A 143,556-nucleotide genomic window follows, 5' to 3' on the forward strand; every position below is an offset into this window, starting at 1 on the left:
ACAGAAGATAGGCGTAGGGAGCTGCTTTGGCAGGGGGGTTGGACTTGATGATCTCTTGAGGTCCCTTCCAACCCCTATGATTCTATGATTTTATAGAAAATTAGCTTAAAGGAGACATGCAGTGATTTCTAAAGCTATACGACTTACTACTTGTACAAAGTACAATATAGTATTTAAGCACTGACCACTGTGTAAGAGACAAATATTCACCTGATGTCTAAATCATCTTATATGGTAAAATAATAAGACATTGCAGAATTCTGTAGGTATGTTTGGGTATGATATGGAAAAAATCCAATAAGCATTATCTTATCTGAAGAAAGCACATTATTAATGTACACATGTATTTGGAACCCCAGTGTGATGTGGAAATGGGCATATTCTGGGCACTGTTTTTATAAATGTCAGGTGTCAAAACCTATTTTTAGATTTTTTTCTGTTATATTATTTACCTCAAAAGTTTACCATTTTCTTTAACATGAGTCAGGTACTTTTCACAGTAAGTTATGACTGAACTTGTTTATTTAATATTACTCTTTAAAGACAAAAGACCAAGTCAATAATATTTTTGTTTCATGCACATAATGTCATAAAAACACACATTGTGTATTAGATGCAAGATTTTTTGAAGAAGCATCTTTATAATTTCATTCTTGAGATATACCATTCTGGTTGAAGAAGTCTCAGAGAGATGTCATGTGGAGTTGCTACTGTTAATGATCCATGTAATCCCATCCAAATTTCTTGTTTACAGGTGTGTTACCGGTGTTATTATCCATGTGTACAAAACTGGTTCTCTTGTCTCCAAAATGCAAGGAATGAGAGGCATAATGTTTTTTCTTCATTTTGTTTTATTTCAGTGTGACCACTATTTTAAGAAGTTCGCAGTTTTCACCCTGCTGGTATGATAATGCCTCAGGTGGCAACAAAAGCTTTTCTCTTCCACTCTCTTAACTGAAATTTAGTAGAGGCATTTCACTTTGCTGGAGACCTTGCTTGATTTTTGGTGATATTAATGCAAAACCATGGTCAGACACTTCTAATCTCTGGAAGATTCTTCCGAATCATCTATAATTTTGGTTCTTTTGGCATGTAACTTTAGCCTAGCACTGTAGAGATCAAGTTAATGGGATTTCCTAAATGACAAGAAAGATTAGAAAGAGTTTTTTTTCAAAGATAAGGGTGAAGACATTGAGAAATACAAAATTTTGCTTTCTCCCAAAATGTAGAACTATGAACTTGGCAAGAACTTAGTGCCCAGTCATTTAGTATCTGGTGATGATTGAGTTTCTCTGGAATAGATTACTGGGCTGTGGCATTTCATTCCCCCAGGGCAGATACCCAGCAGCTGTTGTTCATAGTTTCTGGGGTGGGTGCTTTTTGGCTGAGCTTGATAATACCAATGATACATGCTAGTGGAGCATCTGGGTATCATCTGGCACAGAGTCCTTCATAAATACATCTGTTAAACTAGCAAGCATTAGTACACATTTAGGAGTGATTGGCTTTGTTGGGGGCCAGCGCGTGACTGGGATGTTCATGAGCTTTACGTCTATTGACATTTATGATACAAAAGAGAAGCATTACAACAAAATAAGGGGAATCAGCACAGTGGATGATCCCAATGAACATAAAGAAGAGACGCTGTAGAAAAGCGTCCACCAGATGGTGCTCTGTGATACCTAATGGAGCCGTGCCCAGTAGGAAGGAAAAGCAAAACTGATTTGACTTCGTGAGGTCCTTTCAAATGGATTACTGTTAAAACCAAACCAAACCAAACCAAAACAAAACAAACAAACAAAAATCATTGAAACTGTACATGAAATAATAGCTAAAACGAACTATTTTCCTTAGAGTATGATTTTTTTATAAATAAATAACTTACTTCAATTTTCTCGTTTTTGCCTATAGTCATCTGCTTAGCTCTGCTGAAATGTGTAAGTAAAAAATGGCAGTTATATCCAATAATGCATTTTAAACATTGTACTAGCACACAATAATGTATATTCAGTATTATATCTCACATGCAGCAACTGCAGTAATGTGCTGATATTTTAGTAGGTGACTGTTTCCTTCCAAAATATAAGTAGCTCACACATGTGATTAAAATGTATCACGTGATTTATCAATTATCCATTTCAGTATGATAAGTTGAACTTGTTAAATCTCAATGAATATGTGTTTAAATACAGATATTAATAGCAGAGACCACTGCTGTTGCTGAAGGAAGTATGGTATAATGCATGATCATGGCATGAGGTTGCTGACTAGTATGACATATGCTATGATGAACTTACAAGAACATGAATCAAAAAAGAAAAGCCTGTGGTTCTTTAGCTTGTTGAAAATGAGAGAATGGTATTCTGATTACTAATAGGAAGTCTCTATTTAGTGATAAATCAACAGCTGTCTCCAGAGCACAACAGATTACAACCTGTCTCCAGAGCTTTAAATAGAAGTAACCCTAAATACACATTAGGTCACACATCTGATCTGATAGGTTAGTGTTTTCTAGATGACCAAAATTCCTTATTTTGGACAGAGTTTGCTCTGGATTTGGAAGTTCTTCAGTTAAAGCACTCTTACTGACCTATGAGAACTCTTCTGATTACTCTGGTGTTGTGTTACCTGCCCAAGAGCACCCATCAGATCATGGTTGCCACTCAGGCTTCACCTGCTATGATGCTGAAGGGTAAGAAAGTCCCATGTGGGGGACAACCATCTCTGGGGTACATCCTTTTCAGTTTTACAATGAAATTTGAACAGTTTCTGATTAAAAGCATGGGTATTTTTCCCAAGAAAGGTGCCAAGAAAGTCAGTTGAAGTGATCTTCTATTCATTGACCCCTTTCAAATTTTCACACTCACACATTTCAGTCCTTGTTCTTCAAGTACATGGTGATTCAATGTTTTAAGACAGCCTCAGTTTGAAAAGTCTGGCTTAGGTAACCTTATTTGTCTCACTAAGAACTAAGCTGTTGAGTTGTGCCCAACTTCATTCTTTGTGTTTAAAGATCCCATAGAGGAATAGAAGAACTTTGAAAGTTTTGTGATCTTTCAGCAACTGAACTAGGCTCATGGGTCTTTTTGTTGTCACTGTTGTTGTTCCAAAGAAGTGGAAGACGTCTTTACCAAGACATCATCTTGTTGCTATTTTTTCTCCTGAGAAAAGACATTTTCATTTCATTAAAATACTTTTTGACCTTTTCTCAATTCTCATTTCCACATTCTCTGACTTTCTTTGTGTCCATGTCTATTTTCACCAACATATTTCTGCCAATTGAGAACTCCTAGTGGTTTTCAACAAGCACAAGAAGAGGAAGGATTTGATTAGAAGAGGATTATCAGTATCCCATAAAATATCAGCTATTGTTGTGACATTATATGCTTATAATATCAGATTTTTTGCCAAGCCTTTGTCCAGATGCATTTGGCAGTCATTTCCTTTACACCCTACCAAGCAAAAAGGCTGCGGCTTTCATTCTTCATCTAGTGTATCTATTTGAGTGTTGCTGCCTCCCGAGGCTTAATATTTGCTTGCCCAAAACTGGATCTTCATAATAAATGTGAAAAAAGACTGTCATAAATGAAGCATTATTTTCGTTTATATCCCAAGACAAATCACTCTAACTCCATTTTTTTTTTTTTTTGTGAGGTAACTTACTTCTAAAAAAAAAAAAAAGAAATGAGATCTCACAAAACTGAATTTATTTTGAAAGCAAATCTGTTGATATTTATTTACTAAGTTGAAATAAAAGATTCATTTTAGTTGAAGTTTGTTTCTCTCAGATGTTGTTCTACTTGGCCAGTCACCACAGAAACATTCACACTTGCAGCAGTATATATCTTTTTGCTTTCGACACTCTCACACTCTCTTCACTTTCTTTCTTTACAATGTATCAGTGACTTCATCATCCTGTGACTATTTCATTCTCTACCACTAGGCATTGGCATTGCTCTTGATATTTCTAGCTAACAAATTCTGCTGTTTTACTTCAGCCTCAGCAAGGCAATGATTCACTGGAGGAGTCTAAAGCTTTAGTCTGCTTCTCTTTAACAAATATTCTTGAATCCTCTGAGACCAAAGTTTTCAAGGAAATTCAAGGTGAATAAATGCATGGTGTCTGCTTGATATATGTATGGCCTGTATAAAGAGTTAGTTCAGGGGAATGAGTGCCCTGTGTTGTGCAACAGAATGCCATATTCTGGCTTTGCAGATTATCTGTCTTTCATCATAGGCATGTGTTCTCATATTACAGTTTATTTCATTTTGAAGAACAATAAAATAAATGTAGGCAAATATCAGAACATTTTAAATATTTGAGCAGGAAGTAATTTCTAAAAAGGCTATGTTTTTAAGAATGAGTACCATTATTCTTTCACTAGGCATAACTAATGGGTACAAAAAGTAGACAGCTATCAAGCATGATAACTCCTTATCATTAAATTTATTCTGCTGTTCCTTTCTTTATTGCTTTTTTTTTTAAGAAATGTATTTATGGTAATATTTTTATAACTGTCTCACTGTCATTTAGTGTATGCTACAGTGCAAGGTTTCACATGGCAGCATATTTAACAATTTCAAAACTATTTCACTAATAAAGCAATCTGTCATATGATTGTTATACTCTGTCATGTCAATGCACTTTTAGTAATTTGTACAAAATGATTTATCCTTTAAAATGATGGAATAACTTTAAATGTAGAAATGCTTAAAATCCTCGACTTTATACATAGGCAGAACATTACCTACATATAAAAGCTGACCAAGGACAACCATCATTCCCTGATAAGCATATAGCCTATTGAATACATCTCATTTGGAAAGAAGCTCAATGCTTGATTGTTATGTGAATCACTTTGGTCTGTTCATTAGATTCATATATATGAAAATGTTATGAACAGCGGAACATCAAGCAAAATGAAATAATGAGCTTGTTTGTAGGAATCAACATATGAACTTGCTCTTCCAACCCAGCACAGCCTCCACATCGCTTTGACACATTTTGCCTCTGCAGGACAATAGCAGCCAGTGCCAGCACAGCCCTCGGCTTGAGGGCATGGTCAGTGCTAATGCAGTTATGTGGCTTCTGGACTGGTGTCTGCACACGGGTGACTTGGCGCACAGGCAGAGCAAGCACCATTGCACCCGTCTGGATAGAGTTGCCCTGTGGTACTGAGAACGGAGGTACTGGAACAGCATTTTGATAGCAGCCAAGCTCCACCTAACCTTCTGACTTTGCTTTGATTCATATGGAGCCTGTTAAGCTGATGACTGAAATTATATATGTGGCTTCCTGATATAGAAGGAGACTGATCTGGATGATGGAAGATTTCCCCATCTTTTGTCCAACAGAATTTGCTGTGACTTAGCTGAAGTCAGTGGGCTCAAATACAATGAGAAGAAAGCCTTCGTGTTTGTGATGGCACTGATGTGTTAAAGGCTCTATGCTGTGATCAAGCACAACTGTGTGCATTCTGCTGTCTTGCTGGAAGATGGAAAGCTCTTTCAGGGTAAGCTCTCATCAGCTTATCAGGGATGTGCAAACCCCCATAAGATGCAGTTACTTGCCTAACTGAGTAAGATGGGTGCAATTTCATTTCTGTGTTACAGAAAAAACTGTGGGTAAATGTGCATGTGCATATGTGTGTGATAAAAAGAAAATGAATTTTGTTGCAAATGCATACCTTGAGCTACTCTTTCACATCAAGAATTTTATATCACCTGGTCTACTTGCTACTGAATTGGTCATGAAAGTAAAAAACAAAATTATTCCAGTTTGGAAGTCTGACCGACACAATGGCCTCCCCCAAGGGCTGGCACTGTATCCCACAGTGTATAGGATGTTTAGAATCATCCTCTCTCTGCATGTTTGAAAATCCTTTGCTGTTCTTCATTCCAAAGCACAAAGCTGCCAGCTTGTTCTTTCCTACTCTCTCCTCAATTTTAACTTGTTTTTTGGGAGAAAATGATTGACTGGAAGGGAGAAAAGCTTTTCTCATCTGATATTTCTTAGAAAAATCTTAAAGAAAAACCAAACGGGTTCACTCATTTCCTTGGAGGCTCCCTTTCTATAGCGGAGAGATTGCCATATCACATCAGGTATTGATGATTCTTTTCTGTTCCAAAGGCCTATATGTAGAGAAAGTTGTTTGTGAGGAGTGACACCAGGAAAAGTAACAGATTGAGTTGTCATCTTTTTGCAAAGCAATCCAGTTTTGTTTCATTAACTGACAGATGTATCATGAAATTAGGATTCATAAAGCATTTATTGGGTCATTCTTAATGTTATTCCTTATCTGTCTAATCTTTATAGGGAGATTTTCTTCCTCTCCCTGGTCGAATTTAATTTAAAACAAAAATAGTCTGGATTTTGCAGGACAGAAACCCTAAAAAAATTTAATTTTTTAGGGCTTCTGGACATTAAAAAAAATTGAATCAGGCACCTCATGAGCACACTGGTCCTTCCTCTGCAGATCTCCTTAAATTTGTCAGACGATACTGTAATTTCCAGTTACTGCTGCTTGGTTGGAAAAGGGTAGGTCACATGGAAAACTGATATAATTATTAAGATACAGAATGTTACTGTGACGCAATTAGGGGATTTAATTATAGTAAAATAGATAGTTTTATCAAATGCACACCAGTGGAATGCAGTATATTATGCACACAAACTTTTGTCTCCCCTTTCTCTGATGTTCTTCCTAACTTCCCACCATTTGTCCTCACGTGTTTCATTAACTAACAAGAGTGGCTGCATGGAGACACCAGAATCCTGAGTGCTGTGTGGACAGGAACAGAGTGATGACGCTTTCTTCTCTTCTACTTCAGGAACTGCTTGGCTTCATTTCTGTGTATTTGTTAGCACACTACATGCCTTGCTCTTGTCTCACTGAGTCACAAGTTCCAATTGGTGTCTGAATTTGCTATACATGGAGTGTTTTATGTGCTGGGTGCTTGTTTTCTGCTCACATTGTTACCCCTGAAACTGGTTTTGCTGACCTCCCAAAGCAACCTTCCTTGTTACCTGCTTCATGTGTTGCTGAGAGCCCTAAAGATCCCAATTAAAAGAACTCTTTAATTCACTTCTATTTCAGTAGAAATGTAGTTTCACCTAAATGCTTCAGATCAGAGTAGGAGGTTTATTAACAAGCATCATGCCACTTTTTGGTTTTCAACATGAGACTCACTGTGTCCTTTTCAGAGTCATCAGAAAAAAAGAGAGTCCTTCACTGCTCCCTGTCGACATATCACAGGTAGTTGCTAGTAAAATTCAACATAACTAAATATTAAAAAAGAACACTTTTCCTTCAGAAAACTAGACAGAATTTGTTAATAACTACATGCAAATGTAGCTAATTCTGATAGCTCAGGAAATATTTTATTCAGGAAATGATAAATGTTTTGCAGACTGTCTCAGATGTAAGCTAGCTCTCTGAACAGAATTTATGTTCTGAATACACACAAGGGTGTATTTTCAAAGGAGCCTATTTTCTTGGTGCCAAAGTACACATTTACTTCAATTACTTCATTTTTTGGTTCCTTCAGCCCCAGAGTAGGGTCCTAAATCCCTCCACAAGAATACTGTGAATCAGATACCTAAAAATGGCCACAAAGCTCCAGAATGAGAACAAGGCAATAGGGAATGCTGAGAATAGTAGTGAATTTGCTACTCATTTCAGGCATCAGAATGACTTCTTGTGATGAACTAGAGCTGGCAAAGCCCATGCATCTCTGCTCAGTTTCCAAGCATACATGGACTCAATGTGGAGTTTTAAAGTTGTGACTTTTGTTTTACAGTAGATCTAAAATCCTACAGCTACTTGAACACTCAGCTGGTCCAGGTGAATATATGCAAGGTGATTGGGAAGCACTTCCCCATTGTCTCTCCCTCCTCAACTGCACAACTATCTGTTGCATCACTGCTTGAAAACCAGGTGAGCCACCGGCCATGTAGTGTAAACTACTCTACAAAGTGGGATTTGGATGGTCTCTCAGACAGCAAGAGATACAGGTAAAAGGTTTCCTAGGCTGAAAAGGTCTTCCCTTTTTGCATATTACTGCTTGGATGCAACATGGCCTCTGCATAGCTCTGTGCAGTCAGGATGCAGATTTTTGCTCAGCTATCCAAACATAAAACCACAGGTGCACAAGATAAGCATCAGTAGATGGCTGCTCCTCACTACCTAGGCTTGAAGCACTTGCTGAAAATTGAAAGTAGTCTTAACATCTCAATAATCAGTCATTGGAGGGTTGTTAACTAAGAAGACTTTCAAGGCTGTAAAGATGACTGATGGTGCTTCAAGAGCCATCTGGGAAGCACTGCATATTTCTGGAGTCAAGGGCTAAGATTTTACATTTTGATTAAAGGCTGATTAAAGAGCCCAGAGGATGGGAAAGACTGTTTTCTACAAATTTGAAAATTCAGAGTAATCAGAGCAACCTCAAAATATGTTGCTGGTGTTTATGTGCTAATACTGTAGCTCTTGTTATCTTTATTTTCTTCTCAATTTAATTCATCTAGAAAAAATCCATATTCTTTAAAGCAGAACCATGTAAATGCCTCCAGGTATCAGGAGAATTCCCACAGCTCATCCAGCAGAGAGGTTCCTTGTCTAGTTTGGGATTTAGTTTGATAAAATGAAAGAAGACTATCCTCCCAAATTTCATTATGTGGTGTTCTTTTAATCTCATTCTGAGGTTCATTTAAGAGAATGGATCGTATCAGTACTACAATCATGACTGCTTTCTGGCCTGCTAAACTTTCAAAGGCTTTTTATTCAGCTGCTCACAGAATGACACTTCTCAAGGGACTATAGCCTAAGAGAGGGTGCCCAGTATTGATTTAGGGTTGACTTTCTCTTGTAAAGTTCTCATGAAGTAAGGTATGGTTGATGAAAAGCCATAGAGAGACACAATTTCAATTGGTTTTCTCCCCCTCTATCTTGTCTCAGGATGGCTGGAGGTGCTCCTGAGCCTCTGCTGGTCACCTTGAAATGAGGTGTATCAAAAAACAGATTTACACATCCTTGAAGGATATATGGAATATAAATATGATGAAGACTGGGCTCTTAACCATAAATCATAAAGCTTTCTGTTCAAAAAATTACTCAAAGAGCGACAGCATAACCTTCTTGTACATCAATATGTAAGTACTGACAAAGCACCTAATTATAATAAACATGTTTTACTCAGCTCTAACCTGGTGCTAATGTGAGCAATTTGATTGATTTGGTCAGGAAGATGGTCTAGTCTGGTATTACTGAAAAAATGACTCTTCATTGTGATGATTGGTTTTTATTTGCTTGTTTATTTATCCATTTAGAGCTGATGTCATGCATGTGGCCGGATGTCTAAGAAATAACATCAGTCAGTTGGTATTTGCATATTCTAGGCTGGTATGGAAGAACTGAAATTACTAATACATCGTTGGCCAAAACTGAACAAATGCAAATTTTTGAGAAAGAAAACCTTGACTTCAGGACTCACACGATCATTTGGAATTAATTGCCCTAATTTTTTGCTTGAATGTACTCATCCTATCCTGGTGTTCAAGATGCAGTATTGCACAGCGTGAAACAAGGACATTATCCATAATTGGAAATCTCATGCCAGAATTTATCATATTAGAAGCAAATTTAAAAAGTCAGAGAACATGAATCATTTCCTAAATTAATTAATGCATCACTTGCTAACTGTCATTAAAATCTTGTTTACTCAATCCAATGGCAGAGCTAATGAAGAAGATGCATGTCTTTCTAAAACTAATGAATATTTTAAGCACTTTGTTCCTTGAACATCTTCCTCAATTGATTTAACAAACAATGGCAGCATCGTGTCGCTTTCCCATGCAGAGCAGCCAACAGTCACTTCTTTTTTGTGATAACAAGGTTCCTCTCCTGTGCCTGTCTGTAAGCTCTCTGATTGCATCATAAAATCTGCCTTTAACCAGTCAAATTGTACAGTCTTTTTTATGCACTTTATTGGTAGTTTAGGTGGAGATTCTACTCTGATCAGCTGTCTACATGGGATTATTTTTTCAGGAATTTAAATATTATAACACAAAAATACACATGTCAAACAAGACCTCCTACATCCAGTTCTGCAGCATAGCCATGTATTTATAATGGAACTGTTACAGTAAACTGAATTCCCCCTTGCTACATTTGTACTGTAATTTAAAATCGTGTTCTACCACTACTCTCTTCTCCTTTTTTTGCTTACTCTTCTCCCATAAACATTTTTAAAAAAGTTTTGCAACGTTTCTCTCCTTAGTCTTACAGGTATTACTTATTGCTTCTTGAATCAGTTTTTTAAAAGATTGGATATTATTTTGATTCTGATGATCAAACTGTAGGTGTTCATCACAATATTTAATGGACTTAGAATACCTGAAAGATAATTTCTGTACCACATGTCTTTCATCTTGCAGATATCTCTAGTCTTTAGTGCAAATGTCCTCATTAGCACTGCTTCTGATGCTTTTTATTTGGTTGAGATCTAACCAGAAATTTTGCACGTATTTGTGAGCATATAAAGCTGATTTTGAAAAAAACAATGTAATAAATAACAAGAACAGTATAGATCATTCACTATCAAGGTAAAAATAAATCGGTACCGGAGTTATACATTGAAAAACTGAAATTGTTGTCACTGTTTTTGTATAAGAGGGAAGGTATCCTCCTAAGATACATACAATGCAGTAATGAATGGGATCTGAAGAATCTGCATTGCCCATGCTGAAAGCCTGAGGCATGGAAATTTCTAACACGTTAAAATGACTTGACCCTTTTTGATGTGTCTCACCAGATAAACCTAGAAGTTATGTGCAAAGAAGTAGCTGCTCTCAGAATCAAGAAATCAAGAGAAGGTCCTTAGAGCCTAGAGTAGCACCCAATCAGACTTCATTCTGATGGCAATCAGGCTATCCTCTCTCCTGAGAGCCCCGCAGAGCTGTGCTTGAATGTGAGGACAGAGACAGACAATGAGCAATGTTGCAGTATTAGGCTAGAACTGTAGGAACATTCAAGGTTTGAATTACAAAGTGGATCAAAGGCTATTAACATTATCATGTTAGTCATGAGCTTCTGAAAACAGTGTTTTTTATCCAACACACCGTCTATATTCCATTGTGCAGCATTTTTACAAACCTCTAGAACGCTACCAAGATTGCTGTAAGACAACATTTGTAGGATTTCTAGGCTCAAAGCAATTCTCTTTGTTGAGAAGTAAAATAATGAAATGCTTTTCCCTGTAAAGCTTGTCAACAAGTATTTAGGCAGATTAGTTTGGAAAATTCTTTGCTCGTTAATGGAACAGAAAAAAATGTTCCTAAGCGTTCAGCTTTTCATTAAGCTGGGGAATGTACTGTTTTCTTCTGTTTACATGTCATCAATTTTGCTTTCAATAAAATAAACACAGCCCTGATGGGCATATTTTTAAAGATGCTGCCTATGTACAGTGCCAAGTGACTTTAAATGGAGATCTGATCTCTTGATAAAGCTGAGAGTGGCTGTTTAATCCTTCTTCAGAGACTGATAATTCTGTATGAAGGCAGAGAAAAAGATTCATGTTGTACCAGGAGAGATTCAGGCTGGACATCAGGAAATACTACTTTTCTGAAAGAGTGTTCAGGTGCTGGAATGGGCTGCCCAGGGAGGTGGTGGAGCCACCGACCCTGGAGGTGTTCAAAGAACATTTAGATGCTGTGTTGAGGGACATGGTATAGAGAGAACTATCGGTGATAGGTGGACAGTTGGACTGAATGATCTTGTAGGTCTTTTCCAGCCTTGGTGATTTTATGATTCTATGATTCTAAGTGGAATCCTTACATTTTTAACAAATCAGTGCTTTCCAAAAAAGTAAATATTCTAGACACCAGAAAAAGTGCTGTCCTTTCTGTTGGTAAGCATTTCAAATAAGGACAATGTTTATTTGATGTTTGTGCTGTGTCTTCGTACGAAGGATCCCTCATCAACAAAAATTATGAAAGATTGAATGTAACATACCAATGCATGCAACTTGGGAAACAAATAGGGGAAGCTCGAACCTATTGTGCTACTAGAAAACCACGATACAGTTGCTATCACCAAAACCTTGGGGCACAGACTCCTCAAATGAGGTGAAATGACACTGCCCGGACTCTGAGAATGTCCATTTTCTCTGGGAGCTACAACCTGTACAAAAATTGCAATAAATGTTTTGCATGCACCAATTTGTGCTACAGAAAGACAGCATTCTTCCAGCCTGGAAGGCTGCAGAATGTAGCTGGTTCTTTGAAAGAAAAAAAAAGGACTTTGCTACCCTTGGGAAGGTGTTGAAGGGGTCAGGAGTACAGGTGATGTTCTTCTCTGTTCTCACAGTGGATGACTGAGATCTGGGCAGAAGAACTGACCGGTCGAATGATTGGTTGCATGGGTGATGTCATGCCCAAGGCTATGGCTTCTATGGCCTAGGTAGTTCCTTTAACAAACCAGGATGGGATGCAAGTGACCAGGAGGGGCAAGAGTATAGTAGGGAGCAAGCTAGCTGGGCTCATCATGAGTGCTTTAAATTAGAGACAATGGGAAGGAGATGAAGGCTGACTGACAGAGAAGAGCCAGGAAACCCTATCAAACTAGGAAGCAGCAGGGAAAAACCTCAGATTTGTCCCGGAGGTTTGTGGGAGGGCTCCTCTAGAAAGGTAGTGCATCTGAAAGCCCAGCTGAAGTGCCTGTATACCAATGCATGGGAACATAAGTGTTGTGGAAACATGGTGAGATGATTCATGTAAATGGAACTCCACCATTGAGGGCTATAAACTTTCAGAAGGGGCAGGCAAGGTAGGAGGGGTGGGGAAGTATCCCTCTATTTTAAAGAGTGCATAGACTGCGAGTAACTCTCTCTGAAAAAGTCAGGAACAGGTGGAGAGCCTGTGGGTTAAAATTAGGGATAGGATTGCTGAAGGACAGCTAACAGTCGGGATATTGGAATTGTTGGACAGAATCTCCTTGGAAGGAGGCCTTTGAGACAAAGGAGTGTAACAAAGCTGGCTAATTTTTAAGGATGCCTTTCTGAGAGCACAAGAGCACTCAATTCCTCAGAATAAAAAAGCAGACAGGGAGGCAGGAAACTGGCATGGTTTGTCAGGGACATGCTGGTCAAACTGATGAAAAAGAAGGGCAAGTTCAGACAGTGGAAGCAAGGGTGTGTCACCTGGTAACAATGCAGGGATGCTGTCCAGACTTGCAGAGATGGGATAAGGAAAGCTAAGGCAAAGATGGAACTGAACTTGGAGAGGGATATCAAAAACAAGTAGGGATTCTAAGGGTACATAGGTCAGAAGAGACAGGCCCAAGAATGTGTATCTCCTCTGCTAAATAGGAAAGGGAACTGGCTACAAGAGAGATGAGGTATTCAATGAGTTCTTTGCCTTGGCCTTCACTGGTAGCCAGAATTCTTGCATCACTAAACCTCACATCCCTGAACCTCAGAGGTGGGAATCTGGGGAGCAAACTTCCACCCACTGTAAGGGCAGAGCAAGTCTGAGACTGACTCATGAGACTGAATATCCATGGAACTGGATGACATGCATCCCAAGGTCCTAAGTGTGCTGGCTGATGTGGCTGACAAGTTACTTTCCATCATATTTGAAAAGTTGTGGCTGTCAGGCAAAGTTCCTGGGCACTGGAAAAAGAGAAACATCACTCTCATCTACAAGAAGGGAAGGAAGGAGGAGCTTTTTACAGGGATAGATAGTGATAGGATAAAGGGAAATGGTTTAAAACTAAAGGAAGACATAGGTTAGGTATCAGGGGGAATAATTTTTTGTTTGTTTGTTTGTTTTTTACTGATTGAGTGGTGAGATGCTGGTACAGGTTGCCTAAAGTGGTTGTGGATGCCCTGTCCCTAGGAGTGTTTATGACCAGGTTAGACTGGGCCCTGAGCAATCTGATCTAGTGCTTGATCTAATGGTTGGCAACACTGCCTATGGCAGGGACATTAGAACTTCATGACACTTGAAGTCTCTTCCAATCCGGGCCATTCTATGATTCTTATAAATACCTACAGGGTGAGTGTGAAATGGATGGAGTCAGGCTTTATTTTGGTCGTGCCCAATGACAGGACAAGGGGTGATGGGTACAAATTGGAACATGGGATGTTCCATACAAACACAAGGAAAAATTTATTTGCTGTGAAGTTAACAGAGCCCTGGAACAGCCTGCCTAGGGAGGTTATGGAGTCTCCTTCTCTGGAGATGTTCAAAACCTGTATGGAGACTTTCCTGCGCTACCCGCTGTGGGGAACCTGCTTTAGCAGAGGGTTGGACTGGATGATCTCCAGTCCCTACAGTTGTGTGACACTGCATTTCTGTGTTTGAGCCCTTATGGTTATCCCCTGAGTGAGAGTTGTAATATGTATGTTGAGCAGTGCTTACATCTCCATGGTTAGTGTATGAAATGTAGATGCCTACTGTCATGTCAGATACCAGAGGGACAACACAGGTTAGAAGGGTTAGTTATACGGTGGTGGTGGTTCTCTGATAAGCTACATATCAGTGTATGTTGGAGGAATGAGATGTCCTTCCTAGATACTTGCATCTGGAACAAATGAAAGAATAAGCTGAGTTCTGAGGCTGATGATTCCCAGCAGTGCTGGTATTTTCACCCTCCCACTGCTGAAGCTGAAAGAGGCTGTAGGTGGTACTAAGGGAAGGTTCTGAGGGCTGCTCAATGGCTGGCCTGGTATCCTCCATTTGCACCTGCCAGAGATAGTCTCTCTGGTCAAGGCTTGAACCTCAAGCTGAAAACATGGCTTCTAGATTCCCACTGTACCAGTCTTTGTATCCATATGTACCTCTGAGTCTCCTTTTTCCTATCCTGAATTGTGGATAAATGACTGCTGATCTAATTAATTTGGGAAGGCAAATTAGAAAATTTGCACTCTGTAGAGATGTGACTCTTCTGCCCTCTCCTTTCACAGACTGATTCTACTGCTCAGGTCTGTAATAGTAGCATGGATCAGAGATGAAAAAGCGATTTCACAAATTCAAAAATATTTTCAAAATCTTTGAGACAAGCATAGGAATCTTCATTTCTCAAAGCTATAGCAATCCTGTACTTGGAGGTTGTATTGCCTTGTCTCCTGTGTCAGCAAAGGATTGAAGAAAGCACAGCCCGTGAATTTGGTCCGGGTCCTCACAGGCTTCTTTCCCTGCACTGTCAGAAACATGACACACAGCTCTGAGTGAGGTCAGAGGTGAGCTGAGACAAGACAAGGCACCAACAGTTCCCACATGTCATGTAAGAGTCATGTATCCTAGAGCTGGGTGGTATAATTGGCCTGAGGAATGACAGAATAAGACACCGAACAATGGGCTTCAGATGGCACTGCACCTCTGGCTTGCTGCCCAGGCAGCCAGCAGAGCCCAGAGCTCCGCCTGGCTAATTCTGGATACAGAATGCAGTGTAGTGTCATTGGATCATGTGTGAGCAAAGCCCAGTGGATTGTTCTTGTGTCAGGGTGTCTGTCATTTCATCGTTTAGGGGCTTCTTGTATTCCATAAGCTTATAGTTTTGCTACAATGTGAAAGTTAAGGTTGTACCTGGGATAATGCCTCTTCCAGTGTGAGATTGGAGAAGTTTCTACTCCATCATGGTGTGTGTGAGTTCATGCCTAAAACCAGACACCAAGCAGGGCTGAATTCTTCACTACCACAGCCCAAACTCTGCCCAGGGACTGATTAATAAAGGAGTAACCAGCAGGGAGAAGGAGGTGATTGTCTCCCTCTACTCAGCTATTGTGGGGCCCCATCTGGAGTACTGTATCCAGGCTTGGGGCCCCCAGCACAAGAAAGATGCAGAGCTCTTTCAGGGTCCAGAGCAGGGCCACTAAAATGACCAGAGGGCTGGAGCACCTCTCCTGTGAAGAAAGGTTGAGAGAACTGGGCTTGTTTAGCTTAGAGAGTAGAAGGCCTTCCAGTACTCAAAGAGAGCATATAAACAGGAGGGGGAATGCCTGTTTACATGAGTTGACAGTGATAGGACAAGGGGGAATGGTTTTATACTAAGACAGAGTAGATTCAGGTTAGATGTTAGGAGGAAATTTTTCACTCAGAGGGCTATGATGCACTGGAGCAGGTTGCCCAGGGAGGCTGTGGATGCCTCATCCCTGGAGGCATTCTAGGCAAGGCTGGATGTGTCTCTGGGCAGCCCGCTCTAGTGGTTGGCGACCTTGCTCATTGCAGGGGGGTTGAAACTAAGTGATCTTTGAGGTCCTTTTAAACCCAGACCATTCTATGATTTGTTATAGCAAGCACAGCTGTCACAATGATGTTTGTCTCCTAAAGGAGTCTGGTGGTTAACACGAAGTAACCATTGCAGTACTGAGATATCAGAAAAACAGTGTGACAGCCTCCTCTCTGCTTCACCACCAGTGCTGACGCACGTTGCTCTCCTGCTGGTAGCCAGCACAAACATTTCATCTGTAAGTAGAGAGAGAGTGCTTCACCTTGTAGACTCTTCTGCCTCCATTTTTTTTCTTTTTAATAACAGATCTACTCTAGCTGCGGAGATGCTGCATTTCTTCCTATCTCTTATTGCTGCTGCCAGCATAAAATCAAGATCATGTGTACCTGTGTTACTCAGTTATAGTTTGTTTTGTTTGATCATCTACAGTCCAGGGCAGCTGGTGCCTTTGGAAATTGTCTGGGTTGGAAGTGGAAGGTTGCAGGACAGTATGAGTTAAACAGCCTTTGCATTGACACTGCTCTGCATCTGGATCAGGTATAAAGATGTAGGAGCAAATACTGTGGTATCCATAATTATATCATTCATTAATTTAGACTATCAGCTCAATATTTTTCTTAACAATAACAGTGAACCTTCTTTGAAGATGGAGACTTTCATACTCTGCTGCTGAAAGTATTGCTACTCAAAAATCAGTCTGACTCAAAACAACAGTTTTCTGAATGTCTTAAAACGCATATCAGTTATTTCAAAATATGAAAGTCAGTAAAGGTAGACAAAGTACTGAGGTTTTCAACAGCCTCCTGATTTTGGAGAGAGCAGCAGAGAAATCTGTAGAATTATTTTAAGTTCACAAATTTACTTCTGTCTATACTGAAAATATGAAAGAAAACAGCTTCTTTTTATTAGGAAGGAGAAGAGAAGGGGCAATTTTCTGTACTGAAATGAGAAGATCACACTTCTCTGACAATATATAAATTCATACTGTCATAACTCTGAGTTCCAACTTTTTCTCCCCACAGGTATTACTTGCCCAGAGAAGTGGATGTGCTGTTCCTGGAGACTTTCAATGCCAGGCTGGACCAGGCTCTGGGCAACCTGATCTAGCTATGGATGTTCATTGCAGGGAAGTTAGACTAGATGGCCTTTAAAGGTCCCTTCCAGCTCTAAGGATCCTATGATTCTATTTACCTATCTGAGAATATAACTGGAGTTGAAAACCTCAACTTAGAGCCCTTTGCATATCACAGGCCCAAGGACTTTATGTTTTAAATGGTTTAAACACAACTTTTTGTTTCAATTGCTTATTTCTAAGACTTTTTTTTTAAGTCATGTATTATGATTAGGAATGAATCAGGACCAGTAAACCAAAAGAGATACAGAGGTTGTGCAAATCTCTTACCGCTACTACCTACAGGACAACTATACCTACATTATAGGAAAACACTTGCAGCTACAGAAGACATGCTAGTGAATTGGCTGCATGTCAGGATCATTTTTCAAGGCACCAGGACAATATGAATAGATCTGCTTACATAGAAAGATGCAAATCCAAGAGAGCTCAGGGGACTTCAGTGACTTTCTGTATTTTCAGTAAAAACATTTTAATAAAACGAACATTAATAGCGAATACTAAAAAGACTAAACTTAGATTTTCCATTAAAACAGACAGAGGTCTTTTCCTCAGCAACCTTTAGCAGTTTTTCATATAATGTAGCACAACAATTTGTGTAGTTGTGTCAGTTTGCAAAAAAAGGTCCTTGAGCTTCAATCCTGACTGCATTAATGTCAGTGGAAAAGTTGCCAGACAGACACAATTTGTTCTACATAGCTGTGGACATTCCAAAAGGAATCCCAAAGAGAAGACTTGGTATTACAGAAATGGATGTTGCTAAAACAGGGGGAAGGCTGGGAATGGAAAAAAAATCCAAGTAACAAATATTTTTTTCTCTAAGTACAAATATTTCAGAACACAGTATTCCTAGCCATACATACTTTGCTTTTTTGCGCAGGTTTAGCACAAATATTGCAGTTGCTTTATGACAGTCATCAATACACAGGTTTAAAAACAGAAAAAGAAAGAAAAAAATAATACAAGTTTGAGTCATCCACGGTATATGGAATTAAGCCCATTTGAGCATTAATAATTTGCAAGTGTTCTTCAGCTGGGGAATGTTGTAAGTCTGCATAAGGTACAGAAGCACTTACAGTTTTTCAGAACTCTAATCTGGAAATGTACAATGTGATATAAATCAGTTCAAAAGGACTGGATACGTCAGTTTTCGTGGAAGATAATATCCCAACTGTCTCTTCTGAATCAAGCTTCAAATATATATATAAAAAGCAGCACTTCAGTCCCTAAACAGACTAAAAAATTAAGACTGACAGTCATGAAATTATGTTATCTGAAAGGGGAAAATTGCAAATAACTGTGATCAGTCACTCTGCATAAGCAGCCGGGGTGCAATCATCTCTTGATATTACCAAAAGTGCCTCCCCTTCAAATCAGGTTGTAAGCCAGGAGTCCTGTGACTGTGCACAGAGCCTGGTACTGATAGAGGGAAAAGCTGTGCATCCTTTAACTCATTTATCTCTGTCCATCAGCTACAGCTGTGCCCCAGTAGCATGCATTTACTGACTTTCTGTCCTGTGGTAGGTACAAGGGGCTCAACAGTGGCCAGTGAATATATGTGTCTTCTTTCTGAAGCACCTATTTAGGTAAGAAGTTGTTAATAAGGTTTATAAAGTTGGAAAATGTGTAACTGTGGTGCCTCTATAAAGGGCTGCTCTTAGTCTTCCCTCAGGTGTGCATCATTGCCTGAAGCGTGTTTTTCATGCTTGGTTGATATATGTAGTTTGACCCTAATCGTGTTGCACAGAACATTGCATATACAATATTCAGTGTATGTGCATATATATACAATGTACTACATAGATATGTGCATATATATATATATATATTATATAATTTATACTGCACAGAAAATATTCTGTGCACAAATATTCAGCCCTGAGCAAGTAGTTATTAAGATTGTCCAAAGCAAAACTTCTGCTAGTGAACATTCAGGTAACTCCACTGATACCCCTCCTCAGTGTAACTGCTGACCAACACAGCATCTTAACAGTTTTTCTCATTTAAACATTTGTAAAATTCAGAAGCTCTTTCTAAACTGATTGCTGTCATCACAAGGAATCAATGCCAAGAGCTGCCAGGTCATGTGTGGCTAGTGAAGTGTTAACTCTCCAAGCCCAAAATACACTGAAGTGGTAGCTTCAAAATAAAAATATACAAACCAGATACTAAATACACTGACAACTGATTGGGCTTCATCAACTGTTATATCAGATCAAAGCTCTGTTGCTTCACCTGTGTCAAACCAGAGCATGAGAAAGGCACTCCTTTTATCACCAAGAACGGACCAAGTGAAACTAGTACATATATTTTCTATCTATTCCAGTAGTTTAACTATTTGGGTGACAATTGTATTTCCATTATAAAGTCCGCTATTATAAATTGAAATTAAATAATAAATAATAAATTGAATATCACTAATTGTGATTCTCAGTCTTTTACTTCAATTCCCTTTTCCTTGGTGTCATGTTTTCTTGTCATGGAAAGGTCGTGACATTTCATGGTGTTCACTTCCCGAAGCATGACTCCTCAAAATAATGAGATTCGGCTGATCTGTCAGTAAAAATCTGCCACAGCAAAAGCAAGAGCAAAGCTCAGAAGCTACTCATGGTCTTTCTGATGGTGTTGATGTTCTTGGTGTTATTATGAGATTGTCTGGACAGGACAAAAGAAACACGATTGTATGTCACTGAGTGCTGTTGTCTTAACCTCTGTTTTCATGCAGCCTGTTAATTTACATAGTGATTCAAACTCAGACAAACTTAGTGTTGTTTTAACCTTAAACAAGGTTGCATCAAAAATGGCTGTTAAGAGATTTTTCCATTCCTTTGTGAGTATATCATAGAATCATAGAATCACCAAGGTTGGAAAAGAGCTCTAAGATCATTCACTTACCACCAATATTGCCCCTCTAAACCACATCACTTAGTACAACATCAAAACATATCTTGAACACTGGGGATGGTAACTCCACCACCTCCCTGGGCAGCCAGTTCCAGCACTTGACCACCAAGTGATAGATTTCAGACCACATCTGTTAGATCCATCTTTCCTGACAGAAGTTTCAATTTATTTTATTTTATTTTATTTTATTTTATTTTTTTGTGTGGGGGGGTGGTTGTTGCTCAGAAAACCATAATTGAGGACTTTCATCTTAAAAGGCAAGTACTTTGTAGTGCTGGTAACTGCAGAATGTAGCTTTGGGCCTGATTCAGAAAGTTGGTTGTTTTCTGCCCCCATTTTCTCATAGCAGAAAAACTACAGAATTTCCATTTGGCTTAGTGGTGCTTTGCATTCTCTGAGTTGTCATTTTTACTACTCACACACTGTAAGTAGTTACAGATATATCTATGTGAACGGTTATGCAGGTAAGCACCGATACAGAGCAAATGCCACTTTTGCTTTCCAAGATGTAAGAACTTCCATAAGGAGTTAATCCTGCAGCTTTACTAGTTCAACACTTACAGTTTTCGAATACTATTGAATAGAGCCAGAAATATGGCTGCAGATTTGTTGTGCCAAGAAGCTTGCGCTGACAATCAATGTGCAGCATTTTGCAGGATTGAAGTTGATCTGAAGTGACAGCCTGAGGTGAGCAGTCTACAGAATACAACTCAGCTTTAAGATAATCAAAGATAAGATGCATGCAAGGGTTTTATTCTTTTCTAAATTGCAGGTTTTCATTATAAATTCAGTGAAAAGTTCATGTAGCAGATCGCACTGCCTATGATTAAATAGGTAAGATGCATTACAAAACTCTCCTTGTGGTAATAGATTTTCAAGACATTGTGATACAGGCTAATGACTGCAGTGCTGTTCATCTCAAGAGAAGTGAGAAGAAAAGTTGGCCTTCCAACACCCAACTTTGCACAGAGAAATGTGTTACCTCTTAAACTGCAGAGACAGAATGAGCAATCTCACAGGCTCACAAATCAAGAATAGAGGAATGTACCGAGTTTTGACATTTGTAGAGCAAGGCTCTGGATCGTTTTTGGCATTCTTCTGTATTTTGTGTTTGATTTAATTAAAAACATGTTATAGTGTCAGCTGCATTTAGAAACAATATCCTGGGTCACATTCTTTATATCCTGTCAGGTAAGCTGCATCACAGATGAACTCACAGCAAGTGCAACTTTTCAGTGCTGCGAGAAAAAAAGGAGGAAAGGATTGCTAGAACTGACTGTTGTTTACCATTATTTTGACTTAACATATTCTATTTATTATTAATCTTTTGCCTGGTGGACTAATAAACATGATTTCTAAGTAAAATTGGGAAAAAAATCTTGGGAAGAAAGTGAAGAAATTGACAGCCAAAACATTTTGCTGCTCAGCACTTCAGACTGAGAACTTCGGAATAACTCAGGCAGGATGACACTCAACGCTGAATTAAGTTTGCTCAGGGCTTTGTCCAGTTGGATGTTGAGGACAGAGATGTCACTTCTCCCATTAGCATGGTCCAGTGCTTGAACTTCCTCATGGTAACAGCTTATTTCCTTATGATCTTTCCCTTTAGACTACTAAGCCAATACTTAACATACAGTTTCTGTGGAAGACTTCTAAGGTGCTTTCCTCCTAGCTGGATTTCCATTGTCAGTGAAGTAAACTAAATTGCTAGGTCACAGCACTGGTTTGTCTCTCTTTAAGAGATAAAAGATCCCAGTGTAAAATCAACTCATCTCACAGCTGTGTTGAAGCAGGATGACATTTTCTTTGTGTCAGCAATGTCACCTTTACTGCTTATTTTCCATGCCTAAGGAAATCTTATTTATGAAACCTGCAAATTCTGAAAGTGATACTTTTTATTATTTAATTAATTGTGCCAATAACTGGCATCATGCTCAAAATCTTTTTTTCTTTTTGTCCAGGTAAAGCCAATCATCCTGTTTTTAAAGCAATCACAGGCACTGATGAGTCTTGGGTTTTATTTGAGTGTAGTGTGATGGAAGAAGTATTTTGGAGATAAGCCATTTTCATTAAATTTTTACTTATGAGGAAAGAACTGAGGCATTACCTTGGCCAAAATAAGAAAATCATATTCTGGGAAAATACAGGCTTAATTGTGCCTTACATGGTTTGTTTGTTGTTGTTTGTCTCCTATTTGTAGGGAAATACCTCTAAAGACTTCTATGAAGTAAAAGTCTTTTGAATTAAGGCTGTGATGAAAGCCTATTCAGACAGGCTGACTTTTGAACTGAGTCTTTTTATAGATCATTGTTCAGTATGAGTATATTGTACATTATGAGTCAGTAATACAAAGAGAGTGCCCTGAAGATGTGTGATACCTAAGCAGACATTCACTGATTACTGGTTCTTCCCTCCACAAGATTTAGTTCCCCAGAACAAAAACAAGAAGAAAATTCAGGTATGCAACTTCTTCACTTCACAGAAGAGGAATGATATGAACAGATCCACCTGAACTGTGAGAGGCATCGGTACACATTAGCACACACCGAGACGTTTCACATTCTCTCTGGACTTTCTTGGTGCTTAAGTTCACATGCAGGTGGAACGATTCCTGATAATTTTTATCAGATTCAAAGTCTTAGAACAACCATCATGCACTGACACTTTGGACAGTGTTTGCATGTGCACAGTGAAGGAGTGCATTCGGTGCTGTGCCTCTTGACCTTGGCTTCTATGAAGACAGAGAAGCTGATGGTTTCACATACTCAGCTGTTTGATTTCCTCTGCATTGGCTGTAATTAACATTTATTCAAGCAACATTAGGAAGAAAATAAATATTTCAAAGCAGCTAATTACAGCATCCAAAACATCCTCTAGGCTATTTTTTAGGATGTGCTTTGTTCCTGCAATAGTGTAACATTAATTTCATCAAGCAATTAAACAAAACAAAAACAGACATGATACAGAAAGACACATTTGTTCTCCTGTTTGCAGGAATGCTCACTTGTGTTTCACTGAATCATAGAATCAGCAAATTGTTTGAGTTGGAAGGGTCTTTTAAAGGCCATTTAGTCCCACTTCCCTGCAATGAATAGGGACACCTACAGTCCGAGCAGGTGCTCAGAGCTTCTCCCAGCCTGACCTTGAATGTCTCCAAGGATGGTGCATCCATTATCTCTCTGGCCAGGGAGTTCCAGTGCCTCACCACTTATATCGAAAAAGCTTTGTCCTTACATCCAATCTAAATCTCCCCTTTTTTCATTTGAAACCATTTCCCCTTGTTCTGTTACAACAGACAGTTTTAATGTTTCCATGCAAATGGATTCAGTGTGCAACATTAAAACAGATATCACATAAATGCAACCCCTATAAATGCAACCTCTGCGTTAATCTGAACTCTTCCATTTAAGTTTAATTCAAATAGTGCCATTTTTTTGCCATACATTAAACATTATTTGCACCACTCAATCGGGTAAGAATGTTTATTGCTATTTAGCTTTCAAATTTATAAAATACTGTAATTCATTTTTCTAAACAATCTTTTGAACATTTTATTTAGAAGGCATTAATTAGCAAAATGCACAACACTTGAAATAACTCCATAGGCCATGGCTCAGGATGTTGATTTCTGTATTTGGATCGAGATAGACTAGGGCAATATTTTTCAGCCCTAATGAATTCCAGTTTATGATGATGTCTTCTAAATAAATATCTTCTGTTTTTATTAATAGAAACCAGAACCAAATGCAGTTCCTTGTCTTGGATTAAAACAACTCTTTTAATCAGGTAGATGTACATACCATAATAAATACAAAACACAGGCTTTTTTGATGTCCCTTCTGATCCAATCAACTGTTTTCCCATCAACACAAGGATTAATTCTGTCCCCACTCATATCAAGGAAAACTTTGCTGTTGAACATGATATAGAATATCCTCCTATGGCAGAGGCACAGGGCAGCTGGCACCAGCCCAGTGCTCTGCTGCAGTGCCTGTGGGCTGGTGGCACTGCGTTGGGTTTTACTCCTCAGATAGGCTGCTTCACCATACCACTGAGTTCTGCTTCCTGGTGTGGCACTTCGTGTGTGTGTGTGTGTATGTGTGCGTGCTTTCTCTGCTGTCCCAGGGCTCACCCAGTGTCAAGACAGCGAGTTGGTTTCCATTACAATCACCAAGTTTGGACTGTGCAGAGCTTCTCCTGCCATCGTGCTGGGGATTGAATGCAACAGCTGTGTTTTTTCCAGCAAATTCTCTTTCCCTGTTTGGGAGAATTGCTATTCTGCCCCGGGACACGTGTAGATGGGAAAGCAGAGTCAGCCACAGACACACCTGGTGGCTTCAGACCACCTGGCTTCATCCACCTCTCGGTCAGAGCTGCCCACGCCACTCCAGCTGCCGGGTGGGGTACCAGTTTTAGTATCAGGCAACACACGAAGCTCACCTCCACCACCTCAACTCATCACCCCCATCCTCCAAGCGCGGCAGGGGGCAACCGGCCACTTTGTGCTCAGTGTGGGGCTGCTGCCATAGTTGGGATTGTTCGCACTCTTCTTTTAAAGCACAGATTTTTTCCCAAGCAGAGAGGTGATGAAGCAAGGGCTGCCGGCCGCCGTCCCGAGCCCGAGCGGGACGACGCACGGCTGCAGCGAGCCGGGAGCGGACCCGACCCCAAGAAGGAAGCGGGGCTGAGTCACCGGCGGAGCAGAGGGGGTCTGCCCAGAGCGCGGAGAGGCGGGCGGGGCGGCTGACGTGTGCTCCGTGAGTCAGGGTGATGCTCGTCCACGTGTCAGGGAGATTTAAAAAGTTTGGGCAGGGAGCAGGTCATGGCCAGCGGCGGGTAGGCAGAGCAGGGCACCGTGGGCATGGCGCGGCTCTGCCGGCAGCAGCAGCTCCCTGCGGCCATCCCTTCTCGCAGCCTGGGCGGCGGTGGGGGGCTGCCGGGGTCCCCGCTTCTCTTGCTCTTCTTTCTCCTCCTCACCTCCTCCATGTGCGTCTGCAAAGGTGAGGAGCATCTCCCCGCAGCCCCATTCCTGTGGATTTGGGGGAAGGAGGGGTGATCCTGGTATCCCCGCGAGACCCAAAGCCTCGCAGCGCTCCGCCGGGCTGCGGAGCTGGGTGGGATCCGCGCGGGGGATGCGGAGGTGTCTGGAGGCGGCGGGCGGGGCCAGGAGGGGACTCGTCCCAGGATAGGGGTTGGGGTGCGGGGTGAGGCTCCTCCGTCTGTCCTGGGGATCGCTCCATCCCGGCCAAACTGCGTTCTGGCAATGGGGGAAGCGGCTGTTGGTGAAACCGATGTCTTCAAAGAGTTAAGTGGGAAAAGATGGAGCTGATAAGCTGCTTAAACAGGGAGTTTGCTTATCTTTGATCTCATTGGGAGCGCTGTGTTACACCTGGAAACAGCTATTTTTATACGAGGGAGCACTCTATGAGGAGAGAGCAGCTGATGGGCATTGTAACAGAACACAGTGCCTTGCTTATCGCTTTGCCCATCCTGCTGTCCCACTCCGGATGCGCGAGATGCTCACACATTGTGAAGCACTTTAGATCATCTGTCACTGTGCACTGAGCAGTTCTGTTTGCCTGTATTGTGGATGAGCAAGTCGCTTTCACGAGGAGCCTTTGTTCTGGGTATTTTTAACGCACCGCATACTGTGTTAAAATTAATTCTGGAGATGGGGGGAGAAGAGGGAGGGAAAAGGAGGGTGAGGAAGGGCAGCAGCACATTGCATTATTCTGATAGAAATAACTGAAACTGTGCCCCTGCTGCCCTGCAATAAGTTGAATTTTTTAGCAGCTGGCAGAGTTGAACAAGTATGTCATGGTCAGCATCAACCTTGAAGGAGCTCTTCCTCTGTTTCTTCTGATTAGGATTGCTTTCCTGAACAGCAGTCTTCCCCTGCCATGAGTATGCTGTGCATCTCACCAGAAAATTTAGTTTCCCTGTCTGTGCCATTGTGTGAAATACAAGTCCCAGTGCAGCAGTTTTCTGGATGGAGCGATGGAGGGATGCTGTTTGGCATTGCTTTGATCCCACACAGAGGGACTCTATCTGCCATCAGAATTCTGTGATGAGTTGAGAAGAGTTAAGGAAACGTATGACCTGGCAAAATCATTGCAACTCCTCTGTTCAAAAGTTTTTCTTCACAAAAAAACAAACAAACAAAAAAACTCCACCATGTAATGTCTAGGCTTCTCTGCCTGCTGTGCCACAGGCTGTTGGATTCCTCCTTACTCCCCTGGAAAGCTTGGGAAACTAGAGGCTGTGGGCAGTGACAGACACACAAAGGTACAGTACTGAGGGGTCATCATGGTCCACTCATGGTTACCAAGGCAAGAGTAACAGGCAGCACTCCAGTGTGAACACTCTGCTGTTGTTTTTGCTTTCTGCTCTTAATTCAAAGAGAGTTATAGCATCTTCCATTTATTTGGAGTTGTTCCTTTAACTAAAGCATGCACCAAAAAAGAATTGTTTTCATTGAAAGGCAGTTTTACTGCCATGTAAACCTTGCAGAGATTTCAGAAATAACCAATTTCTACATAGGGTGAAGTTAAGACTCCCCCATCTATCTATCACTGTCCATGTTGATTATACATCTCAAGCCTGTGCCAATACCAAAAGGAGCTTTTGCAACTTATCATTTACTCCTGGAAGGTGGTAAAAACAGAGTGTAAACCTGCTGGGCATGGCTCACAGGCAGCCACCTTGGGCACAGGGGTGAACTGGGTGACTCCTGGCAAACCCTACAATGCCCAGAGCAGCAAGTTTCCTTGAGATGCACTGCTTTCAGACTTAGCAGTTGCTGGGTATCACAACGTGTTTTTATTTCCATCACTGCTCTAGGGTGCTCACAAGAATGACCACTACTGTGCAGTGTCACTAAGCAGTGTTTGTGCTTCCAGGTGCCCCGATGCCATCCCAAGCGCTGGAGGCAGAGCAGGAACTGCAGCTGTGGAAAGAGGTGAGCTCTGCAGGCAGGCTGGCTCCACCAACTGCAGAAAAGCCTGTAGTTATAGGGTGAAGGCTGGGAACATCCTTGCCAGCTTAGCCCTGCTAGGACAGGGACAGAAGATTAACGCCGCTTCTTATTGAAGTCTTTGCTGTGGTCACATCTTCCCTCTCCATGCTTTCTCTTTTATGGATTCTGGTGCTTCCTCTTCCAGTACATCTCTTATGTACTTGTTCTGACATTGGTAAAGATGTGAAACACCTAATTTTCCAGACTCCTGAACAGCATCCTGAGTTTGGGTATTGAGATTTCATTCATGGAACAGACTGCTTTGGCTCAGTGGAGAGCATGTAACAGTTATCCTTTAGCTGTCAGTGACCAGTGATCACTGTACCTCAAAGCAGTACAGTGTCCTGATTGATCCTTTATAGCCTGTGTATGATAGGCATCAGTCTCTGGCATCTTCCATTCTGCAGACAGGGCTTGGTTGCAGTATTGAATCACATACTAGCATCTTAATTCACTACATAAAGGATAACATCCCAATGCAGTTTGCCTTTCTAACATTTTTTTACCAATTGCAACTATAACTTTAATTCTCATCTTTGAAATTTACTCTAGAATGTTACTTATGTGTTGACATGGACTCTTTTGTGCCCTTTTGGAGCAGATGGAGAAGCAGAGCATAACACAGAGAGAAGGCTCAGCTTGCAAGTTATGTGCCCTGCTGTTGCTGTAATATTTCAAGTATTCTGTTGATATTTAATTTTGTAGCTTCTGATAACATTAGAAAGCAAGTGACTCATCCTGGGTACAGCTGCACAGTGTAAATTTCTTCCATACTGTCAGCACATTTAGGACGTATTGACTCAGCTACTGTCATGTTCCTAGACTGGCACTTGAACGAGCCCTGGTGGTACTTTGCTCCTGGGAGAAAAGTGATCACTCGGGAAGTAAAATCCTAAAGTTGCAAGGAATTTGTGAAAATGAGTTATTTAAAATCCAGACTGAAAATTTGCTGTTTTATGTTTCTGCATTTATTAATGGGGATTTGCTGTTTATAGCATTGGATTAAGGTCTGTGGTTACTGGAGGAAAAGGCAAGTTTGCTGTTGATTTCAGTGGACAAAATATATGCATGTGGACAATAAATTCTGTGTAAAATTTTGTAATGAGTGGTGTAAAATGCTGCGTTAGCAAGAATAATACAGGACTAAGGGAGCCTTAAGGACTAAATAAAGAGAGTTAGATGCACTGGTACATAGTAAAACAGCCTGGCAACTGGCATGCTGGAATTCCTTGGAGTGTTCTTCCCTGCTTGCTACTTGAGTAGCTGATCTTACAGCAGAAGCACTGCTTCAAGATTAAACTACTCTCTTCCAGGAACGATTGAGTTCATAAATAGTGGAACTGTCTAACATCCTTTATTTTCTTTGTTATTAACCAACCTCAGGCCACATTTCTGAGGAAGGAGAGAAAGTTACTGAAAAGATGCATTGAGGACAATAGTAATTATTAAATTTATATATTTGTATTTAAAAGAAATTAACACAAACTGTGTTTTCTCTTCAGCTCTTGCTTTTTCCATGCAGGTTTTAGCTGAGAGAGTCATTGCCTTGTATTTTGTTGAATACAAAGCAGTCTCTGGCATAAACCAGAGGATAACCTGCTGTTGAATTATGATGATCTTTAATAGCCCCCTCCAACTAAAAATCAAGTGCATAAAACAACAAATAAATAACAATAAAGAATCCCTCACCAAGAAGAAAAAGCACCTTTTTACTCAGGCTTCCAAAATGATTTCAGTTTGGTTTATGTCCTTCACCGCAGATTTCTCCCTCTGTTTTTTACTCTGAAAGTAATAAAGCTGAACTAATGTACCAGAGACAAACAGATACAAGATTACAGGGAAAAGAGACCAGGGAGGTTGTGTTACAAACAAAAACTATTGAGGGGGGAATCCTGTGAGCTATTAGCTTTCCATTCTATCTGCTAATGCTTTTTCATAGCTTGTCTCTAGAGAAATGCATCATCTCTCATCTTGAAGTACTGATATGCATTATTGTTTGTTGCTTTTTTCATTTAGTGTTTTTCTCATTAAAGACTGCTGTTTAGGGCTTTTACCTACAATAAAACCATAAGACCCATTGCATCGCCCACTTTATTTAGTAACAAAACATTTTGATGCAGTCTGTGAATAAGATGATGGCACCTAAACTAACAATAATGAATATTCAATGGAGAAAAACTGATACTTATCAAATAGGTCACAATAGATACTATTTAAAAGTTAGATAATGAAAAGTTAGGTGGGTTTTTTTTCTTCTTCTCATTATTTTTAAACTGTGCAGATTCAGTGTGAGCTCTGGACGTTTTCTCTTCCTTACAGCATACTTCTGAGATCTCAGCTGGGATAAAATTTCTTCTGTGATTTCAAGTGTCCTTTATTCCATTTATTCTCTTTCTCTGATTAAAAACTCCACTCAAAACGATGATGTGCAGCAGGGCTCTCTCATCTTGGAAATGAGAATATAGAAAGAATATATGAAAAGCTGGTGGAGGATGAGTGGGAATCACTTCTTTGTTACTTCCTTCCAGACAAGATCATGATAACACGGAATGAAGTGAACTTTGGAAGAACTGATGAGGACAAATGGAAATGGTGTTTTGTGGAGTGTTTAGGAAAACCTTACCATGGGATGTAGTAGATGCTAAAAGTTTATAGTGATTCTGAGAGAGGTTGGTCAAATTCACAGAATGAAAATCCTAAACTTTCTTAGGTTCTTCCTCAGGTGCTAGGGTTTGACATTCTGGGTGGGGATAAGACAAAGAGCTAAACAGCCAGGGTATGGTTTTAAACAAGATCTTGTTAGACTCCTCATGTGACAAAGAAATCACTGCAAACCTCGGATATAAACTGCTTCCTGACTCACACAAATTGAGTAGCATGCGTAAGAAATGCTGGCACATATCATAATCACTCAAGAGATGTGTGGGTCATACACCTGAAGGGATACTGTAATGCAATTTGCAGAGGAGTGTGAGGACTGAGTGTTGAATCACTTGCTGTAGCACTGTCATTTTCTTTGCCATTTTGTATAATTCCAGTGGTATCACAGAAGATATTTAAGTTCATAGTCCATGCCCCAGATGCTCACAATCTTTAAAATATATCTTAGCTGGAGACAGATTTAGCAGGGATGCAAGTGTAAGAGAATAGAAGACATGATAGCTGAGGTCAAGCATGTGTATATTTGTTTATTTGATTGTTTGCTTATTTTTTCCCCCTTGAATTCAAAATATTTCATGAACATATCTAAAAGAATTCCTTCTGGAATTTGCTGCTGAACAAGCTTGCCATGCCTTTGGCTGAACCAAAATATCTCTGGTTATTTAACTTGTTAACTAAGTTTACTGACTTAGTAAATAAGGACTGTGTGAACTTTTGCAGATTGATGATGCCTGTTCTGCCTACAGATCCACAGATTCTCAGCCTCAGGTGAGTCAAATAAAGGTTGCTTTACCAATTATGATATTTATTATACACAGTAAGAATGAAGTGTGATATTTGAGTTGATGTTTTCTTTTAATTAGGTGTCCAGTACACTGGAAGAAATTTGTTTTTGGGTCATGGAATTTCTCCAGAAGCCACAGGTAACACACATGAAAGACTACTTAGCATTTCTGAAGCAATATCTCTCACTGTGCTAGTTCCTACAGCAGATTCTGAGGACTCAGTAAATCACATGCTACTCAGCGCTGAAAGTAGTATGTCAGTTCTCACTCAGAAATGTTGTATGTCCTAATGCAATATCTGTAAAGGACAACTGGGAGACTCCAGCATTTGTAAAATATTCTCCGGCTTGGATACAAGGCTTCACCTAGTTTTAGTTCTCTAGATTAGGAAATTTATGAGCTTTGAATGTGGTAAGAAGTTTATTTATGAGAGTCTGCTGCTGTCACTGCTAGGAAGAGACCAAGGAGCACCAACTAAACCCATCAATTCTTCTAGTTGAGAGTAGTCAGTGCTCTCTTCAGGAATTCAAAATAGTAAATACATTGATAAGCAAAGTCATGCAGTAAATCTGTCAAGGAAGAATGTTGCTATTTCAACCCATTACTGAAACGTTTGAAACATCATTTCAGCTTAGAGCAGACTGCGGGAAGGGCTCATGGCACTCCACAGCTCCTCACAGGGGGAGCGGAGGGGCAGCGCTTATCTCTGCTCCCTGGTGACAGCAACAGGACCTGACAGAATTGAATGGGAACAGGATGGAGCTGTGTCAGGGGATGGGTGTTAGGAAAAGTTTCTTCACCGGAGGGTGGTGGAATTGGCACAGGCTCCCCAGGGCAGTGATCACTGTCCTTAGCTGCTAGAGTTCAGAGTGCATTTGGACAATGCTCTCAGACAGAGTTTACATTTTGTGTGGTCCTATATGGAGCCATCGTTTGGACTCAATAATGCTTGCAGGTCCCTTCCAACTTGGGGTATCCTATGACTCGCTGACATAAAATTATCAACAACTTCTTTTTTAATAAATAAAAATCTCTCTACTGTTTATTATTCCCACAGAATTTAAATGAAAAAGACAACACAAAAAGGGTAAGATTTCTCTGTATGTCTTATGATCACTCTAAAACCAATAAGAAAATCCTAACTCTTTTGCCCTATTCTGTAGTAAACCCCCACTTTTAATTTTTTATTTATTTTTTTAAACAGTTCTTATTTCATTATTCTAAGACTCATGACTCAGGAAACTCAGACATCAGGGTAAGTGGCATAGCAACTCCATGTGAGTACACGTGCCTTTACGTAGCACTCAGCTGAAGATCCTTTCCACAGTAGTCTCTGCAGCTGTACAGGCTGAGATATGAGAGTTTCATGTTTAAAATACTGACTGTTTTAATAATATGGGAGGCGATCACTGATGATGTACAGATGTGTGAACAGAACACGACAAAACATTTAGGAAATCTCAGCTTGAAGTCACATTGAAGAGTAAGTTAAAACACTTGCTTCTGGTAATAGAACATAATATACAATGAAACAATGCTGATTCATAGAAGTTGAGAACATGACGATAAATATTAAGAAGTCTTAAAGCATTTTTATTAATTATGAATTAAATGGTATGTATCTATTCGTGCATGTCACAAATATCTAACAGGCAAAAGAGTATACATGTCTCCTTTGCATTTTTGAGTGTACTATATGTGAGAAATATCATTATTAAAAAAGAGTCTCGTATTTTTGCCGTAAAAAATATTCTTGGCTGCCAACCAATAAATCATCTGATCCACTCTTGCTTTTAAATTTCAATCATCATCTGTTGTTTTGGCACATTTGTTCATTTTTTATGTATACTGTAGGATTTTGAGAAAGTTAAACATACATGTTTGCTCATTTCTTAACTATCATTTTTAATATGTTGATGTCCACTGTTGCCTTGTTCACTAAATTCCTTCAGAAATAGGCTATATATTCCTTGGAAAGTGATACAATTCTCTGGGCCTCCTGAGAGTACTGCTGATGTTGTGGTCAATATTTTCACAACAGAGCTTCTCTGGAGCTTTTAAAGGTAATCAGGGCACAGGGAAATTAGCTACTAATTAGTAATTTGTACTCCTGCTTAAATGTTTACTGCATTTCCCTTCCTCCCCACCCTGAAACTATCTCCCCACAAGCCCACATGATTCTGTGCTGCCAATCACTGTCTGAGGACTTAGTCTGAACACATTGCCACTGTGCTCACCAGGCTATATGTGAGCATACAAAACCTCAAGGACTAGGGATTTCAGGATTGGACCTTACGTATTAGGGAGAATTGCCATTGTCTCAGTTACAAATTTTACTATCTCCCCAGCAAATTGTTTTATAGTAAATATATATATATATATATTTATATATATATATCATTTTTCTTGCTATGATTTAAGTTCAAATGAAATGAATTTTCAGTACAACAGAAGTTGAAGATTTCTTTATCATAAGAAAGTAAGAGTAGTGTATGTGAATATTCTCTGTACCACATACAGAGGCTGATCAAAGCCTGAATAATTGCAGTTACATGGGTAGGAGGTCTGTAAACAGTTCTAATCTGTTAGGGAATTAAGGTGAGGATGCATGCCCTGTCCCTCCACCTCTGTGCAAGCCACATTCTGTGTAAATATCAATGTCAGTATTTGTTCATTGTCAACTCAAAATGTTCAAAGTTTCTCAACATCTTCAGTCCTTGGTACCCATTGGTCCATAAGCCACTACTGCAGGAATAACTATTGTTTTTTCATCATAAGATCAGAATTTCACTGTTGCTCATGTGTGTATGTTAATGTCCTCTCAGTCTTCTGTCCTGCATCCTTTGCTGCAACTCGTTCCCCAGCTTAATGAGAGAAGACTGAAGAGATACAAAGTGGACGTATGTAATCTTACTATGTGTGTTTGTATTCTCACATGTGGTGATTCATTAGCACACCTATAATGTCCTTGTAGGCCTTTCTACTCAAAGTGTTTTTATTTTCAGGGTTTAGTGTCTCACTGACATGTTTTCATTATAAATGTGCATTTTTTCTGCTCTTTAATTAGTGAAAAGCAATCCTGGTGGTACTTAACATTTTAAACACAAAAGTAATACATGCTTAGCATAGAATACTGATTTAACACTGAGCCTATATTCAAAATGCACCTGCTGGTTGCTTTAGAAAAAGAAAAATACACAGATTTATCTGTGCCATTATATTGCAGATACTCTCAAGAGAGGGCTCTTTTTTCCTCCACATTTGGAATTTACTCCTTAAACGTATTTTTTTTACTTACAGAGCTAAAAATTTCCAAGAAATTTATAGGTGATATTACTGTTCAGGTGCAGATAAGAAAGTCCTTTCTTTGTTAAGGTTTTTGTCGTAGTTTCCTGAACTATAAGCTATAGAAATGAGACCTTTGAGAAGAAAATAACTTTTCTTTCTATGGTGTATTTATTTTTCTTTCATTCTCATATCCTTTAGTGGATGTTAAGTTACTGTTGAATTACTTTATTACCAGATCTAGCATCAGCAGAAGCAAAACTTAAGAAAAGGAATACATTTTCTCACTTCAAGTAGCATATACTGAAATAAACTTTTGATAAAATACATGCTCTTCAGGGGGACACAAAATTTGGAACATTTCTTACTTTTGAGTTTTCAGTTTAAGAATAAAGAGTTAGCACTCACAGCCTGTTTTGCAGATGGAGAAGCAAAAGTTTGCTTTGAATTTAAGGTATTTTTCTAAAACCAGTGAGTACGTAATCAGAACCCTGTTTTAAAAAGTGCAAAATAACTTCAAGCTCCCATAAAGTCAACTAAGCAGCTCAGTATAGTTTAACTCTTTTATACTTTCATATTATTGAAATGTAGAGGCATTGTAGAACTAATTTTCCATAGAGTTTGGGAGCAAAGTTTTCACTAACAGTGTAATAGTTCAATTGTTTCCAATATATCATCAAATTTCTGTATTTTTGCTTCAAATGCACTTTCAAATGTCAAAAATGGAAAACAGATGGGTATTAATGCCCATCTCTATGATAGAGATACAAAAAGTAGGAATGTATCACAGTCACTTAACAGCAATGTACTTACCATTTTGTACTGCTAGGTTTTATTCTACCTGTGCAACTTGGTCTAGGGAGTTGCTTTGCCACGGGGGTTGGACACAGTGATCTCTATAGGTCCCTTCCAGTCCCTGCAATTCTGTGAAAAGAAGAGAAAAATGCAGAATAAGAATTTTTATAATTCCAAAAGTTCACATATAATAAAGTACAGCAAAATCTAAGATCCATATGCTTCCTGTTTTAGACCAAATTCAGGTTGTTTTTTCCTTAATTCATTGCAGAGTATTGGTTATTTTGACCACTATTCATGCTTACTGTCTTCTCCTGATATAATATGAAGGTAGAATACAGTGATGGTCCTATTGGGATTTGATTGTCCATAGTGGAGTCTGTATGGTGCATTGTGGAGGGTACATTCCTCTTTAGAGGTTATTTGTCTTTTCAGACAAATGTGCAGTACACAGGAAGAAAACATCTCTGATTAAAATACACTGGACTATTTTTGCTTGGTAAAATGCTGTCTCCCATCTTGATATTTGATAAAGCTTGAAAAGTGTGACAGTGAGGAGGTGTGATGAGCTACAATGAGATTAGATCTTTTTTTTTTTTTTTTTTTGAAGAACCATTCAGAAAATCACGAGGCAGTGAAAATAAGAAAATAAGCCTGTGTTGTTTTCTTTTTTTTTTCCCTAAAAGTTTGCTTGCATGATTTGTTAAAACATAAACTTGAGAGTGTTTCTCTTTCAGCTGTTCACTGTTTTATGTTGAATCACCTGGAGTATCATCTTTTTAAATCTCATGTAACAAATTATGGAGATAATTAAGGAACAATGCCAGCTGGATTCATTGAACTCCTCAGTTCATTACAAAGGGGAAAGCCTTGCACAGACACAGCAGTGCACCACAGTATATATTTTACTGGCATTGGGTAATAAGAGATACAGATATCTATGCTTACAGAGTCATCTTTTATTACGAAACAATTAGTTGCTTTGGAAATTATTTATTACACCTATTAAATGTTTCTGTTCCAGCTTGATCTTTAAAGGGAAAAATAGTCTTGTCTAATATTGCTCTCCTGGGTCTTTCAATTTCCTGGTTTGTGACTTGTGGAGACTGCTGATCTGATGTCTTAAGACGCAAACTTTATTAATCAAAAAATAAAGTTTTTTTTTTTTTTCCTTCTCCCATAATCCAACATGGAAACAAACAGAGCTAGAAGTAATTATTTTCCAAGAAAAAATAACACAGGTAGAAAAATAATTAAATATGCAAACTGTAAGGCACTCCAAGTATCTGAAAAGACAAAAAATAAAAATAAAATAATTATAATTAAAAAACCTACAAAAAATAAAACAACAAAAAAAACCCCAAACCTTGCAAAACTCCATTACAGATGCATTTTTACTAAAATAATAAAGCCTACAGTGTTTAAGGGTTTGTAGATCTGAGATAGGCATTTCAAAACTAGATAATGAGAGAAGGAGGTTGACAATATAAATAAAAGTCATACAGACAATGTATGTACAGCTAAGAAACTGTATAACGACATATCTGATGAACTGATGTCAAAATTAAAAGACTCTAAAATGATGTATAGTTTTAAACATACTTTCTTTAAAAGTTTCCTTGAATCTCTTCCTGTGTTTGTAAATGATGGGAGCCATCCTGCCTTCCTCAATTCTTAGAGCATTAGAATAGAGCAGCAATTCCCCTCTGTGATTACTCAGGTTATGATCATAACCCAGGAGATTACAAAACCTTGGTTTTTAATTGAGAAACACCATCACTGCTAAAGGAGCACATGGTAAATACATTTCATCTAAATTCTATGTGCTGCTAAGCTCAAGATCTGAAGTATTTCATTTCTGAGTTGGTCTGTCCCTCCCTTTACATGAGAGACATAGGCAATGAAAACAGCATTTCTAAGCTCACAATGTTTTCAAAGGAAGGTCTCATTAAAGCAGCCTGATACTTCATTCTCTGTAGTTGCTACATTTACATGGAATTTCTGTTCTCTTCTTTGATCTTCTTTGCTCCTTGCTGAGCATATTAGTAGACAGTTGCTTCTCAATGAGTATAACATGAATGGGATAGAGAATCACAAGTATTGGTCTTTTCTTTGGAAATTATTCTGAGAGGGGTTATCAGGATATACCTCTGGGATCTGAACCCTTGACTGGGTGCAAAAGCTTATGCTTTTTTTTTTTTTTTTAAGCTTTGAGTTTGGATTGATGATCTTGAAGTTCTTTTCCAACCTGAGCAATTCTGTGATTTTTTTCCACTGTTGTCCGTCTATGAGGTACAAAGACAAACTGTTTTGTGCATAAAGACTCCAATACTACAGGACCAGTTGTGTTTACATGATGAAACCTGTCAATAACAAAGGCTAGTCTAATTCTAAGCCAATCTAAACTGATCCAAAACTTGGAGTGGATTTTGGCCTTCATTCATGTGTTTTCTGCAGTTTCTACATGAGAATATGAAAGGCATAGAGAAGTATGTCTGTAATATAAATGGTAGTACTAAAGAAATACTTATTATAACTACATAAACAATCTTTTTGAGGGGATTCATTCTTAGGAGTAGGCATGATCTAAAATACTGCATTTTTTCAGGAGGATCTTCAAGGAGCTGGAGGAATTCAAAGTAGAGGCTACTTTTTCTTCAGGGTATGGTTTGTTCACTATTTTTTTTTTTCTTTTTTAGACTGTTACCAGACAAAAGGTAGAGAGACTAGTGAATTAGAATGAGAATTACTGTGTCAGAGAAAACTTTTTTTGTTTGAGTCTCCTGCGTAAGCAATTCCATTATGAGTGTTTGTCATCTTTGCAGTAGATGAGAAATGCAATTTCCAGTGACTTCAGTTAGGTTTTGTATAGCACAGATTATGTGCTTGTAAAGTAATCAGGAGAACAGAACCAGACTGAAACTTCCTGGTGATACTAAAGTATCAAAAAGGAATGAAAAAGAAAATAAAATCAAAAGAGACGGTACGTGATCAGAATCTCTCAAATTCAGGTAACTACTGATACATTTTTCACTATGGTAAATACTAAATATCTTGCAAAACAAACACTGCCTCTATTAGATCCATAAAAGGTTCTTCTTAATATATTGAACTAGCATTCTAGGGTATCTTATGTCAAAATAAGAATTTCTAAAGTGTTCAGAAATTTATTTTTTTAGAAGTGTATAATCACTGTGCTAAAGTGATGGAGAGTTACAATTGCCTCTGGCAACATAGGGCTTGAAGTGGTATCAAGTTGTGTGGGGCTTTGTTACTGAAACCAGACGGTTTTCTATAGTGCTTACTGAATATTTGTCTTTCAGCCACGTAATGGGAAGAGATCAGTGGATTTTCGCTAAGGAGGTATTTACTTAATGCTTTCATAATCACTTGTATTAACATTATTTTTATACAAATATGCTATGATATTTATGTTTAGAAATAGAATTCTGCAGAAGATCTTCTTTGAGATATGCTAAATCCACATATCTTTGTTTAAAGTGAGTAGAAGCTATAGATACTCAGTACCTAGAAGAGCGAACACAGGTGTTTCTGGAAGCAAGAAATGAAAAAGATCCCAAATCTGTAGACAGTTTGGAAAATTACCAAAGATGGATGAAAGGTGTGTCAAGAAGAGACAATTCAACTACCTGCCAAATACACACTGCGAAGTGCACTGATGGCCTGGGTGTAATCCTGCTGTTCTTACACATAATTAAGATCTACCTTTATATTGAAATTAAGCGTGGACTTAATTCAATTCTGTGGACAGAAAAAAAAAATTCCTGTGCTAATATTATGATGCTCTGTTTTCTAATGTATCTTAGACTTATAAAATATTTTAAGTGTTTTGTTCTACACCGTACCAATAGCTAAAACTTGTTCTTATTTTTCAGGATTTTAGATTCCTGAACTAGGACTTACGCTGCAGGAATGCTGAGCGTATGGACATAGGGTTCTCCTCACAGAGATAATTCCTTACTAATGTACAATTAAAAATCACTAGAATGTAAATGTTCTTACATAAGATTCACTTAAGAATCCAAATGTTTCTTCCTTGATTATATTAAAAGCATATTAAAATTATTTGTTTCCTACTGTTATGGTGTTTATAACTGTGTTTAATAGAACCATAAAAAAGCCTCAGTGTATGCATGCAAGAGACATCACCCCTAATAACACTATGTACATTTATTTGCCTTTACAAATAAAGGCACTGAGAGAGTTGTTTTAATGAAGATGTTTGCAATGGAGACTCGCTTTTTTTCCTGAATGATCTGCAAATGTCTTGTGTAGTCTTTAGAATGGCAGTTTAATTTACTTAATATTTGAGAGGTCATTTTTTTCATAATGATGCAAATTTATGTAGCCAAAGTGTTAAATTTGCAAATGATTATTCTGCTCTCATATTTATCGAAAGTGCACGTTCTTTCAATATCTTGGTATCAGTAAGCTCAGTCCCACAGAAAAGACTTACACTGAAGCCAAGCTTCCAAACACCTCTTTGGTAAAAGCAGTGCACTAAGTCTAGTTCTTGTGATACACTTTGCTCAGTGTGTCTTAATAGTATTTCACTGGAAGAAAAAAAATAAGAACCTCTGTTTTGTTAACGAAAGGAAACCGGATAAATGGTATGTTTTGGAGATATTTCTTCATTTGAATTCAGCTAACACATTATGAAACTATTTTTTTTAACCTATTAAGAGCAGTGATACAATATGGTTCTGATTCAGAACACTTATTAACTGCATTACTTAGTTTCTTCCAGAATTATGATCTATTTGAAAACAGCTGGTTTTGGTGTAGCTTTAAAGAAATTCTTCTCAAAAGAGTAAGTTAGCATCACAGTCTTCCAAGCTTCTCGCTCTGAGTCTGTTTTCACACTAGGGGTGGACAGAATATTTGAGGATGTAGTTATATTTAAAGCCACTTAAGGGGAGCTGTAAGAAAGAAGGGGACAGACTCCTTAATAGCAGCTGCTGTGACAGGGCAAAGGGAAATGGTTTCAAACTAAAAGAGGAAAGGTGTAGATCGGAAATAAGGAAGAAGCTTTTTTTACAATCGGGATGGTGAGGCAGTGGCACAGGTTGCCAAGAGATGTGGATGCCTCGCCCTTGGAAACATTCAAGGTCAGGTTGGACGGGGCTCTGAGCACCTGATCGAGCTGTAGGTGTCCCTGCTCATTGCAGGGGTGTGGGACTAAATAGTCTTTATGGGTCCCTTCCGACTCAAACGATTCTGTGATTCTAATTAGTAACAGGGCAGACAGGGATGATTGTAAACATTGGCTGGCCACAGGATGAGCAGACCTCAGCATTCCTCCTGCATCACCTGGGAAAGCAGCGAAGGGAAGAGCACCGGCTTTCACGCTGCACTTCGCTGTCTCTTCGGCTAAACCCGCACCGTTACGGGTGCACCGAGGATCTCGCTCTGCACCAACTGCCTCCCGTAGAGATACACGGAGGCGGGGCCGTTAGGACCGGGTCCTGCCCCATCCGCTGCCGTGAGGAGCGGTAGGGTCGTGGGGGACCATGCAGGTGGGTGTGAGACCGAGGGCCTGCGGGAACCCGGGGGAAATGGGGAGCGGCTGTGCACAGTTTGCTAGTGTACTTGAAAGACTGCAATAAAATAACCTTCTCAGCAGTAGAATGCTAGAGAAAATACTTTTCCAAGTGACCTAATTATTTGCAGTGGAGTTGGCATCCCTGGTTCAGAACATGGACGTCTGAGCTTTCCAAGAGGAATCAGTTAAAGTGTTCCAGTACAAAATCTGTTTCTCTCATCAATAAGCCCGAGATGTCTGTGAAGCCTGAGTGCTGGAGGAGCAGTGCTGAAAGCCTGCTGAGCCCGTGCAGGACTGGTGCAAGTAGTGCCATCAGCTGCTGCCTCCTCCTTCCTGCTCCAGCCCTGCAGGGCTTTGCTTCCTCACCCATGCCACAAGAAACCGGTGGAGGTAAAGGTCTTCTTGCAGACCAGCTGTACCTAGCTTCCCAGAGAGCGATAGCATGATTCTCTTTACTGTCTTTCTCTTTACTGAGTTTCTTACTTCTTTACACCCAAGATGCAAAATAACTTGTTTCATCATTACAGAATCCCTGGGAGCATTTATATCTTAGTATTTGGTTTGTGAGATCATTAGAATTGTGTTGTTATGTTCATGCTAAGCTCTGTACAGAGAGATTTGTTGGCTAAAACCTAGGCGGGCGCTGGCTGGAAAGGCCAAATGTATCGCTTGCAGGCATGGTAATGATATAATGCAAATCCTGGATGTTTCCTCAGGTAACCTTTTTGTAATGTTTGTTCATTTCGTGCTGCCTTATTATGAATACCATTAAATATTTCTGATATATAAAAATCTATACAGGCATTTGTTTATGGAGGCTTCCAGACTGTATTTCAAGGCAAAAAATACCGCACTGATTAATGACCTGTTTTAAAGTCTGCCTAGTGTTTCCACTCCTTATGAAAGATGTCCTAATGTGTTGCAGCCCAGTTGAAATAAAGGTTCTTTTAATGTGATAATTTGAGAAATATAATAGATATGGTTCCTTTATCTTAACTGCTTGATTAAATTACTACAAATGCAGGCTTAATGCCTACAAAAGTCCTATGCTATAAGCAAGCTTACATTGACACATTAACAGTAATCATTCATTTAAAATTAAGAAATCCTTTTTTTTTTTTTCCTGATTCTAGGCATGTTTTTGTATGTTTATGCAAGATACCTGTAGTTTATTCTTAGTAGTAACATAAAAATATTGATACAAAAAAATCTTTCTCTCTTATTTTCTTGCTGATTTCTGTTTAGAACTGAAAAATGACAAATGGAAATTCATGGTAGAGAATGGTCCATAAAAGTATTGCGATCTCTAAGTAATAATTTCCATTCTTTACATCCTTAATATGTGCCACAGTGGTCAACTGGTCAAAACCAATCAAAAGACTGATTTGTCGGTTCAGTTTTGTTCCATAATACCAAAACAGGACCCAAATGAAGATACTGAATGGAATGATGTATTAAGAAAATTTGGAATTCTTCCTCCAAAAGAAAAGCCCAAAGACAAAACTGAAGAAATGGTTTTATGCTTGCAGAAAGAAGCAGAAGGCAAGTTTAAATTACAAATACATGCTATTAGAATTACAAAATTTGAAACACCGATGTGTGTAGAGTAAGGTTCATCACTATGGTGGGAATCTTTCCCACTGCAAGGGCCATCCTTTGCTATCTCTTCCAGTCAAAATTAAGAGACCTTCATAGACCAGCAAAAGGATACAAGAACAGAAAGAATATAATCCAACTTGTTTTGCTTCAAAACAGGTTATAAATACCTAATTCTCATCAAATGTTCATTTACTCAGAATTTAAAAAACTGATTTTTCACAGAGGCTGTGAAAAAGGTGTATTTTCATTTTCTTTGCAGATACTTGAAAGTACTAAAAATTATTACTGCAGCTTTCATAGAATCATATAATGGTTTGAGTTGGAAGGAACCTTAAAGACTGTCCAGTTCAAAACCCCCTGCCATGAGTGGAGTTGCTGCCCATTAGATCAGGTTGACCAGGATCCCATCCAACACGGCCAAATTTTTCTGGCCTTGACTTTCTGTAATTTTCATTTGAAGGATAGGAAGCAATAGGATGTAGGAAAAGAAAGTGACACCACAAACTATGCCTCTGGGTTCCTACCATTTTTCTGCAGGCAAACATTTTTTCATATAGTGACAAAGGCCCTTGCTTAAATGTACTGTAGTAATCCTCACTTTCTTACAAGTTTTAGACTTGAGCTGAAAGGCAAACTGCAGCTCATTAAGGAGTTTTCAGATTCTAACGAGATCTGTTCACTATTACTGGACAGAGAAAGTATGTTGTGTCCTCAGTAGTAGCTTCTGCCAAATTCTGGCAGGCAGCAGTGATCAGGGTATTGTTTGTATAAAAAAGCAGTTAAAATACACTAAAATAATAATAATAAATAAATATATATATTATACATAATTTTATTATTTTTATGTATCTTATATATAAAAAAAAAAAAACCTCTTATATAGAGTACAGAAAGATTGGGTGGCTTGTTTAGAGACTTAATAATGATTTCACTTGTCTTGGACATTCACATGTCCTAGGATTGGAACAGGCTGCCCAGGGGAGTTGTGGAGACTCCTTCTCTGGAGATATTCAAGACCCACCTGGACGCCTACCTGTGCTACCTGGTGTAGGGAACCTGCTTTGGCAGGAGGGTTGGACTCGATGATCTCTTGAGGTCTCTTTCAACCCCTATGATTCTGCAATTCTATGTGTGTTTTGCAAAGAACTCTGTGATATTCTGCAGAGCTTAGTGCTGTAACTAGGAAAAATCAGACATAAGCAGTTCAGAATAGAATAAAAGTGGTAACGTGATCAAAACATTTTACCTAAGATTCTGCCTATACTTTCCGCTTTTGCACTGTTAAAATAACTAAAATCTGTGTGTTTAGTAGTGTGCTTGCATAGAAAATGGATCATTCATATAATTTAGTGGAAGTTGTGAACGTAAACTATCATGTACTGTTGCTGAAGTATAATAATGTGAGTACATTTAGTCTTGCTAGTTCTACAGTGGCTAGTGGCCAGTTCTACAGTGACTACAGTGGTCAGTAAAATGAATAGTTTCTTGTAGTTCAGCACATCTCAGGAAGGTGTTTTCATTTTCTACTTGCAATTATTTTTATAGATGAAAGCTGCCATCTACTGGCTTTACATTCCAATTTTCATGGAATATTTTAATGTTGTACCATATTAGCACTTTAAATACTGGTTGTTCTTGCTCAAATTACTGATGCTGAGAAAGATGAAAATAATTTGTACCTGTGCCATTTTTGTGCTTTTTCTCAAATGATTAAGACATTTGTGCAGTGTTTGTCTCTTAAGCTTCCCAATAGATGATGCCGATATAAAGAACTTCTTAGTTTTATGCTTATATACTATTTATTACATTTATTCAGTAAGATTAGCATAGAAGACTTTCTAGCTCTGAAATGACACTAGAAGACCTCAAGCTAGAGTATTACTTAAAATGTTTTTTAAAAGGAATTGACCAAAATGTACTAGATATTATGAAAAATGCATTTTAAATATTATAAAAACACTTATTTTTCCTACTGCCTTCTAATTAGGCAGCAACGCTTGCAAGAATGGAAGTGTCTCCAGAAGAGGCAAAAGTATGGGGAGCTGAGAGAAATCAGTGGAGAGCAATATGTTAAGGAAGTTACAAATGCTCCTGAGGATGTTTGGGTCATAATTCATCTTTATTGGTCAAGGTAATTACTTTCCAGTTTATATATCAAAACAGGGAATTCAGCTGGTGATTAGAAAGCAATATCAAGAAAAATGAAATAGAGCAGGCTATCAAAACAGCAATTGGTTGGAGGCAATGGAAACAATTCCACATTGAGTGTGGGACCTCCTTGATTTTTTAATTCACTTTTAAAGTCAGTTTGATTTGATCATTTGTCTGAAATACTTCTTTTGCTGTATATGCATATCAACAAGTACTGAATCTCCAAGATTTCCAGATTTCACTGAGAAAGTGTTGCCTACTGTCTGTTCTAAGAGAACTTCCTTTGAAGCCCCATTGCTCAGCAGAAGTCCTCTCACAGGACTTGTCTGTTTCTACTCTAGCAAATCGAAAGCGCAGCAAAGGGCTCAATTCTGAAAATTGAGGAATGCTGATGGAATTTCTTAGTTCATCAGTTGCTCAGTAAGTTCTGTAATAGCAGAAGTTGTGACAGAATGAAGCAGAAATTTCAGAAGGTTTCCATGATGAGTTCAGCGTACATTACCTACTCTATTGGGTGCTTTGCAAAAGCTCTGAGAATTAGAATGGAGTGTTCAACATTTGTTTAGATTCAGACCGGCTTTCTCTTCTCCTTCTTTTGAAGCACGCTGGAAGGATGTTTCTCTGACTCCTTTCAGTTGCCAAGAATTGAGAGTTATTTCCGGGAGCAATTAATAGATCCATCAAATGAAATTGTTCAAATTACAGTAATTAAAAACCTGAAGCAATAGAACAGTGTCTCTTCTTCCTTTTCATTGTTTTTTTTTAATTTTTATTTTTTCCACTGGAGAATCACTTATTTATTTCAGTATTATACGGACGAAACTGTAAGAAGCAGTTCCTATTTCCTTAGGGCTGAATATGAGGTCACTGAAGCTCAGCAATAAATCCTATTCCAAAAGTGTGACCGCTTTTGGCCATCAGAGGGCGCTGGAAGGCGCGTGTGTATCTTAAAGTGGAAGGTAAGCGAAAAACTTCTGAATAGCTCACTTGATAGAGAAAAATTACATCGTTTGTAATCATTAAAGATCGCTGCTTAAAAGTGAAAAGAAAAAAAATCAAAATATTTTTGCAGGCAAGACAAAAAGCAAAAATAATTTCTGTAATCTGACAGTGCTAACAATTTTTAGTAAGCATAGATGTTTTACACTAACACAATAACATCTAACAGTTTTTTCTTGCTGATACAGCTTAGCTCTTTTACAAAAGCCCTCAAGTCAAAATGTACTGCAGTTAACAGCATAAATTGTGTTTTGTTGTTACAGAGCTTGAATGGAAACTAGCAGAAGTTGGAGCAATTGAAAGTGACTTGGAAGAAAACCCCAAAAAGGACATCATAAATATGATGACATTATCAATGCAAAACATTTCTGTTCATCAAAAGATCAATACAAAAAGCAGCGATGTACTGAAACCACACATTACCTGAGGATACATTTTCAGGGTGGATAATGTGTTCAGACTCAGAACTAGCACAAATACAGTTTTTGATTGCTTCTGAAAGTCTGAAACAATAAAAAAGGGCTTTTGTTTCACTTGTATTTTTATTTTAATTTGATTTTTAGAAGAAAGCTAGCGTAGTAAACTAAAGCCCTACTTATTCTTTGGATACCAAGAGACAGCTCCTGTGACACTGGGAGCCTCCATTCCTCTTTTCAGATAAACTGCTCAAATGGAAAAGGAAGGGGAGGAGGCTGTTCACTCTTAAGCTGTAATCCATACTTTCTTCCTCTTTTTATCTATCAGGGATGCATGCTCGACTTCTTTAATTCATGACGAAATGACCGTAGTGGGATTTTACTCTGAATACTTTCTTAGTTCCCCCTATTGAAAAACAGATCTGAAGAAAATGATGTGATATAAAAACAGGATTTAGCCCTGAATGTAATGACTAATACTTCAGCTTGGTTGACAGATATGCAAGGATTTTCTCTAGCGTCAAGGATTCTCTTCGCATTCCTATAATGAAGAGTCAGATCAGTTGTTCCTTTTCAGTAAAAATAAGTACATAGTTTGTGAAATAGTTTATGGTTCATGTGTATATAAGCAAAATAAACCTATGTCAGTGAATAATTTGGCATTTTTATTAATTATGAGCAGTGAACCAAATAGGATATCGTAGTTATTTTTCCAATGACTCAATTAAAAAAAAACAAAACAAAACAAAACCAACAGCCTCAAAGCAGACTTGACATGGTTTATTGCATCAGTATGCAGAAACAAAACAAACGGTCCACTTAACACTTGGCATGAAGAAAAACAAGAAAATGAATGTTAGTGTTTTCTTTTTTGCCATGAGGATAAAGTAGATATAAGGAGGCTACTGCCAGGTATCACTACTGGAAGCTTAAAGTCTGCAGATTCAAATAGAATGGATAGATGCATTTCAGAATTAAGAGCTTATCTGCCACTTAAACTCATACTATTTTTTTTTCTAGTTTTTAAATGCAAACAGGTCATCAGTGATGTCTGATATGATTCTCTAGGCAATGCTGGCATTCACCTTAGGTGACTGCTATGAAAAGGTTTCTACCACCCACTTCCTCTTCACAGCAAAACCCTGGGGGCTGCAATGTCAGAGGAGCACAAACATAGTACCCATCCTCAAAATCTGACAACAGCTACACATTGCATTGCCCCTAATTGAAGCATCAAAGAAAACTTTGCAATAAGGTTTAGGAACATAGTGTTGCTAGGTAGAAATACCCTCGCAGAACTGCTACTGCATTTCTAAGGTTTTTATCCTTTTCCTTCAGAAGTCCTTGTCATATATTCAAAGGTAACACGTTAAAAAAGTGTTTAAAAAGTTGCCTCAGGTAGAAAGTGCAACTGTGTGTGATCTGCACAGCCTGACGAATCTGCAAACATAAGACATCAAGCTTCAAAGAGAGACTCGGTACTGCAGCACTGCAGTATGTTGATGTTGCTCTCTGCAAGGTGCATTTGGAGGGAACAGATACTGCCATGTATCTCTAGCATGTTTTTTTTCCTGAAGGATTACTATGGGCTACCAAAGATCTTGTGTCAAATTCAGCTGGACACTGATTATGTCACAGAAACATTATCTTTTAGTAATGATATGATCGCTTTATTTATGTTGATTTTCCACAGCTGAAAACTAGAAATGGAATATTATGAACCCGTAGATATTCCAAGTATTCTTACTCATGCTGTTTACAGTTTTACAAACAGGAAAAAAAAAAAACCACCCGAAAAAAAACCCACTACCACCAAACCAAACAAACTTGTGTCAGATCTTCGGCATTACTGCTAAGAAGTTTCGCGTCCCCACACAACCTCAGTGTACGGCCACAAGGCAGCCCCGGCAGGGGAACTGATCTACCTGGAAGGTGAGCCCACAAACGGGGATCTCTGAGATGCTGGCAGCCGAACGGAGTCCCTCCCTTCACTGCGGGCACCCGATTAGCGGTGGCAGCTGTCGGCTGAGCTGTACTGCACAGCAATGTCCGCCAAGTGCGTGGCATGAACGCATCCCCGCCCCGATCCGCTGCGGCGCCGCTCAGCGCGCTTCCCCCCCCCGCCGGGCTCCGTCCCCGCCGTCGGTCTCTCACCCCGAGCCGGAGAGGTGGCGCTGCGGGGCCGGAATCCCCGCTCCCCGCTGAGCCGCCGCCCGCCGCCATTTCCTCCCCGGGCGGAGCGGGGTGAGGCGAGGCGAGGTGAACTCAGGTCAGGAAGGCGCGGCGCCCACCGCGCACGCGCGGCCCCCCTCCCGCACACGAATCCTCGATCGTGCGCATGCGCGGAAGGGCTACCGGCGAGCTATAGGGTTCGCCCGCTCGCCCGCCGCCCCTCCGCGCACGCGCGGACGCCGCGCTCCGGAGCGAAGGGCCGCGGCGCTGCGGCTTGCAGTGCGCCGTGGCGCACGCGCGGTGGCGCGAGGCGCCGCGGCTGCCGGCGGTGGGCTCGGCGGCGCAGGCGCGGTGGCGGGGATTGGCGGGCCCGGCTGCCGGCGCTGCTGCCGCCGGAGAAAGCTGCGTGCCGGCGGCGGGCGCGGGGCTGCGCGCGGGGAGCGGCGCTCGCCGGGAGAGGTCGGGCAGGCGGCGGCCGCGCGGGAGCGGGATGCGGAGCGCGGCCAGCGGCGTGGGGCGGGTGGCTCCGGCTGGAGCGCGGCTCCGGAGGAGGAGGAGGAGGGCGGGCGGGGGAGCAGGCGCGGGGCGGCCGCCGAAGTTTGACAGCGGCCGCCGGGTCCCTCGGCGCCGGGACAGCGGCGAGACGCGGGGAGGGCGGCGGCCGCCCTTGAGCGGGGGGCGGGAGGCGGGAGGCGGCGGGGGGAGCTCGCGGGGCACCCGCTAGGCCCGGTGACCCACTTTGCTCCCGTCACAACTCCCGGGCACGTTTGGAGCGCTGCCCGCCTGGCACACCGCCCGGCCCCGGCCGCTCCCGGCGTTGCGGTGGGAGGCGGCAGGCCGCGTCCGGGCCCGGGGCGCTGCGGGGCGGCCGCACTCGTCGGGGGAAGGCGGCTGTCGCTGTTGTCGGACGTTCCCCGCAGGAACTTGTTCGCGGTGGCTGCCGCTGAGCCTGAGCGCCGTTCCGCGCCGCTTTGGCTGTGTTCGCACTCAGCGTGCCGGGGCCGGCGCCGTGCAGCCCCGCTCTGCGTGCGTGTCCGCTTACGGTGGCCGCGGGGCTCCGGTTGGTTTCGGTTTCAAGTGGCTTAATGCATTGGGCCCGGGCCGTAAACTCGGGACGTGTCTTCGTGAGAAGCGACGCTCGTAAACTCCCCGGGGGTATTTACAGTGACATCTCTGTAAGGGCAGGGCTCTCCTTTAAGTGCTGAACGTTGACCTACGGACAGATAGCAGGAAAGCGAGGTGCAGCTCCGCTGGGACGCACAGAGGCGTAGTGGCGGTGCACAGATCCTGATCCCCTAAATCGTGACGGCAAGTGTGCTTTGGTAGCACGCTTTCACAGGCAGCACCGTGGGCCGGAGCTGCTGGCCCTCCTCTCTCGCTGCCCTCAGCTCTGGCAGCACCGCACTGTATGGAGCCGCGTCCTGCAGCAGCCTGGGAGCGATCCCGGTTAAGATTAACTACTTTTTTTTTTTTTAATGTGGTTATATTTAACCTCGTTCATTGCTCTGGGTGACAGGTGTGCCAGAAGGCAAGAGGAGAGGATTGTTAGGACAAATGCGCTAGCGAGAGAAGTGCTTGAGAAATACACCGTGACCCGCGCAGTCCTGGCAGGGCTGTGTGAGCAACTGGGTCACACGCTTCCACTGTATCATACAGGAGTAAAACTGATTTTATCTATAGATATCTGTGGGTTTGGGGCCTGTTATTTGAAATCAGATGGCATCTGATTGTTTTAACAGGGAAATTCTTCTTAATAGGACTGGATAGTTTGCAAATCTCGCTACCGATTTTCATGTATACATCCATTTAAGGTCCTTTATTAAAAGCAGCGTTTTCAGATGGATAAAATGTTTGGATTGGTTTTTTTTGGTTGGATGCAAGTGCTAGTGCTGTGAAGGCATGAAGATTTTAAATTATCTGTTTAAAAAGCAGTCCAAATGGTTAAAAAAACAAAAACTTGAAAGCCTTGCAGGTTTGATGTTTGATACTTGCAGATGTTATTCAGACGTGCCTCGTTTTTTAGTTCTTCTGCATCATATTCTTATATCAATGAGTTTAGCTTACATAGGTATAATAAAGGATGTGAGTAAAGCAATTGGTGTCTTTTTTTTTAAGTGCTTGAAAGAGCTCATAAACTCCCTCCTGTAATTAATATTACAGTTTTTAAGCTCAACAATACAAAAATGGAGCGGTAATTACTTTAATTTGTAGTGTTGGCTAATTCTAATGCTAGTTCTTGTTAGCACAGAATTTCAGTGAAATCATAAATCTTCATAGATTGGCCTCACTGAGGAATCGCTGCTTTCAGAAGCTGGGGGTTTTGCTGCATTTTGACCTTAGTCAGACTCTGTAGGGAATGTTAATAAACTAGCTGTAGAAACACCACCTTCTGGGTTCCTTATACAGAATGATTGTATTGAGATAAAGTTTTTGTTTTTTTTATGTGTAACAGACGTGTATTGAAAATAGTTGTGAATTGAAATCACTGGGTAATTTCATCGTTTGGAAGCAGCCCCTTATTTGCTCTGCACCCTTCCCTCACGGAGAGAGACACTGAGTCCGGAGCTGCAGCCTTGCTTTGCAGTTGATGAATACAGGAACAAATATTTGGCTGCCTCTTATTTTCTATTAATGCTGAGTTATTGCTAGCAGCATTGCTATTCTGAATTCAGTAGTGCTTCAGAATAGAAAGAGGTATAGGAAGTGCACCTTTGATCATGCAGCAGAGCTTGAAGTGAAAGATTACAGTGCCTCGGTGTAACTCTGGCACAGGGAACACTGCCATTCTCATTGGGAGGGTTCCTCATTCCCTTCTGTGCGGTCCACCTGGGGAAAGCAGCTCGAAATTACAGCTGGGTGCTTTATTAGCTCAGGTAATGGGCTTTGGTGGTAGTCTGAAATTGTTAGGTGTTCCCTGGTTCACTTGTTGCAGGAGTTGAAGCTGTGAAATGCAAAGTGATGGGAGAGGAGGAACTCTCATGGTTAATGCAGCTGTATGCTGCCCTGGAGGATTGAATTCTCAGTCCCTACTGCTGCCACAAAATTCCTTTGTAATGCAAAGGCCACTTTAATTTTGGCATACCTCATGCCTGAGTGTTTAATTTTACGACCTTACTGTTCTCTTACTGTAGTTCTAATGTATAGTGTAAATCCTTACATACAGCTGCTTTCAGAGTATGTAATCATATATTTTAAAAGGTCCTGTGCTTTGCAGTTCCCCTGTGTTTAATATTATGTAGAAGCAACATGACTTTGTTCTTAGAATCTTTTGTCACTTCAGTGTTTGTCTACTTTGGACTCTTTCCAACCAGTATGTTCTGTCATTAAATTCACTGAATTAGTGTTCTTACTCTGCAGTGATGTTCTGAGGAACAATGCTGAGAATATCATAAAGTCATCTATAGTAATATTAATATCTTATTTGATATGGATCCACTAGAAGTAGATATACTGTGTAAGATTCAGAACTGGTACTGTGGTTGAAATTCTGTTCATGAAGCTTAGGAGATACTGTGGGCATTCTTCCTCTTCCCAGCAAAGATGTATCCAAGTGAGGCATAGAGTGGCGACAAATGCTTTGTCCTTGTGACTGTTTAATAATCTCAGTGTGTGAGGAAGCTTCTGTTGTGAAGCTAAAACCATATAACTCATTATGAAAGCCTGCTATCACAGAACAAATGGCGCTGGAGTAATACCCTTATGTTACAACAGGATGAAACTTTTCTTGGGGAAAGATCTGTTTTAAGTGAATTTAAAAAGAAACACTTGTGGTGTTCTGTAGAGGTCACGGTATAAACATTAGGAGGCTCTGTAGATATAAAAAGATATTTGCAGGTGTTTCTGAGGAGGTTTTGATGAATGCTATTTTGGTATATGACCGTGGAGTCAAAACTGTGATTTAGGTGGATCCTAAATATCTAGTCCCAAATGAAATTTTAGCCATGTGTTGGCTGTGTTGTTTACAGGTCTCTGTAAAAGTTTTCCAGGCACCTTGAAGCTTTGTTCTCACTCATCCTTTGCGCTCTTGCCAAAACAGAGCATCTTGGCACCTCCACCTGTTTAGTATTCATAAATTAGGCAATCTGTAAATTAGGCATTCACTTGTCCGAAGGCATGTTCAAACTGCACCTGAGTCACACCTATGGGATTGGACTCAGGCCAATCTGGTGACTCTCCCTTTTGTTCAGAAGCACAGAGGGACAAGGTAGATGGTTGTTGTTTTTTTGTCTCCTTCCAAAAGAAAACAAAACTCAGATGCTCCCAGCAACAACAACAAAAAACCCGAATAGTAAAAATCCACTTTTTACTGCATATGGAGTGATTAGAGTTTAATTGGCCCAAAGAAAAATGCTACAGTGCTTGTTTTCTTAGAGTTGGAGGTGAAAGAGATGGGCAGCTGTTTTGTGGCCTCTCTCAAGTACTCTTCAGTCTTTTCTTCCATATAAAACTTTAAATACCATTAGGGAATGGAACAAGCACTCTTCTTTTGTCACGCTGGGATCCAGAGATATCTGCATGCTGCTGGTTAGGTTCTGTCCAGCTAACCTTTTACTTCACAGTTTTTCTCCCTTGTTCTGGAGAGAACTGATGCTGGAAGGAGAGCTCAGGAGTTGATCCAGCTTCCAGCACAGTGTGGAGCCTGCAGAGAGGCTGTGGTCTGAACCCCTCTGGAGAGCAGCTGTGAGCTGTGAGAGAGCTGTGTTTCTCTGCTCTGGCTTACTGTGTTATAATTGTGCTGCTGGACAAAAATGAGAATGTTTATTTTTCCCTCCCACTGGTGTGACTTGATGTGGAAAGGTTATCTATATACACCAAGATTGTGAGTGTCCTAGGCTTCAGAATTAAAAAAATTCAAAATTCAACAACAGGTGATGTTGAAGGCTTAGTTTTGCGTTTACTAGTTACCTTTACTGTTTGTGTATCTGCTAACTTTTTTAGAATTATTGCTGAGCAATGCAGCTGTCCTTGGCTTTGGTACTTACTGGTTCTACAGCTACTCAAAAGGAGCCTGGAATTGGGCCTGTAATCCAGCACAATATCTAAATTTTAGGTGCTTGATAGTAGGGTACAATATTTCTAACAGTGTAATACTGCTTACATTGTAGGTGAAGTCTGTAAGTTTTTAGCATGCAGCTCTCTAAGTATGTGAGAATATCTCAGGTGGCTGATCTCAGATCCCATAAGCATCCCATTAACTACTAACCTGATAGTTATCCAGAAAGTTCCAGCACTGCCTTGGAAGTGCCATCAGGAAGAGTGGGAATGTATTAAAGACAGCCCTGTAATGAGCGGCCCTTGGAAGAAGGAGGAATGATGGTGTGTGCATTTCTTAATATGCATTAATAAAAATACGAGGAGAAACATACCATTTTACATATTAAATGATCATCTGGGAGAGTATTTGCGTGTGAGTTAGTAAGATGCAGAAGGAGGAAGAAAGAACTCTTCAAAATAAATTGCATTAATATAGCTAACTTCATATTTCCAGTTCCAAGAATGCCACGGCTGCTGCAGTAAATAAAACATAAGTTACCATTTTTACACTTCGTGAAGTACATCCAGGATGATAAAAGCTTTTATTGATGTAGTAAATATTAGTTGCTGGCATTTAAGAGTATTTGATGTTTTTGGAGGCTGTTTCACTGCATGTTTAATGCAATGTCAGAGACTGGTGTTGGTCTTTCAAGCTGTGGATATTACTCGCATGCATCCTGACAAAGCTGCTCTGGAAGAAGAATGTTCCAGCAGCTCGTGGCTGTTAGTGGTAAGGTGGTTATGAATTCTGAGTGGGTAAGCTCCAGCTGATGTGGACAGGTGGAGATTGGGATTTCTTCCCATGGAACTTGTCAAAGAAATATCAGAGGCTTATTCTGGCTTAATTTTTCTTGGTCATCCAAAAGCTTCAGGCTCTGTTAGGGGGGAAAAGTGGCAGTATGTGGAGGGACTTTTCCAGTCCACTGAGGGTGTGTTCATATTTCAAACGTACATCTGAAGATGTGAGAAATCAGGAAGTTTCACCAGAATCTTCTTGGCTCAGGAAGCCAGCAACAAGGGAGGTGACTTTTGGTTTTTCTCTTAAGCCCAATTTCCAAAGGAAAGTGATTGATGCTGTTTCTCCTTTTTCTCTCATTCTTTCCTTACATATTTGCCAATACCTTGTGAAGTTGCAGAACAATTGCAAACGTGTTTGTAGGACGGATAGAGATCTCAGGCTATCATGTTCCTACAGTTTTGGGGAAGATAAACTAACTGGGTAGAGAGAAACCTGTCCGTACCCTTTCTTGAGAGAGAGAAACACTGAGCTGCAAGTTTGGCACTGATTTGCTTTTCAGCATGTGCAGGAGTTGATTGGATGTAGGCTGGCTTGTTACTGTGGGGAAGGGGAGTGCTGATGAAAGGTAGAGCTATAGGAACAGTGCCTTACTGTCCCTTAATGGGTGTTTTGATAATTAACTGAGGAGTTACTGTCCTGATCAAAATTAGTTGATAGTGTAGATACAGGAGTTTATAGCACTGTGTTCAACTTTTAAAATTCTGTTTGGTCTCAGTTGGGGGATTTTGTCACTTCTGCTGAAAGTGCTAGAGTAATTCCTGATAGATTTAGTGGAAGTGGAGGAAAGTGAAGAAAGCTTCATTAGGTTGCTTACTTCTAATTCCTGGACAATACTCTGCTCAATAGTACCAAATACTCTTTTCAAGCCCCTGTAACAGATGTAATGGTTACAAATTTTGTAGTATGCAGAAACTTCAATTATTACAATATGTCAGTTAAAAAATAGCATCATAGATGCTATTATAGATAGTTACGTGGCTGTGATTTGTGCTTGTTGTAAAGTACTTTTCATAGTAACAAGTATTCTGAAGGAAACCAGCTTTTCCTCTGTCTGTGTGTAGAAGTGCAAGTAGCAGCATGAATCATGGCTTCCAAGAACTGTCGGAGTAGGAATGCACATTCTCCCCCTATTCACACATTTTCCCCACTGTCAATTTTAATGAGCTGATATGATTTAATAAAGCTTTTCTTGCCATCCACAGCAGCAACATTCATTATATGTAATCAAGCTGCTATTAGCAAGTGTGTGGTTGAGGGTAAAAGTACAGTTTGGAACTTGTGTGCTACTTCCAATGATAGCTTATTATCATTTCAGTAATCTTGCTTAAAATACATTCCCTTATCTAGCAGCAATGAATACAATTTTTCAGGTAAAATGTTTTTGTTGTTTAGAGTCTGTTTTTTTTAATTTTATTTTTAAGATTATATATATATGTGTTGTGGTGTTGTTTTTTTTTGCCAGCCTAGCAGTGTTAAACATTTTGTGCTGTGCTGAAGGTTTGCATGATGTTTCCCTGATAATGACACAGTTCCAGCCTTGAAGAGCTTGTGATCTAAATTTCACTGGTATAGAAAATGAGGAGAACAATCTCAGAAAAGGGGGCACGGGTTGAAATGAGTGTAAGTCATAGCAAGCAACTTAAGTTGTAATTTCCAAGAACAGAGTAAGGTAGACCAGCATGGAAGTAGGTGAGAATATAGAGGCAGAAGACAGCATAAAGCAAGTCCAAATAGTACAGAGATCTGAAGAAACAGAGGGGAAAATGTGTTACTGAGCAGGGTCTGGAAAGCATAATAACTTCATAAGCAAAGACTGAATCGAGATGAGGAGAAATGGGGATGTGTTAGGAAATAGAGACAGGAAAAACATGGAAGAAACTTTTAAATTATGGCTTTTATGGAAAGAAAGAGACATGGTTGGGGAATGTGCTGGTTTGATCAGTTTGGCAGGGAAGTTGGGACACACATCCTACTGCTAAGACTTTCCCTTTCCCCTTGCCCCACCCTGACATTTAGCTGTCCATTCTAGTTGCTTCTAAAAGGAGTGGCAGAATAACAGCGATGGGCCTGAAAACTCAGGCATGTGTGTTGCCCTGTTGCTGTTTCCTGTTCCACTCAGGTTTTGTATGAGCTGTGGACTTAATGAGTTTCAGCACCATTGAGGTGGGTTGTAGAAGCACCTGGTATCAGAGGTGGTTGGGGCACTACTGCTTTATCTAAGTAAAAAGCATCTGAAACGTTTTTCATCGCAGTAGCTGAAATTGCTTTGCCAAATGATCTTAGTTAAACTGGTACTATCTTTAAATGGAAAAGTAAATTTTTGGTTGGTTTATATTGAGTTGTTTAAACGTTGTTTGCGTTGCTGACGCAGGAATGAAAAGTAAAATCATGAAGTTGTATAGAAAGTTTTTAAAATGTCCCCTAGTCACTTTCCCCTATAGAAAATGTAGTTGGTCCTTTGTTATCTATACATTATACTGGGATTTGTTTTGATAATTGATTTCTAACATTAGAATGTTCTTCTGTAAAGAAAAGTAGATAAAAAGATGATAATCTGCCTTTCTTGTCCTCACATTAGACTTGTCGAATGAAATATCTTTTTGAAATAACCTTCAGTCACTGGCATTCTTTCTCTGCATTGTGACAACATCTTCCAGCTGTGCTGCATGTATCTGGGGACAAGATGGGGAACTTGCAGGAAACTTGAAGGGAGTTGTTTTTGTGAAATAAGTAACATTTGTTTACATAAATATTTCGAGTATGGCTAGCTTCTATTTAGTAGACCTCATTGAAGTTTAAGTTTGTCCTTAGTGAGGGAAAGATGGTTTTTGTTCTTTCCTGTGCTGTCCAATGTGGTGTTCCCTAGGAGTTCTGAGGTGGATCAACCTATTGTCTGAAGGGTAATGTAAAGATAAGATAGTATGGGTGTATTTCCTTTCCAGAAGTGTGGCTGGTGTATTGCTGATGTAGTGGGAGGGCGTAACTTGCTGCAAAGCAATTGAAACAACGTTAATGTTCAGTAGGCACTTTTATAACTGTAACTGTGGTGCTTCCCTTAGGCTTTTGCATTAGGCTGCAGGCTCGGACTTCAGAGCTGAGCAAAGGGAGGGATGTACATCTGAAGTTCTCCTTCCTCACATGTACTCAATTTTTGTGGAGTACAAAGTGACTATAATAACAGCAGAGGAAACGAGGCAGCAATCAAGGGCTCATCTAAAAGTTGTTTCAACTAGATTCATTTTCATAGAGCTGTTTTGTTTTTGTTTTGTTTTTCAGAACACTGTGCCAAAATAGACTTTTGCTCAGATGACATCACATTTGGACTACTAAAGCTATCCACCCACTCTTCAAGGCATAATGGATTTCTAGGTAATTTAAGTAAGTATGTAGATTTTATTGCTGCTGAAACAGTACTGCTTCAAACAGAAGCATCTTTTTTCAACCTCAGGCAACGTAGATACTCCCCTTCAACTTGAGATTTAAATTAATATTATGTGGGTGCCAGAATAGACTTCAAATAAGCTTTTAATAAGCTTCCATTCTGTAGACATGGGCACAGAATAGAACAGCTGTGCCTGAGAAACCAGAAGGAAAAGAAGCAACCCATGATGGCACCGTCCTTAGCAATGACATATGCTAATGTGGCCCTGCTGGTTTAGGTGCCTGAATTAGTGTCTCTCTCAGGGATGGGTTGCAGTGAATGAGTGTATGTATTGCTGTGCTCACAGTTTGTTGGGGTCTTCTTTCACAGATGCTATTGTTAAAGTGGTAACGGTGCTCCATTAATATAAGACTACACACAAAGCAAGCAAATGCATCTTAATAGATTCCAATTAGCAATCTCTCTGTTTGCTTGTCATTGTGTTTCTGAAAATTGCATCTCCCCACTGCCTTGATTTGGTACTCTGCTATCCAGATGAAGACAGGCCAGGAGGTGCAGATTTTCATCGTTGCAGGATTCATTCATGTCTTGTCATGCAGCATGTTTACTGATTGCATTGTACTTCCATGGTCATGTGAAGAGAAGCGCACAAGACCAGGCAGATTGTTTGAGGTTCCTTTTGTGAGTGGCTGGCTATTACTGTTAAACTTATTAGGTGACTGTCAATAAAATAAAAAACAAACAAAATATCAAGAAATATGGAACTACTCAGGTGTATCAGACTTCGTGCCAGTCATTCTCAGACTAGGTAGTGTTGTCTTCCTGGCAGAAAGTTATCCTATATTCCTGACATTTTATCATGCATTGGAGGTGGTTGCTGTGCTTATAGTTAATGATACTTTACACTTTCTGCTCTAAGACATATTTTTGTTTGTCTGTGATTTTACAGGATTTAATGAGAAGAAATTCTTTTTGTTGTTCAAACTTGACCAAAAGTTGCTGCAGTTCAAGCCTTACCAAGTCAGCTTGTCTCTGAGAATTAGATGGAGGGGCAGGGCAGTACTGTTGTCTTGATTCAAACTGCAGTGTTAATTGTAGAAATGGGAAGATACAAGACCTGTGTATGCTAGAGCAAGCACTCCAGTTTTTAGGAAACAAGTAGAATTTTATGTGAAAACTATAACAGTTACATTGCAGTATTGGGTTGTTTGCTTTGTGCCATCCCACACTCTTACATTAGGAACATGGTAGAGTTCTGAAAAATACAGTTTATACCAGCTCAATGATTTGCCTACATCTGTTTCATCTGTACAGATCAGATGAGGTGGGTCCTTTTATTTATAACCAGACAGAGCAAGTGAGCATGCTCTAGCTGGGCTGTGATATGTAAACAGACCTAATCTGCTGTGCTACTTTGTAATGTCAGGCACAAGCAATGAGTAAGGAGATTTTCTTCTGTGTTCTCAGAGCTTTTCATTAACACACCCCCAGTATTGTGTTCATTCTATTCATGCAATGGACCTTCAGTAGGATATTTTTTATTACAACAGTTACAATGTGCCTGTGTCACTGCTTGTGGAAGAACCCCCTTACTCAGAAGAAAAGTCAAGTCAAACCACTATCATTTATATGCGTTCTTATGCTAGTACAATGAGTACTAGTTATGAAGTACAGTGAGTAATAAGGAATGGTGGCACAATCAGAGACCATCCATAGGAGGTGGGACATGTAACACTGTAGGGCAGGTTGTTTATCATTGTTCTGATTATTGCAGCTTCTCTGCTTGTGGTGAAGAAAAATCTCAACTCATTAAATCAAAATTTGTTTGGTAGGTTCTAGAGAGGTAATGATTTGTGAATGTTCTCCTGGTACCCAACAGATATAAAGAGAAAGAGATTGCTTCTGAGCAAGCTCGGAGTTTATTCCAGGTTTTATGTTTGGATCAGAGGAGTTGACTGAAATCAAATGGAGTTGTTGACCAAAGCAAAGCTATGCCCTGAGCAGGCAATGAGGAGAGAGAGGAGCTGTATGGTAGAGATTACTGCTCTGTCAAAGTATTCCAATTGTGAAACTGAGTGAGACAGGTTTGCAAGACATGCAGGGAGCTATAGTTTCACTTTGTTTTGCTGAGACTAGAATTGTAGCATCGAGGGCTGTCTTAATGCTTCCCCTCCCACCTTTTGCTTATTACAGGGCAATGCTGAGCTTTTTATCAAGCTTTTTGGTATTTTGTGTTGAACCAGAGCAGAAGGTTTGTGGCGTTCATTGAGTTATCAGAGCATGGAATTTATGTTCTGTATAAGAATAAATGGGATGACTTCTTTCTCCTTCAATTTTTATAGATTACTAATGTAGTACTCATATTAAAATTTTGCTGATACTTAATCATGCTTATAACCTTTCAATTGAATCTTTATTATAGTTGATGAAAATGATTATTACCTGAATATCTTTTTTTATTAAAAAGCAAATTACTTGCAAAACTGTTGCTGTGTTTTTTTTGTTTTGTTTTCCTTCAAAGCCCAGGCCCACACAGAATAATTCTTCTACAATACACATAATACTTCATCTCTTAAGTTTTCAGTTGATGAGAAAGTTTGTATACCTTTGTTTTTTTTCCTTAAAAGATAATTAGGTCTCACTTTCTTTTTGTCTGAATTTCAGCAAATGCAGTGTGAAGCCTGTTCCTTCATTTGCAAAAACCTCTGGGAAGTTATTTGAATGCTATATGTTGAATGTCGGTGCAATCAGGTGAGTCTCTGTGAATGTTTTGATCATTCTAAGCAACAGGATGAGTCAATCATGTGAGAGCAAATCCTGTTTATAACTTACAGTGCTAAGATGCAGTCTGGCATTTAACCTAAAATCTAGAAGATTAAATTGTTAGATAAGCAAATGACAGCTCAGAAAATGAAAGGTAAATGTTATGCAATGTATTGCTGGATTTTCCCTTTGCTTGTGTACAAATACATTTGTAATGCAGTTCTTTTATAACATAAGTTGTGTGATTTGTTTCCCTTGGCATATCTGCCACAGTGTTCCTGTGGCTACTCTCTGAGATGATGTTTAGGATCGGGCATTTTGACATTGATGTAAGCAAATATTGCTATATCATTAATCCACTTTCTTTCTAAATTCACGTAATCATTTCCCACTAGATGTTGAGATGGGTTTGAATGATGGAAGCAAGCACATGTTCATCTTCAGCTCTTTTAAAGTTAGTTTGTTAGGGGCAAGTTAAATTTTGGTAGTAGTGCTTATAGTCCTGTTTTAGTCTAGGCCATGTGAATTGCAGAGTGAGAAGTACTACCAGCTTTGAAAGTTCAGAGGTGCCAAGAACTTCAGTTTTCACTTGCTGTATTTAGTAGCACAGGTAATAAGAGGAAACAAATTACTGAGACAAAAACTGGCAAATAGCCAACAGGTTGACACATACTGTGTTTTCTTTTTAGTTTTGCTTTTAACACGGTGACCAGTAAAGAGCAAAAGCTTCTAGAATTCTTCTACAGTCAGTGCCTGTTCTGTTTTGTGAGATCATCCTGGCTTTTTTGAAAGGAAGAGTACAGCTGAAGTGTGTGCATCACCATTTTGGTTTATGTCATTAATACTGTTTTGGAGAGAATCTCTCAAGTGCTTCCTCTACTGGATCACTGTGTTTGAATTACATTCCTTTCTGAGAAAAGAAACTTAAGTTCTGCTGCAGGTGTGAGGTGCTTTTCTGCTCCTACTGGAGACCTGTATCAATTATTAAGTCCTTGGAAAACTTTGAGTGGCCTGTGTTGATTGTAATGTTTGCTTCTGGAGACCAAATTAAATCTAATCCAAAATAAACCTGCCTGAGCAGTGACTGCATGAGCTGCGTTGGTGTACTGATCCTTCTCTACTGCTCCAGTTTTCTTGCTAGTGGTGACATGACCAAAACTGTTTGTTTTGGTTGTTGTTGAGAAGCTGAGGACAATGAATGCCTCTGATGTGAATCTGTTTTTTAAATCTAGTTATAGGTTTCAGTTGCAATATTCACAACCTGCACAGCCTTCATCATTCTAGAGGTTTTCTTTGCAACTTCTGTTAATATAAACTGTGAAGGAAATAGAGGGAGAGAGGAAAATACAATTGACAGTGAATCGAATGACTTAGATCATAGCTGTCTTTTGAAATTTACGTAGTTTAATCTGGTTTTCTTTCCTATTTATGTTCTTAAATTGTTAAAAATAGGAGGCTTATGATTTTTTCATAATTTTATGTACAATACTAAAATTTATTTGCATCCTACTTCAGATATTTTTCGTATATTTTTTATCTGTGCTGATTTAAAAACAAAACAAAGAAGCCCACGAGTTCCGTTGCAGTCATTAAGTCTGAGCAGGGTAAAATAATAAAAAGAAGAGGTGGTCTTCACAAACGTTGGCAGATTCTACTCTTTTTCTATGAATTGATGTCATGAATCAAGACTGATATTTTTTTCCTGCATTCCTCAGTTTGAGGTTAAAGATGGAAGTTGTTAATGCTTTGAAAATTTAATATTGAGTTGCCAGTGTTTAATCATTTCATCTTGAACTGACAGTTGTCATAGTTCTCCCTATTTGTGCCTGTATAGCTTTAATTCTCTGAAATTCCCAAGAATTTGTGAACACTGGTAGGGTGATATTGTGCCTGCCTAAGCCAGTGTTTAGAAATAAACTTGGTTATGTTTCCTGTTTATCAGATTTTTCCAAGTTTCAGCTCTTGAGACTTTTTTTCCCCAGAAGTTTTACAAGGTTCAGGTATTCTGTGAAGGTTGTCATTCAAGTAACAATGCTTTAATTTGACCATCAAACAAATCTAATGTTGTAGCAGCAGAGATATCAGCACTTTTAATATAAAAAACCACCCCAAACTAAACCTGAAGTTCTCCAAAATGGTGAAGTTGGTTTTTTTTCAAACCAAGTTATTTGCGGAGTAATTTAAATTGGTTATATTCACAGCATTAATACGTATTATAACTAGCATGAAGGTATCTTATTTTTTTCTCTCAGGCTTAAAGAATAACTGTTCAAATTGTGTAACCCTTTCTAAAAGAGATCATTGCATACGTGTTTCAAAGGCTAGCAAAAACCCCAAGATATTAAGTAAAAATAAAAATTTAATACTTTGGTGCTTCATACAGTAGCCTTGAGGCCTTATTGAGCATGCCTTTAAAATGAAGGCAAATGTTGAGAGTCAAAACTTGAAGATTTACAATGAGCCCTCACTATTTTAAGTAATTTTGTCTTAGGAATATTGTTCTCTTCTGTATCTCGTTCTCACTCTGTTTGCAAATTTGTTCATTCATTAGGCATAACTAAACTGTTTCAAGCCTTAACATATGCCTAAATAAAATATGGCTGTATTCATTAGCCTTTGAGCATGTGACATCTGATTTATTAGTTCCAGTGTGTCAACGGTTTACGGGCAGGTTTGGCCCGGTTCTGTGACGATTGGTGTGGGGGACCCACGGACTCACGCCCCAGGAAAGGGGAAGGGGGAAAGGGAAAAGGGAAAAGGGAGATGGGCCTAGGAACAAAACAGCGGCAATGATCTGAGGAGGAAAGCTAATTTACTAAATAGATATCGAAAAGCAAAATAACACAATATAATACAATATAATTGGAATTAAAGCTAATAAATCAAATAAAATGAGCAAGAGAGAGTGTCCGATAAACCGAAGGCCTTACGCTAACGCTGAAGGCGAGACGGCAGCGAGCACCCACTGCTGAGTCCATCCCAAAGGAAAGAGCGTGTCCCGTGACCGCAGACAGTTTTTATCTTTCCCTCTGAGCGTAAACACGTAAGAACGCAAAGCATCGCAAAGTCCTCTGGGGAATGGAGTTCTTCTTCTTTTCTGAGACAGGTATACCTGGAACTATCGATGATCCACGGAGCTGGAGCATTAACTCTTTAACTCTAAATGCACTACCTGATGTTATGATGTGGAATACCAGTACCAAAAATCATAAAACCATGACACAGTGTTTCTTATGAATGCTTATAACTACTGGTATGCTATTCCTTGATAGCAGTGTTAACTAGGCTCCTAGCAAGATCCTAGGAATCTATAATGCCTTTATAAATGCTTTCTTTGTGATACTTTTCTGGACTTCAGTACTCTATCTGAATCAAGTTCTGTTAATAAAGTGGGAGAAGACCCTAAATGGAGTGTTCTACCTCATTTGCTACGATTTCAGCTATTAACTGTGAGACGCATCTAGTGCAACTCGATTTTCAACTAGATCCTCCTTGCTATTTGAGATGGCAGTCTTTTAAGCAGTGCTAATTTTAGAATCCTCGGTAATGACCTGGAAGGGAAGGTTCTAAGTGTTTGTGAGTAAAATATGGTGATGCTAATTTGGGAGCTGTTGAGAACTTGAGAGAGCAGAGAAGGCTTTTAGGGGGCAAGAAGTAAGCATGCTGAATTGAATTTAGGTAAATAGAAATAGTGATATCTTATTGTTCTATAAAATAAAAGCTGGAAAAGTTGCAAAAGAGAAAAAAAAAAAAAAAGCTAATGGAAGCCTAGGAAGTGCTTAATGGATCATGCTGGTACAGTGAGCATGGTCTCAAAATATCTGATATGATTTCATGTTGAATATTATACAGTGTGCAAAAGGCTAATGCTTCCAATGTAAATAACTTGAAGCACTCATATGAAGTTCTTCGAAGCTTATAGAGAAGTATGGGGACTGAATTTCTGAAAATAAAAAAGGAGTTTAATTTGCAAAATTCTACAACTGTACTGTGCTTTGTCTTTCAATGTGTTACGATTTTAAAACATTTTTCAAAGTGCTTGGAGAGTGGAAAATGGTTGAGACTAGTTTTGCTGCAAGAGTTGTATTCCTCTGCAAGCTCCAGAAAATGTGCATTAAATAAATACCTGATGTTTGAAGAGGAATACTATCATCATAATCTATCAAACTAGTTCGCAATTACGTAGATCGGGCTCAAGGCTTTGGTGGTGATTGTAGTTAGTAGGAGGAAAGAGCTTGTTGGTGTGCTACGGTGCTTCTCTGGTGACCCTCAGAAGGTGAGCGTGAAATTTCTGAATTCCACACACAAAGCACAAGTTCTGTAAGTTTCTGCTTGTATCAGTACTGAGCCACAGAGGAGGAGTGCATGCTGCTATTGCTCAGAAGAATGGAGGAAGAGGTTGAACAAACATGACATCTGCACAAAGTGGTAGGGTGTCAGAGAGATAACTGGCTTAAGACAGTTGATTAAAAGTTGCAGTGCTTCTTCAGACTGCAGTAGTTTTCCTTTTAATAGCATTAATTGAACATTCAGAAATTCAGTTGTGTTCAGTACTCTAATATTTGAATATATAAGCAGAAGTGTTCTTCCTTCGTTGCTGTGTATGTAAGGAATGATTACAGTAAGAGTACATTACATTTAGGGTTTATACACTTTTCTGTTGCTGTGCTGTGTTTTTGCATGCATCATGCAATGCTATCTTTTTTATAACATACGATCTTTCCTGTCTAAGCAAGTCATGCTGTTGACTAAATATGATGTTCCATTTCCTTTTGGTTCTTATTTATAGCATTGAAAGGTGGCTAAAGAATACCTTAACCTCTATCCCCAGAGTGGTTACAGATTGTTTTGCAAGGATTTCTAGAGACAAGAAACATCTTTTACTTTTGATTAGTCCATTCTTCATCTGAGACATCAGATAAGACATTTCCTCCGTGTGCCAGATGTAAAGCTTTTAAATTTACTTTTTTATTTTCCCCTATCCTATTGAGGTACTTACTTCTATTGTAATGAAGTTGTGTCCTATGTCTCAGGTTTTGCAATCACTGTAATTTCAGTTGAGCCTGTATTGTTACCCTGAAAGTTCTGACAAAAGACAAACTCTAATGTTTTGTGTAATGAGATGGAGTGTACAACATTGTGGGTGTTTAGAATTCTGTAACTGTAGTGTTGAGATTTTGCTCAGTGTATAAGCTTACTCTTTCTGTAACAGGTAGCTGTACTGTGGAGAGGAAACACTGAAGGACTTAGTGACAGACACCAGAATTGTAGTCTTTTTTTTTTTTTGTTAAATCTAATTAATCTTATGAATGTAGCAGCAACTGTGCCCTAGTGCAGATATAGGGGAAGAGGGGGAGCTGCAGGGAGTAGAAGCTACTGATTTGGTATTTTTGACTTGGACTCTGCTTGAGTGTTTGAACAAAATATGTTCCTTTTTTTTCATTTTATGGTAATGTGAACGTGAAGTCTCAGTTCCTCTTTCTCTTCCAAGACAGTTTCCATTGAAGTGTTCTGCCACTTCACTCCTCAGGCAGTCAGTCTGCTCTTCCCAAATACTTCACAGGATAATTTAGTTGTGCATGAGTCATGCGTGCTGGGAAATTTAAGCATCAGGAGCACTTGCACAGCTGCACAGATTGAGGATTGTGCAATCAAATTAGGAAAAAAAAAGGCCCATCACTAAATATTTTCAAAGTGTTGTATTTAAGTTTGCATTTCTGAATGAGATGAATAATTGATTCAGATTAAATATTAGCTTTGTACAACACCTGTTGTTTCTTCCTGAGTGTTGCTTTTTTCAACTAGCCTTATGTTTGTTTTTTATATTTGTCTATTTGGTACGCTTGCACAACTTTTATAGCTGTGGTCTTAGTATTATTAAGTCATTCTTTCATTAAATTTCTGTAGCTCCAGGTGAATAATCTCAGAAATATATCTCAGAGTATATAAACATAATAAAAGGTATAGATACTTCTGTGTGCTGCATTTTATGTGTGTTTCTTATTAAAAAAGCTGAGTTCTGGAGTTGTTTCCATATCAAGAAACTAAGCTCTTCATTAGTCTGGAACAGTGCACATATAAAAACCTAATTCTGAAATTTCCTCTGTTGCACGTTGTCACATGAGATACAGCAATTCATGAGAGAGTGCAAATGTTTCCTCTCAATTATGGAGCAGACTTCTCAAGTAGGAACTACAATGCAGTCTTCTCTGAGCAGTCATTTCTTCTAATTTTTTTCTCTGGTTGTAATTTAACACATGGTGTAGATCAGCATGAGCTGGCATTGTTGCCTGAAGATGTCTAACCTGGTGATTCACTGCTTCCCCTTCTCTTGCGCCAATGGTGGACACTGAGCAGCCGTATGGTGATGCAAAAAAAAAAAAAAAAAAAAAAAAATTCAGATGATTTTGCTGAATGAAACAATGTTTGGGTTCCTGTTAGGGTGGACTGACTTTAGGCTGTGTTGACCGTATGATCACACTTACTAATCCTAGCATTAGAGAAGGAATACTATACAATTGTAGAAAAGAGTGGCTAAAATAATATATTTTTTAAAAAGCTAACATTATCTTGAAAATTTGATGAAGGTGATTAGAAATAGATACTTCCTTTATGAAGTCACTAGTATCTGTAGCCATGCCATTATCTTCACAGCCTATGTGTATACCCTGTTCCTGCTAACTTGTGTGGTAATTTTCAGGTACACACTGATCTGGAGGAGTACTTAGTCTCTCTCTCCCTATTCTAGATAAGTACCCTATGCATGAAAATGTCTTCTTCTCCTGTAAGAAAAACCAAACAATCCAACAGCAAAAAAAACCCTTAAATTTTCATAACATAAATTTTCAGAGGCCTTTTTGGCCATCTTATTGACTTCAGTGATATCTAACCATTTTTAGAATGTAGTAGGGATAAGAGAAATTTTTAATAAAGGTTTGTTTTTTTATTAGTTGGTTGTATTCTTCATGAGCAAACTGAATATTCTTTTGGATTATTAAAATATTAAATCTTCCTTGGGTTGGTTTTCTTGGTCTAGGGTAGAATTTGGAAAAGGTTCATTTGTTTGCATTTCAATAACTGCTTAAAGCCAGCTTTCACACCTTGCAATGCATACATGCACAGCTACTAAAAGTCTGGCAGGTAAGGTGCTCACCTAATATGATTTGTAGTAGTAGACAGACAAATGTTTTGTTTTTTGTTGCAGTAATAATAATTGTAAGGTCTCACTTTTTAAACATGGGTTTCTATCAAAACAGCAGAAGTGTTTACGGAATGGAACCTAATTTACCCTACTTTCTTTTGAATGTGTAGTAATTACATCTGATGATTCTGATAACAGATTATCTCCAGGACAGTTTTCAAAAAATCTTTTACTTATTGTATTTAGATATTCTTCCCTAATGTTTTTAGAACAGGGAAAGAAGAATGTTTAACTTGATTTGTCTCATTTCTCAGTGTAGTAATACTGTTTTAGTGCTTTTTTTTGCTATGTTTCTATTGATCTTAAGAAATCAAGTAAAAATAACCTTTTTTTCTTCTGTTAACTTTATTCTGTAGAAAATAATTATGTTGTACTTAACAGATAATTTTCTGGGATAATTAATGATTTTCAGTAGGAAGCACATATATGGTATTATTACTCCTTTGAACAGGAAAAAAAAACCCACCCAACCTGCAATTGCATGCAATCTCAGGTATTTTTTAAGAGAATGAAGGAATGAATGTGGGATTTTCTTTGTAAAATAGAGCAAATTTAGATCCCTCTCGTGAGAATAACAAAATGTCAAGATTTTCCACAATTTTGAGTGCTTTCTTTGCTCAGCTAACATCAGTTTAGAATCTATTACTGAGCTGACTGTGTAAGCTATGTCTTCCCCAAATCCCATTAAAGCAGAGATTTTCAGGGACATGAAGATTTCTAGTTTTGAATTGTAGCTTTAACGGGTTAGCTTGTCTTAAGTAAAATTCATGCAATGAAGTACTGTTTTAAAATACTCTTCAAGGAGTTACTAGCTGTGTGTTTCAGACAGGCTTTATTATGAGCTAAGTTGTATTTCAGCTGTGAGAACACAACATATATTCTCAAGACTTAACCCTTGATATCCTGTTATAAACAGCAGTCACAGATTTCCTTAATAGTTTCTCCTCAGCTATGCCAATTTTCAGAAGTACATGAAGCCACAGTTTTTAATATGAACAAAATAATAAAGGTTATATTTCAAACTGTCAGTGTGATATGTGGGTTCTTTTTAAACACTTCACAAATCTACTTTGCTGTGGCCAGAGTCAAAATGATGCAAACCTCCAGTAAAAGTCCAAGGAGAGTGACAAGAGGCAGGGAGGAACCTTATAAAATGAAAACTGGTGCAAGAGGAATTGTAAGGTGTAGCTGCAGCCTTCCTCCTGTGCAGACTAGTTTCACAGGATTTACAGGCGTTATTTGTGTCATGCTTGCATGGCTTTGTTATTGAGGGAAGAGAATCTCCTGTAAGGAACTGTGAATGCAAAGGAATAAGAAGATATGTTGTGTGAGAATATGGAAAAATATTGGCCAGGTTGTTAAGCACTGCCCTTTGAATTTATCTTATAAATTTACTTAGGGTTGTACTCTTTATTGATTATTGCTAGCAGGTTGAGGTTCCCCTCTCTACTCAGCGTTGCTGATACCATACCTGGATTGCTGGCTCCAGTTCTGGGGTCCCCAGTGCAAAAAAGACCTGGAACTGCTGGGGACTGCAGCTGTAGGCTGCAAGGATGATGGGAAGGCATGGGGTCAGCAACCTCTCTTATGCAAAGAGACTGAGAGAACTGAGGCTGTTCAGCCTGGAGAAGAGAAGGTACAGGGGAATTTCTGTAAAGAGCTGAAGGGAGGGTACAAAAAGAGAAGGGAGAGCTGGTGGTGCCCAGGGATAGGTCAAGAGGCACGAACAAGCATCAGGAAGCACTTCAGTGTGAGGGTAACCCAGCACTACCTGGAGGCTGTGGAGTCTCCTTGGAAATCATTCAAAGCCACCTGGCCATGGGCTTGGCACCCTGCTCTGGGTGTCCCTGCTGGAGCAGAGGCATGCAGAAACCTCAGCTATTGCATGATCCTTTGACAAACTCTGGGTATCTGTGTTTTAATCAATTTATTCTAATATCTTTGGTAATGATATGAAAGGGTACATAAGTGACACATTGTGCTATTTCCAGTAGTGGTTAATTTTAATTCAGATTTGAGAAGTTAAAGACAATATGGGTAGCCTGGAAGGAGATGGAGGAGAGGAATAGAAGACTGGTAATCCCTTGAATGCCCTCAGCACCTATTATCAAAGACCAGTTTTGTCTGAAGCTTTGCAACTATCTGAGTTCTTTCTAACCACTGCAGGGAGCTGAAAGGGCTTGGAGGGTGTGTAATCATGTTCAGGTGAGAGCCTGGACCATCAGGCTGGTCTGTGATAAGAAGTCAAGTCTAAGGACAAGCTGGGAAGTCCAACTGGTGAGTCAGAACCTTAACCAAGGTTAGAGATCTGCACTATGCTCAAGGCCATCTTTTTGTCACAGAGCTCTTCAGAGGGCAGGAACCTAGTCTCTGTGTTTGAAGATGGTTAAGGGGCAGACTCCAGAAAAAAGTGGAAGGATGGTAACAGATCAGCTGTGTGAGCAGAGGTCAGCCCAACTGGTGTGGAGCAGAGAAATGATGAACGGAGGTGCTTCCTATAACCGTGACCTGAAGAGATGGGAATTGCAGACTGCGTTCAGTCCTAAGTTAGAAAGCAAAGTGTTTTCCCAGTAACAGGACAGTCACGTGTGTAAAATGCAGAAGAGATTTGTTTTTTCCTCTAATCTTCCAGTGTGTTCACTACACCATCTTGATGTTGTCTGTCAACTTGCTAAGGGTGCATTCAATGCCACTATCCATGTCACCGATAAAGGTATTAAACAGTGCCAGTACTGTTACCCTGATTTGCTTTCTGTTGGTGTGTGTATCACTGCAAGCAAATAAGCAACTGTCTTGAACCATGCTCTGGTTGTTAAGCCTAATGTTGCTCTGTTAGGCTAAATTGTATCTGATTAGAGAGCAGGTTGTGGTTTACCTGTTTTAAGCTCTCTTGCTCTTTCCAGAAGTCCATACTTACTCAAAACTAAATGAAACAAATTGTTTTTCTTTTCTCTGCTCCTTTATCCAAAAAAAAAAAAAAAAAAAAAAAAGAGAAAAATGATTGGGTGCAGAGGGAAACAAGAAGGAAAGAAAGAAGTGGAAAGTGTGAGTGATAGTGATCCACTATTCTGGACATGAGACAACAGATGAATCTTTGCCCATTCTGTTGGGATGTCTCACTAGAGTTAAACCTGAGAAGTTCATAGTGCAAACTGACAGAAGTGTTCCTTTGTTCTTGGAAAGCAGTATCAAGATGGTTTATAATTATCTTCAGATTCTGCTTAATGAATAAATTCTTGGTGCTTTGCCTGTGTTGGGAGTCAGGTACTGGCTTGGCTGTTTGCTCAGTGTGACTTTTCTGCATCTTGGCTTGCTTATTGTCTATAACTCAAAAGTATTCTGCAGTTCTGTGGCATTAGATGCTGTGGAAGTGCAGACTATTGTCCTGTGATTTTGATTCTTTAAACAAGATCTCTAAAGCTAATCCTCAGTGATTATAATCACTAGTTTGTTCCCTGGCAAAATAGGATTATGGCATAGAGATCAGGTTGTATTAAGGATGCTAATCTGGTTCAGTTTGCAGACACTATTGTTGGTCAAACTGAATTGTTTCCTGTATTTTTCCTAAGATCTTTTCTGGGTGAAATTATTTGTCCTAATAATGCTTGTCATCTCCCAATAATTCTGTTTGAGTACTGTTACCTGTAAACTGATGAAAATGTTACTTGTAAAATCAAGATGCGTATAGATACCTTTTTTTTTTTTTACAATACAAAAACAATGTTGATTCTTTCTCAAAAATATTTAGTTTTTACTAAATATTTTTTTACTAATCTAGTTTTTACATGTTACTAAGTGTCGGAGGAGGCATAAAGGCTTCGGTCTCTGACTATATACAGAATTGTCTGTTGCCTCATCTGTTATTCAGTTCCAGTCCTGACAAAATATTTGTCACAAGCAAGACTGCACTGTAATTTCACAGTTTTCTCAATCTTTGAACTTGTTTCTAAGATTTAATACTGTCAGTGTGCAGACTGGTCAATGACAAAGTCAGACTGAGGTTACTGAAATTCCTTCAGTCTAAAACATGGGACATTTTGTCAGATGGTGCACATTTTTCATTGTTACCTGTGGTTGGATTGTGGCTTTTACCCTTGGACTTATTCAGAACTGCGTTTCTTTGGCTGTGCAGTAACTTGCTATCCAGTAACTGCGTGTCACTCTCAGAATGATAAGTCAGCAGAGCACAGAGGCTGTGGTATTGCTAGCTTTCCTGCCTTTGCTACAGATTGAGCAATGTTGGGTATTAATAATTTGTATATCCATGGCAGCAGCTGAGGTTTTTGATTGAGGAAGTTAGGTTTCCCTAATAATAGTAAGTTTCTAATCTTCTTGATGGGACAGAGAAATTTGAAAACATGCACTGAATGCGTGCAAAAGATAGAATAAATAGTAACAAATACAAATAATTGATGATATTAAAAATAATTTTATAAAACAACAGCAAAAACACCCCAGCACTCATGATTTATAGAGACAGACTCCTGACCTTTGAACACTTGTGGCTGAAAGAGCTGGTGTGTAGGCGTCCAGACCTTTCTGCTCGCTTTCACATGCATGCCATTTCTACTGAGTTAGAGGTCTATGTGGTTTTGGTTACAAAAGCTTTTCCACTGTGATTAGCTTTCCTTTTGGTCTGGTTTAAGCTTGCCTATGTTCTTTTATAACATAAACATATTCCTTTCCTCTCCATCTTGAAATCCCATTTTGAAATACCCTTTAAAACTTTGTATTTTTTTGATTTTGCTTTAGACATAATCGAATATGGTTCTGTGCTTATGGTCTGTGGTATTTATCTATGTGTTTAATGGTGGTTAAAAAACAAAAAACAAAAACAAAAAAAACCCTGTGTGCTGCAGAGATGAAGTCTAAAATTTTCCTCTGTTGGGAGCTGGGTGAGAGTTGGCAGAGTTCTTCAACTTCAAGCAGTTTAAAAACATGGGTTTCAAGTTGCAGTCTCTGTAACCTAGTCTACATGGGACTCTTTGTCACTGTTAATGTTTGCACTTGTCAAACGGAACAAAACAGGAGAGGAGAGGAGGCTGTAAGCACCTAAAAAAGTAGGTCAATGGGGCAGCAGGTTATTTGGCCAGAAAAGAGTGAGTGGCTTCATTGAATCATGCTGTAATTGTTTTTCCTCTTTTTGACAGATTGTTCTGCTGTGTTTTAATTTCCTACGTTAATATTTACATCTGCTTTTTAACCACTTGAGAGCCTCTTTTAGGTGCTTGGGAAGGAGAAATCTAATTTTTATAATCAAACATCTCTAAAAGTATAGAAATAATTCTTATGTTTTCAGTAATATTAATAAATTTGGGAGTAGCATAAGCTTTGTTTTCAGATCACAACTTTCTTTTTAGAATTTAATGCTTTTGTAATAAGATTTGGAGAAAGTTCTTCGAACACATTGTTCAGAGAATTCGTTTTAAGAATAGAAAGCAAGGCAGAAATGAGATGAAGGCAGGAAAAAACAATTTCAGGTAATTTAGAAATGTAGGAAGTAGCACAGTGCAAGAGAAAAACTATAAAAATGCATTCAAATGATAAGTAATAGTATAATGGAATCAGAAGTTGATGGTCATTTAGACTAATTTTCTTAATGTAAATGCTGCATTTGTGGGGTAAGTTTTGAATACATTTTTTGAATGATTTTTGAACTGGGTTTTGAAAGAAGAATATAATGTCTGTATATGAGGCAGCAATAGTTATTAAGATGGATGACTTTGCTAGTCACCAGCAGCATCCTATACATTCTGCAGTCCTGAGAATTGCAATTTTGGGGTTTAGAGAAGGCATCGGTGAGAAAGCCAGTGGAGGCCCAAGTAAGAGTTTTAGCAGAAGAGACATTCAAATAATGGTACAGAGAGTTGATTTGCAGGTAGCAAGTGAAAGTGAAGATGTAGGTGGTGTGGCTGATACCACATTTAAAAGTAAAAATGATGTCAAGGTTAAAGATAGACGTAAAGTGACAGCAGCTTGAAGCAGAGATGAAATAGTTTTAGGATATTCTGCTCAGCAAGGAAAAGAGCTTTAAAGCAAGGTGAATTCTGACAGTGAAATACTCGGGATGTTTTTAGTAGGCTGAATATTGCATTAATGAATCACCCTTATTGGAATGAATAGTGCTTTTATTTTAAAAACAATAATTCTATAATTCATTGACTTAAAAACTCTCCTTTGTGATTTTTTACAGTTCATAATTTAATGCTTTTCTGCAGAAGAGGATATTCCGCATTATTGAGAAGAACTATTGTTTCATCCCTAAAACATCCACTTTAACAAGTCTCAAAGTATAAAAGGTAAAGTAAAAGGTATATTTTTAATTAATAAAATTCCTATGTCTTTCTGTCATCATCAGTAAAGGCAGTGGCAAAGTAGTGTCTTTTATGCTGTAGAAAAGCATAAAACGAATTTGATTTTTAGAAGTAGGCATAGCCCTTGATTTTTGTACTGTTTGCTTTAAAGTTGCCTGACTTCCTTGGATGTATGTCTGCACTTATTGGTTAACATGTATCACTGACAATTGCAGTGTCTTGCTACTTTGGATGCAAAGACGAAAGAGTCAGACCTCGAAAAGAGAGTGAAAAATGCTCTGTGTGTATTTTAGATAGTTTTTAAGTTCCTTTAATTGTCTTAGATGCCAAATCACATAACCAGTTCTGACATCTGTATACTGTAACAAGTGAATGATTTTGTTCAATGCTAGAAATAGAGCGCTTTGCTGAACTGGAAAATACCAACTCTTAAATTCTGATTCTACATAAGGAAGATGTCAGTAATGTCACAAGTTGTAGTTAGTTACATACACTTAGCTATATATTTTTCTTTTGCATATTAATGGAACAGCATATCATTTAGCCAGTGGAATTATGTATTACTCTCGATCCCTATAATATAAGCTCTCAAATTTGTTTAAAAATTAATGCAGGGTTTAGATTGTAACCATTGTGTATCTCTATCAGTGAATATTATATAAACTAAATGAAAACAAAGTTCTTATCATCTTTAATTCTGTGCTAGTGATGGTAGTTTGCTTTTACAGTTGAGCAGCCTAGCCTCTCTGCTGTTGCTTACTTTTCACAAAAATTTGAACAGACACTTTCAAAATTTATTTTTCTCCTGCAATTTCTGGCTTGTTTTCAAGTAGTACAGTTTATTACTTTATAAAAAATCTAGGGAATTTAGTTTGTAGGAACGGCCAGTACAATTGCTGTTTTGAAGTATTTGAGTAAAGGAATGGTTTACTTCAAGTGTCTTCAGAGGGCACTGGTCTTTGGAGAGCAAATGCAGCACAAAGCTGAGCCTTATTACTTGAAGGAGTGGTTAAGAGGGCTCTTGGGCAAAATCACATGCACACTGTTAGGTACCTTGAAGGAGACTGTGCTGCAGCCCAGCTTTCCCAGTTATTTTTCTCATAGTGCTCAGTTCTGAACTTTTGCAGTGAAAAAAGCTAATATTGCGAAGGAAATATCCTTACTATGTAGCTGTTGTAGACAGTAAGACAGTTTGATTTGAACATAAGCTTTTTTCCTCAGTTTCCCTTTCTGTTCAAAAACTGGGCTTATCACCTGTTTGGATCACCAAGTAGCAGCTGCTGTATTTCTTGTGGCATTAACACTGCACGTTTTGCTGGATTTGGCACTTTCAGAAGCAAATCAATCCTTCCTTCTCAGAAACTGTGACTCATTGAAGTGACTAAAATGAGCTCCTTTGAAATAAATGTAATTCCTTTTTAATATTAAGTTTATACCATATTAAAAACACCTGAAGATCTTCCAACTGTAGCTCCTATATAAAACTTCTTGATGCACACAGTTGTTCTTTAGTCTCTTACATTCCAGTCCTGCTCCTCCACGAGTAACCTCTGACAACTGACTTTTTTATGTCAAAGAGAGAGATTTAACTGCATTGTTTTATCTTTGGCATTCAATCTTTCTATACACCTGTGCAGTTCTATAATTTTTGGGTACCAACAGGTGGATACTTGTTGAAATAAATAGTTCATTTAATTTTAAATCCTCAAATTGGGAGTCAGAAAAAGGTTTATATGGGCTTAGTCCATATGTGTTCATTATGAGATTTAATGAAAGCATCCTCTTAAACTCTGTCATGTAAAATAAAATATTAAAGTCCAGGTTATAATGGTAATGGAGACTGTATCAGAGAAAGAGGCAGAACAGAGCAGGAGGCTGAAACAAGAGAGACTGAAAGCAGTGCACTGTAGTGAAGTGTATGGTTGTTCCTCCAGAGTCACATTTTAATTTTTTTTCTTTTCCTACAGGCAAACGTACAAATGTCTACCACAAGACTAAAGTGTGCTATGTTATGTTTTTTACCATAAGCACCCATAAAATGAGCTCCATTGCAGACAGGTATGCTTATAGACACATTGGATGAATTACTGTTAAACACTTCCTTTACTGCTTTTATTCTTACTTTTAATATATAGAGAGCGGTAATTTATGCAAAAAATAAGAGGAGTGAGGTTTTGGCTACTTTTGATTGCTATTTTGATTGTCTTTAGATGTATTGTGTTTTAGTCATTGGAGGTAGTTTATTTTTATTGCTTGAGATGAGTCTTAAAATGTATGACTTTTTTCAGACATGGAACAGCATCTGTGCAAGTTGAGTTGATTTTTTTAAAGCTTACATGATTATTATTATTTTTTTAAGTACTTCACTGTTTGATTAAGGAAAACAAATACACTGAAATGATTAGTGGTGCTACAGATGACAGTAAAGTGACCTGGTAACCTATTTCAAGAGAAAAGTAATAGCTGAGGCATGGCTTCTACTTGATTCCTTGCCCTAGCCTTTCTTAGCAGCTTGGGTGAACATCTGTCTCTAATATGTTGCTTATTACCATTTTTGAGACTTCAGGAAATGAGACTTGCAGAAAATTCGCAGAAAGTTAAGCCCATTCTGAATAAAACCCAATAAAAATAAAGAACAAATGTTTTAAAATACTTAAATGTCTCTTTATTTTTTTAGTTAGGTTTTGTTGTATCTCACTGAAACTTCAGCATTTTGAATATGTGAATTTCTTTTGAAAGTTTCATGTTGATATAATAACAGAAAATAATTGCTTCCTAACATCTCTGCTTATCATAGTATATGATTCCTTGATGATTTTTCATTGTACATCAGAAGAAGGAAGTAAGCTTTTTGGATGGACAGTTACTTGTCTCAAGGGAAGGAAAGGTTAAAAAATTAAGATTGGACACACGGTAGCCAGTGGGAGGACAACGCTAAATAAACTGAAAACAGGCAGAAGGAATGAGAGAACTAAAATATGAAAGTCAACTCTACATCAGTTCTGGAAAAATAAATAAGGACAATTTCAGCTTGACTTTTAAAAAGAAATCAGATAAAGTATTGTATGAAGTATGCTGGGGCTTCTTAGAAGTAAAACGTTATCATTTTGATATCTTAAAATCTCTTTAGCAATACACACACAATTTTCAAGTTGAGTAAAAATTGCAGTACTTGTTTGGGAACCAGATATAATGAATAATTAGTGTTACTGTTTAGAGTTAATTGTATATGCATAGAATTCCTTACATGGATGAAGTGTAGTATGTTCCTGAGCTCTCTTACATTACTGATGTATTTAAGGCATAAAAGAAGTACTTTCTTACTATATTTCTGATATTGTAATAGATGCTGTGAAAAAGTAGAAGTAACAAATTGTATTTCTCCTGTAATGCCTTTGAAAGGATAAGGTAAAGCAAATAATTAAGAAGATGGAACAATAGAATTGAATAATGTTCAATTAAGTGTTTGTATAGGGTTGTGAGTTCTCATTAGAAATAGATGGACCTAGTTTGGGCCATGTCAGAAATGTAGATCTTTATGCTGTCTGTTTAGTAAACAACCTACAAGAAGTTATAGCACACTTGACTTTGGGTTATTGATGATGGTTCTTGTGAGACATCACAGTAATAAAACAGTACTTCAGTTTCTTGAATGTATTCAGGAAATGACGAATAATAAGCTTTCTCTCTTTTTTTTCCTTCTTCCTCATTGTTTCCACTCCACAAGAGAGGAATTTTACACTCTTAATGTTTATTTTGTTTCTTTCAGAAATGATGGAAGCATTTTTGATGGTCTGGTGGAAGAAGATGACAAAGATAAAGCAAAAAGGTAATTTTTTCATTTACCTCATTCTAAAAATGTCCTGTGCTTGTACATTTGGACCAAGATTTCTCAATGAATAAAAAAACATTATTTTGTAATTAACCACATTTTGCAGTGTTATTTAGGTGTTTCTCTTGCTGTTATTCTCTAGACGTGTTATATATTTATTTGTATTTTTGGCAAAGTGGAGTCTACTGTGAAGATTCAGGTGCATCCCTCCTTCAGAAGGATACCATTCTTCAAAAATGTTGCCTGTGATTTTGAGTAGGTGTGACAGTCCTCACAGCAGGGGTTTGTCAGGGGCTGTTTGCGTCAGGAACCTGATAGTAGTATGTATATTGTTGTAAGTTCTTGTAATTGCTATAAAACATTTTCTGTTTTATTTGTCAGAGTGTCTAGAAACAAGTCTGAAAAGAAACGTCGAGATCAGTTTAATGTTCTTATCAAAGAGCTGGGTTCCATGCTTCCAGGTAATGCTCGGAAGATGGATAAATCCACTGTACTGCAGAAGAGCATTGACTTTTTACGGAAGCACAAAGGTAACTATAAAAAAGATATTTTTTTTCTAAGCATATTTATGATATGCACTAAGTACATAAAACATTAACAATTATGCTGCTCCTTTAAGGGAACTGTCTAAAAACGTAAAGAGCCCCTGAAGAAAGATATTCCTGTGATCATAATTTAGGTACCAGATATATAGCTATGTTTTTGATAGTATTTTGCAAAATCAGTATTGCTTTGTTTTGTTGTGTTTTTTTTTTAATCCCATAGCTGTCAAACAAGTCTGTTAAATTTATTTTCTAAATAACCCTGAAGTTGTTTGGGCTGGATTGACAGAGGCATCTGTTATACAGTTGCTTCATAAGGTGCGAACTGTCGAAGTTTTGCTTGTCTGGAGTGCTCTGCTGATCCGTTTCATTGGAAGTATTTGTTGGACGCACTAATTTTGATGCTTAGTTTGTGCTTTGAACAGTTGTTTTGTCTCTCCTGCTTCCACATAAAGCAAGATAGATCACTGAAAAAGCTAATCCAAGGGAATCTAAGCTCCCTCTTGGTTATCTGATATCTACATAGCTGTCAGATTTAACTGGGATGATAGAGTGCTGTGTTTTCCAGCAAGCTTTGTTGGGCTAGTTTGTTTGATGAGAGAGAGTGGCATGCCTTGGGAATTTGGGAATACAGACATGAAACACAGGCATTTTCTGTTTACCTTTTAGCTGTAGCATTGAGGGGGAAAAAACGCGAAAATATCTGTAAATACTTTCAGCTTTTTATTGAAAGAATACTTTCAATATCTGTAAATAACTTCAGCTGAATACAACAAAGGAACCAGCTATTAGTTACCTTTAAAATAAAATAAGTAGGCTATTAAAGGGTATGAATAGATATTTGTTTATCCAGCAATGCGTAACTTTAAGGTATGTTATGATATGGTAAATACTCCCTTAGTATTATTGTCACAGTTCAAGCTGCACCATATGTGTTTTGCATAGTGCCATTAGAAAGATAAACATAAATCTACTTTTTTTTGCTGTAGCTGTTGTTGTCTTTTTGTTTGGTTGATTTTTTGTGTGTTTTTGGTCGGTCTTGGTTTTGAGGATGCAAGAAAAAATGTAGCTCTAGGAGTGGATATTTTTTAAGGCCTAAGGCATTTGTCCTTGACATAGTGGGACAGAATATTTGTGTGACTGCAGTTATCATATTAAGATATCTAAAGCTCTGGCAGCCAGTGCTTACCAGCATTGTTCTGCACAGGTTTACATTACAATATTCTGCATAAATTGTTGGCTAAGTTCAGAAGCTTGCTTTGCCTTGGATCTGTTCATTACATTACCCGAGCAGTGAATAAATTGCTCAGCAAAGATTGCCTGCTTTACTGTTGAAAATCCTACTTTGGTCAGCCATCAGATTTAGATTAACTGTGTTGCTTCTGTTTTTTTCTGGAGCACTTCCACTTCAACCAAGCTTGGTACACTGGGAACACGTCCAGATGAACTATCTGACTTGTTTGTTATCCAGAGTGGATTCTGCTTCCTATTGTAAAAACAAAACAAAACAAAATAATGCAGCTGGCTGAGCACACTGAAATTACAGTACTGAGAACTTCTAACTTGCTAATACTGCTTTGAATACTGCACCTCACTTTAGTTTTGTAAACAAGAGAAATTTGAAAATGCTAAAATAGTAAAAAATTGATAAATGAGCAACATACACATAGAGAAGACTGGAGAAGCTTTTGCTGCTTCCTGCTGTTAATATGTGACTTAGTGGAAAAAATAGTGGCTATTAGGTATGTGACTCCTTATACTGTATTTTTGTTTCATTCTAGAAATTACTGCACAATCAGATGCCAGTGAGATTCGACAGGACTGGAAACCAACATTCCTTAGTAATGAAGAATTCACACAGTTAATGTTAGAAGTATGTTATTTCTCTTTATCTGGAAGTAGAATATTACCTCCTAGGGAGTAGTGAGTCCATGATGACATTTTTTGGTTTGGTGGTGTATCTTTTCATTTGCATCTTTTTGTTCCAACTATATATTTTCATGAAGGTGAATTTCTGAATTTTCTATGTATTTGAAAAGTATGTGTTAGTGAAATAGTTGCTTTTGTTTTTAAAGATTTTCTAGTATTTATCAAATCTTCTTACAAAGTATATGTCCATAACTAGTGACTTACAATTAGAAGACAATGATACAAAGTTTTTGAAATTGTGACCTTTAAACTTTCCAATTTAGAAATGCAGTTCTGTCATGCCTTTGTTTTCCACCAAAAGACAGACATGTTATTTTCAGCTGGAGTAAGTTTGAGTTACGTAGAAGATAAAGCAATCAGAAGTGTATCTCACAGTACTTAAGCTTAATAAGATCTTGCTATAAGTTTATTATATTGAGATTGGAGATACTGAGATTTTCGATCTTTTGATTTCGCCACCTCTTTCATTTATTCGTTCTGTCATTTCTCCTCCCCCTCTTGCTTTTGCCTTCAGCTCATTTTCCTGAGCTTTCTGTTGTTTGAAATCATGTAATTGAAAATAGCAAGGAGACAACACAGAGCCAAGTTAACAGCGGCTAGATCTATAAGGACCAAAATCTAGATTATTTAAGAACAGAGCAACATGGAAATTGTAATGCTCATAGTGTAAAAGCAAGACTGAGAAGTTTTAATAGACAATTCTTTGTTATAAAAAAAAATCAATTAAAATTGGTCTGAATTCTTTTCAGTGTTAAATATAGCTTAACATTTTTAATATGCTGTTTCTTTTTATTTAACTGACTATTATGTTTAATTTCAGGCTCTTGATGGTTTTTTTTTAGCAATTATGACAGATGGAAATATAATATATGTGTCTGAAAGTATAACTCCTTTACTTGAACATTTGCCAGTAAGTATGAATTGCTTACAGTAATGTGCCAGTTTCTCTGTGGATGATATTCTGCTATGAGTACTATTAATCTTTGTTCTTTTGGGCATTATAGTGCAGATGTGTATGGTATTCTACTGCTTTTGCATTAATCCTCCAACCTGGGTTGTGTCCTGTATTAAACATTTCCTTTGGATATGCAGAATGCAGTCAGTGCTCTGTTATGCAGGATTAAGAAGTACCAGACTAGTATCAGTTTTTCTTCAACATGACTATAACAGCAGATGTGACTGTCGGAGATCCATTAGAGTTCACACCTATCATAGCCTCTACATGAATCAGAAGAATATTGCTAAAGAGCAGTACCTTGGAATTTTTTTTAACTGTTTTTGACTGCTTATTTGCCAAAGAACTCTTACAAGAAATATGTTATTGCTGATTCTGCTTTTTAGGCTAGGTAAATGCTTTGAGTGTTATCACATTCACTCATCTTTAATTTTGGTGACATCACTCATTGGTAAATTAAGCATTCTAGTTTTCAGAAGTTACCTTTGAATAATGTAACTAAGAAATGGGAAACATCAGTACTCAAAAATGTAAACAGTTGATGTGTGGGACAGAGTTCTTTCTAGAAGGGAGAGACAAATTATTGGTAGAGGCTGGCTGGATAAGAGAACTTTGCAGAGCATGGAGTGTCGTATTTTAAAAATGATCCTGCCCAACAAATTCTCTAAGGTATGCGTGATATCAGCATTAAATGATAAAAAATTATACAAGTAAATGTGTTTTATTTTTGTTTTTTATTTAAATTTATAGTTTACCTAGTTCTCAGAAGCATAGTTACCCATTTCTTTTAGATGCAATGTATATATTCTTAATATATATTCCTATTATCTTTTCTGAATACTTAATCAAATAGATTTATGCATATGAACATTCGTTCAGTTTAATTGAGTTAATCTGTATACTCCTCATGCTGTGTGTGTAGTTGTGAAACTGACTAATTCTAAAACACATTCATAAATCAATCCCAATTGAATGTTGTTGTTGCAAATATTGCAAACTGCATGACATAGGGAGGTGCTGCCTTTTGTTACAAAATACTGTTTGGATGTATTGATTGCCAGTGATAGGTTACAGTGCACTAGATCACCACTATGTAATTTCTAATTTAAATGCTGCTTTATTTACCTCCCAGAGTGATTACTAGAAGTTCCACTGCCACTGTGCTAAAGTGCATATGCATATCTGATACATTCATGGCATTTTCGTTAAATGGTTCAGTGTCAAAACAAATCAAAATGGGATTACTTTTTTTACTCGCAAAGTGTTCACATTTAATCCAGCAAGTGATTTTAATTAGTAATATTTGAGTGGTATTTTTCTGGACTGTGGAATTGTTTGGCTTTGAAATAATAGTGTTTGTAATTTTGTTTGTCTTGCATTAGTTTAAAATGTGTTAAATGTTTTCCTTTCAGTCTGATCTTGTGGATCAGAGTGTATTTAATTTTATCCCAGAGGGGGAGCATTCTGAAATTTATAAAATTCTGTCTTCTCATCTGCTGGAAAGTGATTCATTGACACCGGAATACTTAAAATGTAAGTAGTTGCATTAAAAACAATCTGCTTTGTATCGTATGTGATTTTTTTTTTCCAGTGGTACTCATGCAGGAATGTGTGGATGAGGCCTGGAGCATGAAATGTGCAACTTGAATGGAAGCACTTTCATGCTGTTTTTATTTTCTCCAAGGAGTAATTTTGTGTTGTGTGGCATCTCACTCTATGACTTTGTTTACATAGCTTCTATTTAGACCATTCTGGCAGCTGGAAAGAATGAAAACAGGCCATGGGTGTTGGAAGGACATAAAGTTATGTTTTGGGCAGATGCTTGTTTAATATAGTTCTATTTTTTTCATGGGATCTCTATGTCATTGGCATTCAGTCCATTCATACACACATTCCAAATGAGTTCTCCTTTTCTTTAGCTAATATCACACTGGTTAAAAGCAAAGGCTGTATTTACCTATTTGTAAGCACCAGGTTTACAGTATCTTGATAAAGTATGCAACTTAATTGTTCCTGCTTTCCATTTCTTGCTGCCTGTGTGTTTCATCAGTCATGCAATCTTTTTATTTGTTTGTTCTTTTCTCAGCAAAAAATCAGCTAGAATTCTGTTGCCATATGCTGCGAGGAACAATAGACCCAAAAGAGCAACCTACATATGAATATGTAAAATTTATAGGAAATTTCAAGTGTTTGAATAATGGTAAGTAATTTCAGTCACATTAGAGTGGAATACGTAGGGAGCTTTGTACCTGAACAAGCTTAGGATGATTGTGCAAAACTTAAGGATAAACTAAAATCAGTCTTTGACACATACGTGCATTTGAAGGCAAAATGTTAAGACTTTCAGTTAAAGAAAACTGCAGAACACTTCTAAAGAGTGTAAGAGAAATTTAAGTCAGTGCTTTAAAGTAAGTGCCTGAATTAACTTAATGTATAATCCATATTTAATCAGGTGAGTAAGTAACTTGAGGATCACCATTACTAAGTATCCACTGTTCTCATTATTCTAGCAGTGAACTGACAAGTAAAATGCATGTTCTGCACTCCTCCCCCTGCCCTGAGCCACCCATTTCTGCTTTCAGGTTACTACTCAGATCAGTGCATGGACCGTTATAGAGTTTCACTTTTCTGCACTGAATGACTTATCTCATCCACTGCAGTTATTTTTATTCATTATTTCCACTTTTGTATTACAGTATCTTAAATTTGTTTGGGCAGCCTGTGCTGAGTAGCTGTTTGAGAGGCATAATTATTTGGTTAGTCAGGCAGTGGGGTGTGCTCAGTAGATCACTTCTCAAAAATAAAATAAAATCAAAAACTGTGTCTTGCAAGCAAATCAACTGACTTTTTTTTTTTTAATGAGTATTCTTCTCCTAGGATGGGGAGAGGTTGTGTTAGAGCCAAAGGGAGGTACCTAATGCTGTAGGAAAGCTAGAAAAACAGGTCTGTGAAGATTGAATGTGATGTTAGTCTCAGAAAGAGGAGATGGAGAACTGTGGGTTTATCAGCTGCCCTTCAAGATCAGGAAATATTCCTAAACAAACAGCTGAACTATATGGGCACCTCAGGAAGCTAACAAGGAGCTGAATAGCAGATGTGGACTATTCAGGTACAAATAGCATTCACATCCATTCAGCTTTCTCTACCAGAGTTAACACACTGTGTGGATAAGACAAATAAATTGTATACTTAAGACAGCTTTTGACCATGATCATAGTACATATTCATGAACTTGTAAGGGAACCATGTATTAACTGGAATTGCTAGGAGTAGCTGCAGGAACTGGTTGAAAAAGTTACCACAATTCACTGTCAGATTGATGAAAAGGTCCTTTTCTGGGTTTTGTCAGTATTTGCATTTATGTTATGAATAACGAAACATAGTTTACGGTCATACAGTGAAGCAAGAATGCTAAAAACATGCAAAATGCCCCAAGTATAGAAAATAAGCTTCTTCATGGTTGTGTTCCTATTACTACTGTTCCTTCATATATGTATTACATGTAGCAGTTTTCACATTGTTTGACAAATTCTGAAGAAACTACATTAGATAAATACTGATCCATTTGTCTTATGATGTGACTGCTGTTCTCCTCTATGCCTGTCTTGTAAGCTTTGCTGACCACTTCTCTGTCTTCCCTCAGTTCCCAATTCAGCACACAATGGTTTTGAAGGAACTATTCAGCGGTCGCACCGGCCTTCATATGAAGACAAAGTTTGCTTTATAGCCACAGTTAGGTTAGCTACACCTCAGTTTATCAAGGTTAGCACTTTTATGTCATTTGTATCACATTTATATCATTGTATATCACTGTTACATCATTTTAACCATAGTCTGATCAGGAAAATGCAGCACTTCAGATATTATTGATGAAAGCCATAAGGTATTCTGTTACATGAAACTGAAAATACCATGTTTCTTACTACGGGACTAAGCTTCTGCAATAGCTGAAGTAGAGATTTAGTGTACTCTCTATCTTATTTGTAAATCTGAAGTAAGGTGACCATCTTTCTAATTCTGCTTCTTACCCATTCTAAGCATGTACTGCTTGTACTACTGTGCTTGTAGACACTGAGCTTGAATTTACTAGCAGCTTTTAAATCAACTGAGTGTCAGCCTAGTGTGGCTAATATTAGATTCTACTTTGGTGCTATGCATCAAACCAAAAACCCCAGTGAAGTTTACAAATTTTATACCTATTGTAAAGTTATCCACTACCTTCAGGTAAGCCTGAATTGAAAAAGAACTTATGAGTTAGAATAGAGCAGTTTTGAGAGAGATTTTTTTTTTTTTACTTTTTAGGAAATGTGCACTGTTGAAGAACCCAATGAAGAGTTCACATCTAGACATAGCTTAGAATGGAAGTTCCTATTCTTGGATCACAGGTGCTGCAATTCTTTCTATATATAGCAGCAATAGTAGCTGAATCACTTTTATGGCTATAATATGTAGAGTTCACTAATCAGTATTATTTGTATTATTTATTCATAGCTTATGTTGGGTTTAATTTTTTTTTTCAGAGAAAAATAAAAAATGCAAATGCAAAAAAAAAAGCAAAAACAAAAAATAATGATTTTTTTTCCTTATGAAATGAAAATGACTGTAATTTTTCTGTTAATCAGGGCACCTCCAATAATAGGCTATCTTCCATTTGAAGTTTTGGGAACATCAGGCTATGATTATTATCATGTGGATGATCTAGATAATCTGGCAAAATGTCATGAGCATTGTGAGTATGACCAAGTTGCTAAAACGAGCAAATTTGCTTTCTAGATGTTCAGTTTAAAGTTTAAGTGGTTTGAGTGAAGTTTTGTTTTATCTTTCAGTTAAGTTTCTTTACTCCTCCTATTCATTTAATATGATACTACTGCTCTTGATCTTTTTCTTTTGATGCAGAACTGCAAAATAGATACAACTTTTAATTTAGATCTTTCATTGTGGTGAATTGAAGGGCACAGCACTATGATTAATACTTCTCCAGTTCCAATAGCATTTAAAAAGCTTCTGTGATGTTTAATAAATACAAAATCTGTTAGATGTGTGATAGAATAAACTTTCTGTTTAGCTATGATTTTCTTCAGTTTTTCTTTGTTGTTTTTTTGCATATAAATATTTCACAATATATAAAAGTTCCACAAAAATGGTAATTTGAATTTTGCATTTCTCAGATGAATGCAGATTTTTCTGGTAGAAAACAACAGTTTTAATTCTCAGCCATAATATCAGATTGAACATGGGCTCAGAACATATGGAGTTGAGAAATATTGCTTGTTGTATAATTGCAGTATTTATGGACTGAAAAGACAGTAAACTTTATTCTTCACTTTTACAGTAATGCAATACGGGAAAGGGAAGTCGTGTTATTACAGATTCCTTACAAAGGGACAGCAGTGGATTTGGCTGCAAACACATTACTATATCACGTATCACCAGTGGAATTCCAGGCCAGAGTTTATTGTCTGTACGCACACAGTTGTAAGGCAAGTTTTCCTTCCTGAATCTATTGTAGAGATACTTAGATTACATTTGTATGGGATTTGGGAGTTGTATTGCTAGTTAGTATTTTTTGAGAGAGAAAATAATAAATAATAAAGAATCACTGGAAAACTTCCTGAGATAATTTGTAAGCAAGATACATCTGAGGATTTTGTTTTCTGAGATAAATTTTTTAAATCATTGAGGGATTAAGCAGTCATATTTGGTTTGTTTTTCTATAGTTATGCAGAAGTCCGAGCGGAACGGCGTCGAGAACTTGGTATTGAGGAGTCTCTTCCAGAGATAAAAGCAGATAAAGTGAGTAACAGACATTTTGTTTCACCTATTCTTTATTTCATTATAAAAATATCATGTAGTTAATACTTAGCAGCAAGAAGTATTTGCCCAAACAGGGCAAATTAAAAAAGTACAAAAAAGTAATTATTTCAATCTCTACACAGTATGTCAGTTTGAAGTTGTTAAAGAAGTTTAGGAAGGATGTCTAACTGTTATCCCACTGCTCCTCTTAGCAGTTTATATACCTGTAATTATAACTTGCCAGTATCCCTAAGTCCTTACTAAGATCTAATTTCTTTAGTTAGGTTCAGTTATAAATGTTCCTTACTGGAAGGGCCCATAACCTGAAAGAACAAGGTCAGCACACAGAGATGACTTATAGGAATTCACAAAGTAGGAATTGTTTCATTATGTGACTCCCTTCTGCTTCTTAGATGTATGCAAAATTCATTTTGAATGAACATCCTTGGAAGCTCAGCAAGTTTTAGTTGAGCCAGCTTGCGCAGATACACCATGGTGTGTTTCCCTTGGCAGTTCAGCAAGTTTCATCTGGCAGTGCTCCTTCTAGTGGAATTAACTTTTCCTTCCTCAGAAGGATAAGCAGTTCACTCCTAACACAGGTGTTCAGACTTAATGGAATTGCTAGAGAAGGAGGTCAGCTCAGCAGTCACTTTGTGATGTCTGCATGCATTTTGGTTTCTAGGTTTATATGGCTTTGTTTTATTATAAAAGTTGTTATGCGGGAGTAGAAGTTGCAGATGCAAAGCAGGATGCTACTTTGGCACAGTTAACAATGAAAGAGGTTGGTGAGCCACTGCGTGGTCTTAGGTATTTGCTTACAGAAATGTACCTTGTGGGCTGAATCTGATAAAGTAGCTGTTGTTTCTGTGTGTCTCTTCAGAGTCAAGACTCCGGATCTGACAATCACATAAACACAGTGAGTCTCAAAGAAGCACTGGAAAGATTTGATACCAGCCCCACACCTTCTGCTTCCTCCAGGAGTTCAAGAAAATCTTCTCATACTGCAGTATCAGATCATTCATGTAAGCATCAACTATTGAAAATATATTCACCTTCTTAGCGAAGACTTTCTCTGCTTTACTTCATTAAATGCATCTCCAGCAGTTAGTCATCATTTTATTAAAAGTGTGCAGATGAGAATGTCCTTTAAGATGGATCAGAGATCTGCTAGACACTAAGATTTGCAAAGGTCTTATAATGATTTCCGTTTCTAAAAGTGCAGTAGCAGCCCCTACAGTGCCCTGTTTCAGTCCATGATATTGCATTATTATTCTTTTATTCAGGAAGAGCTTCCTGCAATTTGATTCTTGCATTGCAGGATTGAGATTACTATTAATATGTCTCTTTTTCTTGTAACAACATTGTCAGCAACACCAACTAAGATGACAGTGGACACTAGCACTCCTCCAAGACAAAGCTTATCTGCTCATGAAAAGTCTACACAAAGAAGATCATCTCTGAGTAGTCAGGTAACTCTTTGAAGAAAAATTTTTGTATTAGATCAGTGTGATTTTCCTTTAAAATCTATTATTAAATTCATGTAACCTTTTTTTATTTCCTCTGAAAATACAAAATTTAAAATGTAAGATTTCTGCTTGGGATATTTGACTATCATTTTATGCACCTTCAGAGTATACTACATTTTAAGGAAATACAGTAATTGAGCATGTAAGTATTTATGTTTTGGGCTTCAGAATTTGCAAAAATGTATCTGAGTCTCTGCTTTCACTGGCACATAACTTGTTTATATGACTCTGCATTTTACATATATGTGTTATATATGTATGTACATATATATATGCCTGGATGCCGTGCTCAGAAATCCGTACCAACAGAGGTAACCCTCTGTTTCACATTTACATGTATATATGTACACATTAATGTGGTTCCATTTTGAAATTGATGGTTTATGTCAATAAACATTTCATGTCAAGTATCAAATCCATTCTCTTTTACTCATGTCATTTTTTATTAAACCCTAGTCTCTAAGCTCTCAGTCTCTTGGACAATCAGTAACGCAGCCAACGATGTCTCAGCCTACTACTTTACAGCTCCAGTCCAGCATGTCCCAGGTATGGATTAAGCTGGTTTCCTAAGTTGTTTTATTATTTCTTAAACAGTCTTGGTCTGGCTATAAAGTTAATTAATCTTTCAAAAATGGAGTTCTTAGGTGCCAAAGTTGCCTTTAATGTTATTCTCAAAAGGAGTGAATTTCTATTGGACAATTTCTAAACTGTGGGAGCTTTTAGCATCCACAGTACCATGTGAATTACTGAAGTTTTTATGGGGTCCTATTGATTTGTGTGCTGATCAGTTTCTTTTGCTGTGATTTGTTTCGTTTTGTTCTAAGCAATCTAATTCTGATGCATCAGGTAAACATGAAGTCTATTGCGTTTTTGTACTGATGATTTTGTCCTTGGTTGATGACTACTAGGAGTTAAAAAAGCAGTGCTTGATTTCTTCCCTAGTCTGGAGGAGTGTATTTACTGCTTGTGAATTAAATGTGATTATTTTTGCTCAGCTTATGATTTATACATTGCACTACAGCCTGTCTTTCAGTTTTCAGCTCAATTAGGAGCTATGCAGCACCTAAAGGACCAGCTAGAGCAAAGAACTCGCATGATAGAGGCAAATATTCATCGGCAGCAGGAAGAGTTGCGGAAAATTCAAGAACAGCTTCAAATTGTCCATGGTCAAGGACTCCAGGTGAGTTGGTGTAACTCATATACATTTTGATCTGTAGAGAATTTAGGGATCTAAAATGAAGTTTGGGCACTTCATTCCGCAATGGGATTCTCTGTACTCCTTGTCAGCTATCTTCTGGACCTCGTGTTACTGTTCCTGAGGTACCTAAATATTATGTATATATTTATATTTTTATGTATAAAGAGCCTATCACCTGGTTGATAAACATTCTTTGGAATCATTCTTATGGCAGGGTTAAGAACAGGAGTTTCAACCAATATACATATTTTATGTATTTTTAATTTTGTCATTCTGTTTTCAGCAGCTATCTTGGGAGGAGAAGAATGACCCTATTGATTGGACTTTCTTAGCTTAAAAAAAAAACAACCATAACATTCGAAAACCTAAAATACATCATAAGAAAAGAATCTAAATATTTTCAGTGTGTGCTGTGAACAAAGAGTCAAAAAAAAAATAATAAACATATTTCCTGGCAGTATTGAGTATGTTGCTTAAATTCTGTTGAGGAGTAGGAGTTTCTGGTATGTGCTTTTTTTTGATGTTTTACTGTGATCTCCTGTAAGATTTCCAGCAGTAGATTAGACCTTTAGAGGTACTTGAAAGGAGAGATTCACAGCTGTCATCCCATGCATGACAAAGGGACCTTATTTAGGACTGTGGAAACTAGAAGACAAACTCTTAAGTGCTGCACATTCTGCGTTATTGCATTGAGTTTTTCGTCTGACATTTTGTAAAGACTCAAACTACTTTCATGCTAAATTCAGTTTATTGAAACAGGGTGATATTGGAAAATTCAGTAAAACCAGTATGGTTTCTTAATTTCCAAGGAAGATTACCTTCTTGATGCTATGTCTGTATCAATTGTTTCTGAGATTTTGAATTAGTTTCCCTTCTAGAGACTCAACAAGTAGAAGCTGAAATTTCTCTAAAGAATTCAATCTTTAGACAGTTAAAGCCTACATTATAAGTCAGTCTACAAATAGTCCATCTTCTTTAAAAACAAATATTAAACCTCAGTGTTTAGGGATTTAAAATTCAGGATTCTGATTCTTAGCTGTTATAGCAGAGTTTTTGAATACAGACCTTATATGGGGAGATAGCCCCTTGCTTTTTGTAGTTGCAGTGCCGTTTCAACACCTAACATGTGAGATGAAGCTTTATCTTATTTTAATATCATAAGAAATTAAATTTAGCTTTTGCCTAAGATCTTAAACAATTAACAGATTTTTCATAAGAGCTAATTTTAGGATTTTTTTTAAGATGTTCTTTCAGCAGTCAACTTCTGGACTAAACTTCAGTTCTGTGCAGCTTACATCTGGAAATTCTTCAAGTGTTCAGCAACTTGCACCAACAAACATGCAAGGTCAGGTTGTTCAGACTAATCAGACTCAAAGTGGGATGAACACGGGACATGCAAGTACACCACACATGATGCAGCAACAGCCTTTGCAGAGCTCTGCATCACAGGTAAAATTTTCCCAAGGGAGAAATGCAAGAATAGCTTCTCTGTCTTCTCCCCTTCTCCCCCTGCAAATTTTTTGTGACCGTGTCCTTAGAATCAAGTTTATTTCTTGATGTTCAAAGTTTTACAATTGAAATGTACTTATATTCTTACTAATGCGATTTCACACCTTGCTTTAATTTTAAAACTTAGAAATGTAAGTAATTACAAATATAAATAATTACAGTTTACAAATGTAAATAATTCCAAATGCTTTTTGGAAAGACCAGTGTATAGAAAACAGCTAGCTTGCCTTTTGGTGAATTTTTATGAATTTTCTATTGACAGAATGTACAGCGTGAGAACATTTGTGCTAGCTGAGCTTGAAACCCAGTGCCCAGACACTGATCTCTACACTAAATGCCTAGAAAGACATAAGAACAGGAAAAGCATATACTGATGCTTCTGCAGTTGACTTTTCTGCTCCTCAGCAATTTCAGTCAGATGCCATAGGTGATACTTTTTGCATTTTAAATGCCTTTGATGGATTTTTTTCTTCTGTGGGTTTATTCAGTTTGTTTTGATTACATGTAAACTTCTGAAATCCACAGTATCTTGCAGTGAGTTCTACAGTTTTAGCTCCTGCAAAATTTGTTGGTTTGTTTTTTGAACCTGCCACCTAGCTTTTATGCCGGGAAATACATTGAGGAGTTACTTCTTTTGTCATACATAATTTCATAGTCCTCTTTCATATGCATATAAGCCTTTTTCTCAAGCTGAGGAGTTCTAATGTGCTTGACAGTTTTATAGAGAGGCTGCTTATAATTGTAATCTCCGTGGCCATCCTCCTCTTTACTTTTTTCCAAATCCCATACTACTTTTTTAAAATTTGTGATGAGGCAGAGTAATGGTGGGCAGTTTATCAATTTAGTATTGAGTTAGTTCCAGACTTTGAAGTATGAAATTGATAATGTGAGGTAATGTGCATGTTTTAATGTGGCACAGAGATGCTAAAGGAATGGAAGACAGGATCTTGAACAAACAGTATGCAAGCAGATGAAATATTAAGGAAAAAGATATTCTGAAGAGGAGAAGAGATTAAGAGATTTTCAGATGCCCTAGAGCCAGTCCCACCTCCAAATCCTCAATTGATAGGAAATACCTGTCTACTTTAAAGTAAGAATTCATTTGTAATAGCAAAACATTAGCAGTTGTAAAGCATGGGTAATTACAATGAGGAGGATGGTTGTAGTAGCTGGCTATTTTCAAGTGACTGATTCATTATGTATTCTTCCTCTACAGCATAGTCAACAGAACGTACTTAGTGGACACAGTCAACAACCTTCCCTTGCCAGTCAGTCGCAGAACACAGTCTCAACACCTTTGTATAACACTATGGTGATTTCTCAGCCAACAACCGGAAATGTGGTGCAGGTTCCTTCTAGCTTACCACAGAACAATAACCAGAATGCTGCTGCAGTAACTACTTTTACGCAGGATAGACAAATCAGGTCAGTTTTCAAGATCGTGTTCGGTTGACTTGTACTGTGTTACCACAGCATTTATAATATCATGTAATAGAAAAGTAGCATAAAACCCCATATTATGTATTATTGTAATCACACAGCTGTTGAGCTAAACTTTACCCAAGACAGCGTGTTCGTAGGCTTATCATAACCAGAAGTGTTACAACAAGGTATGAACCTGACAAAACCTGCAGTTGTCAAGAGCACCTAAAGCTTGATGCATTTTTCCTCAAGTGATGCCAAATGTCTTTTTCTGTTAACAGATTTTCTCAAGGTCAGCAGCTTGTAACAAAACTGGTCACAGCCCCAGTTGCGTGTGGAGCGGTAATGGTACCAAGTACTATGTTTATGGGACAGGTGGTGACAGCTTACCCCACTTTTGCTGCCCAACAGCAGCAGCCACAGACTTTGTCAATAACACAGCAACAGCAGCAGCAGCAGCAAAGTCAGCAAGACCAGCAGCAGCAGCAGCAGCTCACTGCAGTTCAACAACCAGCTCAGCCACAGCTGACCCAGCACCCGCAACAGTTCCTACAGGTAATGTAGCATTCTCTAGAAATTTGTCAGTCCTGAAACTTCAGCATGCTTATCTTATAATTATTTGATCTTAAAGACTTGGGTTGCCATGAAAGTAATGCCTTCTATTAATTTTCTTGGAAGCTACAACTGATACAGGGAACACAACAGTATTTGATAGAGCAAACTCTCAGCTACAAAACACTGTTTTTCAACAGTCGCTACCATTAGCTATGTGTTTTTGCCAGCAATGAACAAGAGCCTGCATGCCATGCTCATAAAAATCCATACCAACAGAGGTGACCCACTGTTTCACAGCTGCTATTATGGTATTGTTGCTAGGAAAATGTTGCCCACGCAGTCCATCTTTCATCGGCCCAAACAGACGGAAGTCAGAAGGTACCAAATCCAGACTATATGGAGGGTATGGTAGGACAGTCCAGTTAAGACTGGCAGTGTGTTCTACAGTCTTTGAACTGATGTGGAGTCAGGCATCACTGTGTTGCAAGAGAGGTTGTCTTCTTCTCTGGCTTTACTCTGGCAGTCTGGGCTTTCAGCTTAGTCAGCATTGTGATGGAGCAGTCAGAGCTGACGGTTTGTCCAAGTTCCAGGAAATCCAGAATTGCACCGTTCTTATCCTAAAAGATCGTGCACATCACTTTACCCCTTACAGCTGAGGGCTGTATCTTGAACTTCTTTTTCTATGGGAAATTCACATGTCACCATTCTGTAGACTGCTGTTGTAACTCCAGCTTGTAGCAGTCACACCACATCTCATCACCAGCAATGATGCAATCCAGTAAACTGTCACCTTCAGCATCATATTGGTTCAGTAGGTCCTGACAAACTTTTATAACATGCTCTTTCTGTTCCTGTTTGAGCATTCATGGGGCACAGCTGGTGCAAACTTTGCAATATTCTAGCGTTGCCACCATCTTTTTCAACACACTGAAGCTGAACTTCAGCTCTGTACACATTTTCCTGGTCACGCTCTGCTGATTCACGTGGATGAGCTGATCGAGATGCTCTTCATTTCATGGTGTAACAGCTGTGCACAGCCATCTAGAATGACTGCTAAGGTCATTTACTCCAACTGCCAACCCTCATGCCATGTCCACTCTAACCATGCCCCTCAGTGCCACATCTACATGTTTCTTGAGCACCTCAAAGGGCGGTGACTCCACTCCTTCCTGGGCTGCCCATTGAACAAACTTTCTTACTATGTGCAGTCTTTCTTTTACAGTAAAAGAGGTTTCCTGGGTAAGGGTGGAATTTCTACACTGGAGTAAGTAGCTGGAAACTCATATATATAAGTTTATATGCACAAGGAATAGTTAAGATGCTGTTCAGGGATGAGTAGAATTTTCTTTACCTGGGCCAGTGGCAGAAAATATTAACTTGTTAAAAAAGCTCTTTATAAGAGCATACAGTTTCAGCCACTCATCAGGCAAAGGCTTTTTAGCTGTAAGCTAAAAAAGAAGAAAAAAGAAGCAAACTGAAGAATAGTTAGTGATTTGAATTTCAGCACTCATTTATGCTGTTTAGTGGGTAGGTAGCGTCTGTCCGTGCTTTTAAATTGAAGTTTGTGCAGTTCTGACTACATTCTGTTGAAAACCAGAAGATCTGTGATAGCTGAAGAACTCCAATCGTCTGTTCCTGTCCTGGAATTTCTTTCTAGGCAACTGTTTAGGGTTTTTAATATAAACTTGTCAGCCCTCCCTCCCTGTTGAAGTGTTAGAATTTGAAGAAAATGTTTTTTTTTTTGTTGTTGCTGTTGTTTTCTCTCTCTCTTTGAAGAAGGGAGAAAAGGAGCAGTGCTTTTCCTGTCTATGTTCACCAGGGCTTCTCATAGTCTGATTCTGCTGGTGCACCAGTGATGTAGTTGCAGAACTTGTTCTGGATTGGGATGTTGAGTTCCTTTTGTACCCACCCTTAGCTTGACTTTCTGTAGCACCATCATCTTTTGTTTCTAAGGAGAGCCACATTAAAAATAAGTGTTACTTGCAGTAATGATTAATCCCCATCAAAGGAGATGTTTGGGTCTGCAAATGGGGCAGCTGCCTCTGTTTTCTTCCTTGGATTTTTATCCAGGGATAAATTTGATCTGTGCCAAGTCATGCTTTGGCATGCCAAGGCATTGCTTTCCTGTGTGACTGCAGTAACAGACGTGTACGGTTAAAATAGATTCCTTAGGCCCTGCTATGCTCTTCTGGTTTGAAATGGAGGCAAATTGCCATGTGCTCTACCTGTTGTCACAGGACATCGTGAGGAGCAGCTGCTTTATCAAGTGCTCTAATTATCTCCATTAATACAAACTAATCTTTGCGTTGTTTGTTCAGCTGCACTTACCAAATCAGAAGTTTATTTTGACTGAACCCTTCCACAGAGTTAAGAAGCAACCAGGCCAGCACTTTGACTCAGAGTAGCAGAAAACATAATTTTCTTCTGTTTGCATGTTTTTAGACATCCAGGTTACTTCACGGAAATCAGTCAGCTCAGCTTATCCTCTCTGCTGCTTTCCCACTACAGCAAAGCACTTTTGCTCAGTCCCACCACCAGCAGCACCAGTCGCAGCAGCAGCAGCAACTCTCACGGCACAGAACTGACAAGATGGCGGATCCTTCCAAAGCGCAGCCACAGTAGCTGGGGGCTCTGCCTCTTTGAGAAGTCAGCTACCAGGAGGGGGCTGCTCCATAACCACTTGCACTGAGGTTACAGAGGTAGCAGTACAAAGCCTTTCTAACGCCGCGGTATTGAGACCTACAGCTAACTTCTGCAATCTGTTAAGCAAAACCACAGGGTGACGGCAGGGACGTGGCCAGCGTTGGTCGTTGTCCCATTTTCTGTGCTCTAAAGGGTTTGCTGCCATGTGTTAATTTGTCCAGGTGAAATGGAAGAATGTGACTGAAATGAGAAGGATGCTGAGAATATTGGTATTTTTTATCAGTTCTGTACATTTTTCAAGTGTTAAAATGGACACAGAGCAATTGTTTGATTTAGCAGAAAAAAAAATAATGCCAGGAATATAGTCCGACAAACATCTAATTTTTTCAGATGATTATGGGACAGTTAATATTTTGAAAATGTTGTGTGAAATCCAGTTCTCTGTTGTACAGATGCTGTAAAATATTGTGTATATGTCTGCATAAAAGGAGAAAGAGCAAAATATTTTATATGATGCATGAAATGTAATCTGTTATTTGTAGGTTTGCATACGTTTCCCTAAACTTTCACGCCATACTCAGACTGATGTTTTCCTCTGTTCTGCCCCGTTGTTTACAACATGCTGCATCGTGACTTTCACCCTCAGTGTGGGCACAAGTCTCCTGTTTGAGCTTTGTCCGTGATGTCACAGTCTGTTCGGTGAGGTATAGTGTGTTGGTTAGTTGACTTCTCGAGGTTAAATTATTGCCGAAGCTGTTTGAACTGGTGATCATGCATCAGGGTTCAGGGTATTCAGATTCATGAGGATCATCCATCCTTTCATACCTAAGTCATTTTATTTGGAAAAAAAAAAATAGGAATTTGCACTGCTTCCTTGCGGATGGTTTGGAATTTTATTCCCCAAAGCTATCTTTTGATATAGTTCATAGTTGGAAATATTTATGTAAAATGTTAAAAAAAAAAAAGAAAAAAAAAAAGATGGTAATTTTCAAGAATGTTTCAGTTATAGGAGTAATTTGCACAAAAAAGAAACAAATATATTTACATTTAATAACCTTTTGGGCACTTTTTAACCACTTTCTCTGTGGTGAGAATTGTAACTTGTTAAAATATGTTGGAATCTTTTTATTCTCATTCAAAAATTAGATCTTTCTTTAGTCAGAACTAATTCAGGGTCATTTTAACAACGACAGAAAAACCCATAGTGCCTTGATTTTAATTCAGGTGATAATGTTGAACATCTTGACTTACAGTGTCTCGAATCTGTAACCATTCTCAATTTTGAAGTCTTAGTACATTGTCAGCCACTCTTGTGTATCTACTTCATAGCTGTTTCTGCATTGTGATCATCTCAGTAATGAGCAGAGTTGAGAACGTGAGCGTCTTTGAGTACTGCTCCCCCTCAAACACTAAGTGAGAAACAGAGGAGGCTCTGCAATCAGGTAAAAACTTGAAGGTATTGAAGATCTAAAAGTAGATGTAAAAGTGGAGAGTGCTCCTTTTGCAGGAGTAGGGAGAATAACCCGATTCAAAATAGTAACAGTAAAGAAGTCATTTCTGTAGTGCTTAGAGTATGTTCTGGGGGAGATCGTGGTCGATTTAGGAGATATCACTGAACTAAGACTTCAGAAGGCAACTTCACTTTATAAAGAAAATAAAAAGTTCCAACAGATACGATGTGCTATTTTAAGTAAACGTTTGGTAGGGTTTTACGGTACTAGTTTGTGAAAACCACAACTTTAGAGGAGAATAAACGAACACAGATAGATCTGAGAATTAAAATAAAACAGCAAAAGCAGTTAAAATTAGTAGTAGGGAGAGAAAGCTGGATTAATCTTGAATACTGAGGAGGAGGTGAATGAATGTAACCAAATGGTGACGGACTGTTTTGTACTGTGGAACAGTTTGATTGTATTACTGGGCGAGCCGAACCCGCAGGAGGGCGGCACCAGTCCAGCGAGCGCTGGATGCCGTTGGCGTTTTGGGGCTGGTCTTTGCCTCTGTGAGCGTCCCACCACTGCATCTTCGTTGTTCCCCACTTGCAAAGCAAGAGTTTGGTACCAAAAAGCACGGTTGTGAACAGGGAGGGAGTGTGAGAAGTGCAGTACCAAAGAAAGTTAGATCGTGTTCTGCTGCAGGAGGCCTCTCACGGCAGGGAGCAAGTGCCAGTACCAGGCATAGCAAGGAGAAATTCTGCTTCACTGAAGGATTTCTGCCGTTCTCTGAGCTGGGATAGGGGTCAGAAGCCTGTGCTGTACAGCTCCACGTAACAAAGTTTGCCTTGCTCTGCTCTGCTCCCGCTCCATCCGCCTGCTTCTAAAATAAGCTGCCTTACTGGAGGTCTGTGCTAGCAGCACTGCTGCTTAATGGAAGTAGGTGAGAGAAAAATTGTTAACAGTAATATCAGAGCACTAAAAAAGAAATCTGGGAGAGCTTTAATAGTGCTGTTAGAACTACGGAATAGTGGTAAAATAGGTTTATTAAGCTATTATACTGAGAATTACAAAAAAATAGAGATAACAGCCAGCCAGTTCATGATGCAGCTTTTAATACGAAGCTCCATTTAAACTTCTCTTCCCATCTCCCCCCTCCCCAATACTCTGGTGTGCTGCTATAGGTCTGTTGGTAAAACGCTGAACTAGGTGAGAGAAAATAGATGACGGCGATAGCAGGGCTGCTGCAAGAGAATAAAGAGATGTACGCTTTGATCAGGAAGCTTTTTGTAACCTCGGAGAGAGGTCATTCAATTATAGATTCATAGATACATTAGGTTGGAGCTACCAGCCAGTAGGCGAAGCACAGAAGGTGGGGAAATGCAAAGAAACTGGAAAAATACGGCATCCATTTGAAAAATACCTACCGTGAATCAGGCAGACTTTATAGAAAAGCAAGTATGTAGACCTTGCTCCATGTTCTGTGCGAGGATGTGAATGCTTTGTTTCACAGCTGCTGACTCAAAGCTGTATATTTAAGGCGTCTGCGGCGTCCCCCGTTGCTGAATCGATTGCTGAGCTGTCCTTGATTTTAGTGGGAAGAGGACCGGGCTGTCGCCTCTTCCTTAATCAGCCTTTTGCTTCTGCCTGACTCATTTACTACAGTCATAGATTATTTGCATCATCCTAATCAAGAGCATGATGAGGAATGCTGCGATGCTGCAGGTTCTGGGGTGCAGATGTTACAGAATGACTCTGACAGAAGGGAAGGAGTCTGTTAAGGAGAGGGTTGTGTTTGCAAACACGCGGTCTGGTGGTACGGAACGGAGTGAAAAAAAGTTGAGAAGACAGACATTGTTTGCCTGCAGTGGGTGAGGATTTGAAGAAAAGCTTTTAGGAAAATTACAGAGAAAAAGAATATATAGCTATTTTTATATTATATTTAATATATATTTGTATATAAATACAAAAAGATTCTAGTAGGAGCTCTCCATATGCCTTCCATTTCATCTAGAAGGTTTACCTTCTGCACTATGGTTCCGGTGTGTCGCCACTTGTGTGGGCATCCTGCCTGCTGCCAAACACCAAAATTAGTAACCCAGTATCCTTACAACAGGTAGGTTTCATTTCAGCTTTATGTAAGAAACCAATTAAAAGAAAGCAAGCTCTATCAGGCCGTTTGTCACAGAAAAAGAAATTCTCTTAAGATTCAAATAGCACTTTCTATTATTTTTTTTTAATTTTTATTTTTTGGAGTAATAAGCACTTTACTGAAAAGACTATTTGAAAACCATTTATTTCCTTAGTCAGTGAAACTGTTAAGGGGGGAGGGGGTGGGCATCGAGGAATAACGTGTAGAACTGTCAGAGAGAGACATTTCTGGAAAATGTCTCTTTAATATGGTGATCCTTTAAGGCTCAAAGTGCAAGGTGAAAAAGGCTTCTGGAACTGGCTGGCTTTGTGCTTTCTGTGGTGTGGGGGAAGGACGAGCACTAACAGCTCCACTCGGAGGAGCCCGTTCACATTGCACAGTTGCCTGTGAGAGAGACTCATGTGGAGGCCCACCTGCCTACCCAGGAATTCTAAGTGTCCCTTAGTATTATAATGCGTGTGACAGTGTACCACGGGGTTAAAGATGTGGCCTTTTGCAGATGTTGAAGTCGATTCAAAAAGCATTTATACGTTCAGAGAATTGAACCCGGGTCCTGTGACGAGTGCTGTAGATGTCACGGCACTGGGAGATGTCAGATTCATGAGTTTCTCTATCTGAAATCGTTATTAAAATTAGTTGTGCAGTCAGAGGACTGGAAAGAAATGGTTATTTTGATGGAAAGGAGAGATACTAGTTTTACTAATTAACTTTTTATTTTTTTACTTATCCCTGGTGGAAAAAAAGTTGAAGAGTTAAATGAATTTGGATGAAAAAAAGACGTATTTAAACCAACCGTAGTAGGTGAGACAACTGTGAGCGAACATTTGAGACGGCTGTGGTTGTCCTGAGCCTGGATGGGTGGTTGCTTTTTCAGTATCGTGATATTGTGATTTTTAACACTACATTCCTTGTCTTTTTTTTTTTTTTTTAACCAGGTGATTTAAGCTCTGTTAAACCTCATGCTGTGTCATCTGCATGCATCGTGCCAGCATGATACGCTCTGTTCAAAGAAATTGTACCTAAATAAAAAGGAGGGAAAAACAAAACAAAAAAAAACAAAAACACAAAACAAAACACTGTGTCTGAACAAAATCCTGTGTGGCCTATACAGAGACCCTAGCTGAGACTGAGATGCTGCGCTAATAGACAATCAGTGGGTACTTTATTTATGGAACACTTTTGGGAACGGTCTTAAAGGTGTTACTGCTTTGAAAGCAGTCGGCGAGTCGTGTTTTCTAAACAGAAAGGTAAAAACTATTTATTTTAAAATCCATCAGATTGAACGTTGAGTTTTTAAGCAGTGTTGATTTCAGTGTCTCGGGTTCCGGTTTTGTTTTGTATTATTTGAACTGGCATTAGCTTTGTATTCGTCCACCACCGACCCCTAGCGCCGCTCATATTGACGTCAGGAAATGTAGATGCAGTTCCCTGGTGTTCGTGTGACCATTACTAACTGTCAAGTTTGTTGTTTTGTTTTTGTTTTTTTTTTTTTTAATTGAATAAATGTAACATTTAAAATTTTGCTTTCTGTAGCTTCTAAGGTTCTAGAATTCTGTTTTTTTCTCTGAGTTCCTTCATGTCACTTCGGTAACAGTTTCACAGTGAAGTGCTCTCGTACCCTTTCCACAGATGTAACAAAGGCACTCTCTACCCCCCGACAACTGACGCGTGAGAAGTTGCTCGATGTCAATTTAACCTTCTCTCCCTCCCCAGAGAAATGACTTGTGAGACTTCAGTAAAAATGCATACTGTACTCCTTTCTTGTCTGCTCTCTGTATGTCTGAACTGATGGCTGGAGACCTTCGCTTTGCGTGGTTGTGCTGCCACTGCACTCGGTTAGATGTGCACGCTCCCTGGTGGTTATCTGCTTGGGCAGGGGAGGTTGAGCAGGCCCTTCCCACACTTCCAGGGGTAAAGCACCTTTCTGTACTTCTTGAAACTGCCCCTCCTGGGGGAGGTTAACCAAACGGTTAAGGGAAGGTAGGAGAATAGGAAATCCCGTAGTTGAAGCTGAATTCCTAGAGGAAGCGATAAATACGTTCAGTCCTCTCTATGATCAGCTGTTCTTTTCTCTGAGTCATCATCACAGTGGACGCCCACGTTAAAACTACTGATATTTTGTCTTTGGGAATTAAGGAATCCTTGTGCAAGTTGTGTACCACCTCCAGCCCTCAGCAATCCCACGTGCCACAGGAAACAAACCGAGCTGCAAAAGCACCACAGTTAAAAGCTGCCTACAGCCACCAATACCAAGGCTGATGGTACACAGCATGATTAGCACTTTTCTTAGACCTGAACTTTGGAAATATCAATATATTTTCCCCATAAACTTATCAAGAAGAGCTGTAATTATAACTACTGCAGCACCTGAAGCAATGCCGTTCAATGACCGCTGCTGTGCAAACTGAGAAACAAGAGCTGTGCTTACAGGAGAACGCTGGGTACTTGGGAAGATTAGCAATCCAAAGGTTAGCTACCCCGGCGCTCCGGGCTCGGTGTCAGCAATACAAATTCCAGACCTCAGCTGCCAGAGTCCGACCAACAGTTCCAATCTTCAGCATTCACGGTAGCACACAGTCCCTTTCAGATACCTTTAGCACCTCTATTTTCACACAGGAAGTATCAATCAGCCCAAGGATAGACCTCTGTGGCACACTGCACAGACGGGTGCTGCCATTCTTTTCACCTCAGCAATAAAGTCGGCCCGAGGTCGTAGTGGCAACCTGCCACGAGCACTGGCTTCTGGGACACGGCAAGAGCTGAGAGAAATGCCGTGTCAGCAGGGCCAGTGCTCCTACACAGCACCCAGTGTCATGGAAGTAACTCTCCTGATAACTCTGGGTAATTTGGATGAAACTGCACGCTCCTCTTTATTCAGAAGCCATTTGTGTGATGCAAAGGAACTCTGAATACAGCCACTTACTAACCTGCAGCTTTCCACAATTAGCACGTGCCCATCAAATCACACTGCCGAGCAGCGGCTCAGGGTATGCAGACCTTCCTGCACTGCTGTGAGGACAGGCTGGTTTCTGAGCTGGACCTGTACTTTGGCTCACCAGGTTTCTTTTGAAAACAGCTCTGTACTGAAGATTACAAGTTTACAAGTTTACCTTAATCTTTGCTTGGCGCACTTTGCCACACACAGCGTGACGAGGGCTGCGGATCACTCAGCTACCACAAAAACAACAAGCACCAGTTTCCTCTCATTTTAAACAACTTTAACTGGTGAGAGGTGTTTTTTTTCCATCCCTGTAGTGCTGACTATATCATCTCAATTCTGTTTCCAGTGTTCAAGCCTGGAAATGAGTAGTTGGAGGTGGCTTGTGCTTTTAAGTTTCCATTGCGTTCACAGCCTGAGATGCAAATTCTTGCTTTAGAAGCTGATGTGGAAATTCCCCTGGAGCTGGCAGGGAAGCATGCTGGAACTGATAATGCATCCCACTTCAGTAGGGTTGGAAGCTGGATCACTGCTTATGTCCGTACTGCTGGTGCAGTGATTTGCAGAGCCTTATCTTACTGCCTGAGCATCCACGCACCACCTTTAACATCCTCCAGCCACAAAGCAAACGGAATTGCAGACAACCACCAAAACCTCCACCCAGTTTAGTCTCTGTTTCTCATTCTACTGCGCAAGGTAAACACAAAACATTTTTTGCAACAGCTAGTTAGTGCTGAAAAGACATTATTTTCCATTCTCCTATGCTCAGCTCCACTGCTTAACACATTACAGCCCACTGAGTACGATGGAGGGAATCAGACAAAGGTGCAATGAATGAACTACCACTCATTCCAACAGCACACAGTTCTCACTTCGTCTCTTGGCACAGAGAGAAGAAGAGAGGCAGTGACAGTTTATTTTTCTAATTAGAGATCAGTAACATCTTCCAAATTTAGGGGCAGGTAGAGGGCAAGACGGGGAAAGAGCCACAGGGCTTAGGATGCAGACTAGCCATCGGGATACACCACCTTAGCTGTGATACCTATCCATCTACATACACATCTCGTGACAGTGACCTGTATCTCAAGTCTACAGGGATTTCAAGACTGAGCAGTGCCACATCTCCCCAGGGGCAATGCAGCAGTACAGTGAAGAAAGCTGCTAAAATCCCAGAGACTGAACCAGCCGAAGCACAAAGCTGTCAGAGCCAACAAAGCAGGCAGTTAGGGTGTGTGCACTATGCAGCAGCTGTATGGAAGGACACAGGCCCTGCTAGAGGGATGGCAGCAACTGGGGGTCTCCAAGCACCTCCATCAGGATTCAGTTACACCATGACTACACTACACTGGTCTTGGTACTGTGAAAACTGACAGCATTAAATCACTACAGTTAGTAGTATCTGCTACAGTGCCTTCAAAGACTTCTGCTATAATCTGAAATCTACTTCATTTTATAATACATTTCCAAGCATAAGTCAACATTTGCACTAAACAACCAAAACCAGGAGAAGCATTTTCCTATCTCAGTAAATACCTGCCCACGTACCATTAGCAGCCAGGCACAGGTCAAAAGCAGCAGTTCGCATCACACAGAGTTTATAATGGCAGAATGTAAATGTGAAAGATGCACAGATTTGTTCCATGACTTCATATTTAACTCTTAAAAAAAAAAGAAAAAGATGTTACATAGCTTCATTTCTTCTGATAATCAAAATTGTTTTAATATCAAAACATTTCAAGAAGCACATAGGAAGTTCAGAATGTTTCTACGTGAGGACACAGCCAACTGGTCTGGCTTCTGATCAAGAATTTTCAGCAGGTGCCTGCAGCACCGTGACTCCCCAGCCTTACCTAGCACACTTGTAACAACTGCTGCAGTAGCACCACACAAAAAGCAGTTTCCCAGAGAGCTATTCAAGTTTAGGCTCTCCCCTGCTCTGGGTTCCCCGTTCTTTCTTTTCTGAGGTGATCCATGTAACGCATCCCCTGTGGGTACAAGGTTCAACACACTACAGGAAGGCATGCACGGGGTGTGGGAAAGAAGAGGCTGCAGTGATTGTTTACAATGCTTGATTCAAAACTGAACAAATCAGTGCATTACCCAGCAATTAACAACGGTACCGCCAGCAGCACCCTTCTTTCAGGTCAGGACATGAACATTTAGGCCCGGAGGCTGCAGTCCTAACTTGTTTTCATACCACTGTGCATAAAAGGAATCAAGTGACTGCAGTCTCTGGAGCCTCAGCATTAAGGGCTTTCTCCTGGCAGCAAAACCCAAGAGGAGGCCTCCCACCCTCTGCTGTTCTCAAGCTACAATTTGGACAATCAAATTTGTAATGCTCGATCTTACTTTAGCTTCAGGCTCAAGTAGCAGACAGATGCTATTAGAAACTCTACCTTCTGCTTTAAAGAACTGCGACTGAATAGCTCTTAACGTCTTATTTAAGCTATTAGCTCAAAATCTAATAAGTTACCAAACAGCAGGGAGAACCACGTTTCAGTATCCCACTGTCTTATGCTGTCAACATTTCCAAGGTTTTTATAAGCAGTATTTCTAACAGTATCCAAAATAAATGTAGTAAGGTTGAAATAAATCATCACTTTAACCTCCATTAATTACGGAACTGCCAAAAAACAATACTGAAAATGACTCCAAATGAGACGCTATGTTTTATTAATACTCCTCCAGATTACATTTCTATTCCTAAAAAGAAAAATATGAACAAATCTAAATCTAAAGATTCCGTTATTGTTCAGTCCTGGGAATGAAACACCGTTAAGTTGGACCACTTTATTACTCTCCACATACTTTATAGTTTTGAAAGTCAAGAAAGAAAAAAAAAAAGAGAAAAAAAGTCAAATACCAGTAGCTTCAGATTGCACATGGTAGGTTGTTAATCATCACACAACGTCCTGATAAAAATCCCTGATTAAGAAGTTTGCCCTCTAAATGAAATCTATAAGATGTTCTGTTGGTTGCTCAGCCACTAAATTGTATAGGAACTGCTCCCTGTTGTTTTGCTGCTTACATTATTTAGCCTCAGGCACATCCCAGAACCAAAGTCTTTGGAGGTGGGAGTCAACTGTTAAACAATAACAAAGTGTTAAAGAGATACTAAACAAAACACTCCGGGTCTGCCTCAGAGAGGGCATAAGATTATGCTCTTGAAGCAACAGGAAAAGTGGTCACGTGTAACGGGGAAAAAAAAACAAGCTCCAACACTTATGGATGTAGATTCTCAAAATGCAGCTGAGCCAAGTTCAACAAGAAAACCACGCACATCCTACCAAGGTAGCAGGCACCACAGAACATACAAACCAGACAGCGAATAGATTTCCACCGCAGAAGCTGTCCATGAACGTGTCAATCCCAGCAATCAGTTGCTGTAAGAAGTTCAGTGTCTCATCTTCGGTGCTTCTTTAACTATAATCCTGTACATTTATATACAAAACCACACAAGGATAGCTGCTGGATGCCTCCAATCCTTGTCCTTTTGCAGTGATGAAAAATATTTAAAAACCAGAGTCTGGACTTATAAATAGTGCAGAAAATGCAAAAGCTAAGAAGACAATGCCTCCTATGATTGTCACTAAAAAGGAAAAAAAAAAAACAGAAATGAATTAGCAACCAAGAAAGTTAAATAAATATATCTTTATCATGTGTTGTGGAAGATATTTATTTGTTTGTTTGTTAAGAAGTCTGATTGCCAAACTATCTTTTAAAACTTACACTGCAAACAGTGAAGCAGTGGATGCTATTTCTAACTCAGTATCAGGATGCCCACACACCACCCCACTGTTTAATCTTATCTACAAAGACACATTTTGGACCTTAGAAAGGACTATGTGGACTTCAGCTGGGGTGAAAGCTGAGGTCCATGCCCACTGCTGAGTATTTGGCTATGTGGAAAAACATTAAGATACAATATCATCAAGCTGCAGCAAGTCACCAGTTAAGAGTGACACTGCAGATCAACATTTTTAGCACAATGCAGGTAACCATGTTGAATGAGCCAGTATTAAAACCATTAACTGCTTGCAACGGCCACAAACTGCTAGAAGCTGGGGTGGTCCCACTGCATTTGGGCCATTCTTCTCCATCTAACAGGCTACATGGATCTTTGATCTGGCTTAAGAGGGTTATTCCTACCCAGAGTTCCATGCTGGGCTTATTGGTCATAGAATCACAGAATCACAGAATCGCTCAGGTTGGAAAAGACCTTCAAGATCATCAAGTCCAACCACAACCAAACCATACTATTCAGACTCTTAACAAACCACCTCTAAATCACATCCCTGAGCACCACAGCACAAAAATTATTGTTAGATTAGCACCTCATCATCTATTGCCTTAACAAACAAGACAGAATATGCATAGTGAAACTGACCCCTTCACCTCCCCTTCTGAAAGCGCAGAAAACACAGACCCAAACACTGGGCTCCCCAGTACCAAAAAGACTGTGATCTTGGAAAAGTCCAGTGGAGGGCTACAAAGATGATAAAGGATGTGGAAACCTCCCTTATGAGGAAAGACTGAGAGACCTGGGTCTGTTTCAGCCCTGAACAAAGATATCTCAGAGGGGATCTGTATAAATATCTAAGGAGCAGGAGGCAAAGGGATGAGGTTGGACTCTTCTCAGCAGTGTGAGGTGACAGAACAAGGGGAAATGGCCACAAATTGCAGCATAGGAAGTTCTGCACAAATGTACGTGGGAACTTCTTCACAGTGCAGTGGCGGAGCACTGGCACAGCTGCACAGAGAGGTGGTGGAGTCTCCTTCTCTCGAAAAGCTCAAGACCCACCTGGACGCCTACCTGTGCAACCTGGGCTAGGGAGCTGCTTTGGCAGGGGGCTGGACTCCATGATCGCTAGAGGTCCCTTCCAACCCCTACAGTTCTGTGATCCTGTGTGTGATTTTACAGAAGTTTCAAGAAACACTCCTCCTAAGCATGCAACCACCATTAATACATTTTTCAGTTGGAAGGTGTTATCACTTACCAGTCCTAACAGAAATTTTTTGTGCTATCATTCTCCCTCCAATAACTGCTAAACCAGTGCATAGACAATGTCCCACCGTTCCTCCTACTGCTACACCATAAGGATCCTGAGGAGAAAACACAGAAGGGAAACATGAGCACAACAGAAAGCCTGCTAGTTCCACAACCATCTCCTACCACGATGGAACCATAGCTTGGCTCTTTGGTTACACAGAATCAAGCAATGTGGAACACTACCCAGCGTGTACTCTGCTCCAGTATCCATCACTGTCTTAAAAAACAGTAACAGAATACTTCAGCTAGTAAGACAACCTTAAATGTAAACCTGACTAATATAGGTGTATTTGGGATGTTTCAACCAAGAAGCATCTCAGGCAGTTAAATGTAGATGCGGAGATTACTTTGCTGTATTAATTAACATCTAATGGGAAGGTGGCAGTTACTGGAAACACCGTACACACCAGCAGGAAGAACATCAATTTAAGAAGAAAAAACAAGTAAGTAAACCTAAGAACTGCAAATGAAAGCTTTTAGTAGCTGAAACATTCCAACTCCTTTGCCCAGCTCAACAAACCTGTGCTGTATACTCTGGTCCCGCAACAGAAAAATTAAACAAAGAGGGAAGTATTGTAGAATTTAAGTCCAGAAAATAATAAACTGCTTTCAAAATGTACTGTCAACAAGAGCATCACCTCATTACAGTAACAAGTCTACTACAAAAAGAAGCTTCTGAGATCTGCTTCCAAATTACAGCACATATATTAAACACCTCATGAAACAGAACAGTTCAGCATTAGAAACGGGAAAAAAAACATGTTTTAATGACAGGTGAAGAAGGCAAGGAAAGAGCCGGATTTTCTGCTGCATTAAGATGAACTAGGGAAGGTGGAATGAAGTCCTGCAAACCTCTCCTTCAGGAGACAAAGCAAGACTTCCAGCTCAGAGGAGAAAAACCTACTGCCTCACTTCATGAGGAATGCATGAAATCTCTAACATGCAAACAGAAACTGTCAAGGAAATGAACCGATATAAGGAAAACACAGTGATGACTGATCAAGACAGCCAGAAGCACAAGCTACTGGGAGAAGCTACAGAGTAGAGGACAAAGAACAGACATAACTACTAAGAAGCCCAGGAGGGAGGTAGAGCTGTGCCAGCAGAACACATTTGCCTCCACAACTGGGAACAGGATCAAATATTCCTGGAAGTCCTCATTTCCATGCTGACAGCAGCCCACTGGCAAGTGGTGGATCTTGCCCTCTACAACTGCTGTCCCTCAGAGAGCATAATTTATGACTTCTTCCATTACTTCAGTATCTTCAGCAGAAGTGCTCAGATACAGCCAAGAAAATCAGCCTAACGTGATGTGACAGAACTTCAGTTCCCTTTCCAAATACTCAGGCAGATGTATGTTTCTTACACACAGAAAACTACTAAGGTGTAAAATGAAGTTCTTGAGGATGGTCGTCAGGATTAGGTTCACTAAGACAGACTCAAATCTTTCTCATGGTGTATGCACTGTGACAGTTTACATTATCCCTTTTTTTCCTTCAAAGAAACTACGTTTCATTTGCTGAGAGAGGATGGATACTACTCAATAAGCAGTCACAGTATTTTCTTTTCACTGAAGAATGTATGGTTCACAATTGACACCACACTACTGACAACTGCTGTAAAATTTCTCTCCTTATAAGTAATTCTGTAACATTCTCACTACGTAAATTATGCTTTGTGAAGTACTCACTTTGTAAGGCCTCTGAATACTTCATGTAAGCAATATAAAATAATCGCACAGATAGAATGAAAAAAGAAGACTGAAACACCTCAAATTCATTTTTTGTAGTACTTGGCTTTGTAGCACTTATCCAAACATTTCAGATGTTAAAAGCTTAACATCCACACTCTTCTTTTGCAATGCTCAGTACTTCAGGGATTGCACCATGCAGTCTGATGGACAGTTCTTACTGGGACACTCAGAAAAACGCAAAACACAAGTCAACCTGTGATAGGACGGGCTTAAGCAACTTACCCAGAACCATACAGAAACTTTGGTCAGGGCAGTAACAGTAAGTTCTAGCTTGCCAAGATGGCATGTAGCTACATTGAGCAATGAGACCATCCTCTCTAACCTGTTCATCACACGGAGTATCCTTTCATTTATTGTACTGCTTACTGTACAGCAGTTCAGAATTTTAGTTCGACCTACTGTAACAAATTCATTTAGATTTTTAAAAAAGGAGTAGGATTAAGGTCTCTTTTTAAAGCTGCAGACAACCCAAGGAGAGCAAAAGAAGAGGGGGCATTCTGTAGCACTCACCTCTCTGGCTGCCAAAACGATGGTTGTTAACTGGGAACGATCACCCCATTCTGCTAAAAATGTTAAAGTAAAAGCTTGTACAAAGATGGGAGAAATAAAATGGAGCCATTTCTTCTGAGGTATAGTGGCAGTTGATCCCGTTTCCACATCCCCTGGCCCATTTAACAGCTTAGTTCTCTGAAGCTGTAGAAGACAAGAGGAATTAAAAACGTACATTAAGATTAGAAACATCAACTAAACAATCCAAATGAAATGCTTAAACTGTATAGCTGTTAATTTAACATCTGGAATGCTATTAGGCACTGACTGTGCATTACTGACATGTTATTTATATTAGATGGTATTTTGTAAAGCTTACTACATATATGTAATATTTAATATAATATATTAACCTCATCTCTAATCTCCAACTGTTGTTCATCACATTGCAGTTACAACAGGAATGACAGCTAGTTTCAAACAACAGACTGCTTCCTACTGATTCTAAAGCAGGAAAAGTGGTGGCTCTCAAATCAGGAGTGGATAAATTGATAAGAAAAAAGATAATCTTACAAGAAACAAGATTACTATTCTCTGGAAGTAGACCAGAACGTTTATAAAGTCTATTACTACACACCATCAAAAAAGAATAAAAAAATCCTACAGGGAAAGCCCCTTTCCTCCACAGAAGAAGGTTATGCCACAGAACCAGAATCATCTGTTGAAACAGCCTCCAAATGCCCACTTCTGTCCGGCTGACCACACATCTGTTGTGTTAAGACTCTTACTAATTGCAACCATGGCTGAACACCCCAAACATGAAACTGCTGCTCCGCAACTTCAAAGCTGTAACTGTTTCATTAGCCACAATTCACAGAGAGTTATGACTTACTTCCTCATCTTTTTTCTTTATTTCTGCTTGAACTTCCTCCAGCTCTTCCTGGCCCTCATCTGGACTCATTTTCAAGCCTTCTCGAAGCATTCTGATGCCAAAGATTGCAAACAGTGCAGTTGACACATAGTATGTATACACACGAGGAATAACTGTTGTGGCATAACCAAACAAAACTGAAAAGAAAAATAATGTGTAATGTCAAAAATAAGAACGAATATAATTATTTTTTCCCCTATATCAGTCCAAGCAAATTTATTTTTCCACTCAAGATCTACACAAATCCTGCTTTTCTCCAAGCATGTCAGGACACTTCACCACAAATCACATTAGAATTAACTGATGTTATATGCCATAACCAATCTATTTATTTACAAGACTGTACGTTGGATGGCATCTGTTTTCAACCATTATTTTCCCATTTATTTCAGACCCGTCTTCTACATCAGATAAAGGCAAAATGAGATTTTCTATGAAATACATTTACTAGACATGCCTACATCCAATCACCTGAATTCATGCCTTTCTTCTTTAGCCAAGTGCTAATACCTGAAAATTACTATTCTTGCCGCTCTCTGCCATGCTCCACCAACTTCAGTCCTCCTTTAATTTCTAAGCACTGATGCCACACAACTAACAGACTACTTCCACACTGCATCTACTTTTATGGGTATTGAAGGTGATCAAACTAAGGCAAAACTACCTTTCAAATAGAAGAAATATGTACCCAAGTCTGACTACTCCACAAAGATCAAAGCTATAGACATAAAAGGCCTGTGTACATACTTGGAAAAGAACACCTCATACCTAACGTTCACAGCTGATATGGCCACACTTATACTGCATATGCAACAAGACAGGTGGAAATATGTTACCCTACGGGTCCATCCTTCCTGGCTTACATCCACACTGTCACTACCAAAAGTAAGACTATCAGACAAAATAAAGTTAGGCTGCAGTACACAGAGAGATGAGTAACAATACTGCAAAGCCAAAGAGAACAAAAGAATATAAAACACTTTTGAAAGACTGAAAATAGTGCAGTATGACGGATGATTTTTAGCATTACTTGCCATGTACAAAAACAATGAAACAATCAGAATGATAATGCAGCTTGTTATATCACAAGGGCAAAAATATTTCTGAGCACAGCCTGAAAATAAACAACAAAAAAACAGCATCCACATACTGATTATTTGGATCTCCAGAATTTAAATGAGCAGGTTGGAAAACAACAAAAACAAAAAAGCCCAGGAAGTTTTAACCAGTTTCTAAGAAACAAGGGCAGAGAAAGGGAAAATCCCAGCTCCTTTCTGAACAGTTGGGAACCCTAAGCTAGGGAATAATTTGACTTCATATAGAAAAAGGGAGAGCTGTAATGGGCAGATGTAGAAAAGAGGCCCCAGGGCGCACCATCACCTCTGACTCTAAATAAAAGTTAAATGAAGCACACAGTGCAAAAGTGGAACAAGACTTAAAAGACTAATGTCATTAAGCACATAATGGAATAAATTCTTACAATGTGATCATAATGAACAGCACAAATGGAAACTGCTGTAAGACCTCACCAACAACTGCAGCAATGCATTCACAAGACGCTACACATCTGAAGACCTTCAGATCAACACTGAGACCTGACATCAGTTGAGTGGCTGTTTCCAGCATATATAAAGCATTGAACACTATTTCTGTAGCGAGCATCTTTAGAAATGAGCACGCACACAACCAAATACATGCTGCTCCTGATGTACCTTAAGGCTGCTCCATTCTACAGTTCCAGCTATGCAAGAGCCCAAAGCTATAGCTCCCCATGTGTCATTTGATACCTCACTTCCCTTCTAGTTCCTCTCTGTACCGTGCACCACAAAGGTTCATGACAGAATACCATCTTCCACCTTTCCAGCCAGCTACACATACAAAGATACAAGCTGGTCATGGGAAATCTGACATCATACTAAGCATCTTTCACCTCAGAATGAAAATAAACCTCAGCCCTACACTCTCTTCTAATTTAACAGGAGCTAAAAATAAAAAGGAATAAAATAGTCTAAAAGCCAAGGGATTGCTTCGGCTCCCAACTCCATTCCTGATTCCTTAAAAGCACACAGTTGTCTAGGGAGTGTGAACACCTAGTAGAGTTTAGTCTAACGCCACAGCCCCAGAAAAAAACCTTCAAAATCTACACAAACCAGAAGACTGCATATAGCTGCTAACCCACAACCTTCGATTTCATTTTAGTTAAGGTTTACCAATCAATACAGACTTATCCAGTACATTTAAACACACAAAACAAAACAGCATGAGGGCTAACCTGATAAGCACGTCATCAATCCTAAGGCAAGCATAGCACCAGCCAGTACAGTCAAACGGTTGTATCGCATTGCCATGATGGCTGCAATGAAGAAGGTCTTATCTCCAAGTTCTGATACAATGATGACCGATATAGCAGCCACAAATGCATGAATAAAGCCCAAATTAGTCTTGTCAGTTGACTCTTCATTGACTAGATGAACTGGAGCAACTGGCGAGGGCCCCTTCTGTAAGCAGGGGGGAGACAAAATGAAACAAACACCAGTTAATTAGGTTTGAACATGTCATTCCTGAAGTACCGAGCTCTCTGTTTCTCCTGTCACATCACACTGCCTGCTGTGGCATTTAACTATACACCCTCCATGCAGTATGCAGCTATCATTAACTAGTTACTGGCTGCCATCTATCCCAAATTAATAGTCACTTCACATGAAGCACCTGCTCTGATTATTAAAGCAGTGCTTCACCATGTGAACTACTATTGGAATGCGAGAACCATTACCACAATCAAATAGGGGAGAAACAACTTTATACTGCTGTAGTTACAGTTGTTGTCTGTTTACTTTATGATGCTCAAGCAAGCAAACAATTTTATGATACAAATACTAAGAACAAAACTCTTCAAATCTTCAAGCAGAAATTGACTAATTATGAGTGCTCAAGAGAAAAGGGAACTCTTTAAAAATCTGTCAGGATATCCTCACCGAATCTTTGCATCTCAGGCACTTTCAAGTTTTATGCAACTTTCCATCAGCTTTTTTTTTTTTATACACACTGTTGAACACTAGCTCTAGGGCCCTCCTGTGCTCAAACCAGCTCAGCACATTCCAGAATTCCCCTCAATAATCAGTGTTTACTCTCATGCAGATTAAGATACCTATAATCAAAAGCAGACCCAAAACAACAAAGCTGCTATTCATGTGCTTGACCAGAGATGGCCAAGAAAGTTAACACCTGCACGAACAGAGACAGATCACAACATGTTTCATCAGGAGACTTGCCAGAACTCCCTCAATGGTGCTGGGAAGCCTGACGTTTGATGTTTGAAATACTCATGCATCAAGCAGTATGGTTTTTTCCCCTTTATGTGATCACTTGGCAATGGAACTCCCTAACCAAGAATAACATTTTAAGAGTTTGAATAGAAAGAAGCTAATCTTAAATACCGATACAAGCTGAGAGTCTTGGGCTGCAACAAGATAGGCTTCCTTCTGCTTACATCCACAAGACCACTTTGCCCTCAACAGCATATAAGCTGTGGGGGTTTAGTACAAAAATATTTATTTGTTGAAAAACATTAGCTCATCTGGCCAAGCTCCACTGTCCAGCACAGCATCAGGCATCATGTCCCCAGTGCAGTTTGCTGAAAGCAAACACATACACTTCTAAAACAAACTCTTTTCTTAGAATAAAAGAGTTTGTCAACTACTGCTTCTCAGATGACGACTCAAAACCATTTTTCGTAAGAAACCTCTAAACTCCCTTCCTGTAGCATTAAAAAGATGATAATCACAGCTTTTCTGTCTCAGCTAGCCAAAATGCTGGCTTTTCTTTTCTGCTACAAGCCAAACACTGAACTACTTAAGAATAATCTCTGTGCTCCAGCTTTATCAAAATTATGATTACTGACTGACATAAAAAAAAAAAAATTGGGCAAAATTCACTGCCAACTTTAACCTCAATAACTTACAATTGCTTCATTACAGCCAGGAGCACTCTTCAACAAAGTGGTGAACAGAAAAAGGTGATGAAAAATAACGCTCTAGTAAGCTTTTCTCATTCTTTAAAGTCACCAGAGCTCTACCATTGGTGTCCTAAAGGGACACAGATGACACCAGGAGCCGCCACGGTCACAGAGTCACACGCACAGCATCCCAAGCTGGAAGAGACCCACGAGGATGGATTCACAGAGTGGTTAGGGTTGGGCGGGACCTTAAAGCCCCCTTGGTTCCTCCTCCCTGCCGCGTGCAGGGCTCAGGCCGCACAGGGCCCCCGTCCAACCCGGCCAGGGATGGGACAGCCTTCCGTCGCAGCCTTTCCGTGCAGACGCGGCCGCTCCGCGCGGTTCACCTTGACGACGCGAACTCGCGGAGCCGCGTTCCCGTTCCCAGCCGAGCCCCCGCGCCGCTCCCTCCCTCGATCTGCCCCGGAGCCTCGAGAAAGCTCCGTCCCGCGGGCCGGTGCTGCCCGGCCCCGCCTCACCTCTGCCCGGGGCTCGGCTCCCTGCCCCGCTCCCTGCGACGCCGCCGCCGGCGCCTTGTTCCAGCCGGGCTCTACCTCCGGCGCGGCGCGCAGCCCGGCCGGCGCCGCCAGCAGCACGAGCAGCGCCAGAGCGGCGGCCCCGGGCAGAGGGGCCGGGCCGCGGCGGCCGCGCTCCGGCGGGGAGAGCGGCGGGGAGCCCATGGCGGCCCGCGCGGCGGTGAGGGCCTCTCACAGGCGCCGCGTCATCGCCCCTCGCCGCGGAGCTGCCGCCGCGCGCCCAACGTCCCAACCGCTTCCTGCCGCGGCCCGAGCGCGCGGGGCGGTGCCTCGGCTGGCCCACCCGGCCCGCCCCCAGCGCCTGGGAGGGCCGGGAATGGAGCGGGTCGGCTCGCGGCGCCGCCTCGGAAAGACAGCGGCGAGGCTCGGGGCCGGGAAAGGCCGGCTCTGCGTCCCCCAGCCGGGGCTACAGGGGGCGGGGCCCGCGGGAGAGGTGCGGCACTCCACGGAGAGCAGTCGCTGAGGTTCTGGGGGTCGATTTTGAGAAATCAGACAAAATGGGAACTGTATCAAACATCTTTAATTTAATATTTTGTGTCGTAAGATATTCCGAAGTACATAAAAACTCTTTTCATATACGGGTTATTGCCAGAACAGCAGCGGGCATCTGCTCCATCACGCAGATCTCAGCCCCTCCCGTACCACGAGGAGGACCACACTGTCCAGTTGCTAAGTGCAAAACTCACACAGTCCTGTGCCGAGAGGCAGCACTTGCCCCTTAAGGACCGAGGCAGGTCGCTGTCACCCCAGGAAACACGAAGGATATCGAGGACCTCAAATGAAGATGCCAGAACTGCAATCTGCAAATTCTCTTCTCTAGACAGAGAACCTTCCACGATTTTCCAAGATTGCAGATAAACAAGGAGCGTTTTGTGCTGTGTTTATTGCTGCTGCCGAGAGTGAGTCACCCCTCCAGCACAGCTTCCTCCACCACTCCTTGTGCTCGCAGTTACAAGGCACTGCCTGGTTTTCATTACCACCGGGGAAGCACAGAAAGCCGATATATCATTTGCCTCCCTCTGAAGGGATGCAAAGAAAAGAGAATGCAAATGAATGTGTTTAAGTACTAGGCCAGGCATGAAATACAGCAATTCAAATTATTCCCTGCACTACCATTTCTCTACAGTTCTCATGTATATGTATTGTGGTTTGCTGCACAACAGTAAGTGCTTGTTTTTGCATAAAACAGAACTATAAAATGGAAAAGACCCAGTTAGCACCTCATCAGTCCTCATTAAGGTCTTCATTAAACTTTTTCTTTGCTTGTATGACACACAGAGACCTTGCATTTCCCTACACAAATTAGCAACTCTGATGAGATTAAAATGATGAGTTTTTAACCTCGATAGCATAGAGGATGCATGCAATTTTGCCTTGACTTTAGTAAAATGTAAATTTTTCATTCTCTTACAGAAAACACTTCCCAGTTTGCACTAAATACATTTTAGATGGTACATTCTAAAAAATAAATGGTACAAATGCTTTTCGATGCTTTGGGTAGGAGGTAAATTTTTCCTGATAGAACTCATGACATAAAACAGCAGCCAGTGCCTGGTTAAAAAATACATACATCACTACAAACCACCACGTCACATTGTGAAATCCAAATGTGATGGCCATGGATATATAGATGAGGAGTTCTGCAAAATAATGAGGGCAAGAAACTCTTTCAAACCAGTCTCCAAAAGGTATACTGTGGTTCAGACTTAAAACCTTTCCTGCAAGCAAAGAGAGAGAAATTATTTCAGAACAATGCATTAAAGAAACTTTTCTTCTTGCAATTATAGAACAACACACTCATTAAAAAGATCATCATCATTCTCTCCATCTGATCTGGCAGCTTTGCATGTCTTAATGAAGTAAGACATCACCCTCTGGCTGTTTGTGTAAATACAGAGAGGGAAATGTATTTTTAGCCCCTATGGAGAAAAAAGTGAGGTCTTAGAGGAGTGGCACAAGTCCTAAGCATTATTATTTCCCTGTCCTTAGGATGACAGGAGCGAGACCTTCAACGTAACTTCTGAAAAGGTAGACACACATACTAACATTCATCTGTCTGATCTCTTTTGCAAATGGTTTCATTTAACCTACTGAAAATCTTAAGACCACCACACTACGGTGTGAAAAAAATAGCAATGTTTCAAGGCAGTAGAACCTACAGAAGCCTACTGAAATAACCAGCAAATATTTACATAAGTAAATTGTTCACATAAATGAAACACCTTACCTGATTTACTTTTCCTAAGATTAGCTAGAATCACAAGACATCTGTGCTGGTGAAGGGAGGCCCAAATGTACATCACAATGCCTACGATGTGATACCATAAGATCTGCACAGAAAGCTCTTCTCCTGAATAAAACACGTTTCATTAATAAACAGCCAGGAATTCTTTTTCTGAGCATTGTCCCAAAGCAGTTGCATACATATTTTTTATGTTAGCATCTGACAGGATTCTAGTAGCAAGATGCTAACCCCTTTAAAGATGCTTTTACATCCTCTGTGATTTAAGTGCTCTGCTACTATTCATTTCCCTTAACCACTCTATACTAAAGATACCAAATACTTGTTTTTAGGTACACTATCACATACAACTGGTATTCAATCCGCCGTCTCAGATCTCAGTAGTGGACTCTGTCTATAATGCTTGCTATCCTAATGGAAGACTCTGACATGTCTCACGTCAACATGTAAGTACAATTTGTCCTGTTCACAGTAAGTGGTATATATATATGTAAACCATTTACCCCAGCAAAAACTTTGTATTGAGGATGGTCTCCTACGTACAAGACAATATAACATCTCTGAGTATCCACCAGATGAGAAAAGTAGAAAACAGGTCCAGAATAAAAGAGCTTTATCCACTCATAAATGATCTGAAGGCTGTTTTAAAAATAACTCAATTAAACTAGACCTGATGTGGTTGGAAGTGGTTAAAAGCTTTGCTAAAGTCACATTCTTGGGAATGAGCACTTTGCACAAATCAGTCATGGGTGAAACGCTACAGTCAGCTCAAGTGTTGCAGAGAAGCAAACAGCAGTTCAGTGGAACGTGCTCGCAAAAGCAGGTCATAAAATTCAAATTTCTGCTCTATTAATGGAGACATTACAGTACCAAGGGAAAGAAGAGGCTGACTGATATAAGGCAGAAGTGGGAAGTTCTCGATTGAAGGCAAAGGTGCTGACTGTATCTACAGTGAGACAGTGTAAAAGTGAATTTCAGGGAATAACAGTGGTGATTTAAGATATTAGTAAACAAGCAAGAGTGTGTCTGTAATACTCCCTGAGAGTGCAATACTGAAATGTCACTTTGCAGTATGCCAGTAAGTTATTATTAATTCTCATTAATTAACATACATCTCACACAAGTCCTCTGAGAAATCAAGTGAACCACTTGCCTTGATGGAAAGAAATGGGAGAAAAAAATGCATCTTTAATAACAATGAAGCAGGTACTTACCATTTCTAACATTAGTAGGCACTTGACACAGCACAGTTGAGCCAACAGCAATGTAATAACCAATTCCAAAGCAATACTGCACAATGTGAATGACGCCATTGGAGAACACGCTGGTGTAGAGGCATTCTGCAAGTCTTTGAAAGCTATGCAGCCAAAGGAGCAGGAGAACCAAGAGCGCAGAGAAGCGTTCACTATCTGCTTACAAATAAAAAATAGCGACTTAGGGAGAGATAGGAACAATTTAATCCCAACAGTGCTTCACAAGGGCTAATGCTCCCCTCCCCAAAGCAAAATCTTTACCCTCTTTCTAAACTAACCTAGCACTGGGAAAAATATTTGTGTATTTGATGCGCTGCTGACTGCAGAGACTGAGCAAAATTACACCTACAAGGTGATAACAGTCATTCCTGCTAAAAGAACTGCTGAAAGACACTATATGCATAGCACAGAATTATTTCCTCCCTGAATAATGCCAAAGGGAACTGGTATTCCAGGAAAGTCACTTGGAGCTGAGCTCAAGAGCAGCTTATGAAGTAGCGTATGAAGAACACACATCAAGCAAAGGATGGTAACACAGTTTCATAATACTTATGTGGCTGCTTCATAATAGCTGGAATACCTACCTGTATTCTCTTTCTGCAAATCTGTGCTAAAAGCACCATGGAAGATCTGAACCCATGGGGGGAGTGATGCTCCAAGGAACTCAGCTTGAAAAAGCCTCAATAGCAGAAAGCCATTCCACAGAATAGAAACTACATAAAAATGAGTAAACCACCTGTGGGAACAAAAAGCATCTTCATTAAACTTAATGTTCTCCTCATTCTTTAGATGGAAATGTAGCTACAGGACATGCATGTCTCATGGCGAGTACACGCTTTTTTGGCCTGCCTATCAACAAGACTATATTTCTTTAGAACATTCAAACTTTTTCTTTTGGAGAACTGAGGGTGAGAAGACAACTCCATGAGTTTGTGAAGCAAAATAAAACAATAGCCTCCCAGAACAGTTCAGGTTCATCTCAACAGCAATAAAGAGGCTAAGTAAGAAATTCAAATGCTAGCAAGTTTCCTTGCACGCTCCACAATGCCTTGCCCATTAGCAGTTAGTAACCCCTTCAGATGTTCACTCCTTCTCAGTTCTCTCTCCTACCAAACAGAGACAGTAACGTTTGCTCTGCAGATTTGATTTGCAACAGTAAAAAAAAAAAAAAAAAAAAGATTATTTCATTTTCTGCTTAAAAGACAGACAGAACTTGTATTTCTGCCTCCAAGCTTCAAGCTCTTTCTCTCCCAAACTATTACTTGGTAGACTTTTGTCTCATTAGTTGCTGAAAAACTTTCCCCACATGCAGTGTTTTTTGTCACAGCAAATAAACAAGCCCTGCCAGCTTAGCTGAGAAATGCCCTGCAAGATTTCAACAGCCTCTATTATGTATGACCTACAGAGCAATCCAGCACTACAGTAAGTACGTGTCCTTCAAGGAAAGAGGAATGCTCTGTGTTCACCAAACCAACCTGAAATTAATCGTAACATTTGACAAGATGGAAGAGTAGAGTTAAAAACCAGCCTGGGCTAATAAAAATATAGTGCTTGTTCAGAAACAAGACATGAATGGGGACAGAAAATGTCTCACCAGTTAGCTTCATGATCTTCTCAGCTAGCAGGATTGCTGGTTCAAATGCTGCAGTAACAGAACTGTTTCGTGCATTTTGAGAGCTTGACATCAATTCACTGAGAAAGCCATATTCTTTGGTTAACATATTCCCTAAGAAGTGGTGGGAAACTTCTGTTGGAGAAAGGTTAATTCAGATGAAACCCTACCACAAGAATGCAATACTTTGCAATGCATTGCAACTAAAGCCAAAGCTTTTTGAACCTTCCTTTTTGCTGTGGCTAGTGCAGAGCTTAAATGCATCCCGGGGAAACAGGAGCCAGAAGCTTGGTAACAAAGATAATACATTATAGCATCTTTTTTAATATGTTGTGTCACAATTTTGTAACATTCTCTTTGAAAGCAACATATGCAAACGGTGTTAGTGACAACTGGGATAGTAATAGGTTGCCTCATTAGGAATGACTGATTCTTTGGGTTACACAGCACCCTAATCTTGTCCTGCCAGACTTGTAAGATCATGCCACATGTACATCCAAGTCTAGCCAAAAATCTCAGCTGAACAAAACAACCGGATTCCAGTAACATATTAAGAGCTGTAGAGTTTTAATTCCTTCTTTTTCCTCTTTTATTCTATTAAGCATAACCCATTAAGAAGAGGTCTTCACAGCAATTCGGTTGTTTCAGGAACTATTTCAGAAAAAGAGCTGCATTTGGGTAACTCAACAGTTCTTTCACCTAATGAGAGACTGTTCACACAGTACCCAGATATCTGTATAAGCATGCTATTACCAGCATCCTGCGGTGCGTTTTGTAAAGAAACCCAGAAGGAAGAAGACAGTGACGGAATCAATGATCCATTCGGATCCCTTCGATCTCAGGGTATTCTGTGGGTCGGTCACGGCCCCACGCCCCCGCTCTGCTTTGCTCGTTGCTCCAAACATCCCCCCCGCAGCATCCCCTCACCTCTTGGGCACCTGCAAGCGACGCAACCAGCTTGCCTGCTGCCCGCCGCCCCTCTTGGTCTTCCCGTAGCGGATGAGGTCCTGGAAGAAGGCGGAGGCGACGTCGGTGCGTACGCCGGGCCGCCGCGCCTGGGCCCGGTGCAGCAGCAGCAGCGCCAGGAAAGCGGCGGACAGCAGGGCCCAGGCAGCGGCCAGCAGCGCCGGCATGGCCGCCTGCGGAGCACCGCCCGCCCCAGGCCCGCCCCGCTCCGCCCCAGGCCCGCCCCGCTCCGCCCACCGGCACGGGTTTGGCCGGCCTCGGGCAGCGGCAGTGCCGACATCCGCGGGGCTGCAAGTTGTCACAGGCCTCTTGTTTAGTACGTTGAAATAGGTAGAGATAAATAAAGTATGTGTTTAGAGTGTTATCTAGTGCATACGGGCATTTTTCAGCGTTTCTCTCGTTTTTGGAGCTGCTGTTGCTTCGGGCACTGCGGCACGTTGAAAAGCACTGGGGAACCTGGCAGCTGCACCCTGATGTCTGGGGTAACCCACGAACTGCACTTGCCATTTTTTACAAATGTTACCCTCCTCTACGCATTCAGGAGTCCCGTTCAGGCCTTCACTTATTACGGGCTACAGTAAAACTACATCTTGAGTCGTGAACTTAGGTGAACTATATTTAAAAGTCATCATAGAATCATTAAGGTTGGAAAAGACCTCTCTCAGATCGAGTCCAGCCTATCACCCCATGCCCACTAACCATACCCCTCAGTGACACATCTACACGGTTCTTGAGCACCTTACAGGGATGGTGACTCCACCACCTCCCTAGGCAGCCTGTGCCAGTGCAGCACCACATTTTCTGAGAAGAAATGTTCCTAATATGCAACCTGAACCTCACCCTGTGCAACTTAAAGCCATTACCTCTCACCCTGTCCTTGGAGAAGAAGCCAACCCCTACCTTTCAGGTTGTCATAGAGAGCTCAAGCTTACCCTGAGCATCCTCTTCTCCAGACTGAACAATCCCAGTTCCCTCAGCTGCTCCCCATAAGACTTGAGCCCTCTCAGCTGCTCTGGACAAGCTCGAGTCTTGATGACTGGCTTGCAGTGAGGGACCCAAAACTGAGCACAGTACATGAAATGCAGACTCAGCATAGCTGAGTACAGAGAGATGATCACCTCCCTGCTCCTGCTGGCTACTTTAAATACAAAGCAACCTGATTTTGTTAGTTTTTAGAGCTGCTTCATGCCATCATAAAGTCGGAAGATTTTAAGAGCATAAAACATTTTGTCAACCCAGCTGCACCTCCACAGTGCCTAGGTGAGTGTAGAACAGTTCTTTATTTCCTGTGTTGGACTGAATTATGTCATTACAAACACTGCATTTGCATTCCAACCAAATACTAGATACATACAATATATGTGGGTTTTTTCTTTTTTCTTTTTCTGTATGTCAAGCTTGACTGAAACAAAGTTTTGAATTCTACACAGGAAATACCCTAAACAGAGGCATAAGCTTTGCCTAAATGATTTTGAGGATACATTTATGACTTAGTTAGTCCATCTTAACAGTAGATCCTGTAAGGCAGTGCACTCAGCTGAAGTACTCATGGCATCAACGATACTGCTTTGAGAAGAAACCTTTGGAGTTCATTTTCTTCTAGGACATATGGATTATAGCTCTGTAGTTACATCCACAGAATGTGCTATAACAAATGTATTAATGTCAATATGTTTTATGCCAAAGTTCAGAACTGAGTCTAATGTTCTTGCAAATTCAGTAGAACTGAATTGTAAATCTGCTTCAGAGATTTCATGCCCAAGCCACTCCCGTGGTTCAGGGAACCAGGATCTGATCTCAAAATGTGGTCACACTGCTGGCTGTTTCTTCAAGGCTTAGGTAACTGGAGGAAGAAAGGGAAGGAATACAGCTGTGAGGTTAGGAAATGGCTTGAAGGAGAGAGGAATTGATGGTTAGCTGTTTTAAGTATATGTTCTATATAGTTGCAAGTTATGCTGAGGAATATGAACCCTTTTCAATATAAGTTGCACTCTACTACCTCTTTCAGTTCTGTATACTTCTTGCACTGCGGTAAGGACTGCTCTCTCTAGGATTTTTCCTTACCACTTGGCATCTAGGGAACGTTACCGTACCCGTGTGCGATGATTTCCTCACTTTTTGTGCGATTGGTCCCTCTAGGTGGCACCAGCACTCTGTGGTTCCTCGGGTGCCGGAGGAAGCTGCCCGCAGGAGCCCTTGGAGCCACCAGACGCCCTTGGGCAAGAGCTCTGCAGGGCTGGCACCTCGCAACCACTTCAGGCTTTGGCCAACCCCAGCAGCTCATATGCCATGAGCTTTTGAAAGCTTTGGGCAGTTACGGATGAGTGTTTATTGGTGCATATGAACTTTCTGTGGTAAGTACTTTTTCTCACAATGGGAATGCTGTATTCAGCTTAACTGGTGGAGTTCAGCTTAACTTTAGTTAGCTTGGTTCCCAGTATAAGTAAGGAGACAGGTACCTTCAGAGTGCCAGGGTTTTCTTTCAAAACCCAGTGTGTCTCAGCTGTAGAGCTGAACTGTTCTCCCTGGTGGATATCTTTCAATGGAAAGTGAGATTAGAAGAACACAACTCATCTTCATCAGAAGCCAGAGAACTGAGATGCTTTATGTTATGCTGAGCTGGATTCATGTGGACCACAGAAGACAATGTCTTTGTCAAATGCCTGTGGAGTAGGAGGGTGGAGATTTGCTTCTGAGCGTTTCAGTTGAGACCATTGTACTACTCACAGGAATTTGTCTGCCGAGGGACAAAAATCAGTATCAGTGACTGGCCAGCCTGGAACAGATTTCACAACAACTCTGAACTTGATAGATGTACCAATTTATTTTATGTGGTGATTTCAATTGATTTTATAACGTATTAAGAGTAAATAAGGAAATTATGCAATTACTCAGATTGTTTTTGTTCATTGGTTTGTTCAAATCTTTTTCCCAAGTTAGATTTTAACTTGCTAACAAAACCTGAAAAGCTTTGTGAGTAAAATATGTACAGGTGGTATCCCAGTCGTCTCTATGGGAGACAGTCTGATTAGAATTTAGGACAAGAGCAACCTTGAAAGTACCAATGGAGGCCATGTTCCTTCAGACTTTTATGACCATGACAATGTGAGTGGAGACCCTAAAATCTAGATACTTAGTTATATAGGGCATAAATAAATAATAAAATAAATTATAGGGCATCTATGTTAATTAAGTTGAATGGTACCAGAAGGTCTGAGGATTTTAATTAGTAATAACATTCTTTGATTCATCTAATTAGCATAACTTCTGAGATTTGTGGGAAAATAAACCGGGAAAGTCATTTTGAAGCTTAAAATACTAGCCTGTGCTTTACTTGTTTTAATTGTTGGAAGATAATACCTAGATAGTGGGGCCAAGAAAACATAAATCACAGAGCACAAAAAAAGGGTGCGTGGAAATGTGAGAAACTTGGTCCAAAATGCTGTTCCCACAATTCAAGGATGACTGCATGTCCTTGGCTTTCCAATTAGAAAGCAGCTGATGGAAAGCAGGAATTGCTCTCTGATAAGATGAGAGGTCCCATGTTTGTTGGTGCTGGACTCATAGGAGGGTGGGAAGCCATACCCTCATTACACACCTAATTCTATTGGCAGCATGCTGTGCAAGCAGCACCAAGAGGAGATGCAAAAAGCTACACTTCCACAGTATGTACAGCATGATAGACTTTGCAGTCATCTCCAAATAAAAATTAGTCACTCCTGATTAAGGAAAAAGCTGTAGTGTTATGTTTAAATGACTCTAAATACATAATTCATATGCACAAATTCATGTAACTCAGGGAGTGACTTCTACATCTTTCAGAGCTGTGGATCTAAGATACAGAATTTGCTCTCTATTCTGTAATGTTATTTGAGCTTTCACTTATTACAGCTATTAAGAATCTTGCCTGCATGGTAGACTTGGAAACAGAGATAGTTTGGAGTTTCAACTTGGGGAATAAAATCAACTTTATTCCTGCTCCTAAGATGTATGATATGATATTGGTCTTGGGTTAGTTTTATGCTGTGAAGGCTAAGTCTGGGAAAGCTGTCATTTGCTGTAGGAATCACGTTTCATAATGCATCATTAAAATTATTTGCCAAAGGGCATCTGTCCATGATAAAACTTCAGGGCTCAGCAGGAGCAGAATTCAGGCCCTGAACAGAAGCAAGGCTTCAAATAATTGTCTGACTGCACAAAAATCCTCAAGGAATTTGTGGAAGACTTACCCACTTCTACCTTCTGTATATTGCTTTACATTATTTTATAAAAATGATGGAATGTATGTGCTTGCAAAATGTTTTTTGAAGAATAGACAGACTGCATTCAGACACGGATTTGAAATTAAAGATTTTTCCCTGACAGTCCTGTTGAAATTTTTACATTCGTGTACAAAAGTTCAGGGACACTGTTTACCAAAGGAGAAAGACAAATATTGATAAAAACTGTAGAGGGTAGTTAGCTTTATAACAGAGCTGTCAGCTGATAAGGGAGAGCTGCAAGTAAATCTGGCAGGCAAAGAGAAAGGTAATATCAACATTAATAATTTACAATTGGAGAGGGTCAAAATTTCCTCTGGGAAAGAAAGATCTTCTACATGCTGCTTTATGCACTGTGTGGAAACAGGTGTCCTTAGGGGCCCTTTCCTACTCCCTCCAGGACTTTGAATCAAAAGTAATTTAATACTAGTTCCCTTTTGATAAACATTAGCTGGGAAACAGAAAGGGATACTAGAAGTTGTTCTAGAAGGCTACATGTTGATTCAATACAATCTGCAGAGAATGAACTTGTCTAAGTCACATCTTGTGGACCGCTCCATGATACTTTCAGTTTTGATGCTGTTTTTCTTTCAGGGAGTGAGCCTGAAACCTTGACCTACATGTAAGCCACCCTCTGGAGCATCAAGGCGTTGTGTGCATATGCATGACTACGAGCTTATTCTACTCACACAGCTTGGAGGAGCTCTGTAGAGGCTGTTCTAAGGAGACTGCAAGATGGTCAATAGAGTTCTTGAAGAGCATGGTTCTAGAAGCCGCTCTCCTACCACTCGTTAGCTAAAGAGGGTTATTCACAGCAGCTGGGAAAGAAAACTACCTTTTTATTTCTTCCACGTTCCCCATTTTGTATTGCAGTGCTGTGAACACAGAGAATTGGGAATGTAACTGAGTTCATTTTTAGGTATCTGACGTGTCCATGAAATTTCATACCAAGACATTTGAATAACATCACCCACACTTACCGTGGGCTGTGGGAATGCTATTACTGGGTAGTAGAAGCAGCTTTTCAAATGGACACTGGAGGTACCAGAGGCTAAAGAAAGTACCTGTATTCCAGATATGATACTACCTGCCTTAACACAGTAAACTGCTAGTAAACTGCTACATTTGAAAATACTGGACTAATTTCCAATTCCAGAATGCAGATGTGTATATATATATATATATGTGTGTGTGTGTATATATATGCTGTCAGTGTTTTGCTGTATTGTGCCATAACATGAAGATATAGGTTTCATTCATGTATCTGCTCATATTTACCAGTGGTCCTGCCTTGGGAAAGATAACAGAGGCTCAGTGAAAGCCTTGCTGCCTGTGTCCTGTGACTAGAAAGAAATTAAGGTTTTAAACTACTAAATACAATTAATATCTGTAACAACAGATATTGAAAATCATTTGTGTTCCTAAAATTAAATAGTTTAAATATGATTTTTTGTAACAAACCTGTGAAAGAATTTTTATTTCAAGTGTGTCTCCTGATAGAATATCCATGGCAAATATTTATCAGGAAAGTGTTATGTCAATCATTTTCTCAATAAATATTTATTAGGGGCTTACCACTACAAACCTGTATAGGCATGTGATAAATACTGACTACAGCTAGGGCAGAAACAGTGTCTGCATGCTGGAAGTATATTCGGAGACAGCTTCTAAATGATACATTTCTCTGTGATGGTTCGTAGGTAGCGGACCTGAAGTTGATAGTGCAGGATTAACTCCTGAGCTGGGGTGCAGAATTAAGAGGCAGACTTAAGAAACTGGGACACTGCCACGTGTAGCCTTCCTGCCCATACTTGCTGGTGATACATCTGGGCAAAGATGCCAATGCCCATTCCATTCAGATCTAAGCATGCTCATGAGAAAATGGTTAAAAAAGAAAAGATCTGGAGGTAGTAAAAGCAAATAAAAGGTCACCTCTGAGTTAATTACTTGTAGTGCCGTGTGTAAAATTTTGCACCAGCATAAACTACTCCGTTGCTCCCTAAACTAGAGGCTAGAAAAATAAACCATTATGAATGAGCAGATATGATTGAGGCATGTGGAGTCCCCTACAATAAATAATCTCAGCCTTTGTGTTCAGATACTGAAAGCAGCTTTGGCTAACGTCACGTCTTGCTTGCCAGATTCATTGTGTGCCATTCAGCAGACAGAGCACTTGAGACAGCAGTTAATAAATATTCAATTGTCTGGACTCAAAACAAGGTTAAGGTCACGTGGGGCTGGCTCTGTTACATAGGAGGAGATAGAGGCTGTTGTCTCCACACTTCTGACTCTGACGGTAAAATGAAGTCTTCCCATGATGGGCTTCAAGACCCTTGGAATGAGAGTGACGAGAAGACTGTCATAGTAGTAGGGACATGGTGCTTGTGCACATTCCTCTGCCCTCCGTGTTGAGAGCTCAGAGCAATATACTACCACTCATAAACCTGCTTCTCCTTGTTCCTAGGCATTGTAAAAAAGTGTCAGGAACAACAGTATGTGCCTTACAAAGACAAGGGGACAAAAGAGGTAGATGAAGGGCAGAGTTCCACCCTCAGCATCTAGTTTCCTAACATCAGTCATTTATTATGCCACAGTGCTTACCTGCATTGCATAGATGGTAGCATTTTGTTTTGTACACAAAGTACTATTTGCATTGAAATAGCTCTCAGTTTTGAAATAGTTAAAGGAAGAAAAAAAAAAGGAAGGTGTAAAGGCAGCAGTTTGTACAGTGTTTAAACCATTTAGCTTTTCTTTCCTATCTAGGATGTGAGAAAAATGGCCATGGCAGGATCCCTCAACCTTCCCCACTGGCTGATCTGAACCAGTGTTCAGAGCACAAGGCAACAAATGTTCTACTTGGTGCTGATACAGTTTTCACGCTACAGCGTAAGGTCATAAAACTGTTAGTGTGTGTCCAAAAGAGGGCTGTGTATAGATGGTGAAGGGCCTACAGACTATGAAGTCTGGTGAAGGGCCTATCAAGACTTACAAAGAGAGAGGCTGAGGTCCCTTGGTTTGTTCAGCTCAGAGAAGAGGAGACTGAGTTGAAGCTTCATGGCAGTCTATGACTTCCTCTTGAGGAGAGTGGAGGGGCTGGTACAGGTCACAACAACAGTCATGGCCCCAGATTCACAGAGTTCAAGTAGTGTTTGGTCGGTGCACTCAGACATAGGGTTTGAATTCTGATCGCTCTTGTTGAGCCATATTTGGACTCAGTGGTTCTTGCTGGGTCCTTTCTAACCTGGGATATTCTATGATTCGGTGATTCTAAGTGATAAAGACCTCTGCTGCACTGCCAGCCTTTTACGCTACAGTGAAGAGTGCATGAAGCAGTCCTGATTCCTGCTCCCATTTGGGTTGTCAGGGAGAGGACAGGACTATGCCTGATGGCTCTGTCCCTGGCAGCTATCGGCAAGGTGCATGGGCACTGCTGGACAGAGCATATAATGTCACAGCTCCAAATGGGAGAGAGTGTGGCCTTCTTTCCTGTCTGCCGCAGTCAGGTTTAGCAGTATCACTGTCTAGCAGTGCTTGGGGAGACAGGTGAAAACCTTCAGATTTTGGATTTTTAAACTTCTGTTAAGTTCAGCCCTCCATCTGCTTGAAGACCTCTTCTGAAATTCCTGTTTGGATGGAGAAACACACATCTGGCTTCCATTTCTTCATGTCACCCTGATCCTGACAGGTTTAGCCTACTCTCTTGCTTAATTCACCTTCTAAAGGAGCCAACATCATCTGAGTTGCTTGAAGCCATTGGGAATAGATATTTAGTTTCCAGGTAGTGGTGCTGGAATTATGCCTGCACTGGAGGGGCTGCTGTGGTGTTTGTCACACCTAAAAATGCAGTGCTGGTGGATGCTTTTCCCTACTCACTTCCTTCCTTTTATCTAAATGTGGGATTTGTTCTCACTTACATCTAAAAAGCCTTGGGAAGTTATCTGATGAAGAGAAGAGGCTACTTAGGAGGAAATGAAAATAACTCTGTGAAGTTCTCTGTTATTTCCCCAAGTGTTTTGGTGGCTAGTGCTGAGCTGTTATAACACAGGATTTCTGAGATGCCAGAGAGGAAGAAGAAAAGGGGTTTCTGTGTAGCACTTATTTTTCCACCCTGCAGTTGGATCCCTGCTTGTGAGACCAATGCAGAGCCACCCTGCTGCTGCTCACCAACAGTGCTGCAATAAAATAGTGGTGTTGGATCCTGCCACCATCCTGTGGCTTCACTGGGGATGTTGTGAAGACACATTTACTGGGGATCTGATGAATTCTGCAACTAAATATATATATATATTTGTAATTGAACTATAATTTATTTCTTTTCTGTACAAAACATCCCTCCCTCTTTCTCTCCCCTCCCCTTTTTTTTCTCTCTCTCTTTTCTCTCTCTCTCTCTTTTTTTTTTTTTTAAATGAGCAGGAAATGTTTTGGAAGGGAGAGTCAAGAGACTTAAGTCTGGAATTTTTATGTACACCAGAAACTTAAAAGTGTGGTTCAAGCTGATAAACTTACCACACCTCTTTCTGTTTTCTTTATAGACTTATTACAAATATCTGGCTTGGAACCTAGATTTATGGTGTGAACAAAAGAAATATAGACCACTGGGACATGAACAGATAAATCTCAGGAGGAGACATAAAAGGGTTTGTTCAACTTTTAAACTGCTTCTTAATGAAACAAAATAACAAAAAAGATCAGAACACTTATTTTTTAAAACTGTTCATGTTTAGAGAAGCTGTTAAGCATCAGTAATGCTGCATATAAATATGCCCTCTATTGTTTTATGCTTGAGTTGAAATGCATGTAGAGAGTCCAGCCCTGAGTTTTTGGTAGCATCACAATTTGTATTGCTCTCAACTGTACAAACTAATTTTTGTATAGAAAAAGAAGTGCTTAAAACATTTTTTGAAACTAGAGCAAGTAAAAAGTTCTCAGTGAATCATTTTTAGGAACACTTTCTTAAATTCATTGTACCAATTCATATACCAGTGTATAATAAAAATATGTATACTTTCATGATATTGGAGGAAAGAACAAATAGATGATTTATGTTGTTTGTTTGTTTATGTAGTATCTATTTTAGAATAGGGACGAGACAGGACGAGAGGGAATGGCCAGAAGTTGCGCCGGGGAAGATTTAGATTAGACCTGAGGAAACATTTTTTTTCTGAAAGAGTGGTCAGGCACTGGAATGGCCTGCCTAGGGAGGTGGTTGAGGCACCATCCCTAGCACTGTTCAAGAAGCGTTTAGATGAGGTGCTAAGGGATTTGATTTAGTAGTTGGGTAGGGATGGGGATAAGAGGGTGGTTGGACTAGATGATCTTGTAGGTCCTTTCCAACCTTATGAACTTATGAACCTTATGAACCTTATGAACCTTATAGCTCTAATCAGGTGGGTTTATATTTCAATAGAGCAAAAAGTTCTTATCATTTTGAAACAAAATTTAATGAAGATTAAAAAAAATCTTAAAATCAATCTTATTTCCTGTGTGGCAGAGAAAATAACAGTGAAAGTTCTGACTTGTGCTGACAAAGAGGACCAGTGATTTCAAAATGACTTCACTTGTGACCTCAGTTCTGGCAGCATCATGAACTCTGAAGCCACTGTGATCATCCAGGTCAACTTCTCCAGCAAAAATGTTAGTTCCTTGAACGTTTGAACTGGAACATCTTTTAGGTAATAGAATTCTCAGTGATGGAGATTGCTCACAGCTTGTTGCTGTTCCAGCGATTGGTTATCCTCACAGGTGAAGAGCTTGCGCTTTCTAGACTGAATCTGTGTAGCTTCAGCTTCTATGGAAATAGCTCTATATTAGTCTCCCACAGTAAAGAATTTTCTACTCAAGAACTAGAGGATCTTGGAGGAGGAACTCAACTGTAGGTTTACTCCTTTGCCATATCACTGATGAGTCAGTGACCATTTAGTAGCTACTTGGTGTCCCCTGTGAAATGAATTCTTTAATCTTCATGCTGCAGGTGTCCACACCACGGTTCTGCCACCACAGGTATTCCTAGAACAGTTCCTTTCCCAAAAGTTAGGTAGGTGTTCCGAGGCCAGTATGACTATAGAGACAGATCTGTCTATCTACTCTCATTAGAATGACTCAGGGAAATAGGCACCTCAGTAGGAACAGATGGGGAATTTATGCTGCTCCTACCTGTGTGGTCATTTTTCTGTGTCTAAATTTCTACCCCTGACTCTGTGGAGCTGATCTTTTTCTAGTACACTAAATTAACTTAATAAAGAATGAAGTCTGGGTCCAAATGTAAACAGATTAACTGTGGGCCCTAAAAAATGAGATTGTTGTGAAGAATTACGTAATTCTCAAATTTGACCTCTAGTCAGACTAAAAACCCTCAGGAGCAGACGCATCTTTATGGGGATATGCTCAAAGCTTTAAAACATCTCAGGCTCTGTGGTTTTGTCATGTGCACATTGTAAAAGTGTCTAAACATTGCTACTGTGATAGTCTGGAAATTGCCAGCTAAGACACAAGTAGCTAATTGAACACAGCACCAGCAGGCTTAATAAACATGAACTGATTATAATGTTATGTGGAAGATGTAATATTCAAGTGAATACATTACTATTAATTTCATTGCTTATTCTAAGGAATGCAAAAGATAAACAATTATTAAAATTTATGTTAATTCAGCTCAAACAAAATGATTAAAAGTAGAATGAAAGAAAATGAAAACAAAGCATTACTAAATTCCTTTACTTACTGTTTAAGAAAGATCTTTTGTGATTAAACTGCTGACTAGAAATGAACATTGATAATTTTAATGTACTATGAGCCGACTAAGTATTTTTCGTTTGAACAATTATTTTCACTTAGCACATTAATGTTGACAGAAAAAGACCAAAGACACCCTTGTGACTTGACCAGCATGTCATAACAAAATGAAGGCTTAACCTGTTTCTGAAGGATTGGCTTTCAAGCAGGAAACTGGGCTATTTTGGAAACTTAGCTAATGACACTGTTATTTTTTCTCCTGAATGATAAGGTTGATGGATACATACCACTTGTATTTTGCTTAATCCTTTTTCTCCCATGCTCAGGACTATCACTTACACCATACCATTGATCAATCGATGTGTATTAGTATCTAGCTCCACTGAGAAATGCTCTTGATGTGTCATTTGCAGCTGTGAATTTATTTCTGCAGAATTATCTGACACATAGTATGCTGTGGTTTTTTTTTTTTCCTTGGGTGCGCTGTAGAGATCAACAATTTTAAAAGACCAAGGAGAACTCCAGGAGTCCTGGAAAACTCAGCCAGGGGCTGAGTCAGTCACAGTAATCTAATGTCTGGAGATGTAAAAAGTAATAAACATATAGACATTGTAGGTTTAGAAAGGCAGCAGTAACAGTAGCTACCACAGGTGTTCGAATGGACAGGTTTTTCCAAGCTAGCTCCCTAAAGTAAACTCTTAGAGGGAGCACACCTTAAAGGGTATAATGAGATTATAGATAAATACAACATCAATCCCTGGCTTCCTTATAGAACTGAAAGTCTATTTTAACTGCTGATGGAAAGTTTCCAGTTCATGAGAAGAGATGCTCAATAAAAACATGATTTTACCATCGCCCAACACTTCTGAAAGGTCATGAGGGCAGATAAACAACTTCCTGCAGCTGTGGCAACATCTGGCACACGACCGAGGCAGAGAGCGTGCTTCACAAAGATAAACATATCAGGTTGTATCTCCATAGTCTCCTACTCTTCTGGATAAAGCTTAGGGAACTGAACTTGGCCTGCCGTGCCAGCAGTAATTAATGTCTGAAACTGCTTTGCTGCTAACAAAACTTGGATAGCTTAAATTTGGCTGGTTTTATTTTTGTGGGGGGGGGGACATACTTTAACACAGGTTGATGAACTTTTTCCTCCAACTAAGGCTGTTATGTTACTTTTTGGTGTGCTGAGGGGCAGTTTTTGTCTTCTGACTGAACAAACTGGAATTAATAAATGATTTTTGACTGACCCCAGACTGAAACTTTTTGGCATATGCAATGAAGCCAGCCAATTTAACTTTAACCTAGATGGGAGAACCAAAAAGGAAACAATTACATGCTTTGACATTTTTATATTTGGGCTGAAGACTAGCATCACACATTTGGCAAGATATTTCTGGTAGCCCCTTCGGTGCATTACACCTCTGGAGGAAAATCAAGGTCCAAGGCCCTAAACTGGTAGTCAGGCTTCTCTCCCATAGTACTTCCTGTTCCCTGAGCTATGTGTCTGCACCTCTGGAGGATCTCCTTTTTGAAACTGCTTCATTTCCAACACTGTGCTCTCAGAAAAGATACCTTAGTCTTTGAATTGCACAAGTTCTTGCTGAAGTTTTCCTTCTTTCATAAGAGAATAACCACATAGGCAATCCTTCTTTTGCCTACATTGCCTCCATAGGAAGCTGAGAGATGCAGCTGCCTCTGAAAGTTTCTGGAGGAAGATCCAGTCTTACTAAAAAGGTGCCTTCCTCTGTCCCTGGACTATCCCACAGTGGGAATACAAGAAAGATTATTCAGAGCAGAAGCTGTGGAGCAAGATTAACAGCACCCCAGGAAGCCAGTCACCTCCAGAGGGCAATCCATTCCCTCTCTGAGGCCGGAGATGAGCAGTCTCCTCAGGCAGGCTGGGTACCCTGGCATCTCAAAAGGAAGAGCAGGCAGCACGCTGCATTTAAATTGTCTCAAATATTTATATTTTGGATATTTTGCGTATTGGTTCTATGGAGGCTACACTAGTGTGGTCAGAGCACTTAGCTGTGGCTGAGAGCTGTGGGCCTTCAAGCCTGGAGGAACTCCCAGCCCCAGGAGCCTGTTATTTCCCATATGGAAGCATTCATGAGAGTGCTTTGTAGACACCCACCAGACAGCAGCAATGCAGGAATTTCTGTACAGGACTGAAATAAGGGTGAGGGGTTTCTAGGTATGTCCATCAGTCACATCTCCAAAGCTGACATGAGAAGCCCTGGTAAATGCTCTGTTTCTCAATAGGTCTGAAAGAGAGGCAGAGTTTTTCAGATTCCATGGTGAGGGTTCCTGAGTCTTTGAAAACTTTGGAAACCTGCACACAGTGGCTCAGTCTGTTGGAGAGGCTGAGGACTGGCACCTGGAAAATGCCCACCACAGAAAGACCTCACAGAACATGCATTCAGGGCTGTGCCTGGACAAGTCTGCCCATCTTGTGTGTGTCACCACTGTGAAGGTAGCCCTTCGTGAATGCATAGCAGCAGAGATGCTGGGCAGACACAGAGCTCTGGTGATGGCTTTTGGACATGCTTTATTCTAAGGACTACTTTAATGGCAATTGGCCATGGAAGGGGAATGTAATGTTTTTTTCTCTCTCCTACCAGTCAGTGTCCCAGCACAAGGATCCCCTTGAAAGGACAAGAAAATTTGCTCTTAGCAGTTTGCACTGAGGAATAGCCGCCTGGGTATGTAGCTGTTGCTTTTGAAGTTGCTCTCTCTCTTGACTTTGGATGCTCACAGTATCTTCCATGAGAAAACTGAGGTGGCTAGGACCTTGGCCCTGAATTTATCCAGTCTGGAAGCAACATAGATTTAGGTTGAAATCAGTTCAGTTTGGAAGAAGAAAAGCAAACGTAGAAAATTCGTGAGTTATAAAACATTTGTTTTCTTTGCAACGCCGTGTTAGGTAAGTGCTTGTCTGCATCTAGACAATCACAGAGTGACCCACAGGAGCTAACAATATCTCAGCTATTTGATGTTGTACTTCCTGGCAGACACCTATCGGGGATGACAGGAGAGTATCATTTTTACATTATAGTGTTTCTACCAAACTGCTGATAGAGCCCTTCACAAGATCACAGAAGGGTCCATATCATCTGATTAGCATTTAGAGAAGCTGGTGTGCTGGGAGGGAACCACAGGAGACCAGAGCCTGCCACCCTTAAGGGCTGAGAGAGGAAAGACTCAATCAGTGGTTGATAAGGCTTTGCAATGATAAATCACAAACAAAACTTCAGGCTTAGGAATTCACAGCACAATCTGTCATGAATTTCCTTCCCTTCCCTCCCTCCCCAGTATCTGATGAGGATTTGCCTTTTGAAAGGGTCTCTGCCAGTACAAGAATCAAAGTTAGCAAGAATTAGTGAGCAGTGCCTGTCTTTTGGTAGTTTTATTACTACTCTACTTTTTATACCTGTATCTTCATGTGTTACTTGTGTATGTGTGCATCTTCATGCAAATTTGATTGCTCATAAGAGGTAGTGGGAGGAATTTTTAAGTTCAAAGATTTTTTTTTTAATATAAAAATGCAAAAATCTCTTGGCAAGAGGCTATCAATGCTTTAAAAAAGGGAAAATGAAAACTGCATAGGAATGCCAGCTCCCCACTGATATGCCCTACAAAATCCTTTAAATATATATATGTATATATGATTGACTTTAAATAAGAAACTCTTCTCTACAGGAAAGTTAGGCCTAACCTGTCTGCTGGAAGGAGTGCTCTTTGGATCTGATTTCTCATCTGTTCTGTGAGGCTAAAACACCTCAGCCTGCAAACTCTATGTATGTATACAAGTATGACAGCATCAACGTGGACCAATGCATGAGAACAGTCAATACGTATCTTCCTATGCTGTGGCTATAGTAAAGTGCTAAAGAAGTGAGATAACACATTTACTGGATGCACATGTAAGTACTCAGCTATGACTGTTGACAAAATTGTTATAAGTCTGTCCAGGATGCTGGACTGTCGTGTTACAGGTCTACTACCCTGTTTCTGTGCTCTCTCTTACCCTCATTCATTAATTAATTGATGCAAAGGGTGAATGTGGAACAGCCTTGCTTCTCATGCCTATGAACATGTTTGGAAGTGGGATCAAACAATCCAGATGTACCCAGAAAAAAAGCTAAAAATGAGGAAAAAAACCAAAAGATTGTTAGAATGAACCAAGTGAGGAGGAAAAATAAACAAAAATTTGAGCAACAGCGATGGCAAACAAATACCAAAGTCTGAAAAAGAGCATGTAAGAGAATAGGAAGGTTCTTGGAGAAACATCCGCCATGTTGATCATACAGAAATTGCTTGTGTGATGCTGCTGCCTACTTGGAGAGATGGTAGGAACTGCACTGAGCACCTCAAAGATGTTTAAAAAACACATCAAAACATTGGCTCATACACGTCACATAAAAACCTATGCGTTTTATCCTACACTCGCCTCTCTGTGATCCTCTTCCTCTGCCATGACCAAGATATTTTAGGATAGTGTTGATTTGGATTTCTGTAGCAGTTGATGGGCTGAACAAAATATCGTGAGAGAGGGAATTTTTGCCAGAGGGAAACATGCAGGATCTGTTTTAATTTTTTACCTTGCTGAAAATTATTCACTGCACTATTGTCATAGCATACTTTTACATCTGTAGCAATTCCTGTCCTGTAAGAGCAGCACAGTTCCTCCAAGGGATGCCCAAGCATGCTGAAACGCTGATGTTAGCCTGAAGTTGGTGCTAACAATGTGCACAGCTTACTGTTATTAGACAATAACACGTACCCTGGGGTGTCCTCTGGCTTTTGATTAAGCTCCCTGGGATTCCAGCTTTGTAGATTGGCCATTTTAACTGTGGAAGCAGAAGAAAGATGCAGTCGCCTCTGCTCCAAGGGTGGTGCAAGTACCTCTCCCGGCAGGAAGTGATGGGATGCCCTTGATGACAATGGGCTAACAGGCAGTGTTTTTGTTTATTTTCTCATAAAGTGCTGATGAACAAATGAGGCTGAGGCATTAAGGAGCTCATGCTGTGAAGAGAGATTTGAGTTTATCAACTGCTTCTTGGCAGGGTAAATTTGACATACAGTGAGGATATAAAGCGATCCCTCCCTAAGGGGTGAGACTCTCAAGTTTTATTTCATAAATTAAAGGGAAAAAGTGCTTTCCTTAGAGCTTTGCTCTTCTCTTGAGTCGAGTTTGAATAATACAACTTCGTTTATTTTCTCTGAACTTTTTTTGATGCAATATGACCATCAAGAAGATTGCAGCTGGTTAATTTATAGTTGAGGGTAGTAGAGCATAAGAGAAAGAGTCCATGGATAAAGCACAGACTGAAATACCAAGGAAAACTTTCTCTGATCAACAGGCAAAAAAATGTTATCAACTAACTTTTTTAATTTGTTGGCCTGAGCCCTACAATGATATGTGCTGTTCAAGACTTGTGATGGTTCCTACTCTTACTGAAGGTATCCCAAATAGCTCAAACTGCTGTGTACAAGTCTGTGCACCCTTTGGAAAGAGGCAATAATGAACCCAAGCGATCAAATATAGAGCTCTGTGTGGCCAAGTGTTGAGAGCAGAGACACTGAAACTCACAGCTAGCAAGTAATTCTTTCTTTTCCTGGTACCCTCATGTAGGACAAGTTCATATATTTCAGCACAGAATTCATACTACATAGCAGATTTGGAAAAAAAATATATCAAAATTTATGTTGTAAAGCCAATTATGTTATAAAGCCAAAGTACCTAGAGGCCAGTAGTAAGGTCCACACAATCCCTTGTGAAAAGGTGATACCATATGGCAGGAAGTGGTTTATCTGGCTTCATTGCTGTAAGGGAGTGAAAATTGACAGGACAATGCTATCTGCCCAGCTCAAGGCACTGGGTCAAATCCTGCTTACCTTATGTAAATAGTTCCACGCATCTCAATAGCTGTATGTTGTTACAAACTGTCCTTATTTGCACTTTGCAAACAGAGAGCAGAAATCGCTTCCAAGTTTTCCAAAAGGAGATTTTCTTTCAAACAGAAAAAAGTTTTGTCCTGCCCAACATACTCATCTGGGCTACTGAAGAAAACCAGTGGCATTTCACAGGGAGTTTGCTTTTGAAGTTAGGTGGTGTAAGACAGGAGGAGAACCTTCCTTCCCAAGTATAATCCTGGAGCATAAAATCAGCTTTATATGTGTTTGTTTTGACATTCAGACCATTATTTTTAATGTAAACGTATAAGCTCTGAGGAATTTAGGTCTTCATCACTTGGTGATCTGCCTAGCATTTCTGTTAGTCCCTGATCCAAGGGAGTTATTTTTAAGAAGCTCTGCAGTTCCTATGTTGCTATTCCTTTGTAATGGTTGGAGAGGGAAGGCTGGAAATAGAGGAAGGATTTAAATAAAATGCTCAAGAGTGATTTTATAGTTTCGCTGGAACCCAGAAACAGGAACTTAAACCTATGAAAGGCTTAGCAAGACTTAACACGACTGTCAGCCCCAGTGCCCAAGAGCACAGTGCTCAGTCGCCTCAAGCATCCCGAGTTTGAACCATCTCTCTCCCAGCCAGTCCCCACGAGATCCTTCTGCAAGTGTTGGAAAGGGACTCAGTTCTGGCAGGGCCCTGATGCCTGTGTCTAACTCATGAAGCTGAGAAAATAAAGATTTCCCTGCACTGGTCTCACCCAGGAGGTATGCTCTGAATATATAAGCATTTTTCTGGGCAGGCAGCCCTGATGAACACACCAGGAGCCTTACTCAGAAGGAAGAAATTTCTCCTTTCTTTCTCTTCCTTTGCTTCTTCCCTCTCTCTATTTCTGACAGCAAGTGTCTATAGGATATGAGACTCACAATCCATTTCTTCCATTTACTGACACTATTCAAGATCAATTCCTCAGTTTCCCCTTGTAACAGCTGACATAGACTGAGGAGTGATGGGGAGAACTCATACATAATCTTGGACCCCTGGAAAGAGATATGAGCTAGAAACTCCTTTTGAAGTGCTTTTCTTAGTTGTTTAAGATTGCAAGTATTTCTTCTGGAAAGAAAAAAAAGAAAAAAATGCAAAATATTATCATAAGATGGAGCATTTCAGATGTGCTTTTCTGGAATTAACTGCAATCTTGATTTGTTAATTTTGGCATTTTTGAGCGCGTGTGAAGCTGGACAAAGAGGGATTCCTGCAGATCTGTGTATTGGCCTGGCAGGAGACTAAAGAAATAGAAATAACATAAGACCTAGGATAGGATTCAATCTGCTTAAATCCCACACTGATCCTACTCTCTTGCATGGGCCCTTCTCTCTACTGAAGCCAGAAATCATAAGCATCATGTTAACAATCCACAGCCATGCTTTTAGCCCCATCAAAAAATAGAAATAAATAATCAAATTGCTGGAAAACCCCTCACACAAGGGGAACGTATCTACCTCAGCCTGAAGGAAAGCAGAGCCCCTGTGACTGCATATGATGGGGACATGAGTTCATCCCTGGCATTCTGGTGGAGGAATGGACACCAAATCTGGTCTGAAACCATCATCTGCCAGGTGCACCTGCTTTCCAAAGTACTCACATCCCTGATACATGACAGAGATTTGAGGAAAGACTAGAAATGAGCTAGAGCAATAACATCTCTCTATTCCATTTATACCTGAATGAAGAAAGTGAACGTGACACAAGTATACTTCCAAGTATACATAAGTCCATGCTTACATGTAGGAGGAATATCACCTTCATACTTCTCCAATTTCTACATCATAATAATCTTCTGAATTCATAATGACAGAGTCTAACATTTTTCAGATCTTAACAATTAGACTTCAGATTAAAACCTTTATAAAGCCTTTATGGCTTTATCTGCATAAAATAATGTCCTTAACATGGACAGTAAGATCTTGACTGAGTTTCCTATTCTCAGGTTTAAGATGTCATTTGAAATGTCATTTGAAATACTGTGTGGTAAAAAGAGCATTCCTGTAGGTGGGCAGTTGTGACACTTGGCCTTCAAAAGTTTCACCACTGTCTGGAAGACTACTAGTATACTTTAGACCATCTCCAGAGGTACTAAATGCCTTTTTTGGACAGCTAAGTCAAGCCTGCAGTAACTCAATCTGTCCCTGCTACTGCGGTTTTGATTGCTGTGAAGATTTCAACAGTTTTGGTTCCTGAGTTGCTCAGCTCCTTTGTTTTATAAACAATTAAATAGGAAAACAGAATTATATTTGTTGGGGGTCCCTTACTCTACTGGTAATATTTTGACTTAATGAAGTTTCTCTGTGGAAAGGTCTATCACAGCTTGTTGTTCTAGAAAAACATTGCCTATGAATAATGAAGGAAAAATGTATTCAAAGGGATGCCATTCCTACATGATAATTTATGTCATTTTCATTATGTTCTGTTACTCTGAAAAAAGTCTCATTGTTTGGTGTTATCAGGAATTTCAGTGGTAACTCCCTAGAGAAAGGTGAAGTTGGCTCACTAAAAAGCTTTTCATTTAAAACATCACTGTAGATAGGTCCATACATGAGATAAGAAGGAAGAAGGGTGGTTAACAGGAAATAATAAAACATGACAAAATGTTCTGAAATGATGGTGCTGAGTTGGTATTATTTTTTCATTTCCTTTTTTTCCCCTGCATTATCATATGCACACAGCTCATATTTTCATGTTTTCATCTAGTGGACAGTATAGCTCTGGGAGGAAGAGGAAGAGTATTTTTTCATTTTCACAACCTATGATTTGTCAGTAAAGGCAAATACATTTGAAGTAGAGTCATTAGTTGAAATTTTATTTACTGCAGAGACTTGCACTCTCTCTTTGGAGTCCACACCCTGTGAAACAACAAGAGTTTTAAGACATACAGATACCACTGTTGGTCTGAGTTATGTTAGTTTTGAACAATCCATTCTTTTTATCTTTTTTTTTTTTAGGCACTTGTTTAAACACAAGCAGCCCCTGCCTCAAACAAAACAAAATTCAGCAATGTTCTTCTCCATTTTCAGCTCTCAGCACAACTCCGGGGTCATGCAGGTCCATCCCAGTCCTTGCAGTATACCCACATTTTAAGTGATGTTCTCTATTTTAAACCTATTCTCATATTTCAAGAGCCTGAATATTTTACATATTTACTATGAAAAAAGGAGAGGGATATACCCCCCTTCACTTTGATTTCATCCATGTCTCAGCATGTCTGTGTATTATGAAGCTGAAGGGATAAAAAGAGATTGTGTTAAAACTCTTTGTTTAATACACTCTTCAACAAACTCATCTTCTACAATGGAGGTTTCAATTCTTCATTTCTGTTCAAGAAATTCTTCTCTTCCCCTGTGCTGCCTGAAAGACTGAAGCTTAAATGCAGTGATATTAAGGTCAATGTCATTTATGCTGTAACTCAGAAAAAATCCTTTAGAATTTTTCTATTTTGGCAGGCTTTGCATAGCTTTACACACATAGGAGCAAGCAAGCTGCTGTTCTTAGTATTTAGGTGGTGAGATGAACATTTCAGGATTCATCTTCTCTGCTTGCTCTCAGACTTTTACAGGTTAGAGCAATACAATTTTATTTGCCTGATACTACTCATTTTAATGTCACTTAATATTTATTGTCGTAGATATCAACCTGTGGCATCAAAATTGTCCATGCTGGCAGCCCACTTTAGGATTTATTTATTTATTTTTAATGGTGGGCTAGAAACAGGTTAGTTGTTTTCAAGCCTACAAGAATAACATACTTATTTACAATCTTAAGATGTGGAGTTTTGTTTGGAAAATTGTCACTCATAACCTGACAAAGAATGAAATTTGAGATATGTAATGGCCAAAAAACAAAAAGCAAAACAAAACCCCAAAAAACCTGCACATTTTTGGTCAAATTGCAAATTTTGTAAAAAGTATCTCACTGCCATGACCTGCAAATTTGATCTGGAATTTATAACCAAGTTATCAGAGGAGTTTTTCTCCTTAAGCTGCCCGTGCTGGCACCATGGGAGCCACGGCACAGAGTGTGCCCAGGACTCTTACTGCTGGCTTGTGAATGTTAAGAATTACAACAGCTATCTGAAGAAGGGGAAAACTGCTGCTCCCCAGCAAGGTTAAGAGGATCTCTTTTGCCCAAGGACTCCATCCTTCTATCAGAATTCATACTTTATCTGCCTCTTCTCACACGGACTGCGTAGTGCTTAGGGGTGTCACCAAATCATAGAGAGAGTTAATATTTATTCATCACAAGATCCTGTGCTGGAGAAGAGCATTTAATTCCTTGGTTTTGCATTAAGATGAGTGTTCTCTGTGCAGGTTATACTTTTTGTTAGTAAAGCAGTCTTCTCCTCCAAAGAGGTTAATACTTTCAGGGCTCTGTTTGAAGAGCTTTACTTTTTCAGTGTCAGTAACACTGCTTCCTTCTTAAACTCAGAAGATAAATGTAAGTGGGAAGGTCAAAGATCATTGGAAAAAACAAATTAAAAAAGCATGCTTTTCTTTCCAAAACTGCCATTTTTGATTTGTTTTCTCAGGATTTCTTTTCCCCAGCTGTTTCTCCAAAGCAGCCCTCATCTGCATCAAAGAACTGCCTTGGGTGTTACTCCCAAGAAAAATCAAAATATTTCTTTTGCAGGGTTTTTTTTGAGCCAAAATCAGTGTGAGAGATAGCAAACGTACTGAACTGAATGGAAGGGAGCAGACTAGCATTTGACCAGCCGATGTGCAACAAGGGCCGGCTCACAGGGGTTTGCAGGAAAAACAGGAAGGCGGACACATTCACTTTCATTAGAAGAGCTGCAGGATTTCACCTGTAACTCTATCTCCCCTGGCTGTGTTTGTGTGACTAACAGGCTCCATGTGAGCAAACAGTCCCACCAGTGCCTCTCTTACAGGGTGTGTGCAGCAAGGATTTGCTCCTTAAGCCCATATCCCGCATGCTAATTGATTCCACCTTCCCAGCAAGGAAGGGTTTGTGAGGCAGCGTGTCCCAGCGCGTGCCTTAAATCACACTGGGGGACACGCGGAGAGCATGGAGGGATTGTTCCAGTCCTCTCCCGACCTCTGTTTGTTGTTAATCTGATAAGCGTAAAAAATGCTCTCTAGAATACTTGTGAACCTACTTCATGAACCTACTTTTCACGTGTTGTTTCCGTGACATTATCACTCCTGTACCATTTCTCATCTGTGTCTTCAGACACCAAATTGATTCTGCAGCTCAACAAACCTCTGTGGCTTTATGGTAACTGAAGGTGGTAGCAATTTGACTGTATCTGGGGGCTTGTATTCCATAAAAAAAATTCTAAAAGTATTAAATGTTTAAATTGTATCAGTTGAAATGGTACTGACACAGGACTAAAGGAACAAGCCAATTTACTGTTTTGTTAAAGTTTTAGCTCAGATGCCTTAATTTTGTGGGGCACTGAGTCTGTTTTCTTATCAGTCTGGAATTGGTTGACTTAGGGCATAGAGCTGAAGGTCCCCAGACAAGGGCTAAGGGGAGGACAGGCAACATGATTTGTTATTACTGTGCCCCTTGTCAGTGAGTCAAGACAATGGCATACCTATCATCACCAGGTTTAAGAGATCCTTCATGTCCTTCTGGTTGGACTTCCCTCCTAAGTGCCAGTTTCCAGAATCTCATGAAATTCATACTGAACAGAGCTAATAAGCTTCCCTGCTTATTAATACAGAAAATGTGGACAAGTCTGGCTGCAAATATTACTGTTGTTGGCAATGCACTTCTCAAAGTGGTGAACTCAGGAGCGGGATTCTTTTTTGCTATTTGTTTGCACAATACCTCGCTGAAGGAGGATTTCATCCCAGCTTGAACCCTTTGTACACCATCACAGTAGAAACAGGAATTCGACTGCTTACTCAACCAGAGCTCGTTATCTGTGCAGATCATCGGTTATTGTTCAGTGGCTTATTAAGTACACCCATTAATTGTGTATTTAATTAGCAGGCATATTTTCTGTCATAACTGCAATCATGCTAAGATCAACTATTTCTCCATCAAGCAACGTATGCCATGTTGAGCCAAGGCATGAACCTGGGTGCTCACACAGCTAAGCAAAAATTGAACTGTTTTGTTCTTTATGGAATATCATTTTCTAAAGTTCATTTTCTTTCTGTTAAAGATTTGTTAGGATGATTTT

At 39.6% G+C, this 143,556-nt stretch overlaps 5 protein-coding genes across 10 annotated transcripts; 3 read left to right on the plus strand and 2 right to left on the minus strand.

Annotated features, from left to right (window-relative positions):
- The first annotated feature begins 25,119 nt into the window (after positions 1-25,119).
- On the plus strand, positions 25,120-38,978 carry NMU (neuromedin U). Its single transcript, XM_065736124.1, has 10 exons — positions 25,120-25,262; positions 27,162-27,220; positions 30,659-30,706; positions 30,802-30,861; positions 31,781-31,810; positions 31,928-31,978; positions 33,549-33,623; positions 37,412-37,465; positions 38,127-38,166; positions 38,700-38,978. The coding sequence occupies exons 1-9, from the start codon at positions 25,124-25,126 to the stop codon at positions 38,160-38,162; spliced, it is 552 nt and encodes a 183-aa protein (XP_065592196.1). The 5' UTR covers positions 25,120-25,123; the 3' UTR covers positions 38,163-38,166; positions 38,700-38,978.
- A 1,096-nt stretch (positions 38,979-40,074) lies between these two features.
- On the plus strand, positions 40,075-45,542 carry PDCL2 (phosducin like 2). The gene is made up of 5 exons (XM_065736194.1): positions 40,075-40,316; positions 41,718-41,963; positions 43,953-44,096; positions 45,038-45,075; positions 45,379-45,542. Exons 1-5 carry the CDS (start codon positions 40,075-40,077, stop codon positions 45,540-45,542), a joined length of 834 nt encoding a protein of 277 aa, XP_065592266.1.
- Positions 45,543-48,043: 2,501 nt separating this feature from the next.
- Positions 48,044-95,997, plus strand: CLOCK (clock circadian regulator). Of its 5 annotated transcripts, XM_065737014.1 has the most exons (24): positions 48,044-48,162; positions 56,813-56,914; positions 59,583-59,669; positions 73,076-73,181; positions 75,164-75,254; positions 76,966-77,025; positions 77,410-77,558; positions 79,352-79,443; positions 80,320-80,409; positions 81,867-81,987; positions 82,541-82,654; positions 84,098-84,216; positions 84,757-84,839; positions 85,077-85,183; positions 85,787-85,934; positions 86,172-86,247; positions 87,128-87,269; positions 87,616-87,716; positions 88,230-88,319; positions 88,795-88,953; positions 90,214-90,420; positions 91,697-91,905; positions 92,184-92,457; positions 94,900-95,997. In XM_065737014.1, the coding sequence occupies exons 5-24, from the start codon at positions 75,208-75,210 to the stop codon at positions 95,077-95,079; spliced, it is 2,568 nt and encodes an 855-aa protein (XP_065593086.1). In that variant the 5' UTR covers positions 48,044-48,162; positions 56,813-56,914; positions 59,583-59,669; positions 73,076-73,181; positions 75,164-75,207; the 3' UTR covers positions 95,080-95,997. The 5 variants fall into 5 exon arrangements, with proteins under 5 accessions (XP_065593086.1, XP_065593087.1, XP_065593088.1 ...); XM_065737015.1 differs by lacking the exon at positions 48,044-48,162 and having other exon boundaries at positions 56,893-56,905; XM_065737016.1 differs by lacking the exons at positions 48,044-48,162; positions 56,813-56,914 and having other exon boundaries at positions 59,580-59,669; positions 73,076-73,193.
- An 8,832-nt stretch (positions 95,998-104,829) lies between these two features.
- Positions 104,830-114,593, minus strand: TMEM165 (transmembrane protein 165). Its single transcript, XM_065737019.1, has 6 exons — positions 114,320-114,593; positions 112,119-112,344; positions 109,808-109,983; positions 108,937-109,119; positions 106,621-106,726; positions 104,830-105,212 (listed from the first exon to the last, which is right to left on the minus strand). Exons 1-6 carry the CDS (start codon positions 114,518-114,520, stop codon positions 105,136-105,138), a joined length of 969 nt encoding a protein of 322 aa, XP_065593091.1. The 5' UTR covers positions 114,521-114,593; the 3' UTR covers positions 104,830-105,135.
- A 348-nt stretch (positions 114,594-114,941) lies between these two features.
- Positions 114,942-120,616, minus strand: SRD5A3 (steroid 5 alpha-reductase 3). 2 transcript variants are annotated; one of them, XM_065737021.1, is made up of 5 exons: positions 120,411-120,616; positions 118,456-118,607; positions 117,833-118,027; positions 116,604-116,726; positions 114,942-116,094 (listed from the first exon to the last, which is right to left on the minus strand). In XM_065737021.1, the coding sequence occupies exons 1-5, from the start codon at positions 120,614-120,616 to the stop codon at positions 115,835-115,837; spliced, it is 936 nt and encodes a 311-aa protein (XP_065593093.1). In that variant the 3' UTR covers positions 114,942-115,834. The 2 variants fall into 2 exon arrangements, with proteins under 2 accessions (XP_065593093.1, XP_065593092.1); XM_065737020.1 differs by having other exon boundaries at positions 117,833-118,030.
- Between the last annotated feature and the right edge of the window lie 22,940 nt (positions 120,617-143,556).

This window comes from Cyrtonyx montezumae, unplaced genomic scaffold, assembly GCF_038088225.1.
Source record: "Cyrtonyx montezumae isolate F1298 unplaced genomic scaffold, pur_monq_1.0 scaffold_2, whole genome shotgun sequence".
NCBI lineage: Eukaryota > Metazoa > Chordata > Aves > Galliformes > Odontophoridae > Cyrtonyx > Cyrtonyx montezumae.

Excerpts from the sequence above, each read along its gene's own strand:
- TMEM165 (XM_065737019.1), bottom strand. The coding sequence starts at position 114,520 with ATGGGCTCCCCGCCGCTCTCCCCGCCGGAGCGCGGCCGCCGCGGCCCG. Across the intron at positions 109,120-109,807 it reads TAAAGAAAAAAGATGAGGAA|CTTCAGAGAACTAAGCTGTT; the intron begins GTAAGTCATAAC and ends TGTCTTCTACAG. Across the intron at positions 106,727-108,936 it reads TCGTTTTGGCAGCCAGAGAG|GATCCTTATGGTGTAGCAGT; the intron begins GTGAGTGCTACA and ends TTTTCTCCTCAG.
- CLOCK (XM_065737014.1), top strand. The coding sequence starts at position 75,208 with ATGTTTTTTACCATAAGCACCCATAAAATGAGCTCCATTGCAGACAG. Across the intron at positions 77,559-79,351 it reads CTTTTTACGGAAGCACAAAG|AAATTACTGCACAATCAGAT; the intron begins GTAACTATAAAA and ends GTTTCATTCTAG. Across the intron at positions 85,935-86,171 it reads TGTACGCACACAGTTGTAAG|TTATGCAGAAGTCCGAGCGG; the intron begins GCAAGTTTTCCT and ends GTTTTTCTATAG.
- NMU (XM_065736124.1), top strand. The coding sequence starts at position 25,124 with ATGGCGCGGCTCTGCCGGCAGCAGCAGCTCCCTGCGGCCATCCCTTCT. Across the intron at positions 25,263-27,161 it reads CTCCATGTGCGTCTGCAAAG|GTGCCCCGATGCCATCCCAA; the intron begins GTGAGGAGCATC and ends TTGTGCTTCCAG. Across the intron at positions 30,862-31,780 it reads AATTTCTCCAGAAGCCACAG|AATTTAAATGAAAAAGACAA; the intron begins GTAACACACATG and ends TTATTCCCACAG.
- PDCL2 (XM_065736194.1), top strand. The coding sequence starts at position 40,075 with ATGATTGTAAACATTGGCTGGCCACAGGATGAGCAGACCTCAGCATTC. Across the intron at positions 44,097-45,037 it reads ATTCATCTTTATTGGTCAAG|AGGGCGCTGGAAGGCGCGTG; the intron begins GTAATTACTTTC and ends TTTGGCCATCAG. Across the intron at positions 45,076-45,378 it reads TGTGTATCTTAAAGTGGAAG|AGCTTGAATGGAAACTAGCA; the intron begins GTAAGCGAAAAA and ends TTGTTGTTACAG.
- SRD5A3 (XM_065737020.1), bottom strand. The coding sequence starts at position 120,616 with ATGCCGGCGCTGCTGGCCGCTGCCTGGGCCCTGCTGTCCGCCGCTTTC. Across the intron at positions 118,608-120,410 it reads CGCTTGCAGGTGCCCAAGAG|GTGGTTTACTCATTTTTATG; the intron begins GTGAGGGGATGC and ends TTGTTCCCACAG. Across the intron at positions 118,031-118,455 it reads TTTGCAGAAAGAGAATACAG|CAGATAGTGAACGCTTCTCT; the intron begins GTAGGTATTCCA and ends TTTATTTGTAAG.